The following is a 117,277-nucleotide window of genomic DNA, read 5'->3' on the forward strand; positions in this document are numbered from 1 at the left end:
GCTGGCCGGCAGCGGGTGCTTCATCATCATCATCCCACGCACAGGTGAACGCCCGCTCGCTTCCTCCACCCTCGGCTGCGACCTTGCTCGGCTGTTCCCCCCCCCTTCCTTCATCGTTTGGAATAGATAGGCCTTTGCATATTTCGATATTTGTCAATGTTGACCCCTTGCTGTGTGTGTCAGTTATTGACGGCCTGGACGTGCTGAAGAAGGAGAACCCCGGTGCAAGGGACGGGATCCGCTTTCTGGAGGCGGAGTTTCGCAAGGGTAACCGGTACGTGTCAGGAGAGGACGGCTCCAGGGTCAGATCCCATAAAAAAGACTGATGGGTATTTCCCAGTGACATCTAAAAGCATTGCTTAATGCTTTTCCTTATCTTGGGGTATTGAGGGAAGCACTCAAAAGACTTTACTGTAAGTCAACTGCTCTGAATGCTAACCCCCCCCCCCGCCGCCTCTTTTTCCACACCCTCCCCACCACTTCACCCCCAGGTACATTCGCTGTCAGAAGGAGTCTGGGCGGAGTTTCGAGAGAGACAAACTGAAACGGCAGGACATGGAGGCCTGGTAAGACCTGACTGTTTGGGCCGTCTCTTTGCACGCTCCCACTCCTGTTCGACAGCCTCTCTTACGTCCTTGTCGGTCCCTGAACAGCACGTCCTAAATACGTACCTCAGGTGCCCTAGGACGGGCCTTTTTTTGAATTCAGTGGATGAAAACCCCCGACCCAAATGAGTGTCTGCCTCACGTTCCAGAGAGGCAGAGGCAGACAGAACATGCAGTGGAAGCCAGTGCACTCTATATGACTACATGATCCAGCATAGGCTACTGATGTCACTGGTTCTTATGTTCTACTGTCGGTAGCTTCACTTCAGACACACGCGTGACTCCGTGACACGTCGTTGGCGCGCGGTGCCATGTTCAAATCTAAAACGGTGATCTCTGGTTTGTCAAGGCATCTCTATAAGATGGTGGACAGCTGTCGCCAGCTGCCCGTTTCCCAGAGTAACGGAGAGGAGGACACTGCTGGCATGGTAACCATCCTCACAGGTCACCCTGTGGAGGAGCTGAGTTCCAGATCTGTGCCTATGAAGGTCAGTGACCCAGGACATCTATGTGTGTGTGTGCGTGTATATATATGGGCTGTGTTAGACGGGTTTCCTAGTTCCAGTAGTTTGCTTTTCTGATCGTCCTGAGATTTGTGTACTAGTGAGTCGTGACAGAAACAAAATACTATCCATAAACTGAACCGTAATTTTCGGACTATAAGGTGCACCGTTATGTAAGCCGCAGCAGCTAAATTGAATGATGTGTATGTATACCAGCCACACTGGACTATAAGCCGCAGGTGTTTTAATGTTTAATGACCAATCTGTAAGGGTTTGTGCACAGAGGGGATTGTTGTGAAAGAGACGGCTGCTTGAGGAAGCTCCCATTTATTAACCGTTAGCTGTAAAAATCCATAGATTAGCATATATATAAGCCGCAGGGTCGAAAAATGGGACAAAAGGCGCAGCTTATAGTCCGAAAATTACGGTATATTATGTTGTCTACGATCTGTACAAAAATGATACTTATTATACTACCCGAGACCAAGGTTGTTTTTTTTGTTCTTTTTTTTTTTAAACAAAGAACTGACCGTTTTATTGGCTGATTACTGTTGATGTCAGTGGTGAGATTTATCCGGGGGTGGGGTTAACAACCTTCTTTGTTTTTTTTTTCGTCTCCCTGGCAACAGTCTGCCATCCAGGCAGTGGCCTCAGCAGGCATGGAGCTGAAGAACATTGTGGAGTTCTACCGGCAGTGGAAGGAGATCGGCTGAGAGGGTTCGAGGGGCTCGGTCGGCATGGCGGACGACTGATCACACACTCACTGCCTCTCTCTCTCTCTCCCACTCCGTTGCTCTGTCTGTATCTGCGTCTCCAAGGAAACATCAACTCTGTGAAAGGAAGCTGGACAGAAGTCAGGAAAGAAAAGCTAGAGGTTGGGAAAGTGAAACGCCGGAGGATAGAAAGGGCGAGTAATATGGGCAAAGGGGGGCTTATAAGAAGTAGCAGACCAACCCCCTCTCCCCTCAAACTCCCCAATCATAAAGAGCGACCTCTAGAGGTCAGGGTGAGTGTAGGCGGGGAAATGCTACACAACTTTAAAGTGCCCCCTGGTTCACATCATTACCAGGCATATACTGTTTGATATCAGCAAGTACATACGTGTCAAGAGAAAACGCACACACATTCACGCTCAGATACATCCATTGGTATAAATATATAGAGCAGTGTTTTGGATTTCCGTGTTCTCCTTCCCTTTTATCTGTTGAGAGTAGGGCAAGAGACGGCGAGAGGCCGTCCGTTTTGTGGAGAACGGAGGGTTACGTAGGGGAATCTAGACCCAGTGTGAGCGCAGACCCCTGGTTTTCAACATCCCTTGCTTGCCAAGCTTCCAGCCTTGCCACACAACAAGGTATTCTAGCTCACAGGGCTAAAGAATGGGTTGAGGTCAACGGAGGTACACTTCTACGGGATTGGTTTTCTTTTGTGGCTAATCTGTCTTTTTTTTTTTTTTTTTTTTTTTTTGCTGTGAACTTTTGTGACCAGTGACTAATGTATTGTGATATCTGTGTGTAAGGACAACAAGAGTAAAAGATAAATGATGGGTTGTTCCCTGTTGATGGTTTTAATTTGAATTTTATTTTTGTACCCAAATGTACTTTATTTTTTTGTAAGCTGCGCTAAATGAAAAAACACCTGGACGTTTGGTTAGGATGATGAGGGTTGTTGTCTTGAATTGTTCCCTAAAGGCAGTTGGATAATCCTTCTTTAAAACAACACATATTACAGACTTGTCATGTCACGCTTGGAGTTTAGCCATAGAAAGGCTGGACACGGTGTTCAGCTGTTGCCAGTGGCTGAGGAAAGAGGGGTCGGTGACTCTCACAGTGGCTCACTCAGAGATTGGGTGAGATGTTTGTGTTTTGACCCCTGTGATCTCCTATATACCATCTGCCATCATCCCACCATAGTAACTGTCCCATCTTGCACAGTGCAAAGGAAATGTATGTGTGGCCATACATTGAACAATTACAAATTAAAATTTACAAATTAAAGATGTTTCTGGATATTATTCTTGAGCACTAGCAAGTCACCCATGGCAATAAAACCTGTAGGTTATTCCAAACACCACATTTTCACCAGTTCACAATTTAGGAATAGTTAAATGATCTTAATGTAGGCTTAATCTATTCTCTAACTCCTCACCGAAGCCCTTTCACTTGAGACTGTCTCATTCTGCAGTCTGGGTCTACTAACTAGGTCTCTGTGTGCTGCCCTCCACTCTGTCTCGTGCCCCATTCTGCCTTGGGCCTCGTGCCCACCGCCGCATGGCATAGAAGAGGGGGACCAATCCCCAGGCAGCAGGGTCGGTGCCACCCGAACAAAAAAAATGTTGGCAAAGCATTGGCCCACTTTTAGGGGGAATGGGGACAGTCCTATTATGCGCCCATGTTAACTCTTAGGATGGCTTGCGGGAGCAAGATCGATAGGCTTTAATGGAGCACATGTTTTAAGAGAAATTATTGACAATTCATCGAGGAACCTCCTGTCTATAATAAGTATTTTAAGGAGTTGGAATATGAAGTGTCCAGCCTGCCTTGACATATTGGGTGAGTGTGATAGAAGTAACTCGACTGACTCGACTTACTTTCACAACTTATAATTGTGCATGTCTTTTGATATGCATTGCCATGAGGGGCGCGTTAAATTAAGTAACAGTGATGGAAATTTAAATGATTAATGACCGTAGCCTACCGCTCAACGAGGAATAGCCTGATTCTCTAAAACAAGATTTCTTGCTTGTCCTCGTCCAATGAAGTCGCCCAACCGAGGGTGGGATGTCCACATGAAGGTCTGCTGTGTTTTCATTGGCTAGCAAAGGAATGCCATGTGAAAACTATTTGCACATATCTATAGGTGATGGAATAGTTGCATAACAAAACTAAAAAGTAGCTGGTGACTGCATCGTTTCCGAGTCGGATAAAAAACGTATCTGCAATTTAAATCTGTAAGGTTTGTGTTTTATTCCCATCCGTGTTGCATGCATGTAACAAAAAAATACCATAATTAAAGACTGGGCTGAGTAGGCTACACGTTATTGATTATTTTCAAATAACTGGGAAGTAACTACTCGGCATCACTGCGCTCCCATCCCTGGACAGCTTGTGAATGTGAACTATGGAGATTTTTTGAAAGACATCCAAATCATTTTCTTTTGCATGCCGTGCAGAGTTGTTCGGGACAGAGGGATAGAAAAATAGTAGCCTATTGATTAAATATTGGGGAAACTCTAAAGAGTCCAAGTTGGCAATATGATACTATTCAGTAGCAGTTTGCATTAAATGTGTGATAAAATCTTAATATGAATTATGATTTTAATGCTGATAGTTCACCATGATAATCTTATTTACCTACAGTTTTATAATCTCGACTATACACAAACTGTGATAGCATTTAAAATGTACAATGAGTGCATAGCTTCTAAATGAAACCACAAAAAAAAGTTTGACGTTAAAATTGACAATTCATATTCCCTCTGCTAGCAGCTCTGTAATGCACGGTAGCACATTCCTACGCTGAGGACATTCTGCCCTACAGAACACATGGCTCTTGTTATTGTTGTTGCAAAATTCCACGTGAGCAGCAAGGAGTGTTTCTTAGTGGTTTCCCTCGATGTTCCAGGGGTTGACTTAGAGAGCGTACACCTAGAGGGCTACTAGATTCCTACCGCAGTTGCGAGGCCTTGCCAAAGGATTTTCTCATCTCTCCTCTGTTATATGGTATTCAATTCCTCCGCATGCCCGACTCGCACGGTAAGTGGCACTTTAAAGATGTATTTAGAAGATCTATCTTATTGGTGCCACTTTGTGTTATACTAATGCTTTGTCCTGCTACCAGATGGCTAGGCTAGCCCTGTCAGGGGAAGCCATCGGAGGGCTCTCCCATTTTCTACGGCTTGGAACTCAATGCATATTCTTGAAAAAAATATAGCTATTACGGTTAAGATGAATTTGAATTGGGACATTGTGTTTGTGTGAAGGTGTGTTCCTGAGTAATAACTTATCAATATTCATTAGTTGACGGTTGCTCTACACTTTTCCAAGTCACTAATGACAATCTTAGCAGTAGATTACTTTCAATTACTTTCAGTTAGAATTCAAATTACAGCCTACATGAATTACTTTTCATAAATTAGCTACTTATTAGAACTTATTAGAACTATTACAGCAAACATTCTGGTGTTTCCCATTATGTTATCAGGTAAAATAACCTATAGCTTTGAATATTAATGTGATTCATGTATTTCATGATTGCTCCATCTCCAGATCAAATTAAGGGAGTCAGTTGTGAAGTCTCCTGAGAACATGTAGAGAACTTGTTCTTCTGTGCCAAGAGGAACCATTAAATCCTGTTTTCCTTCATCAAACAGTTTGGGTGTAATCTGTCTTGATGTGTGTGCGGCGTCCCTGTGTGCCTGAGTGTGTTGGGCGTGTATGGTTGCCTTGTGTGTGTGTGTGTGTGTACATGTGTTCACATGTGGGAGGGTACAAGGCGTATGTGATGTCTTCCATCCCTTGGACACGATGTTCAGTACAAAATCGTGTCGCAACACAACAATGGAATGTTCTGTGGCGTGAAATCTTAGGCCTTGGCTGTTTGAACAAAAAAACGGACCTGAGCCCATGTTGACACCAGCACCATATAGACATCTTTTTGTCAACCCTTGAGTGATAGACGCCTATTGGAGTAGGTCATATGATGAAATCACGAGCAAAGGAAAGCATTTGAAATTCTATACGCTAACTGGACTTTACAGTATCTCTCTTGTAGCTCAATGCCATTGATTAACAAAAGCAATCAACAGTAAGCTTATTTTGCTGAAATGCTATTGGACAGTGTACTATTTTCTTTCCTTAACAGTTGGCCAAACTTTCTACATATGTAACATTTTCACGCTCATATAATGATGTGCCAGAGGGAGTTATGTCCAAAGCATCATAAATGTAGGTGTTTTCTTTTCAACTGTCTTGGGAGTGTTCCTGTCAGCTGAAAGCATGTTGAAGAGTTATCCAAAAGGCTGCTGGGAAAACGTTGAAAAGGCTTAAACTCACTTTTGAAAAAAATGTACTTGGACTGAAAACTCATTTAGCAAAAAAGGGTGGAATTGAGTTGTGTTTTCACACTTGTTTCACACTGCAGACAGGCCATCAAGTTATAGGATAAACAAATGAAATATGCATCTGGTAGATGCTTTAGCAGGATGCCTTCTTTATTTTAAAGCTCATGTTGTTTAATCCAAGACTAGTGCTTCCATCCTTCCTCTGCTTCAGTTGAAACAAGGTAGCTGGAAAATCCTGTCAGGGTTATCCAGATGTCACATTGTACTGTCCCTGTTCCCAACAATGGAATGGCTTTTTGCTCAACCTCAGTATGCTCTATCTGCATTTACTCTATGTAAATCAGCAGCATTTGCATTTGCAACTGAAAAGCCACACTGACACATTGTTTCAGGTCCTCTGTTCCAATCATTTGTACCTCATTTGCTAATGAATCCCTCACAGACTTTGCTCATCCCGAACCCAGTGACTCTACCAGCATCGTCTCAAATGCAAGCCATTGTTCTGCATTGTGTGTGTGTGCGCGCGCCTGTGTGTCAATGTAAGTGAAAGCATGCGCTGTTCTGCGCTTCTGCCTGTGTACATATCTGTAACTGTCTGCATGTCTGTGTGAGAACTTGCAAGTCTTTGTGTGTGTATGTTTGAATCACAATACACTTCCCATACAGTCTGTGCGTTTAGGTTGTGTGTGTGTGCAAAGTGAAGAACCGCCCCTCATTTTCATCCATCCCAGTGTATAACAGTCAGCACTTGGCCCTTCTCTTTTCAGACGGGGCCTCACAAAGCACACATTGTACAAGTAAACAGGATAGGGTCTGCAGCTGGGCTCTCTCTCTCGCTCTCTCTGTCTTTATTTCAGCTCACACCCAATGTCCAGGAGGCCCTAGGTAGCCTCGATTATGACAGGGGAAGTGGAAGGCCATTTGTCGCCCCTCTGCTACCCAGCAGACTAGGCTGATGCCTCATGGATCAGGAGGTTTTGGAGTCGGGGAGTGACTCAAGAACACTCCCTTCAGGAAGTACTGTGGAGCAGTGTGGAGAACTCAGTTGTCTCGGCTTTACAACATTTTCCATCCAGAGAACTTGGAATTTGAGAGGGGTCGCTAATATAGGATGGATCGCAGGTTAAATTGTATGTCATTACTTTGTAGGAATTTGTCGGTCTGTTCATTTTCACAGTGCTGTGAAAGCATAAGTTAAGTTGTGTGAAAAGAATCGTATTTTATGGACGGTGTATCAGTAGTGTTTTGGATGGGAAGCTGTTCTGGCTGTGTAGTTTGGTTCCACTTGCATAACCTGCTGTACATTACATGTCCAGTACATTACATGTCCATGCACAGCCTAATGTCTGGTTGCCTGTTTGCACGCTCAGATTCTCTTAGGTCTGTACTACTAAGGACACAGGGAGAAAAACTGATGCACAGTACTCAGTTTTGGGATAAATTGTATGTGCCCAACAGCAATTTGTTTGTCTAGGTCGAGCCACCAAAGAAAAACAATGCTGTTAGCAGACCATTTTTACTTATTCAACAGATTTGTGAGACTAACAATTGTATTGTTTTGCCAGCCAAAGAATGTCTGGAATATTGAACATGTTGTGTGGGTGATGCACAGAGACGGTTAAAGGAGCTCTCTGTCCAATACTGCTGAGCCCCACATCACAGAGACGGTTAAAGGAGCCCTCTGTCCAATACTGCTGAGCCCCACATCACATTCTTTTGTGATGCTAGCTTTGTTAGCAGCCCACAAGCTTGTGACAATGTCAACCACTGTACCCCTCTGAGTTCACGTCTGGTTATTTCTGAGAGCTGGGTTTCAGTTCCAATAGACAGTTCACAAGTGCAAAAATAAACATGTATGAATAAAGTATGTCAACTTTTTTAGACAACATGGTTGTTTAATTGTCTATATTCCTATTCCAAAAAATGACATAAGACATCATGTACACGCTAACCATTGTCTTCCTTCCTTTCTGCCTCCATCTACCTTTGTGTCTGTGTCCGTGCAGTGTTTCCTGTGTGGCGGAGTGGAGGGAGCAGTAGCAGAGGTTGGGGCCAGGGCTGGGGCCTAGGCTGTGGCTGCTGCATGCCATGGGAGCCAGTGGGGCAGGGAGATGTGGCCCAGGACCAAGTCCAGGCCAAGGCTCCAACGTTTGACTGCCCCGTCTGGTGTGTCCTGTGCCGGGGGGGGCGGGCCAAGTTCCGAGAGGCCTGCCAGAGAGGGAGAGGGGCCATCCGCCTCCCAACAGATATGCTCAGCATTAAACTGCCCCAACTCTTCGACATCCACCAAGTCCCCAAGGTAGGTCTTGGCCCTGTCTGGGGAGTCAGATAGCTGAGCGGTTAGGGAGTCGGGCTATTAATTAGAAGGTTGCCGGTTTGATTCCCGGCCGTGCAAAATGACGTTGTGTCCTTGGGCAAGACACTTCACCCTACTTGCCTCGGGGGAATGTCCTGGATAAGAGCGTCTGCTAAATGACAACAGTACCAGTCAAAAGTTTGGACACTTTCCCATGTAAATGTCTGAATTCAAAGACACTCATAGTCAGGATATTCACTTTGGTACGGAAATAATTACTTATTGTAGACCCAATTACTTACTTACATCATATTTCTCTAAAATACTATAGCTTATATCTCAGAAATTGGAAGCTTCACAACTTTACTCAATAGCTATTTTCGGTGGACAATATTTGTTGCCATCAAGACAAACCACACATCTGACTGTCGTGACATGCCTGGGAGTGTGTTGATGCATCCTGGCTTTCATGACCTCTCGTTTCCCAAGTGACCATAACTGTGGTAATATACAAATTTGATGTAAAACATATCCTGTGCTGACAAATGTCACAGTGTGTGTGTGTGTGGAATTCAGGTTTTCCGGGAGGATGGCATTATCTCAGGCTACCGCCACCCCCGGAGTTCAGCCTTGGACTGCATCCTCAGCAGTTTTCAGATGACCAATGAGACGGTCAACATCTGGACCCACTTCCTGCCAACATGGTGTGTACCATGAGAAAAAAGAAAGAAACCACTCCTTCACACGTGATTGTCCATTAACAGCTGTATGGAATATCCCCCCCCCCCCTTTCATAAACATGACAATTGTCTTTGTTCATTAAACAGTTCAATTAGGAAGAGGCACCTATGGCAGTGTAGCCTACAGTATGACGTATCGGACATCCTCTAACCCTTGTGTACGGCACACGTCTATGCGTGTCACAGACCTAACACCGCTGACCTCGCCGTCGCCATCAGAGTCTCTCTCTTTCCCTCAGGTATTTCCTGTGGCGTTTCAGCGTCCTGTGCTCTTCGCTGAGCTTCCTGTCGGACAGCTACACCTGGCCTCTGCTGGTGTACATGCTGCTGGTCTGCGTCTACCCCTTCACCTCCAGCTGCGCCCACACCTTCAGCACCATGTCGCCCGAGTCCAGGCACGTCTGCTACTTCTTCGACTACGGAGCCCTCAGCCTGTACAGCCTGGGTAGGACGCTCGCTGTTATTTGCCACTTCTTCTCTTTTCTTTATGCTTTCTGACACGAGGCAGGAGAGCGGACCCAAATGCGGACAGGAAGCGGGGTAGTTTGCAATAGAACAGTTTATTCAAGCGATCTCGCAGTCCAGGGCAGGCAAGGGTCGGCAACAGAGGAACACTGGCAAGGCGGAGGTACAGTGGGGGCAGGTAGGCTCGTTGGTCGGTGGGGGGTCGGAGGTCGTATCGGGGCCGAATGGCAGAGGTACACTGGGGGCAGGCAGGTCCGTGGTCGGGAGACAAAACCAAGAAGACTAGGACGAGAAAACTGATCAGAATGCTGGAAACGACTGTGAAACACAAGACGATCTGGCAACTGACAGAACAGAGAACAGAGGTTAAATACAGACGACAATAGGGAACACCTGGTGAAGGGTGGAGACAAACCAACAGGTGAAACGGATCGGGGTGTGACACTTTCCTTTTGTGGCCAGTGCTGACGTCATGCTTGCTCTTTGAAGCTGGAACTCTTATGCTGTAGCTGCTCTTCAACTATTAGCTCATGAGCAAAAGCTTGTAAGTATATTGGTCATTCTTTGTTATACTGTAAGGGCATACGCCTCTATGAGTATATTGTATTTTTGATGGTGTGTATTTTGTTGAATGGGTGTGTGTGATTGAATTGTTGTCTGTCTAAAATATAATAGACTTAGTTAAACAATAACTTTATTATTGTGTTCTCTACAATGTAATCGCTAATCTTCCGCAAAGCTCATTAGTGTCAAGAAATACCCTTTCTCAAATATCCCAAAGTCCATATCAAAGATATCAAACTGCCAGTGGATTTGTTACAAATTGTTGAAATAGGGTCCATGGAGTTCATGGAATGAGAAAATAATGCCACAAAAATACATTTAAGTTTTATGGTTTGCCACATACTAAAAACGGTTACAGTATTGACAACCAATTGACCCTTTCTATGACAGACATAACTTAGTTAACTGTAGTCATGTACAGTAGTCTCTGACACTGTGTGTGTGTGTGTTTTGTGTGTGTTGTGTGTGCTTGTGTGCTGCTGGTCAGGTTGTGCCATAACTTACGGCTCCTACGTGATGCCAGACTGCTGGGTCAACAGTTGGCTGCACCAGCATTTTGTGCCTATTGCTATTGGCAACACACTATTCTGCACCAGTCTGTCCTGCTATTCCAGGTAAACAAAAAACTCTTCTGCTTTTCTCTGTCCTTTAAATACTTTTAAGTATTTAAATAGTTTTAAGTTGCACATCAAATATACTGTCTTGGTAAAGTGAGTTTAAATCTGATTTAAGATTTGAGCTATTTCAAGCTCTAGTACCAGAGATCCCATTGGCAGGTCATCACATTTGGAAATTGATGAATGATTCTTTAGTTGCCGCAGCTTGAAAACCTTCGCCCAACTTGTCTTTCCTTTAATTAATATATTTTACCTGAATAACTGTCAAATCTTTTTATTGTTTTGTTATATAATAGCATAAAGTTAAACTAGTTTAATCACTCGTTCCCAATGTTGGCATTATTATACCACGTCGAAAGATGCCAAGGTCAAGGGTTAATACGATTTAGAATTTTTAAGAGGACTCTGCATCAAGATTATTATGTAACTACTGTATCAGTCAAAATAATACCCTAACTCAATTTTGCCTGCATATTCTCAGATGACCGTCAGTTAATAAACAAAGTGAAACACACATATCTCCTCAATTTCTCGAAAATCCTTTTAACCAAAAAAACCTCATTAAAAGACCTGTTGACTTGATAGTTCCTGGTAGTGGAAATACATTTAGTTTGGCTTCAGTAAGGTTTTTACCCCATAAATATTTCCCCTTCTCCTTCCTATCCACAGATTCCTGGAGCTGCAATACCCACACACAAGTAAAATTTTACGGACAGGGGCATTCGTCATTCCATTCATCTTTGACAACATACCACTTTTTTACAGAGTGAGTGTCACATGATTAGAAACGGACTTTGATGTAAATATTCATTAACATCATTGAGTCGTGTTCTTAGAATGCTTTTGTTACGTAAATAATATTCTTATCTGGGGAATTGGCTCAATGATGAATAATCCGATTTGCAGCTCAGTAACATTTATGCCAAACCACAGTTGTTTCTTTTTTATTTGATGTGTGTGGGTGTGATTACCATCTTCTTACTGTGTGCATGTGTGTGCACATGTGTGTGGATGCTGGTGTGTGTGTGTGTGTGTGTGTAGTTGCTCCTATGTTGTGGGGGTAACTGCAGCCACAGTGATGCACTATCCAGTCACTGCTACCACCTCCTCTTCGCCGTTCTCACCTGCTTCCTGTTTGCCTCCCACCTCCCAGAGAGGCTGGCTCCCGGGCGCTTCGACTACTTTGGTAGGTCCATGGCAACACAGCGCTACCATGGCAACTGTAGTGGTTGGCGGGAATCCAGATGCTTGACTGTGTTGTGGGTTCAGTCTTTAAATGTGGTTCCTAGTTATTTAGATGTAAAGTAGTGGTTGCTTGCACCCTGTGTTACCACCTCCAAAGTCACTCATTACTTTATTCTTTCTTTATTTGCATGTCTTTTTCTGGCATTTTTACTTTCCTTCCCTCTCTTTTGCCTATGTTTCTGTTTCGTGTCTTTGTTTCTCTCTCTTCTCCCTTTCATTCTATTGTTCTCACTCTCTGTCTCTGTCTTCTCCTTCTCTCAAACAGGTCACAGTCACCAGCTCTTTCACATCTGTGCCGTGGTGGGCACCCACTTTCAAATGGAAGCCGTACTAGCTGACATGACCTCCCGCAGTGCCTGGCTCATCGCCCAGGGGGCGCTTCCTTCCTTCCTGGGTACGGTAGGGGCACTGGCCCTGGGCCTCCTCCTAAACCTGGGCATCATTGGCATCTTCAGTGCCCCACTGCTTTGGAACCCACGTCAGAGCTCCAATCAACCACACATGCTTCCATGTGAACACAAGGAACATTGAGGGGGTCATTCACCACCAGTTGGAAAAAGGCTGACCAGTACCTTTCATTGGAAAGGGATGGGTAAATCCCATTGGCGAATCTAAAAGAAAAGGCAACATGAAATAGTTGGAAGTAGAGCTTGTTTAATCTTGTCGCTTCTGTGTATTTTTTCTACCTATTGTTTTGATACTAAATCTTGTTATGATAACGTTATACAAGTTAATACAAACATGTTTACCATTGTGTTTCACTGTATACTGAAAAAGCTGAAGACCCAGTCCTTTTGTTAAAATCTTTCAGTTAACAGAAAAGCATTTAGAGCCACCATAGAGATGGATGTTTCTTACCTCTTACCTATACTTGAAGGGCTCTGGGTTTAATGAAGCTGTGTGATATCTAAAACAGGACACCTTTCTGTGCCTTATTGTTGACAGTGACACTATTATTCACAAGGCACAAGACATAACATTACCTAAACACAGGATTCCTGATTGTGAAAATATCGGACTGGAAATATAAAATGCAGGGATTTTCTCAAATGAATGCATTTTGAGTTACCAACCAGCTCCTCTTGTAATGCTTTCTTATATCAGGTAATTATACTTATGGTTCTGGTCACACTGTTTAATTTCAAACTGAAGATTTTACTGGAGTACTATTATTCCTCAGGGTTGGAATATACACATATCATCATCTCATTTACATTTACCTAATGAAAAGCAGTTTAGATTGCCAGGCCCAGATTGATAATTGATAGCCATCCATAATGGCTTAAAATTGTTTTCAGGCCAATGCAATACTCTTAGATTTATTTCCTTTTACGGCAGTATTTATGATTAATGTATGGCCGGGTGGAGTCGTGTCCACAATTAAAATACATGTATTTTTCTTGGTATGTTTCCATAGCAACTCCACAAGTCCTTATAAACCCCTGGTCTTGGACAGCAAATTATACTGTAAATGTGCAGTAAGTGGGCAGTAAGTGTTTAATTTGTGACTATTACATATAAAAAAAAAGGTCATCTGATGTTTTGACTTACAATCCTGATATTACTAATTGTATCTTGGTTTATGGTTGTGTCTAAGCAAATAACATTTTAAAATGTATCAACAGTAATTATTTGAAAAAATTGCTCAGTTATTTTGCAAATGGTACAGTAGTGTTTTTGAAAGAAACACAATGGTCATTATCAAAGCAATTATTGAGGAATGTTAGTAAAGAACACACCATATTGGTGACAATTTTGTCACAAATGTATACAACAAAATTTTAAGATTAGTATTTCAGATTAGTTAAGTGCATTTCACAAACATCTTGGTACTATGTTGTGGGAGCATTGGGGTGGTCAGTGCAAAGTTACAACAATACTTCAACAAAACTTCCTGCGCTATTTATTTCATAGTCTGGGGCTATTGTTTACATGAATCATTGACATTGTATGTTGTCTTAGATATATGTTTATTTGTAGTATATCAGCAGTTACTATCTTTAGTGAAAAAAATGGTTGGGTTCTGTCGGAAGTGACATAATTGCACCCTATTTTATAAAATTAAGTTATTAGAATATCTACAAAAGACTATTTGTATTTCATTAATAACAGTTCCCAAATTATGATATTTCAAAGTTTCCAATGTTCCACCTGAGACTTGTTTTTTTTTAGATTGTGAACTCCAGGATATGTGCTCCTTATACTGTTGATTTCAATTCAGATGTGCTTTGTGGGAATGATTGAAAGGAAGGAAAGCAGTGAAAAGACTGAAGATCCTGTAGTTGTGTCACATTACAGCTATCATAGAGAGAAAACAGAGCATTTTTACATTAAAGATCAACATAGTGTTATATGTCACACCCTTAGAACCTGACATTGACACACACACACACTCACACACACACACACACACACTGTAGGGCATTTTTTGTTTGTAGTGCAGCTCTTTGCAGTATGTGTAGAGGCGTTGGAGAGTTATGAGGGAATAGTACGTGATATTGTGGTCTGTGAGGGAGCAGGACGTTGTATAGCAGAAGTTTGACAAGGTAATGCTGAATATAATGCTTGTGCACTGTAGGATAGCTGCAGAAACACACAAACACACACACAGGCTGGTCGGCTGCCAAACCTGAAAAGGTGAAGCCTTCAGACCTGTCTGACTTAATATTTTATTGCCAGAGTGAAATAATTTTTGGCTTACAATGTTGTATCTAGGTAATGCTTTGCTAGATTTTAATCAAGGCTGATCTCATGAAAATCTTTTATATATATAAATATATATATATAGATATATATGCATAATTTAGTTTTCACCACACTTTTCTATGGAAATGTGTCATTACCAGCCTTTGGTGGGCCATATTGATGAATGGCATCTGAGTTCACATAATCTCAAATGGTGACTAAATTCAGATCATAAAAATAATAGACTATATTCTTCAGAGACAAAACACCATTTTAAATGTTGCCATTTATGCCAAAACCGATTGACTCGGTGTGCATATTTGGTTGAGGGTATTGTTATAGTCGTTGTTCACATTCAGTGTATTGGTAAATGGTGCTGTTTCAGTATTGAAAGCAAAATGTACCTAAACTCAGTGGTCATACTGTCAAATGAAGTAAAACGAGTGGAGTCACAAGTCTATCAAAATGAAAGAATCGGTGATTCTTTGTAAACATAAAGTTTGAGTAAAGCAAGGAGACAAGAAGAGTGGAGCCAGGTGATAGTAGATTTTTGCACCACTGATATTGTTTAAATATTATACATGCTGCTTCAGGAAAAAATATAACTACCATTTGGAGAGAAATGTTTTGTAAGATTATAGTTTATTTCGAATGATTAAACTTTGTGAAAAACATGTAATCTTCACTGGAATACTTGTTCAATAAAAAAGACTTACCACTTATTTTTTATTCTCTCATTTTTATTCAACAGTGTAATTGCATAAAGAACAATGTAATAAGTGTTATGGTACAGTGCCTCATATTTACATTGCACTTCAACCAGATTAGGAATGAATGCTTTAGAATTGTATTCCATTAGGTACGTAAGATACTTATTAGGTATTGTATTTCCCAAGTTCAAGTGTATTTTTAGGATAACTTTAGTTGATGAGAACCTTGGCCACACAATAAATACTTTAAATTCTGAAGAATTTGGAGTATGGGAACTGAAGTATGGGTTGAACTTGAATGAATTGTCATACCCTGTAATATAAATGACACTACCCATGGAATTGCAGTGCGTTATTACAGTGTTTGTATACGTGTGATGTTACTGAAACTTATTACATGTCACTACAGCACTGAAATATAACAACACACTATGAAGAGCTACCACAATTATGATCCTTCTCAAGACAATTCAAAGGTATTACTGATGATCTTCTCTGTATCTGCTGTTTTTAGATTTTATAGCTTTGCAAGTGTACAAGACTACACACTACATTGCATGTGTGTGTCAATGCAGTAGGGGGCAGGACAATACAAGGTTTACCATTGTAGCTCTCACTCCATGAAATTTTGCTTGTTCCTGATTATATTAGATTGATGGAAAACACGTATACCGTTATGTTACATATAACCATCTTCATGTAACTATCATAATTATTTTATAAATTAATAACACCTGAATCATATATTGTGGTTTTATGTGGTTGTCACAAGTAATTTCAAGGTACATGCTGGAAACCTCCGTGTACCTATCATCTTTATGAAGAGCTTCCATACAGACAGCATCAGTGTAAGACCTCAGAGTTTTCAGTGGTCCACACATCGGTCTGAGATATGTTTTCATCTCCAGTACATTGAAGAGAGGGAGAGAGCCAGCGATAGCATTACTCACAATCCATTACCACTCCCTAGAGAGTGTATATGGAGAAAGAAGTGAGAGGGGAAAATATGACGTGGAAAGAGCCCATTAAAGTAATGTTTTTACTTTTTGGGAAGGTGATGATTACGAGCAGTTCCCCTCCAGTTTTTCACCTACATGTTCAAGTTTTAGCAATGCAAACTGATATTGAAGCATATGGAAGTATCTGGAAATTATTATAGTAAAACTACATTTTCTATAGTGCCATCTCAAAGCGATTATTCATTAATGTACAATATATAATCAATTAAAGGGAAGAGACTGATATCTTAAACCAATGGTGGCTTTAATTGAGTAGATAATAAAAGTGCTTAGGTAACAAGATTTAAAGATGACTTCTTCTGTAACAGTGACACAGTATTTACATATTTACATTCCAAGGTATCACTCTACTTTGTTTCTATCACACATACTTTCCTTTCTCGTTTGTAGGTGAAAGGTTGAATTGAAACATGGTCCAGGCAGTTTGCTGTTTTGCACATACATTTGTTTTGAGTCGTATGGTTGCACCCCTCTTTTCATTTCACCTCCATCTGTCACTCTCCCCCTGCAGTTTCAATCCCTTTCATCCATCTGTTACATTTGAAACTATCTCACCGAATCTGTCACTATCTTTCCAATACTGGATTTTTGCTAACAATTTTGATATCAAAGATTACTGAAGGTTAGCATGGTGACTGCTAAGACTGGTTAGATTTCCATGAAAGCAGTAGCTGTGGCTAAGCCAGTATGTTTAAATACCATACTGTATGGCTCAGTCGCTAAATCATTCTCTTTGTGAATCGCTTTTTAAAACACCCAACTACCCTTTAACAGCAACATATTTACAGTAAGTAGTGCTCACACACTGTACATACATAACCATGTATGTACATATAGTTAACATGTCAGAAAACATGAAGAGTACAGTGACACAAGTTAACCCTTTCTTTTAGAAAATATTTCTTTCAATAGTAGAATAATAGAAAGAAAATAGTCAACATGTTGATAAAATAAAAAACAATACATGTCATGAAGGTTGAGATTTACAACTCCAGTGCTTTGTACAGAGTCTATAAATAGAATCAATTGGGAAAGTGTCCCATTTTGAGAAGGACAACGTTTAGCCAATTTAATCAAACTTGCCTCAACAGTGATTATTTACTTTTACTGTCGGTGCGTTTTTAAAGGAATTACAGTATTTTGTTTAATTGCCCTTCACATAGCTACCACTTTGAAACGACTTAGTTTCAGTATTTCAAAACGGATCAATTCTTTTCAAACTGCTTTGCACAATGCTTCTTTTAAAATTGTGCCCCCAAAGCATTTTTTTTCGCAGAAACTTTTGGTGGAAAGAGGTTGCCTTGATGTTAAATATAATTAAGGCTTCAGATTCTTTTTTTAAAGGCCTTGCTAAATTGATTTTTAAAAATTACATAGTCAACCTTCTAACCAATTCAGAGGGCTGTATGGATATGGACTTTTAATGGTAATTTGCAGTGCATAGACAGCTTCAACTCTGCTTGTTTCGGAAGGGGGCTAAAGGGACACAGACTCAGAGGCCAATAAAACAAAGTTCAGTTGTTTCACTGGTGGCATATATATAGATAGATAGTTTACATTAGGTCACCTCAGCATCTGTTGATTCAGTTAACTGGTACATAACTTAGAAGTGACAATTCTTAAAATAACTGTGGAATTATTATTTTACTCTTTTTGATGATTGTTTGTTAGTAAATATGTTTCAAGCTACCAAAAATAACTGACTCCTTATGCAATCACACAAATGACTTAACAGGGTATTTAACAGCCAAGAACCCATTCACTTCTGAAAAGAATGCCCTGCAAAGATGAGCAGAAAAGCACAATCCTTGAAAATCCATGTCAAAAAATGTTCTGTTAATTTTCTCAGGAAACAGTGACTCCCTCTAAGTTTAGTCAACATGTCAGCCATGCACAGTCCTCATCAGCCTGACACCCAAGTCAATTAAAAAACAATCAAACAGTAAACATTTGACAGTTATTAGGTGCTCAGTCTCCTCCTCACTCAGTGGAGATGAGGTTGAGCCTGGACCAATCAGGTAAAAGACAGTTGAAGCAGCATAGTTGACACCAGTGTTTCAGGCTTCAACAGAAGCAGAAGAATCCCCCGCCCCCCCCTTTTCACCACCACCTTCAATATCTCTTCCCTCTTTCCAACTGTTTACAAGATTCCAAAAAATGACCTGTACCTGACATTGGAATGTGGACATTTTCACCCTTGGTGGGATGAGAAGTTTAGTCTTTCTGGATCAATTCCATTAACATCAACGACAAACACTCTACCATACCACCCTTTTCAGGGTCACCGTTCCCCTGGTCACTGCTCCGTTTTTAACTTCCCCAGGCCCCCTCTTACAAGTACCTTCAGACTTTCTAACCCAGGATGTCAAGATAGACTGGGGGGGTCTTGACCAGGGCCATGAGGCGACTGTGGATGTCCTTGATGATTAGTCTTTGCTGGGGCTCCCTCTGCCAGCAGCCCTGCATCAGCAAGTGCACCTCCTTAGGACAGGTCCGCGGTCTCTCCAGCTCTCGACCTTGTGTAATGCACTCAATGGCCTATTGGGGGTGCAATAGATTTAGGTTCAGATAGTGTCTTGAACGTTTGATAGTGTTTACACAGTTTATTTTCAGGGATGTTTCTCTAAACAATCCTCCAAAGAGAGACATATTGATAGTCAGATTGGTTTATGGAAAATAATTATGTCAACCAGTATGGTTACACGTAGATTCTCGTTGAAGTTTTTTTTTTTTTTTTGCTTTGATAAAGTTTGGCAAAAAGTAAGACATAAAAAGTATTAATGGTGCTTGCTATGATTAGAAAACTAATTAGTGAATTAATTATTCTCTGTCAATGACTGGTAAATCTAGTTTTGTCTACTTGGATTACTCTGGGCTGTTTCTTTAAAGAGCTAGAGAATTGTATGCATTTACTACTGGACTAATCCAATGAACATAATAGACCTGTCAGCACCGAGCTACATCATCGAACAATGAGCTTTCAATCAGATTCCATCAACCAAGATTGATTCTGTCTTTTAAAATGGCTGGTGCCCTTCTTCATCTAACTTGTGGAGTTGATGATTTATTGCTGCCTTAGCTAACAACAGTTATAATTACACATGTCAATCATTGAATTTGGTTAACAAGGTTAAACGTCATTGGCCCTGGTCGAAAATGAGGCCCAATGAGATTACAATTGAGTGGACGGGAAAAGTGATCCACCCTCTGTTTGAAAGGAGAGAGGGTGCTGAGTTGTAATGGCACAGTTGCGGTCACAACGGAGTCCCACTTCTTGGTGCACAACCTCAAGAAACTGGACTGGACTGCCCTTAATTGCTATGAACTTATTGATTGGCTGTGAATAAAATGCTGGAAACTCTGGTGCTCAGACCTTGCTATGCAAACAGCAAAGTAATACATTTCATCATGTACTTGATTTTGTTTGGAATATGCTGTGCATTGAGTTTAATACAGTGATGTACATTATTCTTTTCCATCTCATTCTGTCATATCTCTATAATATGCAAAACCTCTTGTAAACAACATGCCCTGTAAATGTGTCATTATTTTGCCACATCTGTATGCTGACTTGCCTACCTCACTGTTGGAGAGCTGGTACCAAGGCTGTTTACCAAAGGTGAAGATTTCCCAAAGAACCACGCCAAAGCTCCAGATATCACTTTCCGTTGTGAACTTCCTGTACATGATGCTCTCAGGAGGCATCCAGCGAATAGGAAGCATGGTACGTCCACCCACCTGTCCAATCAAATAATGAATACTATAACACAGCACAACACACACCAACTGTGATCTCTCCGGTCTCATAACTTGCAGAACTGAATTAGGCTTAAACCCCAACCATAAAACCAACCCTACTCAAGTCAATACAAGTTGCCCCAGAAATTCATTCCATTTCAACCATCATACCCGGTAGTAGTCTGTGCTGTAGATGTCCCGGGACATCCCAAAGTCTCCGATTTTGACCACCAGACCCTCCCCCACCAGACAGTTGCGTGTGGCCAAGTCTCTGTGGACGAAGTGAAGGGAAGCCAGATAAACCATTCCTGAGGCAATCTGGGCAGCGATCTGAAGCATCTGAGGAATGGTGAGCTGGCCCAGAGGTGCTATCTTCACTTCCTCCAGGATACAGGCATCAGGACCATGGGCTCTGTTAGGGGTGGGGGGTGGGTTGGTGACAGGGAGGAGGTCGAGGTTATCATACTGGCATTTGGGATATGACAAGACATGCAGCTATATGCTACAACCAAGCGGCATGAGACTTCTTTCAGAAGAAACCAAGCTTATTATGTGGACAGATGTGGTGAGGCATGGTTTTACATTCAGTGTTGACCTAGTATTGGCCCTTCAGTGTACAACCTTTGCTTGACCCGATGGTGTATCGGTGAAATGGGCATGACTGAACCTTTCAATCTACAAATTGAAGCCTTTGGACGTATATGAGATCTGTAAAGTGTAATACATGGTCAGCATGAGGCCATGCCATAATAAAACAATTTAACGACGAAGCTAATATGGACCATAAGGCTTGTAATAAGCCTTGTATTAATTTCCCCATAATGTAATTTGGAGACGTATGACAACCATGCCTTGCTCCACAGTTGTTCTCAAGTCTCCAGCTTACACCCACTCGTATTTGAATCCAATCACCAAATGTAAAATTTCCATTGACATGTCTCCATCCATCCTAATAGTCAACCTCTCCACTTTGTCACATGCTCCCTTTCCATTTTGCAAAGGAAGTCTATACAATCACTATTAGTTTAACAGGCAGGTGGTAGAGTAGAAAAGCAGCTGGGATGTAGGGCCTAGACACACACTTCCAGTCTGTCTGGTGGAAATGTGATTTTCATCCATCCCATCCTTGAACATATATTTCAAGTATTGTGTGTGTGTGTGTGTGTGTGTGTTGGACAGAGTGAAAGAAAGGGGAGTATTTGTGTGTTTCCTCATCAAGTCTCATTGTTAGTCTGGCCTCATGGACACCTGGCAGACCTGTAGCATCTACATCTGTTTCAGTGGCGTCCCAGACTATTTCCCAGGTGCAAAATAAGTGGTGTCGAACAACATGGCTTACAGTATAGCATCCATTCAGTTCCCTACAAATAAAACCTGTTTGTTTCAAGGTTGTAGACGGAACAGTTTATGTTTGGGTCCCCTACTGATGCTCAAACTGTGTCTTGAATCACATAACCAAAAGATAATAGTATTGTAATTCTTTGCAGTTGCTAAGTATGATAACCTTTGCATGGCACTGTGGACCCATGCAGTCCACCAACATTCGCTCAAGTGGCTTTAGCTTCGTTGAAGTCAATCAAGGGGCTTTGTTGAAGAATGATTGGAACAGTGGTGTTTAAAGAAGAATTGATCAAGGTGGCAGCAGTCATGTTTAATCTGATGAATTCCTTTTGCTAGTTAAAAAATCTCAGTCTAGACTAGATCAGCAAACTATTTACAATAAGGACACACTGTACTGATTGTCAACGGTCTATTACTCAACAAGCTTTCATTTTCATAACTTAAGTGCTGTGAACAGTGTTGTCAATTTCAAGCGGCACAATACGTACCGAAGAAAGCGGTTGAGGTCTCCGTGCCTCATGTATTCGAACACCATGGCCAATGGCTCTCCGTCGGTACAAACACCATAGAATCGGACAATGTGTTGGTGCTGAAGAACTGTGAGGAGCTCAGCTTCTCTCTGGAAGTCTTGCCGCGTTGATTCGTTTGCATCTTTGAGAGTCTGCGTCGCAAGTCAAAGAATGCTTTTTCTTGATTTCCGTTCAAATATGCAAAAAGACTCAATACATCTCATAGCATCACTACAAAGATTGATTTGTCTATTTAATTTATATAACATCATTTAAATAATGCCAGACAAGACACTGTGGAACCCATTCTCATACCTTGATAGCCACCAGCATCTTGTCACTGTCAGGGCTGAGGTTGGCACACTCTGCAAGGTAGACCTTGCCAAATGCACCTTCACCCAATTCCCACTTCAGCACAATGTCTTGTCTTTTTATATGCTGTACACCTGCACACAAAGACAGAAAGGCTGTCAGACAAAGACAAACAGAAAACTCATTATCATGGGCAGTTATACGCAACCCCAATACATGTCCAACCATCCAAACTTCCAACATTTACTTAAGAATGTTAGAACCCAAACTGATTACAACAATAATCTTCAGATCATTGATCTTCTGTCATACATTCCATACGCACCATTTGCTTTGGATAAAAGTTGTAAATAGGTTTTAAAACACTTTTTCCACTTACACATATCTTTATCCTTGATGATTCCACAGAAATACTGTGGATTCTCCACAAAGCTGGACATGCCTGTGTCCAAAATGCCCTCATCTGAGGAGGGGGGGCTGGCCCCAAAGTTCATGAATCTAAGGGAGACAGCCATGTCATCCTCCGTGCCCAGAACAGACGAGCCTGGCAGAGGTACAGAAAGGCCCAGAAAGAAAAAGGAGACAGGGAGATACATGTTTTTTTTTTTTATGTCATGTTTCAAATCTTTCTACTCCAATCCAGGCATTTACAATTCATCAATAGCCCATTTAGTCAGAGAATTGTCAGTTCTTAAAATAGATTTTGCTGTTTTTTCGCAAAACCTATGGCTACTCGCAACAAGCAATACTAATCACAGCCATCAACAATACCGCAATCAGTACAATATTGAAAAAACACCCAAATGAAGAAAATAATTAAAAAAATCCCTTGGACAGTGAGTCTGAACAGTAAGCATCTCTGGGTGCGCTTGCCTATTAAAAGCCAAACAAGTGTGCCTAAAATCGTAAAACCCACTCAAGGAGGAAAACCACAGAACCCCCCAGAGTCATCCTGATAGAAAATGGAGGATGGGAGCAGGGGAGAGCGAAAACGAACCGACACGTCAGGGAGGGGGGCACTTAGGCAATCACGTCCACTTAGGCACTTTATAGGCCAGTTGGCGTAGTGGATGGAGGGGGTGTGGGGGGGTCCAAGAGGACCTATATATTGCACCCAGCCGGCCTCCATCAGTCTTCTTTAATGGCCCACACCGCGGTGGCTACAGGAGGGTTTCTGACGCCGTTCACTTTGCATGCTGTAATTAAGGCACTCTAGCCCACCGTGGATCGGGGCTGACAGTGTGCAAAGTTACAGCTCAGAGGAAACCTTAGATTATACACCCTCTTGCGCACTACTTTCCAAAAGCAACTCAATTCCTGCTGCGGAACTGTTGGCCATTTCAGTGATGACAGGGAGGAAAAAAATAGGGGGTATAGCTCCTTCCAGCACGGATGTTCTTTTGAGTCTTTTTAGATTAATTATGCTGAACTATATATACATACAAAATTATATCAATTATAACATCTACATTTAGAACCATGTTAGATTATAGAATATTTCCTTTGTGTTCAGGCAAGTGGTGTAATGTTTTAAAGGAGATATACTGTACATTGGCCCTGGGACACACTGTTTTAATTGGCAACACTTTACATCAGACCTACATGAACTAGCATGTAACTACACAGCAATATGTTATGCGTACATACAGTAGAAATTGCCATGTAATTAAATAGTATCAAGAGTTAGCGGCATCCTATTACAAAAGTGTAAGAATGCACAAGTCTTTCTGGAGGGACAATTGCAGGTAGGCTTGATTTTTGTTCTGTGCTTCCTATTCTGAATGGTGTATCATGACTTTTGGACATTGAGTGTAACTTACGATGAATGCCAAACTTGGAATGTTGGCCACACTTGTTGATGACCAAGACCATGATCAGAAGGAAAGTGCAAACAAACACTGCTAGCCCCACTGCCACAGACACCTGTATTCAAAGACAGGAGTTGAGTATCAATCAGAGGAATAGTGCGGAAATATTATTACCATTTTAGATGAATAGAATATTCACTTACCCCAAACACTCGACTCTCCAAGTTTTCAGTGACATCCTCATGAGATTTTTTGGTGGGAACTGGATGAATCATACACACAAAATAAGTGTATAGTTTTTGGTTAGTAATAAAATCATTTTTCTTCTTCATACAGTATTTGTTGCAATTTGACAAATATTGAAATTGAATCTGTAATGTACACAGACTGCTGATACTGGTGAGAATTACAGCATTTTTGACTTCACAGTGGAGTGGAATTTTCCAGTGAGTCCAATCCATCCATCTACTGAGTAATATAAATCTCAGGAATCATTCAAAACACTTACTTGGATCATCATCATTTAGAACTGGCATTGAGAGAGGAAACATAGAGTTATTCCAAGCATACATTTTAATATTTAAATTTCCAATAATCTGGATATCCATGAAATGGAAAACAAAATCCTAATTGCCACATGCTCACCAGGAAACATTCCCTCTGGGGAATCAAACAGGTCAAAGGGGTTGTCCATGAACTTGCCCGTGGCTGTCTCTCGGTCACTCCCCAGTTTGTTCTCCACTATAAGGGTATAGTGGCCATTGTTAAGGTGGGTGGGCTTGTTGAGAAACAGACATCCATGTTTGACCGAGCCATCGTCTGAGTCGGGAATGAGCTGTGTGTAGGTGTAACGGGTCTCGTTGAGGGTAGAGCCGTTGTACAGCCAGCGGATGGTGGGCTCTGGATTGCCGTCCACTGCAAAGGGGAAACACCAGTGGTGCTGTGGCTCAGCATCTCTTAGGAAAATGATCTTGACTGGAACTGTGGAGGGATAGGAAAATAGTGGAAATTCACTCAACGTGGACTAATACAACGAGAAAACTCTGGATTTGACTGTAGAAGTTTAAAGAGCATCAAGAATGACAAACATTTTAGTTACTCTTTGTTAAAATCATAATCAGCTGCTAAAATGTAAAAAGGTAACGTAAAATAGTAGTGTCATTTAAAGAGCCCTTTACAGTAGGTTCCCTATTATGAGTTATGGGTCTATGTTGTCTTCCTGTATTGGACCTGTTGACCTGCCATGAATAATGAATCTGGGACTCCTATAGGGCCCCTAACCACAAAGGCTACCTGGAATAAACGAGAAGCTAGAGGAAATGGTCTGCTAGATCGAAGATGGAGCTGATGGACAAAGTCCCCTCTTTTTTCAACGTTCATTCCACTGCTCTTAACCCATGACCCTGTCTGAGAAAGTGCAGCACGAAGCAAGATACCAAGACATGCGTGCCATTGTGTGTGCTCCTGTCAGCAATATCACTTGCAAAAATGTGCAATCCACATGGTCGTACTAATGGTCTCAAATGACCCAATTTAAGCATTAAAGAAAAATAAACCCGTTAAATATTGTGCCATTGAGGTTCAGTCTGCCCTTACTTTGTCCTGGCCAATATATATGATTTCTCAGAAGCAAAGCTTTTGTATTTCCAACCCAACAGCAGCACTACTTGGTTTTATTCTGTTCCATGGGAAATGGCTACACGAATCAAATGAATCTGTGGTACAAAGAGACACTCCATGAAGCGACCGAGCCCTGTAAACATCCCTCCAATCGGGGGCGGTAATTTAGGGTAATTAAAGGACCGGTGGTTAACGAGTGTCCGTCCACCAGGGGAGCTGATGTTGATAGATTAGGCATGCTAACGCATTTACTGACTGCCAATCACCGCCAACCAAGCCTTTTTCCGGAGTTGGAGGGAAAAATCCATTAGCCAAAAGCTCAAATCGGATTGCACAATGGTTATCAGCAGACATTTTTCTAACGCTCATCATTTGTCCCTTGATGCTTGTGCATTTTTGGCTCCAGTTGACTAGTCCCCCCCTCCACTCTTTTCAAGCTTTTTTCCAATGAGTGTCACTGAGGCGATGATAAATGATACAGTTTGAGCAATATTTTCAGTAATGTACTGCTAATGCATCACACGCTCTCTCTATTGGGCCCAGTGGGTCTTGTCATTCTTTGATGGTGTTCAAAATGAACTTTAAGATTTCAAATTGAACTTTCAGACAGCACTAATGCATGGCTGAAGAGTAAACAAGATCTGAAATCTCCAGTGTATAGTTGCTACATGATATAATTAGCATGCATTTGACGGTGAGAAGCTCTTGGACTGTTCTCATGCTGTATTTCTTTGACCTTACTGCATCTTTGCAGAATGAGTGAGAGCTGACAGAAAGTTGGTATGAAAAGTGAGGGGAAAGGGGGGTGCTCTATTTCAAGTCATATATCATTACTCAGAACTCTGTGCTAACATTTATTTCTGGCTTCCAGCTTGTCATCTGTGGAAAATGGAACACAAAGTGCTCATTCGGACAATCGGATAATCATACATTAATGCCTAGATCTTTAAAGGAGTGTGTAAGCTTTCAAGCATGCTTGGTTGAGCATTTTGTTTGGCACTTACATTCAATGTCCAGCATAACCATGTCATCGTCAGGTCCAGCCTGGTTCTCAGCCTCGCAGGTCAAGTTGTGGAGGTTGTCTTTGGAGGACATATTTGTTAGATGTAGGACAAGCTCCAGGGTGGCGCCCCAGATCCGTTCCTGAAGATGAGGAGAAACACCACAGCAGTCTATTCAAGTGAAGGTTTACAATACACCTGAGATACTAGTGTGTCAGTATCCTTTCATTTAATAAAGATGATGGCGTGTATGTCTAACAAGGATAAAGTTCCACTACCTGAACGTAGTAGTGGGAGTGCAGTTGGTGTGTGCGCCATCTCACTATGGGAATGGGAACTCCTGTCACATGACACTCAAAGGTGAGGTTTCCACCTTCCTGGATTTTGTTATTGGATTGCAGGATGGTCACCTCAGGGACACCTGCAAGAAAGTTGAGCGATGTGATCTCATTAGCTTCCACTACATGTTTATAAAGAAACAAAACGTTGCACTCCATGTACACTCAGTGACTTTAAGATGTTTGCCATGTTTGCATGGAAATCCTCAAAAAAAACATATTATTCTCTACCAGATATAACCAGATGTAGAAACTTTCTTAGATTCCCATAGGGTCACAATTATGTCAATGTTACATACTGCAGTTTTCCATCACTAAGGAATTTAATGATAGGCTGTGGCCATCAGAGGAACAATGCAGTAGTTGGTTGTCCAGGTCGCCACGCTCATTTTGCTGCCATTGCTGGAGCCAATGAATATCACATGAACACACAAGCGGGTTGTCCCTCAAGATCCTGAGAAAGAAAACAATTATTTGTCATAAAATACATGAAATTATAAAACTAATTCCTTCCTTTAAAGGAGTGTTTCGACTGCTATTCGGGCAATGCTATTAGAACACTGACACAAGGGGGATATTAGCCATACACCTCCTGCAATGAGCTTAAGAACATCTAATAATGTTAATAGAAAGTGACTGATTTGGATTACACGATTAATAGTTTGACAAACAATGAAAGGGAAACTAGTTTTCACATGTTTTAGCCCTGGGTCTACTGAATACAAATCCACAAATACTTGTTTAAAGTGTTTTACTCACAAGTTTAGCAGGGGTAGAAAATGGAAGACCTTCCAACTGATATGCTCCAGAGAGTTGGATGCCAGGTTCCTACAGAATGAATAAAATATGACTGACACTTCATACAACAGCATAAATCATCTGAATGCTACTGTTACATGCCCATACAGTACACAATACTGTATATGCTTCACCTGAATTTACAGTTTCTTCTAACTGTTGAAAAGAAACTGCTGTCCCACAGTGACATAATAACTTTAGTACAATGCATACCTACTTTGAATTATACTTTGCCTTAAAAACATTAATGACTCCTTATGGAAACTGATCAATTCGATTTGCAAGTGTTTCTTATCACATCATTGGCAGGCCTCTCATGTTCTCTCAATGTTCAGTGCATTAGATGATTAGTCTGAAGTGATAAACACTTGTCTGAAGGAAAACAATGTTTGGTCACAGTCTGAGAATCAAACAATAAGCTTGATGAATTTGCTTTGCACTTTTTGGGATTTGAATGTGTTCAAATACAGTTGATACAGCATTACACAAAATATATACTGCAGGTAATGTAATTAAGATGCTATTATTAGACATATATGAACTACTAGGATTCTAGTTTTCCTCAAGTTGCTGTTGAACGACTGCTTTGAACTGATCCTCAGATGACCAAGCAGGTAAATGAAAACCCCTCAGAAGATGATAGCAGACCACACCAGGGAGGGCTCTGATGCAAACCGATACATATTCACTTTGGCAGGGGCAAAGGGGGCCAGCAGGGGTTAAATTATTTGTTTTCCCATCTCCCAAAAGTTCATGTCAGATGGGTTAGCCATTGGGGCCTATCTATTACAAGCTCGATTCTTCCACAGCCCACAGGGGAGGAGCATAGCCGGGAATAGCAGTTGCGTCTCTCTGCCTTCGCATAAGTTCTGCATACATCCAAGATGAACAGCGGTTATCGGTAAACAAGTGACAGACGTTGAGGAAAAAAAGATGAATGTGGTGTGTCTCCCCCACCCCCCCATCACACACACACCCCTTCTACAACAGTATCAAAGTAACAATCACCACATGTTCATGTGCTCTTTGGGTGAAGTCCCCAAATCTATAAGACACATCTGTTACACTCTGCAGCCCCTCCAGTAAAATATTGATTAAGTGATAATGGACCCTTAGTGGAGTGGATTTATTATGCATCAGTTGTCAATAATCCGCCGAAGCGAGCGAGTAAAAGGTGACTGGTGGATGTCTTCTCCGATTTCTCCCCAACCCAGTCTCAGACCCCCTCCTCCTCACCCAAAAGGGCGGCCTTTCTAGTAAACAACATTGGACATGTCGCACACACTCTGTAAAACAATGAGGACAAGATGGTCGCGATAAGGGTCAACTACCGATGGATAGGATAACTGCCGTGTCTACAGTAAATGCCACACAAGAATTGAAAGAGGCGCTACTTAGAATTAAGTAACTTTGTGATGACTATAGTAACCAATGCCATAGTGCCTTCCACCAATGCATATATTAGGCTTTTAAATATTGTTAAAATATAGAAACACATAAAATAAATGTGTTCACATGGTAAGACTATTTGCTAAGTGAATCTGAAGATATATACTCAATATATCATCAACAAATTGTAAATTACTTTCAACTAACACTTTAACTCTTTAACTTACTGAGTTGTACTTGTAATTAGTTAGTTTTTTTGATGGTTTGAGCACCTACAGATGGTCCACAGGGGATTCTCAAAATAGAGTGGAACTGTCTACACTTAATGGCCACATTATTAGGTACACCTTACAAATATTGGGTTGGATCTCCTTTAGCCTTCAGAACTGGCAAAAAAGGTTGTGGCATAGAGTCATCAAGGTGCTGGAAATCTTCTGCTGAGATTTTGTCTGTCATTGTCATGTTAAAGAAACTAGTTTGAGATGATTTGAGCTTTGTGACATGGCACATTATCCTGCTGGAAGTAGCCATCTGAAGATGGGTACACTGTGGTCATAAAGCAATGACATGATCAGCAACAATACCCGGGTAGATTGTGGCTTTTAAATGTTGCTCAGCTAGTACAGAGGGGCCCAAAGTGTGTCCATAAAATATCCCCCACACCATTACACCACCACCACCAGCCTGAACCGTTGATACAGGGCAGGATGGATCCATGCTTTCATGTTGTTTACGCCAAATTCTGACCTCACCATCTAAATGTTGCAGCTGAAATCCTTTTCTATTGTTCAATTTTCTATCGTCCAATTTAGGTGGGCCCATGCGAATTGTAGCCTCAGTTTACAGTTTTCTTGTCAGCTGACAAGAGTGGCCCCCAGTGTTTTCTTCTGCTCCTGTAGCCCATCTGCCTCAAGGTTCAACGTGTTGTGCATTCAGAGATGCTCTTCTGCTTACCTTGGTTGTAACGAGTGGTTATTTGAGTTACTGCTGCCTTTCTATTAGCTCAAACCAGTCTGGTCATTCTCCTCAGACCTCTGGCTTCAACAAGGCATTTTAGCCCACAGCATGTCTGACCCACACATGTTTGGAGACATAAAGAGGAAAGACAGTACTTAAGTAAAAACAAGGACACTTACACATACTGGAGCTTGAGATTGTTCTGGAAGGCATTAGCAGATATATGCTGCAGTTTGCAGAATGTGATGGTGCTAGGAAAGGTATGCAAAAACACACACACATTACACAACACACACACACAACACACACACACAAAATAAACACTTGGTCATCATAATCAATTCTGAACAGAAGATATTGAACAGGTCCACAAAGACTAGTCAAATAATACTGAAATTAAAAGTCTTCCTTGGGATATTGACTTACACTCAACACAAGATGTTTAGCCCTTAATAAAAGACCTATAAAGGGAATTCACTTTTGTGTTGTAAGTTTAAGACTGCATTGATGGCTGTCACTTTAGAATAAAGGACGGTTACAATCACTGAATGGATTAGCCAATGATAATACATTTGTAATAACTCCCCTTTTCACATTTTCTTCCTCATATTCACCTAAACCAAGCTAGACTGTGTCTATCTAAAGAAATCTACATACGAAAAAACACTTGTTAGGTGAGTTAAACTTTACAGTAAGTGATTGATTTCACTGACTGATTCAGAAACAGTAGAGCATTTTCCCATTTGACCACTTACATTTACATGACATTTAGTCCTTTATTTATACTGCATTACCAACTATTCGAAACGTGCTATTAAAGAAGGCTTGATACAACTGATACATGAATGTCACATCAGCATGGAGTGGAGCCAACTTTGGATCGTTAAAAAACGTCAGAATAGTGAGTCATTGGGGTTTGAACTGAAGAAGTAACTCAGACAAGCGGACAAGTCTACAAGTCGGCCAACAAGACCAAGTTACTCACAGGTTCTTCAGTTCCCTGTAGTTGTCCAGGTCGTGTCTTGTAATGTTCTCCAGGGTAACCTGGTTTTCAATGTAACTGGGGGAGAAAAAAAAATCATAAAACCGACAGAACTATTCAATTGTTGCCTTAGACTTGAGTTTAGATTTAATCTGACTAACCCCCCCCCCCCCCCCCCCAACAAAAAAAAAGTAAAAATGTTGTACACAATCGTTCTAAATGTTTATTTTATTTTCATATTAGGATAATTCACATGATTTATTCTGGACAGGTCACACAGTTGATGGACCAAAGAAGACCAATTATAAAAAGCAACAAAATAAATATCCAAACTCAATCCTGTTATGAGAATCTCAATACATTTACATTTAGTCATTTAGCAGACGCTCTTATCCAGAGCGACTTACGGATGGTAATAATAGTCAATGCTTTAGAAGTCTTAGATCATTTTTTCAGATGATGTCTATTGGGTTAATCTAGATATTTCATGCAACTCAATTCAACGTTCACTCTATAGAAGGCCACAAATCTTTACCATCAACTAAATAACCAAGTTGAACAAACTTATCAAGGATTTTTATGGCTGCATTTATGTGAACATTTTCTCTCTTTTTAACAGGACCAGGGTGAGGAGGTAGTGAAGGAATAGGAGGGGGACAAAAACAGGGAGGAAGATGGAGCAATGAGAACAAAATCCAGTTCATGGAAAGTTTCCCCATTGTCTGTTACTATAAATATTGTTTTTTTTTATCCTCTAACCACATTAAGGCTAAATGCACAACTAAACGTATTGCCTGCACTTACTAAGACCCTATCTTGTGCTCAATTGTCATCCTTTTCAGGTGAACATGAAAATGAAATAAATATAGAACCTTCCTTCAACCAAGCCTTTGTTCTTTGAGGTAAGAAAACATGGTCTCTCTTAGTTAGTCTGTACATTCTGTGTTTATATTACAGTGTGGCACACAAACAGATATTTATGCATGTACGATTGACCCATGCAGCAGTAATGTGATTAGAGGGCAGGTGGAACCAGAATCACCCATCACCCCCCCCTTACTGGATTGAGCCAAGTGGGTAATATATCATCCATTGTTCTCCTGTGGGGGGCATTCGCTTGGCAATTCTTACAATTGCATTTATAACTTAGCACATGATGAATTTCTGGCCCGTTCCTCAGTTAATGGCTGCTTGTTTGTTTCTCATATCAGCTAGTGTTCTTTTGCACCCACAGTAAAGTGTTGTCATTCACTGGCACACTACATGGAGAGGTAAACACATGCCAACAGAGCCTTCTTGCTTATTGATTGAGTGACTCATAGTGGATGTAGAAGAGCTTCTGAAGTCTGGGGTTTCATGTTTAGATACAGGTACAGAGAAGGTGTTCAAAGAGTGAGGAGAGAGAAGGCAAGAAAAAGTGAGAAAAAGAAAGCGAGGGAGGGAGATTGAAAGTAAGACAAAGCTGTAGAGAAAAAACAAACAAAAATGGCAGAGAGACAAAGATAGAGAGAGGGAGAGAGGGAGAGAGAGAGAGAGAGAGAGAGAGAGAGAGAGAGAGAGAGAGAGAGAGAAAAGAAAGATAGAAGAAAGACTACTTGACAGAAGCAGAAGGGACCAAAATTGACTTCTGTATAGCTGTTCACAGATGTGCTTCCTTTCTAACAAGTGTTAATTGCCCATTTCTAAAAAGGAGAAGAAAGACAGAACAGCTTGGCAGTATGGCAAAATTATGCCATAATTCAATCTTGACATATTTTTCATTTACCAGTACTATGTTGTTAAGAGTGTAGCAGGCTTCTGTGAATCACTATGAATAAACATAAGTGGCTTTTCTGTCCTCTGAAATGAACATAAGAATAGCTTACACATATACTCTATAATGCACATTTTAACCATCAGTACTATCACTACCATCAGTCCTGCACTCATGGACAGTGTCTCCTTACAGTGTATTAAACCAGGTTGTACTAACTCAAGTGACACAAGACCACGACAACCTCAACAACCAGAAATTCTTGGACTGATTATTCTTTTGGGGATATAATTGGGAAATTCCTTTCCACCCACATCAAGCCTACCTTAGATTTCACAAATTAGATTGTAGTCTTCCAGTTATAAAAGTACTTTGTGCACCGGTAAACAAACATAACATAAACCTCACTCTCTAATACATATAACTCTCTCTCAGGTCTCCCCAAGTTCCAATACTGGAATACAAGTGCAAGACATCCTACAAATTAACTGAAGTTTACATTGACCCCATGTTGTTGTCAAACTATTTGTCACAATTTTCAAAACCAACCCACCATGCTATACAGTATTGATGTACCCACATCAATATTGTCTTTAGGTCGTAATTGTAATCTATTGAAAACACCAAATTGATGCAAAAATGCCGCAGACATGCCATGAGGTGACAAGTTGTATCTTTCTATTGTTGCAGTGAAACTTCTGAACACTTGTTGTTCTGTGCTAAGCATTACAGCATTACACCAAGTACAAACCAATACAGTTGCAACCTGAATTTCCATCAAAGCAACAAAATGGTTTAAATCAACGTTTCCAGTGTAAAATACTCAAAGACAAATACAAGGACTAACATATTAAGAGTAGAACAATATCAAAGGAAAGACATGATAGAAATCAACACATTCGCAAGAGGCATGACAGAACTTATCGACAGACAAACCAACCAATACAACCAACCAACGAAGCGCACTCACATCTCTGTGACGTTTTCGCTCTCCTGTGGTGCCAGTGCAGGGATACTGGCAATGCCATCAGGCTCCAAGCACTGCAGCATGGCAAAGGAACACCGGCAGGCTGCCGGGCACCCACCCAGGACAGGTGTGGGTGCCCAGCAGAGTGCAGTGAGGGCCAGGGGCAGTGCCAAGGCCAGTGGGAACATCCATGGAGAGGTGCTCAATGCCATAACCGTGATGGAAAACGTGGTCTTCTGAATGAAAGGAGTAGTGTTGTTGTCAAGTAGAAGAAGTGGTTGTATGGATAGGATACAAGTGACAGGATGGTAGCTTCCACACACAGTAGCTCTTCCTTTGGCTGTCTGGCAGGGTTGTGATTCCAGCCAGGAGGTTTTGGTATTGAGCCACAAGCAGCAATGAGCAGAAGGAGTGAGATGCAGGCAGGCAGGCAAGGGGCCCTGGGGACATTGGAGGGCTGCAGCCGCCCTCCCTCCCTATGTCTTTCTCGTTCTCTCACTCTCTCACAGAGGGAGGGGCAAAGCAAGGCCATTAGTTGACTGTGTTTGAGAGCCACAGTTATCAGACACCTACGGGAAAGGCTGGAAGGAAGGAAAGGGTGGATGTTGATGGGAGGAGAAAAGGGAGATATAGGACAGGATGAGGTATCATCTGGACAAGAGTGAGATGTCTCTTGTCCCAGCAATGATTAGGATTGTCAAGATGTTAGGACTCTTGGAGAACAGTTTGGATAGCCATATCTACGAAGGATCTTTCAATCTAATGGAATAGTAGTAATGGTTTTTGCTTTGAGAAACATTTCCAAAGCAGTCAAGGTTGAAATGAGTTCAGACCATGAAGGTAAAGATGGGGTATTAATGTGTTTTTCCTTGACCTTAAATAAGTAAATACCTATGAGGAGAAAAGAGAAAGCAAGTGCTTATGATGTCCGCTACTTACATCCACATGTTGTTCTTATCCATTAAACTCAGTGACCTGATAACTCAAATACTAGACATTTTTACCAGCGTACATATCCCTCCATTTATTTTATGTTCAGCATAAGTCTCTGACACAACCATACATTTTTAAAAAAATGAATGAATGCCTTTATTGTCATTGCACTTCTCCTGGTGGTGACACATAGTATGACAGGAGGACAATACAGTAAACATGAATTGAGACATAAAAAAGAGACCCAATCATGTGCTCAATCTAAGTCTATGCAAAGGTTTCAAAGAATGTTCCAACAGATCATTTACTTGCAGCAGTAAATATAAGGACTTCATACGCTCTGAATCATATCAGTCTGTACAGTAATATTATATCCACCATGGAATTCATGGAATCAAAAGTACCTAAAAAAAAAATACATATATCAAGAATGTCTTTCAGAAAATCTTTTGAAAGAAAGGGCCTCCAACTGCTAATATAGATATAAATGCTAGCATTAGCTAACTGCTGAGACCTATGGCCATTCATCTCTTGCCGCCTATATGAGTGGAGCACATTTTTACCCTTGGGACAAATATTGGCCCCACCCCTATCACTCTCCGTCGCTTCACACGAGTAAGGTCGTAGGGTCCCAACCACAATTACGACCCATACGCTGAATTGCCATTTTTTGCTGAAGTAATCAGGGCTATAGCGATGGCTCAGTACTTCTTCACTCTCTTACTTCAACTGAGCTCAGCAACTAGAGTGAAGACACAGGGATCCTATTCATAGCAAAAGTCTTCTAGAGGAGGAGAGGACAATTAACTTGATGTGAAGCATTATGGGAGGCATTTGATATGTGGCATGTTCTTACCTATTCAACCAAGAGGTGATTTTATGAGAAGGGGATAGGAGTAACTCAATGGTAGAGCATCTGACTGTAAATCGGGGGGTCAGATGGCTGAGCAGTTAGGGAGTCGGGCTATTAATCAGAAGGTTGCTGGTTCGTTTCCCGGCCGTGCAAAAATGACAATGTGTCCTTGGGCAAGGCACTTCACCCTACTTGCCTCAGAGAGAATGTCCCTGTACTCACTCTAAGTCGCTCTGGATAAGAGCGTCTGCTAAATGACTACATTTAAATCAAAAGATCCACACCTGCACATCAGCGTGGATAGAAATGTGTGCTAAATTTACATTATTTATTAATCAAAGTGTATGATATTTCTGGGTAAATTGTGAATGTAATCTCGTAAATGTGTTAATGTTCAACCACACAATTGTGTCGCAATATCCTAGCATATGTAGTATCTGCACTGGCCAACTGTTCTGAATGCATATACATTCTTTGAGGTTGTGGAACTCATAGTCACTTGTCCTGGCTATTGAAAAAGAACGAGAATAAAGAAAGTCATTTGTTTATTAAAATGTGTTTGTTTTTTTTGTTCCACATCTATAAGGATGTAATTAGAGTTAGGAAGTCTCCAATAATCAGTGACTGAGCAGGATACCCTGACCAAAGCAACCAATTTAGACAATGAGTAATCAAATTAAGTACAATACACTTACCACCCCCACACATCATCAACCCTTTTCAGAACTATTGTCACCAGATGAAAAAAAAGAAACGTTTTCAGTTCCAAAACACCATTTAAATAAAAAAAGCAGTTTGGTCATAGTACTTGTAAATAAACACTTTGTGTCCTATTCCTACCGTCCATCAACAAGTCCACCACTTATTCTGAAATAAGCGATTTATCGTACAAGTAACACATCTTTCGTGAAATAAGATATGAGTTAGGCCATAGAACACTAGGACTAAAACATCTAGGCTATTAATACAACCTATATTTCCAAACTGTTGACATTAAATGACTATGGCGGTGCATCATTTTGATTGACAGTGAAATAAAGGGTAAATTATTATTGCTTTCACTCTCAGGAATCAATCTTTCTACCATCAGGTCAGATATAACCATATTGGTTGAAAGATCATTCATTTAGAAAATGGCTGGTCTCTGTGGCATATGAAGCTATCACCTGTCCACCAACCATATTATTAGACCATCTTTCTTTCTCTCTCTGTTTAATTATGTAAGGATATAAAATAGAGTGCACCCCTTGACAACATCAGATGTGCATCTTGGCTCAGGTACTGCCCTTTACTATGTATTCAGAATTTGTTCACCACCTTGATTATTTATATTGTAGGCATTAGCTGATTGACTGAATTGTCTGGTTTAATCTGATATATTTTAAGTGGCTTGCATTTCAAATGAATAGACAAAATCAAAGAAATCACCATTACCATGAATACAATTAAAAGCGATGACAGATAGAAATGGATGTTCATTATGAATATACCATCTTTATTCTTCAACATCTCTTCATTTCTCCTGAACATCAAAGTAAGTTGATCCCATTGAAACGATATTGAAGCAAAAGAGATAGAGATGATAGTTAGTCTAAGAGAGGCTGCTTGTCTGTCTGACATTAAAACAATACTCTTCATATTAATTCCCTGCATCAGGAGTGAGGGTGGGCGAGAATGTGGAGGAGAGTAAAGACAGAGCTAGTAAAAGCTCTTTTGGACCAGGTACAAGGAAAGGCTTTTACACTGAGAGTGGTTAATGCATACAGCGCCCATGTCCATACAGGCTGCGTTGCTACATCTCCCCGCAGAAGTTGTACATTAAATTGTTCACATACGATTGTCTCTTAGGAACGGTACTTATGTACAGAAGCGTGCAACATAAAGCATGGGCAGGTTTCGATTCATATTTTCTCCCTCCCTTTTCTTTCGTGATGTCCAGTTGGCTGTGATATTACGTGACTTTGATGGATTCTCCTCTGCCTCAGCCAATCATCTCATGTCAGATCAGTGATAACTCAGACTTAAAATTCCCCAGATCTCAATCCAATCAAGCATCTTGTGGGATGTGCTGGACAAACAAGTCAAATCCATGGAGGCCCCACCTCACGACTTACAGGACGTATAGGAAATGATACTAACCTCTTGGTGCCAGATACCACAGCATACCTTCAGAGATCTAGAGGACTCCATGCCTCGACGGGTCAGGGCTGTTTTGACGACAAAAGTGGGACCTACACATTAATAGGCAGGTGGTCATAATGTTATGGCTGATCGGTGTATTTCACTGCAAGGACTGATCATCTTTTCCCCACACAATCACTTTTGTGATACAACAGCGTACGATACCATGACACAACTCTCTCGGACATCTGTAAGTAACGTCAACCTTGAGGCTTTCAAGGACAACAACATCTAGCATAATGGGTATCTCCATTCTCGTTGATTCGCATTTAGCCTTAAAGTCAAAATGTCAACAACAAACAGTTGCTCAATAGCTTTACGTATGTTCCTTTTTGCAAACCAAGGGCTTGAAACTAGCAACCAGAAGTTGAGGGATGTTTGTTTTTGATTGGCAGAAAGGAGAGTAATTACTTTAGAGTGCCACAATGTAGAGAACACTAATTATAGAGAAGCAAAGAAAATTGTCAGACACAGGTGGTATAGGCTGGAGCAGTTGCAGTTGCAGGAGGTTGAGAGAAATGCCTTTCATACAGTAGCCTATTTCATTAACTGCATTTCCACTTTCAATTTCTCTAGTACTCTTCGTCTTACCCTAAACTTGAATTTTATTAAATGTCTACAAGAGTGCAAGACAAATTTGTGTTTGGTCTATTGCACTACTGTAACCCCCTTATAAAAGAAAGCCTTTCCTTCTGTAAAACGTATCTTATTAGGTCTATCATGTGTTTACAAGTTGGCTATTGAGGACATAAGTCTTTCATATTTTAGATATTGTATGACCATACAGTATCAATCCCATACCAGGTCAATTGATTTATGGATGCATGCATAACGGGAGTTTCAGTTCACGTAACCTGCTGTTCTTTTACCTGCAGATATCTGAGGCAGAATCGCATCCCTGTTACCATCATATACAAAAAATACCTTTCCTATTCCCAGATAGGATCAAGGTAAACTAGTTGAAGAAAGTGGAAATTCACCACAAAAATATATTGTGACCAACATTATTTGATATTGTTATCTCCAGATCTGAGGACTAGAGGAACAAAACCATGGACATTGCTATCACTGGCCAAAATCCACCCCACTCCCTCCTTTCCTGCCCCCTTAAATCGATACGCCACCAAGCAAAACAAGGGTGTAGGGTGTAGCTGTCTCAAATTCATCAGCCTGTTTTTTTCTCCCCAGTCTTATTTTCCATTTACATCTCAAGCCCATCAACACCCAAAGCCGAGCCTGGGAGGCTGGTGTGTGTGTGTGTGTGTGTGTGTGTGTGTGTGTGTGTGTGTGTGTGTGTGTGTGTGTGTGTGTGTGTGTGTGTGTGTGTACAAGAGAGAGAGAAACTCACAGGGGTAAACCCAGGATCGATAAGCTAGGGGAGGGCGGTGTAAAGGGAGGGGTATAAGGTGTAACTTGAACCCCCCTCTCTCTTCTCTCTCTCACTCTCTGTATCTCTCTCTCTCTCTCTCTCTCTCTCTCTCTCTCTCTGTATCTCTCTCTCTCTCTCTCTCTCACTCTCTCTCATGCAGATGAGAATGAAACATGAGGAGCTTGTCAGAGAAGTTAGCCCAGAGACTAATGAACACCCTGATCTCTGCTCTCATTCTCTCACATTCCTTCTAAAGTAGCTGGTTTGCATTCACTTTCTTTCACTGCCTTTTTTTCTGTGCAATTCTCAGTTCTCTTTAGCATGGACACAGTACATTCAGCAATGGACTGAGCTTGGCAGCAGTATGATCAGTAATGCACTTCTATCTAAAAATGTAAAATTATTGTTATCATTATTAGTAGGCCCTATTATTAGTATTATTGGATATATTAAATACGCAAACTGTGAATTTGAAACTCATAAACACGAGAATTCATAAAGAAACACAGACACGGAAGTTCATTTTAGACTATTTTTGTCCATTGTAGTCATAATGGAAAGACAGAAATGTGTCGGTAATCCATGCTCAAAATGGAATAAAGCTATAAAAAAAAAGAGTTATGATTTTTTATTGTTATTACCTAATCTTTCTTACGCATCTCACTCCAAACCATCGTGTAATCCAGTCTAGTGTTTGCCGTATATTCAATATAAGATATAAGTGCTTTCCTTACAGTTTGTTATGAATTTTCCTCTCAGTCTATTGATTCATGGGCGCAGATCTCAGAGAGCATCAGTTCTAATGAGTTTATGCCGGAGCACTGTGACCTAGGGTGAGAAGCAGCACACCATGTAACCTTATTAGACACAAGTACGGACCAACAGCACTTACAGTATGAACACACACACTCACATATACGAAAATGGTTGCAAAAACACACACACTCTTTCTCAGACAGACTTCTCTGCAATGCATCTCCTACCTAATGTTCAACATTTTTTTAATGCACCAAAGTATTATCTTGTCTCTACACATCACCACCCATCTTTCATGCTGCCATGAATTGACTGGAACAGCATGGACTCCTTTAAAGGAAACCTATTCTCAGCCACCTCAGTGTTCAGTATGAAAGGTGTGGAACGACTGGGCTGGTTCGTGTGATCAGAATGAATCATTTGTGGTTAGAGAGACCAGGAGGAGTCAGTGCAGTGCTTTCCAAGTCATGTACCCGGAATCCAATAGCTGTATTTAGGAGAAAGGTATCCCCTGGGACGCCCATAGGCTTTGACATTTCCTTTTCTTGGCTAAACTCTTGCAAACCTTTACTGTGTGTTAAGTGTTTTTGCCCATGAATTTGACATATTCAATCCTTACTTTATAAAACTATAGAATTAGCCTACATGGAGTGTAAACAAATCAGTAAAAAAAAAAAAAAAACATATGGCAACACCCTTTCAAAAAAGATATTCTGAACATGTATTCAGTTTGCAAAAGTGTACAGGGCCTAACTGAAACATGTTCACAAATAATAAACATATTCAACGAGGTTGTTAATAATAAAAGTACGAAATAATTAGGGATTTAATAGTTATTAGTCATTTATTTGTTATCCCAGAAGTTACTTTATTACTGAGAAATAATAAAGGTGTGAGGATTTCTGTCTTCAGTTTGCAACCCAATATCCTCCCTCTCACCATGAATGTATGGAGAAGCCTCAACCCTCTATATGAAGGCTTTGGAACATGGATTCTCTCCAGCTGATGATGGATCAAGAGTTGAGACAGGGACAATCTCAGAGCTCCACTCCATTGATTAGGGGTCAGGATGATCAGAGGGCTCTGAGGCTTCCCTCAGGACACAAGACATCCAGAAGTCCTCCTTTCTCATGTCAGGATCCTGTCTGAACCTCCCCCCTGCCCTGTCAACACTCTCCCAAAAGAAGAGCTGGAGCATATGAAGAGAATACAGAGTACAGCTCTTGGACTAAATCACATAGCAAAGTGGTCTAATAGTCAGACTCCTTTTCCCAATTCTGTCCTGTCCCATTCATTGACCGAAATGGTCCTGAGGCGGCTATAAAGCTGCCAATTAGAAATGGATGGATGGTTTGGGTCCATCTGGGTGTGAGGAGTGGCCCACCAGAAACTAATTATTTTAGATTGATGCCTTGTGGAGGACCTGAGTCAACTCCACACATCAGATGGTGATTAGCAACAGATAAAATGGGATTGTGATACAAACTTGGCAAGATTAACATTGGGGAGAGACTTTCCTTCTTTCCTGCTTCAAGAGATACTAGAGATCCAGATTCAAAATCTCGCCAGCCCCTGTCCTTTGACTGATGAAGGAGATACAGCAAGGCACTTTGAAAGCATGAAAATATGCGGTATAAAGCCAAAATATGGGAGGCTGAAAGGAATTTAAGGGTTTGTGCACATTGACAATAGGCAAACTCTACCCAAGAAAAGATCATAGGAAGCCATAGGTGGGTATTTTGTCTTGGCTAAGTGTCCAGAAGAAGGGGAATGACTGAATGATTCCCCAACTGTGTGCTACTGCATGAGAATAGTAAGATGTTTATATTTCTTTGGCTATTCAGAGAGAAAAAAGATCTGATGCACTCCCTAAATGTCCTTTTATTCTTTCCCTCAACATTATTATTTTCCCTCCAAAAACCTAAATGAAGATATCAACATACAATACACATGACATCCATGTCCATGGTGTAAAGAATGGCTCATTTGGCCATGTGCTTGAGCAAAACTGAATCAATGTGTGCCACGCCTAAATATCCAACATAATTTTTTTATCTTCAGGTTGAAAAAAAAAAAGCAGTCTATATATGCAGTATGCTTAACAATAACATAGTATTTGTTAACTTTTCAAAATATGCTTTCATTGTTGGCTGCACAGTAGCAACATAACAAGAGACAATGGAATATTCCAGCCTATTTTGTGGCATCCTTTGAGAACCAGAAAATGTATAGCTCCAAATGGCACGGCATAAACCTGGCGCTATCATGTTTGGGTTGTTTGCACATGGTTATTAACCTCTTTTAGTGTCGGGCCAAACATTGTCACGACCCAGATGACCCTCGCCCGTCTCTGGGCCAGCACCATCTCCTGGTCCATTCAGACAAATCAATGAGCGCACAGCCCCCAGGCACAGCTCCCCATTGATCAGGGACAGAGATAGCACTATCATTCAGTGTAGAAGAGCTTCAACATGTGCCTGTTACTACTGGGGATAAGATGGCAAGAAGATATGAGATAGACCCCACCCCCACCACCACCCCCTCTCTACCAGTCTGCCGTTTCACGGCTACCTTTTATCGTATGTATGTAGCCAGAGAAATACACATAGCAGTACTAGTACTAGAAAATACAGAGAATTACTCTCTATGGGTGTGAGAGATGCAAATAGACACATGCAGAACTGGAGAGAGGATGGGAAAATGCAAAAATTATGGAAAATACACAAATAAAACATAATAGGCAGATGTAAAGCCACAAGGACAAAAGAATAATATGGCAGACAAATGAGAAACAAATCATTTTGAGAAAAAAAGAAAGGTTAAATATTAAAGATTGAGAGAGCAGGAGAATGAAGAGACAGTGTGGAAGAACAAGATAATTGGAGGGGTGGAAGAGAAATACAGTGAGAGAAAGAGAGGAGAGAAATGATTTGTGGCATCTACTGTGTGCTAGCGTTACAGAAATGGCCCTCCAGGGCAGCATGAAAAGCCTCTTGATTGCAAGGAGTGGTAACTAGAGCTCCCAGCTCCTTGCCCTGATAGATTTATTTACATTTCAGCGTCACGACCAGACTGAAAAAAAATTGAATACGCAGAGAGGGAGGGTATCAATATTTTCTGGAGTGATCATGCTTCTTTACTGCCCCCCCCCCCCCCCCAGCTCTTTGTTCACAATGACTTAATGCTCTTGTTGGCTCAAAGATATGTTCTCGTGCCCCATTGTATGGAGCACCTGTCTATCATTGGCTGTTTATAAAGGACTTAGTAAAGAGAGGAAATTATATTGGTCCATCCTGTGAAATGGATTAATGTTATTCTCTGACTTTTTAAGGTGGACTGATGCTGTGGTGATCTGCCTTTGTTTGTTTTGGGGAAAGGAGTTGTTTGCCTGTCAAGATAGTCTTTCTCATGTTCAACAACTGTCCTTTATTGTGGCGGGTTGGAAATCTAGGCTACCTGGTTACAGAAGCACAAACTACACTGCATCGCAGTTATACGTTTTCGTACTCTATTCACCCAATCACAGCACATTAACAGCACTTTGAATGAACATGTCCTGCTAAAAGTTAGCAATTCGGATGAACTTATTCGTCCTTTTCTTACTGTCATGGCATCATTGGAACTATTGGTTTGAACAGGGTATGTGTGAACACACCCAGCAATCCCAAGGCTGGCAGCACACAGCTTTCTGTCCTAAGTGGAAGGGGAGTGGCCTGAGCAGCTAGACCCCCCATTTAGGATAGTGGGCTATTTAGCCTGACAACCATTAAATATGAATTAAAAACCACACAGGCCTCTTTGCTTTCCGAAATGTCATTACACATCTTTATGGCGGCAGTTGTTGAATAAGCAGTTTGCAGGACTCCCCAGGGGTGGAGCCCGAGGATGGAGTGGAGAGGATGAAGGGAGGGATGGAGAGAGGGATGGAGAGAGGGAACTGCCTGAAGAATAACCAACAGACAGGCCCGCTAGATAGGTGGAGGCCTAATAGCTGCTGAAATGGAATCTACATTAGAGGGTCTAACTGAGTGGAACACTTCAGGGGCCAGGCCCCGAGAGGAGGAAAATAACAGCCTCAGCTTGAGTAGGTGCTTCAGTTTCTCCATAACAGACTGCAAAGAGACAGGGAGATAAACATGTGAGTGTAGGAGGCATAACAGAGTTTATTTGTAAATTCAAAGACATCTTTATGGTTTCTTAAGGTATACAAGATCTTTGGAGTGACTTCACATTTTTCAGTTTAGTACAGGCTGCAACATGCAGGATAGTGGCAATAACTTGAGGCTGTAATAATTCTACATGATATAGGCTTTGTACAGCTGCCTTGTCATTATGACAAAGGGAAATTAAATTAGGGTATTCCACAAATGCACAAAAATTCATTAAACAAGAGAGCACTTCAACTTTTCAAGGAGGAAATGAATGAGTTTTTTTTCCACATTTCATGTTATATTGTTGTTTCTTGTCATTCAAAGACCTTTTCCACTGTCAACTACTTGCAAAGTGCACCTGTCTATTCTATCCTCACAAAAGAGCAATCTTTTACAGTAAAAGCTCCATTGTCACCCCCAAGTGGACTACTGCTGTTTTTAAGACCACTCTCTAATTTGCTTCCATTTTACAGCTGAACCTACCTTTTTATACAAAGCTTTCATGCTATGTTCATCTACTTCGCTTGTATTGGAGTAATTTGGGAATCATTAACATACGATTTTTGGTCACAGTCATAAGTAGCCCAAATTTTGAAGCAATATTTCAGTCTGAGTGACAATTAATGGGATGGATCTTTGTTTTGAAAATGGCCACAGATAAAGTATAGTTATTGAAACAGATAATTAAACCAATAATGTATATTTAATCTACATATTTGAATGATTAATCTAATATGGAGAACAAGAACACTTTACTTTAAGATGACATTCTACTTTGTAACTACACAGCAACACATACACTAAAAACATTGTTAACAGTGTATAAGAAGACAGGGTGTGGGAGAGTAAGGGTATGTTGTGAATGTTGCGTTACCAAAGCCAGATAAATGTTCTCCCAAACCAAATTTCACTCGTGTAGAAATATTTTTGTTAGTAACTGTAGGTATAACTAGGCTTCATAATAGTTCCTATGTAACTACAATGCTGTAACTATAGGTATTGCTAAGTAGTTACATGGTATTTAATGTAACCTTAATGTAAAGTGTTGCCCAATATTAAATTGGATTGATTTGGATATGACTAGTATCAAGCTGTTTGTAACGCACATACAGTTACTGAGACATAAGATCCAGGCACAACATTATTTTGATGTACCAACTACAGTGAGGCACACAGCATCACTTGCTCTTTCCCTTCTCTTCATCAATCTATTTTTTTGTGGTCTTTCTTTCCTTTTAGTCCACTTAACGGCCTTTGGTTTCCAAGGAGGCCATTGTATTTCCTCCATTGCCTAGCAACCATCACCAAGGCCAGCACTCCATTGTTGCGAAGGCTGAGCACCTGAATTGCATGCTGCCTGTTTTTACTTTTCAAAATTGTACTGTAATTTCGCAAAGTGGTGTTTCAGCATTACAGAGATGGAGTTTAGAAAATCTGTGAGGGTTTGACAATTTGGGTGGGTATGGCTATTTATTTAAATGGATTTAATTTATCCATTGGTTTGCATGTTGATGTTTCTTACACTACATTTGTTTAGGCTATTTACCTACAAAATTATGCAAGCAGTGATGAGTGTTTTGTCCACATGAGATAGCCTGACATGAAATGCAAACAAAGATCTACAATTTATTAGACAAGGCTCAAGCCTAGACAAGGACTAATTGGGGAGACTAGGTAGAGTATAATATAGTATGCATCAAGGAAACAACTGTTTTCAGGTAACATACACCATAAAGATACAGTGAAATATTGACTGTGAGGTTATCTTTGTGTACGTGTGTTTGCATGTCTGTGTGTTTGTGTATGTTGTGGGTGCGTGTGAAAGAGAGGGACCACAAGAAAAGAAAGGACAAAGTTTAATATTATAATAAGAATGTATAGTAAAAGCATTCCTGAATAATTTTGCTGCTTAATAATATGCTTTACAGACTTTTAGTCTGAGCAGTCATGGAATACGCTGTATTGTTAAAAATATTTATATTTTTAAAGCAACTAAACACTCATTCTACTGTTAAAATGATAGAGATGGACTTTTATGTTGAAAGAATTCATTCCAGGCAAGATTTTTTGTGACGTCATTTTTACACAATTTCCTTGAATAGCACCTGTGAGCATGGGGGTTGTCTGTCTGTCAGTTCTGAGTAAAAACATAGCCCAACCATGCAGGCAAAAACATATCCATCATCATTCTTCACTGACCACGGAGACAGACTGTGTCCATACTCCCTAGAGACAGACTTTGACTATTATTTCTCTCTTTAATACAGGGCATTTGGATCTCTAGATGTTGGATTGGCCCTTCTTCTTTTAGCCCCCACCGCAGCGCGGCATATTTGATCAATTATGTTTCTTAGTTCCTTTTCTTGTATATATTTTTTTTATAGATTGAATATAAATATAAATGTAAGCATGTTAAATGTTTTTCAGGCCATTCATAATAGGCAAGACTTTATTTTTGTCTGAGGCTAAAATACCTTTTTCCTTCTGAATTCAAGCCTTTTTCAGACAACCCCAGCTGTCTTAATTCTTAAAGTGGTGAGTACCAATAATTTTTTTGTATTATATTTGCCTATTTGAGCATGCATTACAGCTAATTTGAACATTTCTGAGTAATTATTAATAATTAACATGTTTAATGTATTTACCATCATGCAAGGTCATACCTATTGTTAGATTGATTGTCTGATTCATCTGACATCAAATATTACTTTAAATGTATATTTCTACTGACTTTATACTGGCTTATACAAGTGACAAACAAAGCAGTCCCTCCCAGACATACACACAAATGCTTAACAATTACACAAAAACAGATATGCACCCACACACTCACACATATACTATCCTCCATCCCAAAAATAAATAGAAAGGGATGTCCCGGAGTGAGTTCAGTAAAATAGCTTGGGGGTTAGAAGAAAGGAATGATATGAGGTTATGTATAAAGGTCATTTTATGTATCTCATGTGTATTTCATTCATGTTGTTAAGTTCTTCAGTAGATGTTCTTTTGTCTATGTATATAGGATTGTTTGAAACTAAAGTTAGTCTAAATTAGTTTATGGTACTACTAGAAGAAAACAACCAACCAATCAAAAAAAAAAAAATCTGATATTTTCTATATATAAGATTGTGTGTTTTTCCTGTAGGAACTAAGGAAACGGTCCGAATACCAAATTCCCAGCATTCCCAGTCCATGTACAGTCTCAGGTATGGTAAAACCTATTTTGCAATTGAAGCACATAAAAGGTTCCCAAACTAAAAGTCATCTAGTTGCTCAAAAGCTTTTAATCATAAACAAGTATCTTATTTGATCATGTTTAATGTCATTGCATGTGCTATACCATTCCAAAAAAGGCCATTCATCCTCAGATGCCAAAAAACAGTCTTCTATTATAGTTCATTATCTGCAAACTAAAATTATAATGCAAAACACATTGAAAACGTACTGCACAAACAAGCTTAATTTAATTCACTGCATCTCCCACATAAGTGTGGACCCTCATGAATCAAGTTAATCTCTGGGTATTCCCTTTAGCTATCCACCTACCAACCTGGCACAAACCTTGTGATAAAACTTGCCAAACTTGGAGATACAGATTGTGCCCAGATACCTCCGATATCTACTGCTTATCTAGCCTCACTGTCCATCCACATGGTCGTAGGCTCATTGCCCCGGCCTCGTCCTTCAGATCACTGGCACCGAGGATCTGACAAGGATCTGACAAGCGCCACATTAACTCACCATGGTCACCTGTAGACTGAATTTCCAATTTTTCTGAAACTTTACATTCTCTTAACATTGCCTGTCATGGGTGTTTCCAGACCAAACAGAGCAAATTAATATACTGGTCTCGTGATTGGTCCAGTGACAAATTGGCTGGCTGGATTAAACATAACATCAAGGCTATTTGGGAAACACATTGCCGTGTTGTTCTGGGTTCACATAAGATGTATTGAAATAACTCCAATAAATTATTATTATTTTATTGTAATAAAATGGTTAAAAACATACATTAAGGACAGCAGTTGGGCTTATTTGATAGAAGTACGAACTACAGGATTTCAGGGCAATCAAAAGAACAAATTCTGTGTAAATTAACAACATTCTTGTGTGACTGTTTGATCAAATGCAGCAATGTTGAAGATGGACCCTTGATAATTTGCCAATTCTTCACTACCTTGAGTACAAGGAGAAGGTCACTTGGAACTGACAGTTCCCTTTTAAAGCCCTCTGCCTCTCTGTTCAGAGGGTTGTTGTGATGTATAGAGATAATTCTGTCAAAGACTATCTCTAATATATTGTGTAAACCCCCTTGAGGTGAAACTGTAATACCAAACCAGCTCAAGGAGGCCACCTTGAGTCCAGCTTGTAGCCTGGCAACATAAAAAGCAGGAGGAGAGGTAACTGTTCATGGGGCTAAATTCCTGGCATAGGGATACATTTGTTCTACATGCAGACTTATTAGTCTATGAATAAAATCAAATCAAAAAATCTAATCAAAAAGTGTGGTTACTTCATTTTAAGAGGTTAAAAAGAAAGAAAGAGTAATAATACAGACACACTTACAGGTATTGTATGGGTTTATTGCTGGTAATATTTGTGGAGCAAGCCTACTTAATATTCAGGTTGTAAAACATTATACAAGAACATTCTAATGCTCTATCTATATGAAAAGTAATGGGTCTATGGCAGTGTGGAAGACTAGTGATTTTGTTGTTGTGTGTCAATATTTACAACAAGTCATTGTCTCCCTCACTGCTTTAAGACAAATTGCACCAGATTATGCCAGTAATAGCATATACTACAGTACCTTGACTCAAGCTACCCCATTATGATGAATCTATCTTGCATATACTTTACAAGGCTTTTTACCCTCTTACACAATGTGATGCAAAAATAGATCATTATTACATTGCAGTACATTGCATCTTCATGTAGTTTTGGATTATAAGAATATAATTTATCGCCTGTTTTGATTGGAACATCAAATTAGGTTGTTGATCGGTTCATCTTATTTCAGGATAGATTCGCTTACCTAGCAAATTTTTTACAAATGTTATGAAACGGTGGTCAAGACCACAGGGTTTTTGGGGGACGACGGTTTCCTTCTTTCCTTGCCTCAGAGGACAGGTGAGCAAGGGGCAGTCCGCTTAAATCTTACCCAAAAAATGAACTGACACGCATTACTGTGGGCTGAATGAGTTTTAAATAAACTGTATATTGTAGTATAGTGTAATGATGACATGTTTGTAGAATGCGTGTATGTCTATGGTTAGGATGATGTTAAATTGTATGCAATTATATTACCGTATACCCTCTACAGTTTTGAGGTTGGATGCTCCTCTCAAGCAGGGGCGCTGTATGGGGGGAAAGGTTAGGACAATCCCAAGGACCCCTGACTGACATGGGTCCCAAAAAATAGACAAACTAATAGAAATGATCAACAACAACAACAAAATTCATGGGGCCCGAAAATTCGTGGCCGTGCCCCTGCTCTCAAGTCACGGCAGCCTAAATGCACAACGTAGGTTTGTCAGCTATGTAGCCTCCTTCGACACTGGAAACTTTGGCAACATCTTTGCAGTCACTTCTTCTGTCGTGAGTGCATGGACAAGATAATGGTTTCTGAGACATTGAGGGGCTTGGATCAAGACCTTGTCCCATGTGCAAATCAGAAAAACTCAAATTGTAATGTGACCAATGACCATTTCTGTCTTGAACTGTTTCTATGCTGGTATATTGTACATTTGCAATTTTTTCATAAATGATCTGCATTTCTAGTTTTGTAACTGGTTAGAGCTGTCATTGCCATTATTCAATTAATATGTACATTAAAGAACCAGGCAATCAATGAATGAATCAATCAACCGAGTGAATATTTCTCAGCAATATAATTTTGTAAACAAACTGTCAGTTAAACTCTATCCAATGCCAACCTACATTACGTTATTAGACAACGTATGATGGAGAGAAGCAAGGGATAGAACCAGATAAGAGGACCAAAGGTCAGTGATGAAGCAGAACATTCACTTCAATAAGCACTTCAATAAGCACCTCCCATTTCAACCAGCAATCCATCTCATTTGAATTTCATGCTTTGACCTTTACCCAGCAATAAATCACTTCACAACCACTGCAATAATAAATTGAAAGAATCTGAATGGATGTGTCATATGTTTGCATGAGCTATAGGCAAATAATCACACACAAACTCAAAGACCACCTTTCAATGATTTAATGGTGGAATTAAAGTATTCAAATGACAGAGTAAAATGTAAGGACAAATATGAAACACGGATGAAGAAGGTGGGTGGTATCTTTCTCTCCTGGGTTTGGGAAGAAACAAGCTTGCTTAGTAGGTTTACTGAGGTTGGTAGCACAGGCTTGGTCTGGTCCAGAATGGCTTAATAGTCCCCAACAAGGGGCTTGACCTGACCCTGCAAGTTGCCAAGCAAAGGCTCACCCTGATCCAGCATGCTGCCAAGCAGAGGTGAGACCAGACCCTGCTCTGTGCAAAGTTTAAAAGGAATCGGGCTAGTAATCAGAAGGCCGCTGGTTAGATTCCCGGCCCTGCCAAAATGACATTGTGTCCTTGGGCCATGCACTTCACCCTACTTGCCTCGGGGGGAATGTCCCTGTACTTACTGTAAGTCGCTCTGGATAAGAGCGTCTGCTAAAATGACTAAATGTAAATGTAAAGTATAAGCAAGATTAGACTTGCCACAGTGTCAAGCAGAGACAAGAGCTCAGCCTCCATTTTGCAAACGTCCGCCATGAGCTTGGTTCTGCGTGAGTTGTCAACCAGGGCTTTGCGATCAACAAGGTATTACCTATTTAACAATATTAAAGAATGGGGAGAGAAGGTCACACTAGTGTTCCTATTTTTTTGTGTGCTCTTTGTTAATGCTGTGCATGGGCGCCGCTGAGAAGTTTGGGCTCCATGTAGAGATTGCAATTTGGGCCCCATTCCCATTTTGGTTATGTCCATTTTGTATTCAACACATTTTCATTTCAAGCATTTTGGGGCCCTGGGTGGTCAGTCCCCCTTTCCCTACATTTTGACAACCTTGAAGCATCCACATTTTTACATGTTTTCAGAGAATATGATAAATCAAAGACCTTGTTTCTTTCATTCAATATGTTTTTATAATTCTTTCTTCAGTCTCTACGGTAAATACACAGTTTTTACCGTGCTATTGTATCAGCATCTCAATGTCATCCTGTTGTTGATAGGTTAACAAATATGAAATACAAATAATTTGGTTGCTTTTAATTGCATGAAATCTTACCATGGGCAACGGCCAACACAACAACAAAGGTGGCAACGAGAGAATTGCATGGGTGTCGATGGGCAAGATGTACCTTGGTGGCAGTGGATACATTCAACAACACTGGTACTGTTTTACCGTTTGAAGTGTGTAAAACTTCAAGATGCTGTGGGAACCTGCACACAATTACAACAAATTCTACATTATTTCAACACATTGCAGAAAATGTCAAAACAATTTAGGGGCAGAAGGTGGCACTAATGCACCAACGAGCTGGATGCGAATCGTCGTAATAAAAGAAGAAGAAGACGACTTCCCTCCCGGAAATGTGACTGCCTGTGTACGCTTTCTTGCTCTCCTTTCTCACGCACGCCGCACTTCTCTTTGCAAACACAGACATCATGGCGGACGTACTGGATCTTCATGAAGCGGGAGGCGAGGATTTTCCTATGGATGAGGATGGTGATGGTTCAAATTATTACATTTTAAAGTGGTAGGATGTGGTATCTGCTATTAAAAAAAAATAGATTAGAGGTTGATGGGCTTTTAATCACAAACTGTGTTTGTAACGTGGGAAGCGGTTTGACTCCGGCTACTGTAGCTATAGTAGGCTACCCTGTGAAATGGGAACTATTGACGTTAGGTACAAATACGTCGAAGCTATGGTTGTTCATGTTTTTGCAATACTCGGAAATCGTCTGCAATATTAAGTAAAATTTAAGGTGACTACAAACTGGCAACGTTACTTAAAACTTGTACATTCACTGTGCCGTTCCAGTTTAAGATGAGCGGGGCCTTGCGCGACGTAGTAACTCATCCGCTTGGCTAACGCCGTCGTTAGCTTCATTGCTAGTTTTGGCTAGTTGGCTAACTATTTGTTTAGCCTCTAAAAGTAGGATGCATTTGTTTGGAAACCATGAGGTCAATTACATTTTTATACTTTGTAATGTTTAACTAAAGACCATCGGACCTCAACCTTTGGCCATCCAACATGTCCCTGTGTCCTTTTACACGTAATTTCATCTGGGGGTATTTTCTATTCATTCCTGTACGAACTTGATGTTTAGCCTATGTCTGACCTTTTTTAGTGACACACAATTTTTAACGAAATGTACGTCCAACTAATCATGTAAAAGAACATTCGACAGTCAAGTGATCAGTTTATTCACATCTGTGATGTATATAATTGCATTTCTTACACATCTGCATGAACTGACTGGTGTTGGTCTTTTGTTCTACACAGAGAGCATCCATAAGTTGAAAGAGAAGGCAAAAAGAAGAAAGGGAAGAGGTTTTGGTTCAGGTGAGGTGTATATTGGTTACATTAATGCTGACACCCATTGTCTCGATAGATTGTCTCTGGATGTGGTGTTCACAGCTGTCATTAACTTTTCTTCTTGCAGAGGAAGGAGCCCGGTCCAGAGTAAAAGAGGACTATGATACAGTTGAACAAGACGGCGATGAGCCCGGACCTCAGAGATGTATGTTCTTTTACTAACTTTACAGTGCCGTGGTTTGCCACTGATATGATGCGATGGATTAGGGATGGGCGATATGGCCTAAAATCCATATTGCGATACACATTGCAGCCTCTTGCGATAACGATATATATCACAATATATAAATTATAATAGAACCATTTCAGAACAGGTTACATAGACCCCAGTGTTTCCCACACAGACTAATTTGTGGCAGTGCGCCACAGAATCAACACCGGCCGCCACATTGCATTTCGTTATTATTTTTTTAACACTGTTTAAAAAAGCAGCGTTTTCGTTCAGCTGCATTTTCTTTCCCTGCGCTCCCTCCTTCTCTCTGTCACTCATGCGTCTCTCACAGACACACGCAGACAGTCATAACGTCAGCACACGCTAGCAACGACGCTATGCGATGTCAGCAAGCCTTCAGCTACCGTAGCTATAAGTCTAGGAAAGTCGAGGTGTCTTTTCGCTAGGTACCTACGAACATGTCTTCATCTGCTAAATAAGTGGGTTCCCCATCGTTCTTTTGGTGATCTGTCTCACGAGCCCTACTTACCCAGCGTCCAAATACTATAATACTAGCGTTGCTACCTGTATATATGCAGAAATTGTTACGAATATTTTGAGGCTTCAACCAGTGCTGCTCAAGCAGAAAGACAGGGTCAGGGAGAGAAAGAGATAGATTTGTTAGGCTTTTAAGAAAGAGTAAGAGAGGATATAATACATAGGCTATATATTTAATTAAAAAAAAAGTTATGTATATCGACCCCCCCCACCAGTAGTTTCCTGCTGCTCGTCGGACGGCTTATATCCGAATCAAGTCCAAATAATGGATGTTGCACTGGTCTTTTTCACCAACTTTTGTTATTTCGTTTCAATATAGTTTCCACCTTCATCTTTAAAAGAGAAACAATCGATGTAGCTGACGACCACAATTGTTTGTTCCTTAAATCATTTAATGATTAACTTATTGTTCATGTTCAAGTAAGGAAAACTTTTCAAATCCTGTGCACCAACACATTTGTAAACCATACAGACATGGAGACAGTGGCAGTATCTGCACAGAACCTATTCAAGAACAATGTGCGTTTCCTTCTGTTTTCGAATGTGTTCCATTTGAGAATAATGCTTATGGAAGCTGTTCTGGTTTTGTTTGTCCCTTAGCTGTGGAGGGTTGGATCCTGTTTGTGACAGGGGTCCACGAGGAGGCCACTGAGGAGGACATCCATGACAAGTTTGCAGAGTTTGGAGAGATCAAAAACCTTCATCTTAACCTTGACCGCAGAACAGGTTACCTTAAGGTCAGTGATGTGGACATTTAGCTACATAGTATGTATTTTAGGTGTAGAGATGACCTTCATTTGACCCTCCAGTCTCTTAAATGTTACAATCTTGTACCACAGTATGAATGTTGTGGAATTTAGGCTTAAAACTCTGTGGACTGACCACTATTACTTTTCCTGGCAAATGCTGAGAGATATTCAATTGAATGATTATGGTGCAACATGTTCTGCTGTCTTCTGTTATACCACAAGGTGGCAGCCCTAAACAGGCCTGGCAGTGCTCTTTCTGCTTCATAGTTAAACACTTGGCAGTAGAAGGATTACATACATGTTTGGTTTTGTATAAAAAATGTAATGGGATTACTAGACACTTTGACAACAACCTTCTCCCTGGTACATTTCCTTAAGTATACAATAGAATAGTTGCAGTGAAGTCGATATGAAATCATTCAATTTGAATTAGTGTCGCTTGGATGAGTCATAGTTTTGTTTTTAATGTGGATTTTTTTAAATTACAGGGTTATGCACTGGTAGAATACGAGACCTACAAGGAGGCCCAGGCAGCCATGGAAGGGTTAAATGCCCAGGACATGATGGGCCAACCCATCAGTGTTGACTGGGGCTTTGTCAGAGGGCCACCCAAGGGAAAGAGGAGGTGAGTCTTGTTATTCTAGAGCTGGGCATACATGACCTTTTCGCATGCCAACTCATCAAGGAATGTAGCACATAAGAGGTGGAGGCAAGGTGTCTCACAGCTTACATCTGAAGTTTAAAAGTTCTAATACTGCTTTTTTGTATGACTGAATATCACTGTCTCCAGTGTGAGTTAGTGCTACCTTACCCTCGCTCTCTATTCTTTTCTAGTTATGATCCTTTTGGTTGTAGGCATGCACCCATGTTTCATGTTTGGGTTTGACCGTCAACAAGTATACTAATACCTCAAGGAACAGCTTTACCTCCAAGTGTGTGCATATTATTTGTATTATTTTTACCATTATGAATGCTGATGGAACTGCTTCTTCTTGTCATGCTAGGGGTGGTGGAAGGAGGCGCAGCAGAAGTCCAGACAGAAGACGGCGCTGATCTCAGATCATCTGTTACCTCCAATTGGCAAAGGACATGCCTGTCACTTCCACAGGCAGTTTCACATCACTCTCAGAAGAGTCAATTTTATTACTTTTGTGTTCTGTATTTACGTTATGTATCTCGCTAACAGCTGTATGGTGTTCATTTCTCAACATTAAACATGTATGTAGCTTCATAGTAATGTACTTGAGGCCACCAAAAAGACAGCCATACAGCTCAGTGAAGCCCCCACCTTTTTTTGTAGTAATTGGAGGATTTTTTTTTTTTTTTTTTATGAATTCCCTCAATTCTATTTCAGGGGTAATGTTCTTAGCAGCCTGCTACTGTTTTGTGTCGTTATACCAAGGCTATCACATGGGGAATTAAATACTTTTAAAATGATCCATGTGTGACTTATTTTTATATATTACATTTTGATATACTGTTCGGAAAGTGAGCGGCACGATGAGCAATGGTGACTAGAACAACTGCAAGTGACGTGAACGTTTACATCATCTCAGATGACCTCACCATAGTTTCCGCCCCGTCCAGCATTGCGAATCTTACAGTTCTCGATCGCAACTTTACCCATTGGTTCATCGGGCAAATTCCTACCTCGGTGGCTCCCGACAGCCAATACAAGTGGCCTACGCTCCTTTTCTCATTCGGTGTCAGTTTTTGTAGGCTGTGCCAATAAGGAATCGCAGTGTGTTCATTGACCAATTGGCACTTTAGTCAACCACAGTCTCTTCAGCGATTGGTTTGTGATAGAATTTGTTAACCTCAGCAGGGCGGACTCATGAGCGCCTAGGTTGACATTGTTGTTGTTGTAACTAGAGAAATTACTTTATCGCTGGGGTCCTGTTTTGGATTTATTCATTTGACTTGCATCCTCTGAAAATCCCTGAAGTTATCTACAACTAGTCTTCATAAAGTTACAGTTCCCACGGAGATTCTGTCACCATGTACTACCATTGTGGGACGATAATAGACATATCTCCGAGGCCGCTCAAGGTAAGCAGACAAGGGTGCACTCCATTGACGATTGCTTGAGCAGTGCTCAACGAAGTTTAGCTTAGCTAGCCAGTTAGCATATACGGTTTATTCGTTTATATAAACATGAGTGGTGCGTCACAGCGGTGGCAAAACTACACCGCCAGGTTACATTGTATGTTATCAGTATGCTTTAAACTAATTATTCATAGCCACAAATCAACCAATGACTGGACGGATTTTTCGTATGTTCTTGCTAGATAGACTACAAACTATGTACAAGTAGCTTTGATAAGGCCTCTGGTTTATCCCACCTGCATCTCTTGACACCCTAGATTCATTGGGGAAATTGTTAGGATGGGGTCTTGCTGAAATGCTTTGGAATTCCATCGCCTTGCCTAGTATAAAGAGGATAAGTTGGGGGCACGAGAGAAAATTACGGCTGTAAATTGGGAGTTGCTATATCGGTACCGATACATCCGTTGTCAGGAATGTTTAAATAAGTCTGAGATAGACATGGACTTTAAAACTTTTGGGACCATTTTATACATGAATGCAAACAACTGAAGGAACACAGGCAGTGTGAACCGCCGAGCAGCACCGGTAAACCAAACGAGTTAGCGCTAAGCTACCTTCGCTACGCTAGTAGCTTACACAGTAACAACGTTTGGATGATTGCCTAGTTCGTTAGCTTGCTAGCTATATAGCCAGACAGCTAGTCTAAGTACCACACTACCCAACTGTCTGGGTACTGGTACGGTCCACGATATAGACCCAAGCAACATAGGCATATAACATATAAGTTATTTATTATTCGACATTTGGGCTTTAAATTGGTATGGCTTGCTCGCTTGCATGGTCCAAGACCATTAAGCTATCCACCTAGTAGTAGTAGCAAGCTAACGTAACGCGTAGTTGCTAGCTAGTTATGCTAACGGGTTTGTGTAGGACTACATTTAAATTGGTGACACCTGAGCGAGTAGACGCGTTCTATAGCACTTGGTAAGATAGTCATATAGAATGTAAAGTATATGCATTGCTCTCTTTAAGCTAAGGCTACGATTATTGTGTGTCAGTGCCAGCAACACTACAATGAGAGGGTAGCGTTACACTTTGCTTTGAATTATTCAGCTAGTTCCTTTTAACAAAGTCTTTTGTTTGCTGGGAGTCCAGTACAGGCAGCCAAATCAACAGAAAGTAGGACACAAATAATGTTCTCTGATTTGGCTTTCTGGATTAATGCAAGTGTTTCTTTCCCTACACTGCATAGGCAACTACTTTACAACTTGTAAATTCACAAGCCTTATTTCGTAGCAAATTAAGATGATGATTTGAGCTATACTTAATTATAAAGATAAATATTTAGACCAATACTGGTATGTGGCCAAGCATTTCTCTGTCACTGTGCCTCATTAATGTTATCAGTGTTGATGGTATGCGGTCCTCTTTTGTAAACATTGTGGAATGTGGAGGGAGGTTTTATCCATGGTATGTTGTGGTATGATAAAATACATTGAGCCCTCCCTCATTCCAATGACATTGCAGGGGTGTATTTGAGATTCAAAATACAAAATCGAACTGTTAGGAAGTAGGAGAGTTCTCCGGTGAGCGGATTCTGCAAGGGCGTGAGTTCAGGTTTGCATTGTCAGACCGTGTTATACAAGTGCCCAGCTCTACCAGGAACACATTGATGCATTAGAGCAGAACACCTCAGGCTGTCTCTGAAGGTGTGTTTTGCATGTCTCTGTGATATTCAGATGGAGTATCCAAAGGCAATGAGTGGCAGTCCAAACGAAGGAAACACACGTAGGCAACATTCAGTTAGGCTAGGCCCACTATTCTGCAGCCAGGACTATATTCCTATTTGTAATAGGCATCTTTTTAAAGATAAAAAAACAGCATCAACAAGTAGCTCCACTCCAGAGGTAGTAAATGACTGAGATACAGATGTGGCTGACACTGATATCACCTTTATTTAAATGAACGGGTTACAGTTAAGACATTTGGAAATTCTGGAACCTTCGATAGTTTGTCTTCAGCTGGGTGTCAATCATTCTCTCAAAATTAAAATGTTCCTATCTAGCCTAACACAATTTACATATTACTACCGCCTAGCCGTTATGCAAACATTAAGAAATAGGCTAGGTGTTGTGTTGAGTGTATCATACTGTAGGCTTGACAGTGTCAAGACTGTGTTTTATTGTGTTCTTGTCACCCAACTCCACCCCTCTGGGGTTTTATCCAGTTGATCTGCTATGGTCATCATGGTGGGGTGAATATTGTATTTCACTGAGCTTCCCTGCTGCCTCAGCAACACAGAGGAGATGGGCTCCCCCTAACAGCTGTTGGATAAGCGTGTGCATGTGCGCCTTACAAGGATCCTGTATCAGTTTCTTGGGCCAAACCCATTTGCTGTGGTGCTTTTCCTGTTTGATCCATCACTGCTAATAATGAGATTCATAAGAAAATAGAGTTTTGTTTTGCTTGTATAGCACATGGTGGAATCAAGCCAACCCTGATTTTTCCTGCTCTAGGCCTCTCTTAATAGATTTGGATCAAGTAGGGGTCCATCAATACAGGACCCTGAGGATCATATATGCACAGTTACAGTTACTTAAATCTTCGATTGAACAAGGCTTATTCCCAATATTTGTTTTTTGCCAAAACACATTTAGCCTGGTTCTTATCAAGTGAATCAGGACAATTATGCAACAAGTACCCAGAAGGTTTGAGAATCCTTTGGGCAATGGGAGAAGTCTATGCACCCCTGTTATCCCTATCTGCTGGAGCACCCAACACATCTCATACCAGAATGGAACAGATGTGCTTTTAATGAGAAAATGCCCCCAGTCCCCATGATTCCTCCACAGAGCGGATCAATAGGAAGCTTGTCTCCGAGAGCCTGTGCTCCAGACAGCGACTCGTAAAAAAAACCCTGTCGAGCTCCACCTCCGTGGCATGGCTGGATGCCTGCCAGCCTTGTGACCCAGCAGCCAGAGCCCAGGGCTGTTTGTGTCAGGGTGGAGAGGCCCAGCAACCAAGCATCACTGATCACACCCTACCTTTGTGTTCGAGCGGCTACAGGGCTCTGTAGTGTAAAGTTCTCTAAAGGTGGACTACTGGGATGTGTTGTTGTAACCAGTTTCCCTATTAACCAATAACCACTAGCTCTGTTGAGGTGTTCATTTTATTAGGACCATATTTGTTACACGGTCCACTCGTTTTGAGGTTGGATAATGATACGATAGATTAATGATCAGATTTAAGGGACTGATCTTTTGTATTTTGAACATTAGCCTCCCATAAACAGGACAATGAGCTGTTTTTAAAAAGGGAGTGCATGGTTACAGGGTGTCCATGTCACAACAGGACAAACAGCAGTTTGACGGGCCTGGCTCTCAGTCACTGCCGCCTCGTTCTTCCTACCCTGTGCCATCCCTGCTACTCTCACCTGTAAATCCAAAACACAGGGGCAGTGTAATTCTGTACGCATCTGATGGGAGCCTTTCACCCCAGGATGATGTCACAGAGTTTGACGTAAAGCCACCCTACTCTGCGCTGGCTGCCAGTCCTGCAGCACGTGGGGATTCACATGCACTCTGGCCTGCCTCGGCTTATGCTCCTTCAGCCACTGGCTTTAGCCTAGCCACAAGCCCTGCTGGCATTTGGTTGCCCTGTCACATGACAAATGATGTTACAGGCTGCCTATTCGGTAATTTTTTTTAGTGTGTGTGTGTGTGTGGGGGGGGGGGGGGCTGTTTAATCAAAAGGCTGTGAAATCGAATGGGTCACACTAATGTGTTCAATGCCCAACACCATTGTGAAGGTATGTAGTACCGTTAGTCCATAGTGTCTCCTGCAGTAGCCAGCTGAGAGGAGGAGAGTTTGAGGCAACAATAAATTCCCTTAGTGTTTCATTGCCTGTCAATGAAATTAACGTGGCAGAACCCTTTTACGTTCTGGGGCTTTATCTCAGGGCAGTGACATTGTATGAAGTTCACTGCTTTCAAGGGTGGTTGGGTGGTTGCCCATGTCAATTTACATTTTATTCATTTAGCAGACGCTAAATACATGTGATTAATTTAGCAGACGCGTGAAATCAATATCACAGCGTTTCGGCTGTCAGTTTTCCGGACTACTGAAACCAAGGCAAACCGTTCATTGATCTAATGAAACCGGTCTGTCAGCTGTCTCACATCTCTCTGTACAAAAACGCACAACACGTTGAGATTCAGCACAAAATACGGCAACGTGGGATCACAAAGCACCCAGACGAACGGGACGATCAGTCGGGACCTTGCGTGGTTGGCTGACACCGTGGCACCCCGCAGCCGTCTTCAAACAGCTATGAGTGGCTGTTAATTAGCACTGCTTGATTGGAGACTACTGGTTTTGACTCCAGAGACAGGCCCAGAGCACATGGCATGAACCTGTGAGGCCAGGATGCGTGCATGTTTAGTAGTGACTGACATGGTACTGGCAGGAGAAGAGAGGAAATGTCCCTTGTCGCCAGCAGTATTAGAAACCAAGCGGTGGTTTGTCTGACGAAGATCCGAGAGTCGGATGGCATCCGGTCCTCGTGCTTTTCGATCGCTTGTCTTCTGTTGACGTGGCAGAGTTTTGATGTCCTTTCCCCTTAAATCAACTTGTTTCGTGTAACATTCAAACCTTTTCGAGGTTTTCCCTAATATTATTTTATTCCTTAGACTGTCTCTTTTAGTGAGATAGAAAGTGGATATTTTCAAGTTGGATCCAATGATGAGCCAAGTGTAGGTTATGTTCTAAGTAAGAATCCTGACATGAGCCCTCAGCTGTCTTTATGTCCATCGGAAGTCCGCTGAATGGGAATGGAGTGGCATGGTGTGGTGTCTTTAGTTCATGATTAACATAAGCTATGTTTAGGCTGTGAAAAAGGTTCTAATTATGGGATGCATGCAGATAAGGTGGTGAATGTGTAGTCTTCCCATTGCTATACTAACATAGTTAATCAACACATCCCACTTACAATATTTAGTAAGATATAGGAACATGCTAAACAAGACATTTAGTATTTGGTTTAGCCTTAGCCGTATCTTTTTTAACTGAAGCCTTTTGGGAAGTGAGAAAACAAGAGTTGTGGCTGTCAGATTGCCCTTTAAATGTTCTATAGCCAGCAGAAAATGTGTGTGTTAGTGTAAGAGGGGCAGGGATTTGAATGATGACTGGACAGTTTGAACTCCTGTTCCAGCAGTGGGACTTCTCAAGAAGAGATTCCAGTTTTTGGAAATCATTTGACAAACTTTGAAGGTGGTCACTATGTGCTTTAATCTCATTCTAGTATAACATAGACTTGTGTTAAATGAAATTTGGACTAATAGCCCTTAAGGAGTCGTTTTATGATTCTCTTCAGTAATTTAGGAAATGTTTTCCAGCATTCAGTTCAGTGAGTTTTATTGATTTTCCTTCAGTCCTACTCTCTTGAATATCCCATGACCTGAGGAAATGAGCAAACTCCAATTAGATGTAATGACCCCTGCGCTGGAAGCCTTTGAAAATGTGAGACCTTGCTTCGTAACCGCCATGCTAACCTTCCAACGAAATGGACGAAACATCGATAAAACCATTAGCAACACAGCAGTTTACTAGCAGATCAAGTGTAATGGCTAAGAAGCTGTGGACACACAGAGGGGTGGGGAGTACAGGCTCCTTGTGCTATGTAAACCCTGGGCCTGCTCTGCAGTAGTCCTCTCCGAGCCTGAAAGGTGGTGGGAGGGTGGCGGGAGCTGTTCCTCAATGCTGATGCGATGCTTATCGTATGCTTGGGCATTATGCAACCTCCCCCTCCCTTCAAAAGCATGGCGCCCTGACGTGATGCGCCCCGAGCGACTGTGAAGGCGAGAATACAGGGGGGGAAAAAAGAAAAGCCGTACTTCCAGATTTTTCTGTCACATACTTGTTTTTCCTTGCCCGTTGGGTGTGGGCCAGGCCATGATTTTGAAATCCCGTTGAGTCTACACTGGATTGGGGGGGGGGGGGGAGGAGATCAGTGTTTTTGACCTTACAACATTGTCATGCTGCGTTGCGTGCTTTGTATTCACACGCCTTACACTTGAAAATCCCATCCTGTGTTCGCAATGCCACATTCTGCATAACCTTGGATCGTGATGTTCCCTTTTTATCTTGTGCCGGGCTTTGTTCCAGCGACTAGGCTACGTAACGCACCTTCCTAGGCGCTGAGCTATGCTGCAGTGCTGACATACCAGATCACCGGAATACAGTTCCGCACAGCCGAGTTGCAGCGAAACCCGGCGAGAACTGGGTTAAGGTTTGAACTCCATCCTTCCGCCCCGCAGACACGGCGGCCCAGCCTTCTCGGTTGCAGCTCTGAGCTTATGCAAGAGCCAGTGAGTGGGAGCTCCCTCGGAAACCCGATGACGGCACACTGCAGCACAGAAAGGTGAAGGACGATGCCTCTCGCCACACCTTTTAGCTTGACCTCTTCCTGGCTGGCCAGCGCTCGGATCATCCTTGATTTCTTTCTCTTCTAATCCTGTCTCACACTGAGCCCTTCGAGAAACGCCGCCTTCTTAGAGAGAGAGAGAGACATACAAGTTAGGCATTCACTGGAACAGCATGTCTTCCTATGTCTAGGGTTACCTTTTAAAAGGATTGCAATGAGGTCAAAGGATTGCAATGAGGTCAAAGGATTGCAATGAGGTCAAAGGATTGCAATGAGGTCAAAGGATTGTAATGGGCGTGATTCACCCATGTTTCTAGGCCTCGGCGTACACTGGAAATTGAACTTGATTACTCTGCTTGTGGCTGGGCCGAACATCCAAACCCATCTTTCCCTCAATTGAGGCGACTAATAAATGTAGGCAGTAATAGGCCCATCATACTACAAGTCTGCAACTGATCCTGTTTAAATGGTTCGTCTTTAACAGGGGTTAGGCCTATGTTATTATTCATATCACTTTACAACCTTGGCAGTGTTGCACACTGAGATCATTGGATGCGTTTTTTGAGCCTGTGTGATTACACAAAAATAGAACTGACACATGGGTAATCCATCAACTTCACCTGAGCATGAAAGGTAAACAGAACAACTCAAATGTCCGGCCCGCTGGAGACTTAATGAAGGTTGGCACGCTGTGATGTCACTCATGAATCACAGCGTACAGACTGACGACCCTAAATTAGTTTTTTTTGTTTTTTTGTTTTCGTCCTCAAGCAAAGCCGAGCGGTATCCTCTTCTACCCTCAGACCCTTGTTGCCATCTCTGCCGACTGTAGAACGAGGCTCGTGTTTCCCGTGATGTGACTAAGTGGATCCAAAATACACAAAGCCCAGTCAACTCCCCAACCAAAAAGGGGAAGGCCTGCTCCTGAAGTGTCTCAGTATCAAAAGGATCAACGGGCAGTGTACAGTGTAGGCAGCTAGGGACAGTAAAGTAAACAGTAAAAGACAGTAAAAGCCTTCTCCGAAGATCACGTCTAGATCTTGTTTGAACCTACTTTAGAGATTTAGGCTATTCCACGTCAAGGCACTCTGCGTGACAAAGGCTGTTGTCATGGTTTTTCCCCACGCATGTTGTCTGAGGTTAGGGGCTCTATCTGGAGGGCATACTCGGGTATCAAAGCTCTTTTTATTGCACAACATCAATAAAAACATGGTACCCTTTGAGAAGTTTCACTTGCATGTGAGATTCAATCTATTTACTTACAGAGATATTTACTCAAATGCTTTGAATTGTTAGTTGTGGACAATTTTTCTCTTCCATTTTGATGGACCAAGTTTAAAAGCTAGGCTACTGTAGAAGTAGTCTTTCCACTTCATCATAATAATAACCCTATCTTTCTTAGGTAGGTTGGACTGGATTAATCATCATGACCCTAAAGCAATGTCTCCCCTTGCCTGTTCAGTCTGTTTTAAACACTTACCTACTTATATATTTGCACAGGGACCTCATCTCTAACAGACTAACTGTTTTTTTTGCCGAGTTAGAAATCACCTCGGAGCTCTGAGCATTTTAACTGAGAGTATGTGTGAGCCTACCCTCCCTGTTCTTTGAAGCTATCCATCATGCTGGCTACAACGGCCAGGCCTTGGTGACCTCCCCAAGTCCGCCTCAGTGATCCGGGCCTCCACTCTCCAGGCTCAGCTCGGCTCAGCACCCACGTGTTGTCAGCAGCTCCTATTACGTAACTCCCTCCTGTCAGACAAAAGCCTGGCCGGCCAAAGCACAAATCAGTGGCAACTTTGCCCGGGCAGCGGGGGCTAGGCTGTTCTGTCGGTCAGGCGGTAACCCACAGGTGTCCGTCTCCCGAAACGTAAACATTCAACAGCCGTCTCTTCACTTGTTTTAACCTCCTAGAATGTGGCATTGCTAGAAACATTGAGAAGGATCACTCCAGCCTTTGCGGATCTAGAGGCAGCTGGAAGAACAGTTTTCATTTTTGGGAAAAACTAGGAACAATGTGGTAGACTTTAGCATACGGGGGGCTATTTGTCTCTTGTAAAGCAGCTTCAGGAATGGATGCCATTCAAGCTGCGTCAGAGGCTGAGTAGGTCTCCGGGAATGGCTGAAGTTAGAGGCTGTGCATAACCTAGCATAAGCCTTTCTTTCATTCTTTGTTTGTTTGGGTACATTCTGTCCACCGACCACGGTGCCGTCACGCATGCTAGGCCCGTCTTTTCTTTAATGTGTTGTTTGTTGATGCGTCATTTCTGGCAAGGCCTTCTCCTTTTTTAGTTTTTTTTTGTTGGCGAAGTCTAATAACGGTGTCGGTCACACTAATCCGGCCGTAAAATTTAATTTTTACGAGATGTCATAAATTTAACACAAGGGGCTTTGCATAAGCGCGAGGACGTTTAACTTCATCCGTTAGAGTAAGCGCAAACCTGCCAGGAAGAAGTAGCTCTGGTCCACTGGTGTTTTTCATTGCAGAACATGGGGTCAACAAAGACGATACTTCTTTTGAAAAATTCAGTGACTGCTGTCCACGAGTCACTGCTAGAACCCGTATTTGTACAACTAAAGGGAGTTTTGAATCTCTTTAAATGATTACACACAGCAAGAGGGCCCTGCAGTGTAAGCCCTTTCTGTTCTGTTGACTGACTTTGGAAAGAGGGCACTGGAAACCGTGTTGAGAAAGCCCCTTTGTGTTTTAGCCTTCTCTCCTGCCTTCTCTCCTGCCTGCCCTCCTGTGTGTTTTTTAGAGTGAGACAGGGAGAGAGAGAGAGGGAGCAAGCGAGAAAGAAAGGGGGAGAGAGGGGGAGGTGTTGGGGATAGAGCTCATGACTCACCACCAGGCACAGTGGTGAAGAGTTCACATTCAAAACTGAGGTTGGAACAATGCTTTGGGGAGTGATCTTAGACTTGAGGTGATGCATAAAAAGATTTGGATAAGGCAACACATTTCACCAATACTCCTTTTGGATCAGACCCAGAAGGGCAGCACTTGGACAGTGGCTTCAGTTCGGCCTAAGCATTAGCCTGGTAGCTATCTCAAGAGCATTACAATTCATGTGTGGGCTTGTTTGATTCTTTCCACACCTTCTTTTAACAGCCCTGTGGCCAACCCCTGATGACTACTGTCCTGGTGTGGTCATCACTGATACGCCTATGCGTCTAAATGTATGACCGGTGCCATAGTAACGCAGCCTTTTAAGGAACCAAGCTTCCCGTAAACTGTGATTGCCTTGTGCCTATTGGCTGTTGGAGATGGACTGTCAAAACCACTGCCATCTTTGGTGAGGGACTCTCCCCTGTCGTAGTCTACCAGGCCCACGGCGTTCTAACTCATTAATCTGTGACTTTTGTGTGCACCACTGTATTTTAAAGAGTGCACTGCGAGTGAGTCATATTGCGAAGTCGAATGGAATAATATTTTTCTGAAGCCTATTTTGGGTTTTTCCACTGTGGCTCACGGATGTCTATTTTCAAATTGTCGGTGCATGCCATTCAAAAGTCTTCTAATTGTGGAACTGTTGTGAATTAGGTAATCGGGTAACACAGGACTTAATTCCTGCATTCAGTTATTTCCCCCTCATTTGCTGCCATGTGCTTAGCTACATGGTTGTGTTTGCTGGTGTGTCGGTTAACCGCTGTAACATGAACTCGGCTAACTGTAAACAAAATAAAACGTAAAAGGTGCTGCAGAATTCCACCCCGGGTTTTTTTTATGTATATGTATGTATGTTCGGCCTACCCTGAGTCAGTGGAGCCGGCCTACCCTGAGTCAGTGGAGCCGGCCTACCCTGAGTCAGTGGAGCCGGCCTACCCTGAGTCAGTGGAGCCGGCCTACCCTGAGTCAGTGGAGCCGGCCTACCCTGAGTCAGTGGAGCCGGCCTACCCTGAGTCAGTGGAGCCGGCCTACCCTGAGTCAGTGGAGCCGGCCTACCCTGAGTCAGTGGAGCCGGCCTACCCTGAGTCAGTGGAGCCGGCCTACCCTGAGTCAGTGGAGCCGGCCTACCCTGAGTCAGTGGAGCCGGCCTACCCTGAGTCAGTGGAGCCGGCCTACCCTGAGTCAGTGGAGCCGGCCTACCCTGAGTCAGTGGAGCCGGCCTACCCTGAGTCAGTGGAGCCGGCCTACCCTGAGTCAGTGGAGCCGGCCTACCCTGAGTCAGTGGAGCCGGCCTACCCTGAGTCAGTGTTGCCGTGTTTCAGTTGTCAGCTTCAGTGGGAGGGCAGCCTACCGTTTGCCTATCTTGTGCACTTGTTTGTTTGTTTGTTTTTAAATGCTATACAGGGTATGTTCCTGAAAAGCAAAGTAAACAATAACAGAACAACTAGGAAGAAAAACAATAAAAATGTCTATGTCTGAAATGTCAATTTTGAAATGTAAAAATGCCTGAAGTAGATACTGAATGTCACAGAGACAAATAACCAAGTAGAAGAAAGGCAGATAAGGCTAATGAAGCTTTGCATGTGTAAAAACTGAGTTGTGTTTTTGTCTTTCTCCAGGCGTGGCTGGTCTTGTGGTAACACAAGGTGACGAACCACCACCATCACCACTCCCCCTCCCCCCTCCCTCCTTCCCCCTCCGACCTTGAGCACCTGTGGTCTTGTAGGGGAAGGCAGTTCCCCTAGATATTTCTCCTGACCTAATGCCCCCCGCCGCCCCGTAAATTCATGATCACATGACCTTGGATATGGACGCAGTCCTGTCCGACTTTGTCCGTTCCACTGGCGCTGAACCGGGACTGGCAAGAGACCTACTAGAGGGTAAGTTGCAAAGCATTCTGGGACCCGATAGTCAACTCCCACTTAAATGCCTCTGGTTTTTTAGGCATCTGCTAGAAGTAAAGAGGAGTCATTTGAATACCCATCTAGAAGGGGTTGTTACAGGGCTATGAGATATTGTCACAACCAGATTATATAGCAGACAGAATATCCCTTGCTCTTGTTGCTTAGTAGCAAGTATACTACAGATAAGAATATGCATACACACTTTGATGCAAAGCAGTGAGCCAATACATTCGAAATTCTGATATGTATATCAATTCTGACCCAAGCAATGGAGGGTTCCAGCAAACTTTACAATAAGATAGCAATTCCAATGGGTCTGTTGACACGTGGTAAATATTTAACCTCATTTAAAGTGTGTCGAGCAGTGCCACAGAATTTGTTTTGCCATTTTCCCCGTCAGATGGGGTTGGTTAAGTCTGACACAATGCTGTTGCCGTCTCCTGTCTGCAGGCAAGAACTGGGACCTCACCGCTGCCCTCAGTGACTTTGAACAGCTGCGACAGGTGCATGCTGGGAACCTGTCGTACTCATTTGCAGAAGAGAGGTTGTACCCCACCCCCACGGAGAAAGAAATGGCGAGGGTGGGGAGACCGCTTCTCCACCGCCAGGATGAGGTGGTGCAAGGTGAGACCTCTGGCAAGTGTTTGTTTACTTATTTATTTGCTTGTTTGTTTATTCCCGTGTGTGTGTGTGTACTTGCCACCACCTCTGAACCCAAGGCATGGGGTGCCTCTTCCATGTCCTTGTTTGCTTTACCAATTAACATCCTTGAATCTAATATGAAATCGAACTAGGTGTTAACTTGTTTCCATCCATCCATCCCTCCCTCACGCGTGTTCTTCCTCCCAAATGTAACCTTCAGTTTCTCCCCCCTCCCTCCCTCCGTCCGCCGCGCAGCCACAGAGAAGCGGCTGTCGCGGGGCATCTCCCACGCCAGCTCCACCATCGTGTCCCTGGCGCGCTCGCACGTCTCCAGCACGGGCGGTGTGGGCGGCGTGGGCGGCAGCAGCGAGCCCCTCCTGGACACGCCGCTGTGCACCTTCCAGCTGCCCGACCTCACCGTGTACCGCGACGACTTCCGCGGCTTCATCGAGCGGGACCTCATCGAGCAGTCCATGATGGTGGCCCTGGAGCACGCGGGTTAGCGGCCCTCCACACAACCTCACCTGTCTGATCCATCTTTGTGTGATGTCACGTAGATGATATGATGACACCGTCTAGTGTGAGCATGGACGGGTCAAATACAGATGACAAACAGCAGCTATTTGCTCCTCGTGTGATGTCAGGTCGTCTAAATTGGTGGACTCGTGTGGGGCCCAACTGTCAGAGCCTGTTGCCGCTAGCGACAAGCGGAGATGGCAACTGTCTGTTACACGCGGCTTCTCTGGGTGAGTATCACCGCTTCTGAAAGGGAGAGTCAAAGACCCACCCTCACTTCTGCACCATTTGTAATGAGTACATTGTCCTCAGTCCAGTAATCCTCTGACTAATTGCAGGTCATACAACGACAAAGAGACTAAACGAAACTGCAGTTTTCCTCTAATGAGGCTTAGCCTATTAAAATGAATTCAAATGAGGGGTGAGCTTGTAGTGTTGTACTGTAGCTTTGGTTGGAGTATGCCACTATGCCCAATGCTGAATACCGTAGATGTGGTTAAGCATTCGACTGCAGCTCCCAGGTTCAAATCTCCCCCGTACGTTGTGTAGGATAAAAGTATCTACTAAATGCATACCTAAAATCACACTTAACTTAGCTCAAAGCTGTTGTGTTTTTCTCCACACCCCCTGGTTGTGTGATGAGCTCTGTTTCTGTTCGCCGCAGGCATGTGGGGCTTCCACGATCGCGACCTGATGCTGAGGAAATCTCTGTACGCGCTGATGGACCACGGCCAAGAGAGGGAGTCCCTCAGGCGCAGGTGGAGGTGGCAGCAGACTCAACAAAACAAGGAGGTGGGTGCAGATACAGAGGCAAGATTGCTTTTACCACGACGCACTTTGTAAGATAAACAGCCATGACCCTGTCCTACCTATTTCAGTATCAAGACGTTTTTATAACTGAAACGATGCTGCATATTTATTAGGGGTGGGAATCTTTTGGGACCTTTCAAATCGATTCCTGGGGTCACGATCCGATTCAGAAATTGATTCACAATTGTTCAGAGATGTATTTTTTTATTGAAAAAAAAAATATATATATAATCGATCTGAATCACTAGCAGACTGAATCGTGATTCAAATGTGAATCGATTTTCTCCCCCCCCCCCACCCCTAATATTTCTGTGTGTGTCCGTCCACAGTCTGGCCTGGTGTACACTGAGGAGGAGTGGCAGAAGGAGTGGAACGAGCTGCTGAAGCTGGCGTCCAGTGAGCCCAGGATACACTACAGCACCAACGGCACCAATGGGTAACTGACCACAACAACCGACCTCTGACCTCGTTTAGGACCCGAAAAACCGATGACCACCACGGTCTGCTCATGTGACACCCCGGGGGCCTGAACCGTTTCCTCCGTCGCTCTTAGGGCCGAGTCGTCGTCGGAGGAGCCGGTGTACGAGAGTCTGGAGGAGTTCCACGTGTTTGTCCTGGCTCACGTGCTGCGGAGGCCGATCGTGGTGGTGGCTGACACCATGCTCCGGGACTCTGGAGGAGAGGGTGAGACCAGCTCAGTGCTGCTGATAGGCCTGTTGCAGAACGGTGGAGACAACAGTGAGACGTGCATGTCAGGGATTGGCAATAGGGATTTTTTGGGGGGCCTGAATGATTGCTAAAACATAATACTATGCCTCAACAGCTGACCAGGCTCGATTGTCATCCCAGTTGTTTTGCTCTTATATTGGTCATTACATTTGAATACAAATGTATTTGGTCTTATTACCATTGCTGTAGATAATGGAACACAATTGCTCAAACCTACAAAGCTTCTTTTTTCTTTCGTTAGCCAGACGTTGTGGGGTATCAATTTTCCAAATGGAATATCGCCGTCCTGTTCTATCGATTCCATTCCATATATACGACGGTGTGGATTTCATAAGTCTTCCGTTTGTCCTCAGCGTTTGCACCCATCCCGTTCGGGGGCATCTATCTGCCCCTGGAGGTCCCTGCTGCCAAGTGTCATCGCTCTCCCCTCGTCCTGGCTTACGACCAGGCCCACTTCTCCGCCCTGGTCTCCATGGAGCAGAAGGATAGCACCAAAGAGCAAGGTAATATCGATGGCGTCGCTCATCACTGTACACCTCCTATTTGTGATCCCGTCACACCGAGCTATTGCGTATCACTGCCTGCCAACTCCTCCACAAGATGTTATATCTCACTCACTTGGAATTTAAATTGCGTCACTGCGTTTTTTTCTTCTCTCCCTCAAGTGTTACGGATGACTGCATGGGAATGTTGTATCTAGAATGCTTTGAAAGAACACTGTCAAGCTTACTGATTGATTCTTCCTCCGACCCCTCTAGTGGTGATCCCGCTGACTGACTCGGAGCACAAGATGCTGCCGGTGCACTTTGCTGTGGATCCTGGGAAGGACTGGGAGTGGGGCAAGGATGACACGGACAATGTGATGTTGGCAAGGTAGGATCACTATGAGGCATTTTACAGTCTCCTTGTAAGGCACCCCTCCATGAGTCATTCTATGCGAAACCCTCCCATGCACGCAGGCCTATAGAGACCTGGCACCCGTGTCCAAGGATTGACCCCTGCTCCAGATTAATGTCCGGTAGCAGCGAGAGTGAGATTAGCACTAAATGCCTGCTATGAATGGAGTCCAGCGGGGGCTACGGAAATAGCAAAGGAATAGAAATAGCTGGATACTTATTCCACTGGATTAAGATGTCTCTTTATTCCTTTTTTTTAAACAGTGGATATTGTTTATTTTTATTTTTTTTACTAGAATGAATTGTCATTGTCCTTGATGAGAAAGCTTATAGTACACTTTGTTGGACAGCAAAGTGCATATCAATGATTCCATTCACACATTCTTGACCGGCATTTGAGGAGATAACGTCAGCCTTGGTTGAACTTTGACCCGCACGTTCTCTCTTCTACAGTGTGACCCTGTCCCTGGAGGCCAAGCTCCAGCTGTTACACAGCTACATGACAGTCACCTGGCTGCCCCTACCTTGTGAGGTACAGGTGACATTCTCAAAATCCTTGTTTGCTGAACAGTATTTGTCTCTCTTATTTGGCATGGCTTGTTCCTCGCAAACCTGTCAACGCAGTTTGCAGTCAGTCAGTGTATGTCTGCTCTGATCTCACATTCTTGGTCTTCCAAAAAGACTTTAACCAAATAACACAATTCATCCAGTTATTATTAGTAGCTGGGAAACAGGGCTTTTGCGTATAGTAAGAAGTGGGTCTACCACACCAACTTTATGATACTCGATAGCCTCGTAGGTTCTAAAAGACCAGCATGCCGTTGCAAGTTACAGACGATGTAAACATTACCTGTTCATAAATATTGACTTAAGATAAGCTACTCTTCACCTAACCCTGTTTTTCAGTTAGGCAGTTGGTACATAGGTCCCTTTTTTATCAGTTCAGTTCCGGCTGTGAAAACAAACCACGCCATGTTGCATAGGCTGTTAAATGACGTCATTCCAACACGGTTTCAATGGTCCTCTTGTGTATCAAAATCTAATTATTATGCGTTAGAAAGGATAACAAGTCCATGGTAATTTCTCAGTAAACCTCAAGTGAGCGAAAGCAATAAAGGAAGCCCTGTTTTTCCCCTTAAAGTAATTTTCTTCTTCAAAGCCCGCGTCAATAAAAAACATTACTGTGGTGTTAACCTAATTTAGGTTCCTAGTGTTCACAATTATGGGCCTTAGCAACGAGGATCATTATACTAACTGCTTATTGTAGGAGATGGTAAAGATTCATTCCATCAGTCCTTCTAGGTAACTCCCATTTCACAATATAGCATAGCCTTTCAAACCCCTCGTCTTTTCCCGGCTTAAATGAATTACCTTGCCTAGGGGTTCCCAACCCTGGTCTTTGGGACCCCCTGCCCTGCATGTTTTAGATGTTTCCCTGCTCCAACACACCTGATTCAAATGAATGGGTCGTTAACAGGCTTCTGCAGAGCTGACCCATTCATTTGAATCAGGTGTGTTGGAGCAGGGAAACATCTCAAACATGCAGGACAGGGGCTCCCCGAGGACCAGGGTTGGGGCCCACTGACCTAGCCTACTCACCGCACCCGTACCCTTCCTCAAGCGATCCGTGTTTCTGTCCCCCAAGCAGGCACCCCTGGCGCAGCCCGAGTCGCCGACTGCCTCTGCAGGGGAAGACGCCCGCACCCCCCCCGACTCCGGAGAGTCAGACAAGGAGTCGGTGAGCAGCAGCTCCAACGGCAACGGGGACGCGACCGCGGCGGGGGCGGCGAGCGGCGCCGGGAGCTCGGCCAAGAACAGCTCCTCCTCGTCCAGCTCGTCCAGCAACAGCTCGGCGGGGACCCTGACCGGCGGCAAGGACAAGAGCAAGAAGGACAAGGACAAGGAGAAGGACAAGAAGAGGGCCGACTCGGTGGCCAATAAACTGGGCAGCTTTGGCAAGAACCTGGGCAACAAGCTAAAGAGGAACGTGGGCGGGCTGATGACGGGGAAGAACGCGGGGGCGGGCGGGGCCAAGCCGGAGGGGGGCGGGGAGAAGAAGAAGGGCTCGCTGAGGGGCCGGAAGGGAAGCAAGGACGGCTCGCCGTCGGCCCAGGCCTCCGAGGACTCTGGGAAGGGTTCGCCCTCGTCGGGCAGCGAGCGTCTGAACGGGACGGGCGGCAGCAGCTGCAGCAGCAGCGGGAGCAGCGAGAGCGACCCGTACAAGTACAGCGCCGACGTCAAGGCCAGCCTGGCCATCCTGCGCGCCGCCATGCAGGGCGAGAGGAAGTTCATCTTCGCCGGGCAGCTCACCACCAGCAACCGGCAGCCCTTCCAGGAGGAGATGATCCAGCGGTACCTGGCGGACGCAGAGGAGCGCTTCCGTGCCGAACAGGAGCAGCAGCGGAGAGACACGGAGCGCAAGGGCGTGCCCAACGGCCTCCCGCAGCCCAAGAAGGAGAGCGGCGGCGGCGGCGAACTGAGCTACCGGCCGTACGAGGCCAAGGAGGAGCCGTCCGAGAGCTCGCCGCCCACCTTCAACCACCTCAAGTCGTCCTCCTTCAACCCCTCCATGTACTCGGGCGTGGTGCCTATCCCTCGGCCCTCGTTCATGGAGCAGGCGCCCGGCCAGGCCCCCCTCACGCAGCACCTCCACATGCACGGCTACATGGAGACGCGGAGGCAGCTAGCCGGCGGCTCTCCGGCCTCGTCCTACCCCGGCCTTCCCTCCTACGCCACCCTCCCTCGCCACTGCCCCCTGGCGCAGGGGCCGCCCCACCCCCACTACAACCCCCCGCCGGCCCCGGCCTCCCTCAGCCCGTCGCGCCTCAACTCGTCCTCCTTCGCCCCCTCGTACCCTCCGGAACTCGACCCCCCGGACTACCCCACCTCGGAGCCCACGGCCGGCGGATACAGCAACGGCTTCCGGGAAGTGCGCCCCAGCCTGGACGGTCGCGGGCCTCCCCCGGTCAGGCACTACTCTCTGGGCAGCGCCGGCGGGCTGGCTAGCTTGCAGTCCAGCCGTTGCCGGACACCCAGCTGCACCTACTACGGACACCCCGAAACGGGCAACTACTGCTCATACTGCTACCGCGAGGAGCTGAAGAGGAGGGAGACCGATCCAGCCATCCACAGGTTCTGAGGCGGAACTGGGCTTCTGCGCACTGCAAGGCTCTCGGGATAGGTCGCCCTCTTAAGGAACCACACAGAGCACGGCTCTACCTTACACCCTTTTTTTAAGGGTCTCGCTTCCTGTCGGGAAGGCGACATTGGAGCGCAACGGATGGGCTCGGCCACAACTAGAGAGACTGGGATGGGTGGATGGAAGTGGGAACTGTTTCGCCTGCGGAGGCGAGGGGACTAACTGCACTTCTGTTCCATTTTTGCTGTGGCTCTTATGCGGGCGCGGGGTTTGTGTGCGTGCGTGTTTGTGAACAGCAGGCTCTCCACCGCTTTGTTCCCCTATTCGCCTTGTTAACTGTCTTCTCCTGCTGGAGAGAATGTAAATGGCAGGCAATACACATGTTCTGACAACAACAAAAAAACACACCAACGCAGACACGGAAATACACTTAAGCAAGCACAACCCAAAACTGCTTGAATATCTCCTGTTGTTTGTGGAAAATTCCTATTTTGCTCACTTACTTTCATTGCTGTTTTAACATTTGAAGGCCCCTTCACGCCATCAGATCTTAGCCATCCGATATTGCTGGTATCAGGCACTCATGGCATGTGTTCCCTGGGAAACAACGGGGAGGTACGTTCACAAGATGATGCGTTCAAGGAATGACGTCATTACGCATCCGTATAATGCAAGCTGAATCTGTTATTGTAAGTATGTCAAAGTTCTGTGGGCTGCTATGGTGCTACTGTTCCAGAGTACAAGAGACAGAACTCAACCAATCCTGCTCTTGTAATTTGCTGTCCATTTTGGATGTTCTGGTTGGGTAGACTTGATGGCGTCCCAATAACATTTCGCTGTCAAATCAATTATAAACTGATTTATTTTGGTTTAGTCTCCTGGTACCGTAAAATAAAACAAACCTGGTGGCATGCTCTGGTCAGTATTGTTTGAAACTTAACTCATAGTATTCGCTATGGTTGTTGGAATTTTACTGTTCCTCACTTGTCTTCCTCATTTTATAGTCTCGCAGAGTAGTTATTTCAATTTGGGATTCTCAAACCCCATTTCAAGAACGCACTCTCATACTGTAACAGTTATCCTGAAATCGTTATTTATTAAAAAAATACTAACTCCTCGAGTCTTTGGCTAAGAAGGTTTGAGGGACCCGAACTCTTGTGTATGATATTTATTGGAAGGTTAATGCTACAGGTAGTACTTTTTGAAGAGCTAAGATTGTACCCCCTCCTCCCCCTCCAGCTTATGAAAAAATATTCACCACATCAAGAACTAGAAAAATACATTTATAGTATGGATGGTCACACCCAGGTCCAAGAGAAGTCCCAGTACCAAGGGGATCATGACTGGCCCTATGCCTGACCTCTCTTCTGCACAAATTCAAGCACTTTCCTAATGTCCAGCGACATTGTGTTACCGTATTTGAAGGTATCTGACTGTTACGTTGTCCTTAGGTCTCGTCAGAACTCTAGACACTGCCTCCTCTACCTGCCAGAGCGCAGATGGGCAGAGGCGCTTTTTCGACTACTTCTGTCCGATGGGGTATAGCTGCATACCAGTGTCTAACTCGATTTCCTAGTTGCCTTTTCAATCTCTGTCCTTGTGGCATTACAATCTTGTTTTGTAAATTTTTCAAGAAGACGTCAAGTACACAGTACTTGTTTTTGCTGCAGTTTTTGTCCCCCTCTTCCATTAAACTCTACATTTTGTTGCACAGTCATGCATTGTACGTTGTTATGGCATGTTGTTGTTGCCATTATGGACAGAGAAGCTCAAGGTGACTAAAATTAGGCATTTTCTTTGAAGAAGAGACGTAACGCATTGATATGCTGTGAGGGATGTAGACGAGTTGAACTAATATTCCTATTCATCACCACTAGGCACATGAATAAGATGTGTATAATTTGGCTGTTTGGCATGAGTTCATTTAGCAATATATTACTGAAGTCACGAGAAGAAAAAATGTTGAGTGAACAAAACAATAGAGGTAAAGATCCTTCTCTTCCTGACTGTATTTTCTGAGTTCACTGAGAGCAGTCATTTCACTTAAAGCACAAGAGAATTTCTGTATGCAATTCACTGCCTTGCCCAGTAGATGGCACCCTTTTATTTGTCATTATTGCAGGACATGTATTGCCCTACTTAACCAAAATAAATTGAGGTAGATTTATCAATTGTTAAGACAACAATAGATACTAATTTCTGAACTAATTAGTCTTTCTATGTTTAGCCATGGAGATGAGGGATTTTTGCTGTACATTTGAGGTAACATTCTCTTGAGGTACATCAAGCAAACAATTTAAAACAAAGTATCTGACCAACCCTTGTAGGGTAACTGTCTGTTAGAAGGAATGCACACTGAAATAGAACCAACCATTCCCCTTAATGACATTATGCTAAAACCCAAACAATGCTCTGTGTGGTGTGTGTGTGTGCGCACGTGCGTGCGCGTGTGTGCTTGAGTGTGTTGGTGCGCTTATGTTTTATGAAACCTTTTGCAAAATAGCATTGCAGCTCCAATAAGGCACAAGTAACAGTCGTTTCCAGTAGAATGGCGATGGCTGACACTTGTGAGCACGCTCAGTCCTTCCCTTTGTATGTACCAGCACCACACTCACAAATCAACAGAATGCTATGGCTAATAAGAAACACCTTGAACATTGAGCTTGAAGAGACTGCAACATGTTTTGTATTTAATGAGAGGACAATGAGAGGTTGTATAAATATGTTTCAAGTTATTTTTGTAAACCCAATGTTTTACAGTGTTTTTTAAGACTAGAATGTCGGCTATATTGATAGGCACTACAAAAAGATTGGACGAGATGCTCTCAACGGAGTTTGGGGTGCAGTCAGTATTTATCTGAGACGTTTAAGCCTGTCAAAGGTTATCCCAAGCAAGCCTGTTAAAATCAAAGGTTTCTCGTCAGCAAACTACTTTCCTCATTGCTGACCTGAAGTTATGATTTGAGAATATATATATTTATAGTAAGATTTTCAGAAGTTTCATTTTGGAATGTTTAGTTGATCATTTTTAGGATGTTCTTTCGTACGTGACTAATTGTCTAGCAGACCGGCTTTTAATTGTTTGTATTTTTTATGTTTTGTTTACTTTTTTCCTTTCAGATCGCCACCAATTTGAGCTATGCTAACACTATAATACAAGACTTGATTGCTGGTGTATGCAACCTATGCTCTTGCTCCAACCTTTCCCTTGGGAATCGGTATGCTTGGGAATTTGTTACAAAAAGCCCAGTATTTTTTTGTACATTTCTCTCATTTCGATGGACAGATTTGTCATCATCAACAATATTTACATGGGATACTTAAGTTGCATGGGACTGGAACTGTTGCATGTAAATGGCAAATCAATTTAAACAAATTTGTGCATTACTTTTGAGCTGATTTCAGGCTGTCCTGGTTTTCGGATCTTTGTGTGCGTGTGTGTTGGGAGAGGAGAGCCCAGGCTGTGTGACAGTGCAATCTGGATGGAAAGAACATCTGATTTTACGTTATATTTTTTTGCACCGTTTGAATAAATGTATTTCAACAACGCTATTGCTATCTCTTTCTTTGAAAAGGTTTGATGTTCATGTTATGTCTGTCTCTTCTTTTCAAGGATAAATGTAAAATAATCAATTGCCTTTACTTGGTAAGTGGGTATAATGTTAAGAGGTGAAAGCAGAGGATGTAATTGAACTCGATCACCACAATAGAGCTACCTTTTGTCGTGAACACAATTCCAACAGTATATCATGTGGCTGTAATGTTAGATGAGAAGGGAAAAGCTGTTGATATATGATTAAGAATAAAATCATTTGTGTATCCATATTTGACAAATTATGCATTTCTAGTCTATTGCAAATGTGCTGTTTTTGAATTCAGGTGCATTACCATCACCGTAAGAACCCAAAATAGAAGTAATACTTGTCGAACATACGGCTTACAGGAATTGAAAGCTTTCAAAATAGTCTGAACAAAATACTATGGCAAATGACCTTTGCATTAGTGACAGACCAACTCTTTAATTCAGATGATTCAAAACCCAGTGTCTGGGGCTGTTTTATGTATTCGAGAAATTGGAGCCCCTTATGTAATATTGAACAGTTTCCCATGTGGTAAAAAATCCAGACCTCTTTCTATTATAGTTCACAAGGACATCGTCTCCCCACCTGTGAACAGGGACAAACTGTACCTCAGGAACATCCAGTTTCCTTTTTTTTTCTCATGGGAAGACATTTCTACCTTATTTTTAACCAATATCTTCGTGGAAAACTTTTTACAGTTTAGATTTGATGACAAAGCAGCCTGGCCTTACACACAGGTAATGTATGCTTTTCAAACAGCCTATGTATGTTGTTAAACCTTTGGGAATTTACGTTTATAACAAGTCAATATGCCTATAAAATGTATTTCTTGAGATGTGGATATTTCCCCAGCATAGTGCAGAGGCAGCAATGCCAGTTGAATAATGACAACAAACAGATGATTGGAAAAACTGCTGTTTGTGCTAGATTTTGTGCATGTTGCAAAAAGGTATTAGCAGTTTACATTCAAAGGCTTTTAGCCTCAACATTGAATGGAGAAAACTAGACAGTATTTTAGTGAGTGCCCATGCATCTGTTAACCAATGCTTCTATTTGATCTAAACCAGTAACTGGGTTTAGAGCTTTGGCTCTAAATCTGTTCTGGATAAACTGACCAACTTTGTAGCCTATAACTTAATCTATACACTAGGTGTGTCAGGGAGTGCTTCAACATTATTTAAAGAAGTTCTTAGGATTGTGTTCCAGGAGTACACTCGCACGTTGGGTTCTCACTGTAAACTGAATAAGGTTGGCCATTGTAGACTGAATGCATCAGTGTTAAACTCACAGAAGGCTGGCCCTTTAAGAAGGATTTACCGCACTTGGTGTTTTCAGCAGTGTGTCATTTTCACTATGGCGAGGATATAAACAAATGGAAAGCAACGGGTTCCAGAGGTGAACACTTTCTTCCCTGTTGTGACGAACAACGCAAATAGGAGCAAAAGCTATTTTGTTGGTGATGGGCGTCCTATATTAAATAGTGAAAGTATGGATAGACGAATCCAGTGCTGTATGCTTTAAATTCCCCAAAAAATATTTACCAGTAACATAAGTAGCCTACCTCTCTTCTCGAAACCGGGTGATGCCAAGCAAGCTACCGACACCGCTGAACAAAGTAGACGACCTCGGTTAGTCGAGCAGCCTATGGAGCGTATACTACATTTTTCGCTTTCTTCATTATAGCCTTGTTTTCATCGTAAACTCATAATTTGGACTTTTCATTGGAGTGCATTGAGTTCTGTTGGGCGTCAAACATGTTAACGGGATCTAAAACCACGTTCAAAGTAAGGCAGATGGTTCCAGATATGAAGGTAGGTTTCCCTTTCCCTATGTTTCACGTAGAATATTAAATTATGAACCTCCTGCTTGGAGTGGAATAATATGAAACTAAACTGTAGTCAACCTAGACTATGTCGATTTGGACTTGACGTGTAGTATGTGTGTTTAATAGGTGGTTACATTGCATAGAACTTAAGTGAAAGGGTTACAATTGAGCTACAATTGTTACATTTTATGGAAAATTAAGAATGGAGACCATATTATCAGAAAAGGATGCCTGTCTTTCAGTTGAGAATCAAGTTTTCATTAGGCCATTTCTTTACGAATAATGTAAGCACTTGCAATCAGCACTATGAGTAAAGGATCATGATTCACCCCCTGCTTTAAACGAAATGTTCAGAGATTGATGTCTACCAAAACTATGATAATTATCCTAGGCTTGCTAAACGCGTCTTCTGTTCTGTAGAAACTCTTCAGCACCACACATGAGCCTTTAGAAATGTACCACTAAAGATAAGATGACAGTTCCTGAAAAGTGGTTTTTGTATCAGATCATTATTTTTATTTTGGTCTTTACCAAAATAGTTGCAGCGATGCAACTGTGTTCCGCACAAGGAGGGACATTGCCTTTACAAGTGGTGCTTCTGTCTGTATACAAACACACACACTCATTTAAGTCTTTGGAAATCTGCTCATTATTGTAGGCTAAGTGAGTTCTGTGGATTTGTCCTCAACACATTCAACATTCTCTACATGCACTCACTCACCTGACAGTGAGATGTGAAAGAAAAGGTTCCAAAAGACACCATTTCTAAAAGGTTCCTATGTACAAATGTATGGACAGACATAGAGCTATATATATATATATACACACACAATATATGTCCCTGTGTGTATCCCATTCTTCAGGATACCATGGTGCTCTCTTTGTGCTTATTACATCTTCCTCCTTGGTTATTTGGAGCCACCGCAGTCCACAGGGGGAAACGTTACCAGATGTCTCATAACCCGCCCTCAGGCACAGCCTGCAGTACACAGAGTGGGGGCATGTGCACAACATCTGGCTGTTGCCATGGAGACAGCAGTTGGAGGCGCAGGAGTTTTGAATCTGATTATCTGAACACGAGGGCCTGTCTGGCAAAAAAAAAAAAAAATCACAGCTCTCTCAACCCACTATCCATCTTTTAAAGGAATTTGAGACCCATATAGGAAAGGCCAGGTAGGCACAGACTAGCTAAAGGTGAGAGAGTGTATGAATCGTACTGTGTTGAAATGATTATGCTGAATTTGGTTTTTTTGCAAATGCGAAATGCATTTGAAATCATTCTCATAGTGATTTCAACTAGATGTTGCTATTGTTGCAGTTTTTTTGCAAAATGTTTGCAAATTACAAAGATAGCGATAGCTACAGCTGCCCAAATTGACAGTAGAATTACACTTCAGGTAGTTAGTTAGTGTTATACCCCATGGGGGATATAATTCAGTTTGAGTAACGGACTGGTTGCATTCCCTTTTCCCTCTCTATTCCCTTGTGTTTTCGTATCGTTCGACTTTCAGCTTGCTGAGAGTAGAAGCACAATGCTCCCACAGAAGTGAAAATGTCAAATGGAGGCTCAGACTCATTGTGGCTCCATTCAGTGTAGCTGGAGATCCAGGACTGATAGTAGAGGGTTAGAAAGGCACACACCCCCCACACCCGGTCCCACAGGACCCAGTCCTCAGTTCCTGAGGTGGCCTGAGCTTCCTACAGTCAAACAATGTGTCCTCTGATGACTAGACCAGAATTGTGGTTGTGAAAATGTCTGGATTGGTCTTCCAGTTTGTGATTAGTAGCTTGTTTTTTTTTTGGGTCAGTTGTTTTTGAATGTACTTGGTCATGTCTGTGGTTGCAGTAGTTTGACAATGAATGTATGAGAATAGCTTTTTGACTAGCGTGAGTAATGGGGTCGTGGTGTTGTTACACAGTCTGAGTAAACAGTTACATGCTAAACTGAACATCTCTCTCAAACACACACACTTATGCACACACAATAATCACAAATGAATCATTCACCTTTGATCCACTGACAGCAATTGTGTCAGCTATTGTGCAAATGTTGTTGTCATGAGACTGTTCACATATAAGGACATCAAAGTTGTGAGATGGAAAACAAGAAAAGAAAATTATGATGCGAAATATTTATCAGCATTAACTGCAATTCTCTTGTATGGAAGATTATTAGGACCAGTCACTGTTTGTAGCAAGTCCAGACCAGACAACGACTATTGTATGTGAGAAAGGGCTAGCAAGCCAAAGGCAATTGTATATATGTTCCCTCTCCTTTAATTTAAAATGTACACCCCATAGTAATAACTTCAGGCTAGAATGCGAAAGGGATGTGTCAGGTATTCTTGGCAAGGAAATGTACGTTCTTCATTGCAGTAATATACTATGCATGTAACCCTTTCTTCATTGTCTATGCTACTGTAGGAATCTTGCAACACCAAGTCAGTTCATCTTGTTGTTTAGAGCCGTTTTAGTCCTGTACATTTGATTGCATGGGATATTTGCTTCTTGGTTGTTTTATTTCAGCTATTTTGCCATAGGAAATATAGTACACAGCCACACTGTCTTAACAGCATAAGAAAGGGCCCAATATTAAAGCACAGCCACAGGTCATGGCTAGACTGAAATCCGTTTTGTATTTCAGTCCATTTCTTGAAAAGAAATGTGTTTGAGTAGTTGCTTTAAAGAGGACAAGAAGCCCAGAGAATCTCATTGTTTTCATTTTTACAGCCAGGACCCACAGTTGCATATGGGTCTGTTTACGAGTAAACAGACCCATTTGTTTGAGCTGCATTGTTTACAATGCATCTCAAACAAACAGGCCACAATCTTCCTCAGCAATACACAGGGTCATACTGAAAACAACAATTTCCCCCATGGTAACTATCTGGTCCCAAATATGGACCCTTTTACGGTATTTCTTGGTTATGCTTATAAGCATTCTACAACATAAACGTTTTATCGTATTAGCCCGCCACGTTTACCCCTGCAAATTCCCCTAACTGTAATTATGTCTATTTCAATTCGAAGTGCAGGTATGTCCTCCAATGACACACATGCTGACTGCAGACGTCTGGTCACAGTAGCAAGGGGAAGCCATGAGCAATGGAAACTGCAATGGGCCTTGGCTCCTGGCCCTGAGGAGAAAGGGAAGGAGGGCAGGAGCGAGGAAGAGAGGCGGCACAGAGAAGTAGAAGTAGTGAAAGTGATAAAGTACAGGCTGATGCCACACAATTAAACTGAAGTGGAAGAGTGTAAGCTCAGCAGAAAGAGACCCAGGAAATGTGGTTCTCTGGTCTCTGGGTGCAAACTGTCTACAGTCTTTTAGGTCATTGTTATCATTGACAGTGACAGCGTTTCTTTCACTCTGACCTGGAAATGTTCTAATTCTCTTTTAGATTCAGATAATGTCCCTTCTTCGAGTATCTTACACATGTTAAATGTGAACCTTTGATGTTATGCCGTCTTTCGCAATTTAAATCTGTCCAGTAGATTTTGTGTCAAGTCCTTAAAACTCAAGGACAAGGTTTGGGAAGTCCCAAGGATGTTGCAAGGAACAAGGAACTCTTCAGAGCAAAAAACTAACAAAATCAAAATAACCTTGGTTGTACCAAAAAAGAACCAGGAATTTAGCTGGAGGGGTTTTACTTAGAAGCAAGGCATTGGTGTTGAACCTTGAGGAAAACAAGTCAGAAGATGGAAAAGTAAGAGTGCAAGCTGACTCCAAGAGGTTTAAGTTTTAGTGTTCCCTTTATTTTAAAATAGACTCGTTTTTAACCAGTCTTTTTTGTTGACTCAGGTCTTGGTGCTGAGATTCAGTGAATAAAATGTCTGAAACAAAAGCCTTTTCTATGCTGTTTTGGTACAGCCACAGGACCTTTCTTTTGTTTTGAAAGGGTGAAATATTAGTGCAGACCCTGAATTACTCTACTCCTGCAGTTTGATTAGGTTGGTTATAGTTGGCTATGAAATGTTATTTCACTCTATAGAGAGACTCATATGAAGTGATTTTTGAAAATGCATTGCCCAGATGACTTGAGACAAAAGCTCATATATTTAGACCACAAGAGACTGTAGCATTTGGATTCACTACAATTCTCAGCTTTTACAACTTAGTTTTTCTTGGCAGCAGTAGGCTATACTGTATGATCAAAAGAGCAATATTAGGCATCATGTCTTGTTGAAAATAAAGTTTGAAGTTTAAAAATATATTTGATTGGTTTTTGCAGACCTAATTTTTCACATTTTAGTTAACAATTTCATTTTTGTTGTTAAATGGAAATATTCACAGGAAATACCACTAAACATATTTGTTACTTTTGTTGCAATAATGTTTTCTTCTATGTTAGCTGATGCAACAGTAACATCAAACAGCATTCTCTTGTTAGTTAATACAGGATAGTTTTATGACTACACATTATAAAACAAGGTTTGGAATGTTTTTACTATACAAACACTCCTTGAGTCAGCAGATTACCAATACTGACCAAACTGGTGTTGAACAAGTACTTACAGTCAGGCTTTATAGCAAAAAGACACTTACTGACATGGTGGTCAAAAGGCTGTGAAGTATTCTTAGACAAGAATATTTGACCATTTCTGATAAAGCCGCAAGCTTTTTCAGTATTTTGTCCTTGCATACTGTGCAATTTTGTACAGTATGTGCTAGATGGTTCTAGACTTTGCGGGTTTGTGAGACTGAGTAGTGCAGCTAGTAGAACCGATGATGGTACTATACTCTATAACATTATAGAGAATGCCAAAAAGAAACAAAACATGGAAACTAAAGCAGATGGAACATCTTGTGGTTGATGTCGTCTTTTAGTAAGAGCTTGAATGAGAAGCACACATGCTAAATTACCTACCACAGCGGCCAGTTCAGTAAAATATGTAAGCCTACTCTAACAACATGAAAGTATATTAAAGGTATTCAACTGGTTGTGGAACCAAATGTACTCCATCTGGTAGAATACCACCAGTCATTAATTATTGTGACATCCACAGAGAGACTGAGCTTAGCTAACCCTCCTAGCACCAGGGACAGCAGCCAACAGATACGAGTGGCCGACCCGAGGGGAGCCAAGCTCCCCGGAAGGCTTGTCTTTTTTGTTTGAACATTGACTTTCTTTTGTGAATTAAACACACCTGAGCACTAATGGCCGTTCTCTGTCTCTGTGTCTCCAGTAGTGTATGCCTCACAGCATGTCTATCTGTGGTCGCTACGTTATATGTATCATCCATACTGCTGTGTTCAAAAGTGACAGTTTTCCCTGTAGTTTCTGAAGTGAGGTCTAGGATGGATGAAGTGTGTACGATCACAACACCTGCTTTTTCCTCTGCAGGAGAGGATGCTGAGTCAGAGTGGTCTTAATACTCGGGGTCGAGATATGTTTGGTCTACGCTGCCTACCAGGTAAGACACACATACACACATACACACACACACACACACATTTAAATGTGAGAAGTGGTGAGGAGGGTTATCATTTATACTTGGTTGCTTGTATGTCAGAAAATACAATCTTTATCTGACGTGATCAACAGAAATTGTGGGTGTGATGAACTGTCCAAGTCAATTATGTTTTTCCCAGAAACAAGGACTCGCAATCTCATTGGCCCCCTCATGGTTGGATTAATTGATCCAGAGTCAGATATTTTTCACACACCATTTGTTCTAAGGTCAGGGCACGTTAACATAGACCGTCACTGTCACGTGACAGTGACTTTGTGTTGGCTCTGTGATCAATAACTGTACTTTTGGGTTTGAAATTTGATTACTGCTATCATTGGTTACATCGTCAGTGAAAACAAAAAAGCCAGTTTGTCTTGTAACAGTATCTGTCCCAACAGCTTTGACCTTAAGACTAAAGAAAACCTATAGTGTTCGTCTTTAGTTCTCAGGTTAGCCTCAACAGACAAAGCTACAAATCAAGAAAAGCCACTGACAGCTGTTATATGCACACACACACCTTAAATGGGAGGACTAGATAGTAAAAGTTCTCCAGATGTGGATGAAAATACCTTTGACTAAAAAGCAACAGTCTGTACTTGAATCCCATATTACTTTATTACTTTCTTTAGCAGAGTACACAGGTAAAACAAAAAAAGCTAACATCCGTCCGTTCAATGGTTTCAAATCGAAACGCATCTCTTACTTGTTTTTACATTCAGCTTCCAATAGATGGAGAGAGGCTAGCCTATGCGCTGCTAATCTGTAGCATGTGTGAGAACAGTGTGGCAGTGTGCTGGGGAGTGCAGCGCTGTTGCTGGCCACTGCCGGGCCTAGTCGTAAGCACTGTGTCAGCAGTACACAGCGCCAGGAGCTTTACACAGGAATGTTGCTGTCCGGGGGCTTGCTGATGCCAAGCTAATCTTTAACATTTCATATCAGCAGCTATTCACAGCGTTCACCGTGGGACTCGGGTGCGTGTTTGTGTTCAGGAGGGAGTGTTTGGGTGTGAAGGGGAGTGTGTGCCCTTGTCCCTTTCACTTTCTGCTGACTTCCACTGTATACTGTTGACCTGTACCAGTCTAATTAGTCTGAAGCTGCTTGTAAAATAGTTCCCAGCCTTACACTGTATCTGGTTGATGAGTACAGCTGGCCCATTGAGTTGTTTTGGTTGTAGTGTCACTGTCAAAAACTGGCCTGCTCTAACTCTCTTCCTCACAAGCTCTCACTATTTTCCCCACGTCTCTATCTCTCTTTCTAACTATCTGTCTCTCTTTCTCTTTCTGTAAACAGTTCTCGCACTTTGAGGTGCAATTCTTGTATGGAAAGTGCTATATAAATAAAGTCTTACTATATAAATAAAGTCTTACTTACTCTCACTCTTTTTCTATTTCTTTCTCTCAGTTTCTCATTCTCCATCCAGTTCTCCTGACAGATTTGAGCACATGCACACACACCTGCAAGCTGCATCTCATAAACGCATACCTACAGTCAGAATGCTACCGGTTCCCCGGGCGTATAGCGCACCAGATCGGCGTCCACTACATTCTCAGATGACACCCGGACACAAGACAGTAGAAACCAAATCGGGCCCTGGGAGGTGAATGGGTCAGGCTAGCACAAATAGCACACGGGTGGGTAGATAGATGGATAGATCGTGTACCTTTTGAATGTGAGGGGCCCTATACGGTCGATCTAGAAACAATGCCAAAGGGAGAGGACCCTCCTCGGAGCCAACACACTGTCCCCTTTATCTTTCGCTCTTATGTTACACCGGATTTGGAGGTTGTCAATCATGCGATAGTGACGGTTATCCTTGTTGAGTGGTTGACAAGGAAAGAGGAGGTTCCGTTTGTCAATAAAGTTTCCGTTTTTAATATTAAAGTAGTGTCTGATTGTTACTTGCAGTCGGTTTCTTCCATTGATCTTAATTTGAAGAGGGCTGATGTATTGAAGTGCCGTAGAAATGTACAGTATTGCCCTGATGATTGTCATTGGCTGAGTGCACCGCGCACTTTGTGTGTTCCGAGTTCATGAGTCGATCAAACTTAACCCCCAATGGTTAGCTAACAGCCAGAAGCATCAATTCTTCATGCACACTGGATTGAAATGAAGACCATTTGGAGCAAAATAAATAAAAAGAACATTTAGGCAGATGGTTCATATCAAATTCAGCTGTGTTGGTTTGTATCTCAGGATGTTTTATTGTCCTATTCCAAACCGAAACAACAGCGACACTTTACATTAAGGATATATTGACGACCATGAAACTACATAAAAATACCTATAGTAGAAACATTACGTACATAAGAATAGATATGTATTTAAATTGTATATGTAAGTGGATAGTTTCTCACTAAAGTGTAAGAAGGCACAGTATGGGGGAGGGGTGTTGGGGGCAGTTGAAGGTTGTTACCAAAACAAAATCAATGTTATCATCCACTTAACCCTGGAAAGCCCAAGCACCCCCATACCAATTTTCACTTGTGCAATAACCGCTTAGCTGTAATAAATTGTAAGTACAATGTTGTTACTATATGTATTGGTTTGTGGTTATAGGGTAGCTAGTGTAACCTTAATGTAAAGTGTTGCCTGTCCAGTGAGTGAGCCGGTTTGTTTTGTGAATGTGTGGTATCGTAGTTCCATTCAGTTGTGTGATTGTCAGTCAGTATGGTATTCTGTGTTTGTCTATGTCAAAGAGTGAAATTGGCTTTTGAAACTGAGATTGTATGAATGTGAAAAGGCGGAGGGTTCAAAGTTCAGAAAAGATAGTGCGTAAAACTGTTTAAAACCACATAATGACCGGTCTCGTTCAGTAAACACCTTCAGTGGGAGAGGCACTCCCATGCTGTATTAACTACCTGCTGATTCTAAGTAACTCTCAATGAACACAAAGAACTCCAGAAACGTAGTTGGCTTCCTGTCCCTTGCCTCACATCTGTAGACCATGATGTCTTAGGAATGTTTTCAGCCCTGTTGCACCCTGGGGAGGCATAAAATGGAGCAGCGATTCCTACTGAGACCAATTGTCCTCAGAGAAATGAGCACTCCTCGAAAACAAGGACTTATTTGTGCAAACTTTAACATCTTTAGAGCTACGAGGAATGGTTTAAATCTCACGATAAGACCAGTGCATGAGGGACTTGCAGAGAGCTAAGGCTCTTTGATCCAAGACTTTGAGAAGGAACTTAGTGTAAACATACAATATTTCTGAGGAACTCTTTGAAGATTTCTTTGTAGCTTTTCCAAAGGTTAATCGGCTTTTTTTTTCAAAAGCGTAGGAACAGTATTGGCGTGTTAGTTGCTGTGAGAGAACCAAGATTGTCGTTTTTATGTTCAAAAAAACATGCTCTTAATCAGGGTGTAAATTTGTCTTTATGCAAGAGTTGATAAAACATATTTTGATTATTTGTACTTTGTAAGACACTGCAACATTTCTGGTTCACTTTGTTATTTTGTTTAGGAAAAACCCAGCACTGTCAGTCCCTCACGAAACCTTTATTGGTTCTTAAAGTGCGAATCAAAACACTCCTCTCACCACGTTGGCCAAATCCTTCCCTCTTTAGAGACAAAGCGGCCATTTTCCCCCCAACTCTACCCTTGACTATGTTGCCATGGCAACACACATCGAGCCGGCAATTGTTTTGTTGCAGGAGAGCCTGTGTGTGTGTGTGTGTGTGTGTTCGTATGAAAGTGTGAATGTTTATATGGAAAGGGTCACCAGAGTGAAAATGGTTGTTTTTAAAAGCATGTTAAGGAATTTTAAATTGTGCACGCTTATTTCCACACTCAAGCAAACAGATGTTCTTTATCTGACCTAAACAAAGAAAACAATGGCAATTATAAAGGCATCTTATTTGAAAATATAAATGTATAACTGACTCTAATGCCAAATGGAATAGCAAAGATAATCTTTTAAAAACATTTTCAATCCGTGTTCTTTTTATAGTTCTTTCAATGTATTACAGGTGTGTGGAAAGGCCTTCAGATGCTGGAACGCCTCTCCTCCTCCTGTCTAAAATCCAATAAAATACCATGCTGTGTTAACACAGCACTGTAACACACCATGCAAACAGTAAACTCCATACTGAACCTATGAACCTGTGCGTTTGATGGATCCATTTACTCACACACTGCAAACAGTAAACTCCAGACTGAACCATTGAGCCTTCTCTGTGTGTGTCCCCTCCCCCAGGAGAATGTGTCCTCCAGCGGGCAGTGCTGGTGAGGAAGAAGCTGACGCCCAGGGAAGGGGGTGGCTGGTTGGCAGGCACGCTCTTTTGTACCCACTTTAGGGTGGCGTTTGTACCCCAGGATGGTCCCAAACCTGACGTGAGTGGCTTCACTGCCAAATTTGACTTAAGGTTCTATGTGTGCTTGTGTACATGTATAATGTTCTGGTGTGTGTGTATGTATGTATAGGTGTGTGTGCTTCCGAGTACACAAATCATTTTACAGTACCAAATAACTTTGACCTACTTTTACTAGGACAACGCAGACCCAGTGCTCCTGGGAGATCACGATGTGGCTTTGGCCTCCATAGATAAAGTTGTAGCTGGTAAGATACTCTGAGGCCTCTTGGATCTTCTGAACAGTTCGTAGCAGCTTGCTGTTCAATCCCAGTAACCGTGTGAGCGTGGCTCTTGTCTGCAGTGGGTCCGTCCAGAACCAAACTTGTGACTCCAAACTCCTCACTAAAGTTCACTCCGGAGGAGCTGGTGTTGTATTGTAGGGACCTGCGAGTCCTCTGCTTCCTGTTCGACCGCCTAACCCCCGACACTCAGGCGATAGAGGTGCGTGCGTCGTTTTGTGTCTGTTTACAGGTGGATCTCTGCGTGTGTGTGTGTGTGTTTGTATGTGCTGAGGTTCTGATTTGGGGTTCATATAACACATAGCTGGCAATTAGCATGAAATTACAGAGATCCAGCTGATCTGTCTGGTGATCTGAGTCTGGGTCATTGATATGAGACAGGGTCTCCATTCTGAAAGCTGATGCACTTAGTCAGGCTGAGGAGCTGTATGACTTGTTTGGCTGCTCCTCAGATAACCTACACCATTGCCAAGACCTACCAGCCTACAAAGCCAGGGACAGTCCTCTCCTTCCAGAATGCTGCCCTGGGGAGTGTTGGTGAGTCTCCCTTCCACACACACCTACACACACACCTACGCACTTTTTAGCTTTTAACTTGAACTGATTAGCTGCGCAGTCATCCGAGTGGACGAAAATGTAAACAGTTCTGAGAAATGTCACGAGTATGGTTTAGACGTCCTCATAAGCCACCGACACACACATTACACATGCACGTAGGACATGTTATGATTCAAAAATCCATGAGAACAAAAACATTTGAGGTGTGCTGGCTAGCTTTGATAAAGATCTCAAGTGAAGAGCTATCCGACCTGACTTCTCTTCTCTTCAAAATAGGAAAACTCACACTGATTCATAATGGAAGCTTAACGATCCCCTTGCATCAAAAAGTGCAACCAGATGTTTTTGGGTTTCATTTTAAGGGTTTAGAATATCCAGCCTCGAGTATAATTGGGTATTGTGACATTTAGTAATAACAACTACAATACATTCATTAACTTAAAGTTGTAGACACTTCAAACACACCCTTTGAAATGCCACTACGGTCCCCTTTTAACCATTTCCCCTCATATAGAAAACATATACAGTTTCACATAGTTAATTGTTTACAGAAACTTGATACATCTGTACAATACTGTATACACTGCCATACTGACAATACAGTATGTAAGGCCAACCAGGACACGGATGCCAGTCAGCCAGATGAATAATGTAAAGCCAGCTGAAACATGTCACCACTCCACCCCTGCTGAACCTTGTCAAAGGTTCAGATGTGGTCAGTGTGCAGTCAGCGCCATAGGCATCGCTCTGCTGACTGTACGACCACGAACCCTCAATCTTTTGATCTATTGTGAGCTTTACTGTCAGGGCAAGTACAGGATGACACCTTGGTAAAATGTTATCTTAAATGCACATGGATTATTGTAACCTCATTGGAATACCTGTAGTGACAACACTAATTACACATCAACAGTAATGACCTGGTTATTATGGTTTGGCGGTAGAAGGTGTTTCACAAGTAAACATGTATGGGGGAGGAGGCGTTTTAGGATTTAACATTTTTATTTATTTATCATTGTCAAATAATATTAGGCACTGAAGTCTTCTCCAGTTCCCCTTCTTTTTGTGTTTTTGTTTCCCATGCTAGACCTTAATTCACCACCTTGTTATTTTCTTCTATTTGGACTTACATACATTTTAAAGATGCCCACACGTGTGTCTCCTCCTCTAGAGATGAAGCAGTTTCTAAGCAACCGCAGGCGTGACGCCTCCATGAACTGGTTTGAGTGTTCGTCTGATTGGGAGCAGGAGCTGGAGAGAACTGGGGCCTGTGGCTGGAGGGTCAGCTCCGTCAACGATCGCTTTGAGATGTCCACCAGGTATAGAGACATCCACATTCGAGACTCTTTACTTTGCTTGTCATGGTGTTGTCTTCAAAACACACAAAACCTTAGGTGTAGTTATGATGAATAAACCAAGCAGTTAGGACCTTCCAATGCTATTTTTGCAAGCCTAGGTCATTAGACAGATTTAACTTACTTATCTTTTGTCAATTTTACCTTCAGTCTGCCAAGGTTTAACATAGTGCCTCAGAAGGTTCTAGATACTGAGCTAAAGAAGACCTTCGCACACTTCAACGAGGGACGCATACCTGTGAGTGCCATCAATATCCCCCAAAATTCAACCATCCACTTTCAACAAATCACATGCTTCGATAAATGGTCTTAAGTGCTCATTTATATCTTCAAACAAGTGTTAAAAATTATATTTGTTTGTGAATCTGGACTGTGTGCGTACTGTGTTTCAGCGCTGGTGTTGGTGCCACCCTCGGGGAAGCGACCTGCTACGGATGGCTAGCTTCCAGAACAACATCTATCACGAGAAGGATGATATCAGGTCCTGTCGTTTGTACCTCTTCAATTGCAATCAGAGACTGTTCAATCATTAACTTCTGACTAATTTCAATGTTGTTCTCCCATCATGGACTCCAGAATTGCTAAATTGTTGTCATGTTTGTGACCAAAAAATAGTTTGATTTTCGAACACTTTTCCCTTTGTCTCCTGCGTACAGGAACCTGGAGTTGATCCTGTTTGGTGGACAGTCTCTGTGTGTGGTGGTGGAGCTGGGTGAAGAGATGCCTTCACCTGCAGACATCCAGCTGTCTCACACACGCTTGCGTGCCCTGTGTCTGGGAGGTCAGTGGCATGCTTTCAATCTGCCCACACATATTTCACATTATGAAAATAGCATTATTATTGTGGGGGGGGGGGGGGGGGCAGATGGCTGAGCGGTTAGGGAGTCGGGCTACCAATCAGAAGGTTGCCGGTTTGATTCCGGCCATTGACTAATGACAGTGTGTCCTTGGGCAAGGCACTTCACCCTACTTGCCTCGGTGGAATGTCCCTGTACTTACAGTAAGTCGCTCTGTATAAGAGCGTCTGCTAAATGACTACATGTAAATGTAAGGAGAACTGCATTTCTACAGAAAATGGCTGTCTAATTGAGCTGTCTCTTTTCTTTTTTGGTGCTTCTTCAGACATCTCCACATCTGTGTCTGTGCCTGATGACAAATGGCTGTCTACCCTGGAGAGCACTCATTGGCTGGACTACACTAGGTAACCGTGGCTGATTAATGGGTCTGGAGTCTGGCCAATCATCCATAGTGAATGCCACAAGCCTCCATTGATTTGATTGATGTTGAATGTCGCTCCACCAATATAATTATTCAGAATACCTTGATATCCTATCTCTTACAGATTCATCTTTGTCTCTGACACCTGCGTATTATACACTTCATAGTAATCTTAATACATCTCCATTAATAATAAGACATTTTCAAATAAATACATAACTGTACCATTGATGCAATTAAAGGCTTAAACACGTAGACGCCGAATGCAGTTCTAGTGTATTCGGTGTTTAGGAAGAACAGGAGGAATATAACCCATTAATGGTGTTAACATAAACTCTATAGTCATTCTCTCTCTTTTTCTCCATCTCTGTGCCTCCCCTCTTCCTCTCCTCCCAGGTGCTGTCTGAGGAAAGCAGCTGAGGTGGCCTGCCTGCTCCGAGGAGGTCACCTGACCGTGGTGCTGCAAGGTAGGGGTCACGTGATGTGTCGGGGGCCATCTCAGATTATTCAATCCATTCATTATTCACATCCTTCTCCTCATTAAAAGCGTATTAGGGCTTACCCTAAAGGAGTCTCATACCAGTGCTCTCCAATACACCGACAGCACTTTCACAACCGCTTGCATTGTTGTGGTTGTGTGATGCTGATGTAGTACATGGGTTTTCTTTCAAGCAGTTAGGGATTGCTGTAGTACTATACTAAAATGCTGGAAAACACCTTTGCTCATTCAGATTATGTCTGGAATGCTGGTTGCTTGTCCTTCGTGAGCTATTGTTGTTCCAAACACGGCTACAATGTGTGGTTGCATTGTTTGACAAAAAAAAACGACTTTCTCTCAAGCCTAAGAAGTTCTTAGGAAAGAGCAATGCTGCTTAGTACGTAGTGTAAGAAATACTAATCTTATTTTTAAATTATGACTTCAGTTGTTTAGTATTTGCTGTCAACAATCTAGTAAGTATATGTTTGTAGTGAGTATATATCTTCACAAGAAGATGTTTGAGATGTATTTATTCCGTACTGGAATTAAGAAATGACAGCTGGTAGCTACTTTCCTTCGATATTGTTGTTGCAGTTGAAGGCCTTTTCAGTCACGCCCAGCCTGGCCCTGCCTTTTCCTTCTTGTTTTGAAATACGCTGAACTTGGATGTTGGACTGGGATAGTATACATATTTTATCATACACTTGGGTGTATTCCTAAGAATGAATAATAACAATAGAAATACAAAATGTATTCATTAAGCAGGTGGCTTTCTCCAAAGCAATACACAAGATAGAATTATTTTATTTTTTTGATCACCCATAAAAACTGCATTCTACAGACTCGCATACTGGCTTTAAGCAGCAATAGCAACTCCATGCTGGGTATGGTAAACACACATCCAAACCCCATGCTGCCGCCACATGGGAATTGACTGCTGATGGGCTGTTTTCTATGCTGTTGTTGTCTATGTGCAGAGGCGGAGGACCGGGACATGAACTGTGTGGTGTCCAGCCTGGTGCAGGTGATGTGCGACCCCCACAGCAGGACCAGGGCAGGCTTCCAGGGCCTGGTCCAGAAAGAGTGGGTCATGGCCGGACATCGTTTTTACAGCCGCATCAACTACAACCGGGACAGCGACAAGGAAGAGGTTGCTTAGAAAAAAGTCCATGTTTTCAATGGCTAGTATTTGAATGAATAAAACATTTTTTGGATATCTAATTCTCTTTTCGCCCTTCACCAGGCTCCAGTTTTCCTGCTCTTTTTGGACTGTGTGTGGCAGCTGTGGTCTCAGTACCCCTCCCGCTTCCAGCTGACCAGTGACTTCTTGCTGGCCCTCCACGACAGTGTCCACCTGCCCCTCTTCAGCAGCTTCCTGGCCAACTGCCAGAGGGAGAGGTGCAAACGCACCCAGGTAGTCTAGCGAGTCCCTGCAAATCTCTTCATATCTACACTGGAGCGTCACAATCTGAGTTGTATACATTCACATGTATTTTGGGGTGTGATGGGAAATTTGAAGACATGGAATTTTGTACAAACCAGTAAAGATTTTTCAGTAGTACAAGTCTCAAACCTATGAATCAAAAGTTCAGAAATAAATCCCTTCTCTTTTTTTAATTGTATTTCTCCACTCCGCCTACAAAGAACCTGTCCCAGAGTTACACCCTCGTCAATGGCTGGAGAGACGTGCTTCCCCGAGGCTCTTCCCAGGACACCTCAGACCCCCCTCTGCCCCCCGTGTGGGACTGGGGCCTTCAGTACAGCAGCCAAAGGCGGGCATGCTTCACCCAGCCTGTGGCCCCACCCGCACCGCCCCCGCCCATACTGAATGGCAACCTTAACACCAACCCAGATGCACACAGGGTAGGGATGGTATAGAACGGTTTCGAATGCATCCTGATTCTCAGAAATCCATGCTGCTGGACCCTTATGCCTGGTTCACTTTATTGCGCATTAGTCATTGTATGGTTCATATCTGTTTTGGAAATGAGCCTTAGCAGCTCTTAAGATAGAAGTTGTATGGATTGTCTTGAACAGAAATGTCTATAAGGTGAGGTTTTTCAAACTCTCAAAAGTATAACCTTCCGGCATATTCGACTTTTAAAACTTGAGCATGTCAGATTTTTTTCCCCTAGACCAGAGGCCTTCAACCCTGGTCCTCAGGGACCCCCTGTCCTGCACGTTTTAGATGTTTCCCTGCTCCAACACACCTGATTCAAATGAATGGGTCGTTATCTAGTAATGCAATCCCTGAGGACCAGGGTTGAAGACCTCTGCCCTAGACAAATGGCTTGCTTAAAATCTCACTGAACACGTGTGCACATTGAATTACGGCACCCCCTTCTGGTAGACACCCAGTACCGCAATGTGTTAATAATAGACAAAACACAAGCATGCTGCCTCAAACACTGCCATGTCAAAGTGGTGCCAAGTCACTGATACATTCTTCTGCCCTCTCACTGGTCCTACACCCTCTCTCCCCCTCTCATTCTTTCTCCCTCTCCATTTCTCCCTCAGCTCGGTGACACCATCCCAGGCTCTGTGTTCCAGCTCTCCAGAGGCTCCTTCTCCTGTCCTGCGAACCTGCTTCCCTGGCGTAGTGGAGGCAGCTCAGGTGTTTACCGAAAGAGCCACCGAAGGGCACCCTCCTCTGAGAACCTGCCTGGCCTGGAGAGGCTGCTGAAGGCTTGGGCCCTCACAGAGCTCCCCCACAGTCTCCCCAGCACCATCACCACCGGGCCCCTGGACCCATTTGAGCCCCTGCTGCCCCTGCTCCTCGGACCCTGTGTTGGGGTGTGGAGAGACTGCTACCTCCGAGGGGCACTTCATGCACAGGTCCATTTTCTCTCTATGTTGTTTGGTCCAAAATAATTCAAAAGAGAAGAAGTGTGCGCTGTTGGATGGGCCTTGTCTTTCTGCAGTGTTCTGAATAATAGCGTCAAGGCCTGTTGGAAATAAAAATAGATAGCTATTGTATGTTTTATATTAATGATTATAAAGCAGGCTCTTATGAAACCAATGATTGAAAAGCATTGTGTCCCACAAAGCCTTGAAGTGTTGTTACCATGGTGATCTTGGTGTTTTTCTTATTTTGGTGAGAACTGATGGTTCAATGGTAGCTAAAAGACAGAATAGAACAATAATGGGTTTCATTTAAAAACCTCCTTGCTAGCCTTGAAACTATACTAACTGAAGTCATTGATTAATTTGTGGATGGAGAAATTCACTTTAATCCCACCCTTCTGTGTAATTCCCAGGCATTCTCCCACCCTATCTCCTCCAACACACATCACCCTGTAGAGCAGCTGGCCTGGGAGGTACAGCAACTCCAAGACAAGCTAACATCAGCCTCCACCGCTGTGGAGAACCAACCTCATAAGAGACCAGAGCCCCGAAGGACAGATACCAACCTCAACCAGAACACCAACAACGGCACATTCCTTTTCCCCGCCTCAAGACCGCCGGGCCCAGCCACGACCAGACCAGCGCCCCCAACTTCCAACCACCAGACCAGGGGGCCTCCTCCCTCCGCGGCCCCACAGTCAAGGCCTGGTCACAGGGAAAGCAGCAACAAGCACACCTTCCTCTTTGGTCAGCCCTCAGATGCTCGTCCAGATCAACGCTACTTTCCTGCACCTAATAATGCCAAGTTTCCCAAGAGCAATGGATCTTCACTTGGTTCTTGAGCTCCCCTCATTGGTTAGCACGTATGGTCCTATCCCAGTCTCATGCATTTCTATTGGCTGTGAACTGTGATGAGCTCGTTCACAGGAACACCCTGAAACTCATGACCCCCTTCCCTCGACACTGAAGATGTGATTTCTGTGCCTGTCACAGCATAGTGAAGTGACTGTTAGGTGAAGAAGAACAGGGTGTCTGTTTTAGGCAGGGAGGATGACAGCAGTGTTTAGCTCAAAGCACAAGACAAGATTTTCCAGTTTTTGTTCCTGTTGGCCACTGAATTATGTAGTTACTGTTTTCATGAGAAATATTTTGAAATGCAAGCTACAACCCAAAATAAGGCCACATAAAGTACAAACAGAAAACATAATGTGTTCAAAAGTCATGTCAATGAGCTTTTGATAAAAAAATCCAGATTTTTGACCAGATGGCCTAATAATGTCGCTTTGGAAGTTGCCTTGGATAAAAGTGTCTGCTAAATAAATGTAAATAATGTCGTTCTGTATTAGCATCAAAGGATACATTGACACATATGTCCAATACCAGTTCAACCCATAACAGTGTTACAAAAAAGCTGACGGCCAAATGCTAGGAAGAGACATTGGTGTCACCCACAAACATTTTTAACTTGGCATTGTGTCCAGCAAATCTGATCTAGAATTTGGGGCATGAAAGCTATTTTGGTACTGCTCTCATATCCTTCTACTTTGGTCTGCTTGAGGCCTAAATTCAGTTCTAACTGTTACAATGTATTAGCTGGTGTGTGTATGTGTGTGGCACAATGTACACAATGACTGAGTTGGTATCCATGACTGATGAGGTGTGATCACGACTTACATTTCTAGATGTTCTATGTGGCATCTTTATTGAGTATTATGCAGAAAGTATTATCAACCTGTTTTGTTTATATGACTTTTGACAGTGTAATAATAAGGAAGAAAAAAGATTTCGAAATTGACCAGGATATCTTTTTGTAAATCATGCTTGTATGATGGTTGATACTTATAATTACAGTATTTGACATTTGGTACTGTTAGGAAACTCATTATCAGTAAGGGAATAATTATTGTCTTGAACTGTAAGAAAATAACATGTAATATACTTTCATCTTTTGTTCTGACCGCTAGTTTTATAATGCAAATACAATTTGTGTGTGTAATATTACAAACAGGAATTGGTACGAAGTCTTTTAGTCCAGGGAATTTTGTATTTTGCATTATATCATTACATGCATTATATGCAGCAAATACATTGGCATCCCATAAGGTTGTGAAAATGCATCTTCATTTTAACACAGCTCATAAATTTCTAATGCATGTACTTGATGTATATCAACTGAAAACTGACTTCTTTTTTTTACATGATAGCAGTGCTTTTGCCTTTTTCTTCCATGGAAAAAACACAAGCTTACAACACCTTTACCTGAAGTGAGCAACAGTAATACTTAATTTATGATTCCAAAACTTTAGGTAAAACCTTCCTAGTTCAAGCATCCAATTACCAGTTGTAGCCCAACGGCCTACATTATAACATTATTGCAATACTTGAGTATGTATTAAATGTTCATTTGCCAGTTGTACATATTTTTTGTATCTGCATGCTTTTGTCTATAATATCTTTATTAAAAATTGTATGATTTATTCTCAAGTCTCTAAACCCATCTTTATATTTGGTACAAATAAACTTAGTTTCCATTTAAGAGAATCACCCTTACTGACAAATCTTTATTTTTTTTCCAAAATAAATATTTACATTAAGATTTAACATAATTTTACACATAACATGGGAGTGTACAATATATCTTCTATCCGATAAAATCCATAATCTCCATGTACAGGCACATGAAGAAACATCGAAATAAGATTTTTTTGTGTACACAACAAAAGAACAGTTTTAAACGGTCTGACACAAATTGATTATTACAAACATCTAACAATATTTTATAGAAAAACATGATGGTATGGCAGTTTCTTCTGAAGGTTTTCACCCAAATAAGATCAAAATCAATACAAATTGTAAAGTTACATGCATTTCCACTATCTTCACTATTCCAATTAAAATGTTTATAGATTAACCAAACAAGAGAACTGAAACAGAACAAATAGCTGTTTGCTGCACTCAAATGTTATTGATCACAATTTAGCTGTATGAGAAACAAATTATTATATTCATAAACCTTAACTTGTTACACATAAATTGGCTTATTTCTCATCAGAGAAGGCTAATACATAGCCAGGACTTCGCTAGTATTAAAAGGTGACCTCAACACTACCCCCACCAACTCCCATGCTCCTTGACCACTTGCTGATGCTGCAGCATGCCAAAGGGGCCACAGAAGTACCCTGAGGAGGAAGGTTCCAGTTCTCCTAGCTGACGGAGAGACTTGCACATGGGACAGGGGTAGTCGGAGAGGCCCTCTATGTCTTCAAAGGCCAGGTTGACTATCTGGTCAGTGCAGGGGTCGCAGTAGAGATGACCACAGGACAGGCGCTTGAGACGGGCCTCGTAAGAGATGCAGCACTGGCAGTGGGGGAGGTCAGGTCCCAAGGACAGCGAGCCTGTCAGTGAGCTACTTTCTAAACTGCCTGCTTGGCTGGTGCTCAGCTTGGTGGGAGACCTGGCGGAATGAGGTGGGGAGGGATTGGTTAAGGCAATGGTTCCCAACCCTGGTCATCAGGGCACCCCTGTACCGCATGTTTTAGATGTTTCCTTGCTCCAACACACCTGATTCAAATGAATGGTCATAAGCAGGCTTCTGCAGAGCTGGATAAGGACCCATTCATTTGAATCAGGTGTGTTGGAGCAGGGAAACATCTAAAACATGCAGGAGAGTGGCCCCTGAGGACCAGGATTGCCCACCCCTGCTTTACAGGGTACGATCCAAGAATAAACGTTCCTCAGGGAAATCCCCAAGAGTTCTAGGAATACTGTCTGGACAACCCGACAGTGTATGCTATTTTTTTTGCATTGACTGATTATTATAATAGGCGTACAAAGTATAATTCCCAACTATTTACATTTAAGTCTAGGAAACTAAAACATGATGAATACATAACTTTAGCTTCAAGGTCATTTAACTACTTCAAAATTCAGAAATGTCTGAGAAATTTCCCAAACAAAAAGGAAGGTATCCTAGATAATGCTTCACAACCCTGTTGTCATAACAACATAGCCTACATGAGGGTTATTTTCAAATGGAGAATATTGTCGGCTTCAATAGTTTGCGTACTATGACAACAAAATACAAATAAAAAACTAAATAACATAAAGGAAATACAATTTTTTCCAACATGTATGGTAGCATATGAAAATGAGACTGGATTTGCATAAATTATCTTACAAATGATATTCAACCATTTTGGGAATGTTCATACCTTGAAGATGTCGAATCTTTAAAACAATCGAAGCTCAGAGCGGTTAAGATTCTCCAGATAAGGTCCATCCCGGTGCCTCTCATGGTAGTGCCAATAATTCAGCAACCTGGATTTTGTTTAACATCTGCTTCGCGTTGAAAATATTACAGGCTACATTTTTCCTGCTATTATCAAACCCAAACCACCACGCTAACTGTGCCATCCGCTATCAAGGGGGCGATGTAGACAATACTGGCCCCTTGCGCCAGTATCAGCTAAAACAAATTAGCTTACTGAACAAGAAAAGCCAGTTGCTTTCGATTGTGTGCGTTCCCCTACCTGACACCTATCCGTGGCATGACCACGATCAGAAACTACAACACTTGCAGCTGGAGTAATTACTTTGTAGCCATCAGTGTGCACGCGACGCACGTCGGTTTGATCAGACAAGGTTTAAAAACATTTTGGTCATGTAGCCTACTAATTCATGTAAGCTACATTTTAAAGATTTACCCACAAACTGCATAACACAAAATACATGTAACATACATGCGTGTTTTAGAGGTTGTGATTTTAAGGGTAATTTTGGTCATGGTAGCCTAAAACGAGAGGAGATTACATTTTTAAAAGCACAGGGTGGCGATATACACCTATTAACGACTTTTAGGCTGGGATCCTTTTTTAACTCCAAATGTTCAAATTTCTTTCCTCCTCTTCTGAGACAGAGCGGCAGGTGAAGAGCTTCTGGAGGAATCCTCTTAACCCCCCCTTTTTCTTTTTCCTTTCCTCCTGTTGTCCACCCACTGTGGAAAAACACATGCATTAACACTTTATCTGCATGTTCTACACACAGCTTCCTGGTATCTGAGAAGTGTGTTTGTAGTAGAACTTGTGCATGTAGCTTCCTGGTAGCTGAGAAGGTGCTCACCACTGTAGCTCTCCTCTTCCACTCGTCCAGTGCCTGGTTCTGGGGTCAGTGTTGGGGTCGGTGTTGGGGTCAGTGTTGGGGTCAGTATTAGGACCAACTGCATATGAAAAAGAGAGAACATAGTTGAAAATGAGTCCTTGCATTCACAAAAAAAGTTGAGTAAGTCAGGAGATTGGACTATTTAAAAGCCAGGATGAGCAGTTGTCTAACGAGCATCAAGCATCTTACTAAAACAAAAAATACGAAACACTTCTAAACCGTAAATGAACGTAAACTCTTGGTCCTTCGGCAAAACTCACCGACTTAGCTGTAAAGTCTTTGTGGTCCAACTCTTTCAGGCCAACCTGTGCCGGTATCAGTGCAGTACCTGTTTCCGGGGTCAGTGTTGGGGCCAGTGTTAGGACCAACTGAATATGGAAAAGACAGAACATAGTTGAAAATGAGTCCTTGCAGTCATAATAAAAGTTGAGCAAGTCAGGAGATTGGACTATTTAAAAGCCAGGATAAGCAGTTGTCTAACGAGCATTAAGCATCTTATTAAAACAAATAATACGACACACTTTTCTGATTCATGTTGATTCTCATGCTCACCGAGTTAGCAGCACTTATTTCTCCATCCATCTCTCTAAGGAGAGTTTGTCCCGATTCTGTTGAGGCCAATTCAGGGGCCATTTCAGTGGCCAGTCCAACAGTTCGTTCTGGAGCCAACTTAATCTGTAACAAACACAACACAATTAGAAAAGTCTACCGAGTATTGTAGCATGCATGAATGTTAAGGTTAGTCCAGTCATGTCCAGTGTTTACCATTGACCCAACTTATTTTAGTCTGTAAGCTCACCAAGGATCTGCAGGTGCAGTTTCCATGTAGGTCAATGCAACGCCAAACACTTGGCCTTTTGGCCAACTTAATCTGTAACAAACACAACATCATTGAAACATTCAAAAAAGTATATACATACAACACTTATGGTGAAGATAAAGTTGAATTCATCACACAAGACGGTCAGAGACGGTCATAGTGTAAGTGTGTATATAAGCAGGTCTGAACCGTAAATGAACGTAAACTCTTGGTCCTTCGGCAAAACTCACCGACTTAGCTGTAAAGTCTTTGTCGTCCAACTCTTTCAGGCCAACCTGTGCCGGTATCAGTGCAGTACCTGTTTCCGGGGTCAGTGTTGGGGCCAGTGTTAGGACCAACTGCATATGGAAAAGACAGAACATAGTTAAAAATGAGTCCTTGCAGTCACAATAAAATTTGAGCAAGTCAGGAGATTGGCGTATTTAAAAGCCAGGATGAGCAGTTGTCTAACGAGCATTAAGCATCTTACTAGAACCAAAAATAAATAACAATTTCTGATTCCTTTTGATTATCATGCTCACCGAGTTAGAAAACCCTGCATTCTTGCATTTGCTCTGCAGCTCCTCTATTTCCTTCATCAGTACAGTCTTGATCTCCTGCTGGAGATCCAAGTACTGGAGAAGGTTCATCTTCATCCTGATCTTGTTTTTTATTCCGGTTATGGTTCTGCGAAGACCCTCTTCCTCTTTAGACCGTACAAGAGCTGCTTTCTGCTTCAGAAATGTTTCATCTTTCTCCCTCCTCACAACTCCTCTTTCTTCGATGAGAGAAGTATCATCCATTTCCTACCAGCCGAAAAACAGACATTATACTTAATTCAACAACAATGTATTACTTTGTAAGATTATGTAATCATTCTCTAACCTGCGCTGTTCTAAAACCGGACAGATTTATTAAAAATATTGGCATTATTTTACCTTTACAGGTTAATTAATTTGTCATTTTAATTTTTCAGTTAATTAAATTGCTTTCTTAACTGATATAGAAAGAATCTCATAGGGTATATTTAACTTCAAGTATGTGAGCCTACCTCAAAAGATGTATACTCAAGATCCAATGATCAAGATCTATTAGTTTAATTCTGTTCCGTGTTATTTCTTTCGAGTTAAACAAGTGGACTTCAACGTGTCAAAGTAAAAATATAATGTGCACTGCTGAAATGCTAAACAATCCTTTCTTTCTGCAATGGAATGTTTTATTCTATTTCTATAGTAACATAACATTCTGGAAAACATCACAATGTTGACTTGCAACAAGGGTCTCAAAATTCCATATAATAATAGTAAAAAATAAAATAAATAAACGTTAATTATACAGAATGTGCTCAAATTTCTACAATCTTTCCTTTTGGTTTCTAGGTGTGAGTCTTCTCTCAAATAGTGTCTTATTAAAAACCTATGGCATTTTCCGATGTCTTCTTGTGCATGTACAACTGAAACATATTTGGGGACTTTTGTCAAATGACCGACTTTGCAATTAAGATCTGGGTATTTATTATTTTGGAGATCGACTAGTTCCCTCAAATAATTCAAAGGAAGAGTCTTATCTAAGATGCCATAAATAGATGGATGGAATCCAGAGGAAAATGTGTTAGAACATAGTCTACTTGTGCAACTAAAGTCCGTTCAAACAGATAAGTCCAAACATATTTTAACAACGATGGAACTGTAGTCTTATAGTAGAATGAGATTCATATTACACACGGTCTCATCAGAAACACAATAAGGACATCGTGTGTCTGTCCCTTATTACCCAGAAAATATATTATTTTATAGATACCCAAAAATGTCTGAGATATTATTATTGCTCCAGAGACAATACAATATAGGACAGTGATTTCTAAAATAAAAAAATACCCTGCACACTAAAATACACTCTTATATATTTAAGATAACGGTTTAGATTGTTTTATTTCGTTGTTAGTATGCTAATCTTTTCTGTCAGTTCTGTAGATCTCACACAAGACATTCCATCTGCTGACTGGTTTGGGGGCAATTTGTGCAGCTGTGAGGGAGTGTTCATCAGGTCTGTCAGTTTTCTAACAGGTTCCTCACAGGGCAATGGGTTATTATATATATATATGTATGTTGCTCCTCCTCTCTCCACTGGAGCTTGGGCCATCTGTAGAAATTACTGCGATTCAAGATGTCTCATCCCCGTTGGTCATGTTCTAAAGCACCTTTAATTGCAGAGTGTGTGTTCAGAGAGTAGAGTGTATGAATTGGCATCAGACACTAATGTTCTGCTGTTTACTGAACAAACTATAAAATGTGTGTGTGTAAATATCTGTATGTGTTATGCTTTTATTTAATAGTGGATTAGAATGATTCTAGTACCATGAGGATTGAGTAGACCAGACTCTTTGTGTTGCACCATCGACTCACAGCAGGCCTCTTTCTTTTAATGCAAGTCATTAAAAATCCCCAGCACGACCTCCCTGATGAAAACAGGAGAAAAATCCAAGCACTCACAGAGCACTACTTCAGTTCTGTTCAGGAGTCAGGTGGCTGAATGGTGAAGAAATTGGGCTGGTAATCTGAAGGTTGACAGTTCGATTCCCAGCCGAGTAAAATGACGTTGTGGCAAGGCACTTCATCCTACTTGCCTCGGGGGGAATGACCCTGTACTTACTGTAAGTGGCTCTGGATAAGAGCGTCTGCTAAATGTCTAAATGTTCTGACGTTAAATGTGTACTATTCAAACTGCATTGTGATGCAGTTCGAGCGAGGACACTCATTTCAATCTCAAATGCATTCACTTCAGTGTCAGTTGTGAAACATTATGAAGAGAGCCTATATCTGTTGGCTTTAGACACCACCTTTCAAACTACTTACAACGAACCTATGCTGAATTGGAAGTCAAGTGATGTGTTTGTAACATATTCCACAGTCCATTCTGCCTGGGTGGGTGAAAAAAGTGATGCCAGGCAGGGACTGACCCCTTGTACTGACAACTACTGACTTAGAACATCAAAGAGGTTAGGTCAGGAGCAGCCTTCTGTGGGGTGGTCGGAAGTTTTGCCCTGCATCACCATCAAATCATCTGTCAACCTAAATCCCTCTTTTATCTTCCTTCCTATTTAAAAACAGGGCATGAGATTACGGAAGGAATTGGGTACTGTGACTAACAGATACTGGCCTCAGGACTGGTCCAAACTGCAGCTGGTCAATATATCACTCTAATAGACTATGGCAGTTAAAAGCCTAAAGACAAATTGGCATGGCGTCATCTGGACCCAGATCATGATAGAAGAGTGGCAGTTGGCTTGGTGACAGGTGAAAGGACATGTGGTTGGGTAGGTGTTTTTAGATAGCACTATGGGGTAAAATATACTCCAAAATCTTGGAGTGGTGGCTCTAGCAATGTTGTGTCTAGCACTGAGGTGAATCCTAATATTATCATCCTAATATTAATCAAATATGATCTGCTGGATTAACAATTGATAGGATGTATACAAAATATTTAATGCATACAGAATCTTATTGTCGCCATTGCTACTTTACTTGTATCATCCAAATCAATGTCACACACACTAGGAAATGTTCATGGCCAATTATAGACACGAGCTGCAGCACGTGTGGGGAGAGGCATCTCGTGCACAGCTCATTGCACCAACCATTTGGTGCATATGGCAAAAATGACAGTCGAATCCATTTGCCATCAATAGAAATGCACAGGTTATATAGCCTACAAATCCATTTCACAATATTACAGCAATAACGTATAGTAGGCTATACTACCACTTTATTCAAGAGTCAATGTCTAAGTCCTTTGATATTCACTCGTTCACCGTCAAGTAAACACTGGTCCCCTCTCCCAGAATGGTGTGCGCGAGAAGAGAAATGGAAGTAAAGAGAGGAGGGGGGATGCTTGAAGAAGGATGCTGTGTAGTAGGGTTGCGCTCGTAGCCTACTACGTCAGCCATCCTGGTGCACATCACAGGGACTGGGTGAACAACCACGGACCAATTTTCAGTCAAACGGATTTTACATCTTTTGCTTTTTGACGGAGTGCCATTCTATATAAAAAAAAGACATATATAAATCAAGGTTTTACACCTGAAACACCTTGATCTCATTTCACTCAAGGTAAGGATTTGTATTCGTCGTTTTCATATAATGTTGTCTACCTTGTTTGCTGCGTTAATAGGTATAACTAGGGCTACCTCTTTTAACATAATGTGATTATGAGCTCTTATAATTCTCAAGTGTTAAAAGAGAGTTAAGAAGATACAGTAGCCTTTTATGAGCGGTACAAATAGAGCAACCTTCGACCGGTCCAATATGGACCACCACCCTCCTTTCAAAATGAACCAATCGACCTAATAAATGTCAATTGAAGACATGCTACACATCAGCTGTACACATCTGCGTCGAAACTAAACACAGGCATTAAGAATTAACTGAATATACCAATATACACTCCTTGTCTTTTTTTCTGTGGCCCGGGGGTCTCGTGCGTAAGAAACATCAAGTGACATCACAACCATTTAGGTTAGTCTACAACCATATTTTAAAACGGGGATAACCTGATTAAATGACACAGTAGATTCTCCAGCAATAATATACCATTTGGAGGTGTTATATACACAGATCCTGTAATTCAATTGATGGGAAATTGCCATTTGTCTAAAATTACCCTCATCCTTCTTTCTCATACTGCTGCTATAATATATTCACCCCTCAGATGACCGTTGAACACCGGTATTTTTGTAGTCTATTCATCGAATGAGAGAGTGGCACTAGGTTTTGACCGCGTATTGTGTTGCGTATTTCAACGCGCCAAAATGACCTTGCAGAACTCTCACTCGCCAGGGACATACGACGTGAGGCCAACATTTGACAATCGTAGGCTATGGCTCAACGAGAACATTTCCTATTTTTATGTTTTCTTTTTATACTATTGGTGCCGTAGTTCTGTCACAATGACCTTGCCACGGGAAAGTAAAGCTACGATCAATTTACGGATGGGTTAATTTAATGGGATACTTAAATATAGGGCCTGTGTTTATGAGCTCAAACAACGAGCAACCCGCGTCCGCAGCCCATGACCATGACCTAGGCGTCTTTTTATTTTAAAACGGTTAGGTTATCGTATTAAGACAGCCTTTTTGCATTGGTATATTGAGCAAATTATGCTCATTATCTACACCCAGTCCACAACAATGTATATTGCAATTTTGGACTGTGCTAATCCACAGTATTTCAAGTATTAAGATACATCTATTTGATAAAAAAAAACATACCTCTGCATTAGTTTCTGCACTTTTTAGGCCATGACAAGACTCCCTAATAGACAGGTATCGTTGATGTTTCCAATAGGCCGAGACATATTTCCCAGACACTTACTGTAGCTTTTGCTGCTGCCCTGTTACAATACCACATTGTTATTCATAGTGTTTTGTGAGGAATTTTCTTTAACCATGCACCTACTTTGCCTACTTTGATGGTGCCATATTGTTCCTTGTAGTGTAACCTTGAGTGTACTCGTCATATGGTGTGAATTGTGTACTATAAGTGTTGTGCACGATACACACCATCTGTATTGAGTGTTGTGTACAAAGCTTGAATACATTGTGAATGACATGATATAGCCAAAACACTCTTCTCTATGGCTGATTATCTTCATTGATTAAGTTATTTACCATTCTACCATTAACCTTCTTCAAATTGGAGTACACCTTGCAAGTCATGAAAGTTGGACAAGCAAAAAGGATGGACATATATTCTTATAGCATTACAGTATACAGTGGAACAAATCAATCGGGGTTGTGAAGGATCAAGATGTCTTTGTGGCAGCAACAAGGGATACCAAGTCATGAATCCTTTTTAAAGTTCCCTTTAACAAGAAGTGTCATCACTCCTAAATACTGCTTCAGCTTCCACACTTAGCCTCAAAGGGGGGGGGGGGCAGAGAGAGAGAGAGCGAAAGAGAGAGAGAAGGTGCTGGTCTGTTTGGTGTTCTCATTGTCGGCCTGCTACCCTTGATGATTAGGCTGTGCTCTGGGCCTGCCACCGAGATTAGCCTTGTCACAAGTCCCAACTCGCCTCTGCAGAAGGAAGGAGCGCTGAAGCTCAGTGAATTAACAGAACCCATAAATAACCAATGAAACAGCCCATCTCTTTTAATCTAGTATCTACAGCTCTAAATTAATGTCAGTTTGACTGTAGGTGCTATCACATAAACACAGACTAAAGCACTCCTGCCGTCTATCACCAACCACACTATTTCGAATGACCAGGCAGATTCAACATAGTTACTTGACTTTGCTGTATTGGTGATGGAGATAATCGATTGCCTTTCCCATCCGGTGTCCTGAAAGATGCAGGGTTGATTAATGATTTGTGTCTAGCACACAACCATCAATCTTTGAATGACAGAACATTTGCTTTCAAGCGGTCTCATTGTTATGTAGTTTCCTGTAGCACATAGCACAGATCAACAGAATTTTCAATTGTAAAAATGTAAGCAGTTCTGGAAACATCTAATGTCACACAACAAACATCTCCAGTACATAAGAAAATTAGAAAGTTACATACAGAATTAGAAATTGACTAATTGCACACAACTATGATGGACCACATTGCAACTGTATATCTTCAATTGTTAAGGTAAGACTACTTGCTATAGAGTCCACATAATGCAGTGGTAAAAATCTGCATAGTGAGACCAGCATCATAATCTCTTCCGGTAATCCCTGCTGCACTACTTGGTTCTGTTGGAGAAATTCATCTCTGGTGCAGCACTGCAATGTGCCATTCTCTGTATGCTCATGTTAAGAAACTTTACCTTTGGTGGCTTGGCCACCATGTTATTATTATTATTGCGATTCAAAAGTAACCTACTTTAAAGGCCTGTTTTAAAAAGATAGCTATGAAAATCACATATGAGACTAGGGGTTCCATCCAAACCTGTCACACACAACATGTGATCGGATCCACCTGTTCAGGACACTCCTATTCCCTTTCTACCATGTACATTTTTTTTGAGTATTCCACAAGGAAAAAACTACTACTGGGAATACTTTTATTTGGCAGGGAAATAATTTTATATTCGCAATGTTTTGTTCCTAGTTTGGAAATGGCACATGTACTGACCAACACTTTAGTTCTTTTAGTTTTATTTAGTGGACAGAAAAGCAGCAGTAGTTTTTCCTTATTTCGCTGCACTATTAAGTGGTAAAACTGCTGCTTTTCTGTCCACTAAATAAAACTAAAAGAACTAATGTGTTGGTCAGTACATGTGCCATTTCTAAAATCGGAACAAAACATTGTGAATATAATATTCTTTCCCTGCCAAAAAGAGTATTCCCAGTAGTAGTTTTTTCCTTGTGACTATCCATTTTGCAGTGAGTAAACCAAAATGGCTGCAGAGAGTATGACACACTGCTTGACATGGTGTTGCTAACTGCTGTAGCGCGACCGGGGTGACTGTGTACACTGAGAGATCCCACACAAGGGACGCTGACGTGACTCACTTAAGGATTCTACAGGGGACTCCTGTATGCTCGGGCTGTACTATATCTGGATGGGGTGGGGCTTGAATGAAAAGCCTCCCTCTCTGTTTTGTGCTGTTCTGTCCTTATCCAAGGGTGGTCCGTACGGTGTTGAAGCTGGCAGGGACACAGTGTATACAAGTATAAATAGAGAGAGCCTTTTCCTGTGAGACTTCGACCCAGGTATCTCACCACCACAAACTGAATTAATTCTTTCAAGGTCCTGTCGGTGGGAGTTTATCACCCCGCTTGGCCATATATCATCACTGAGGGATGACTTGGCTGTCCTTGTGGCCAGAAAACTGAGCATGAATAATTGATGGCTGTTTCAAGTCACTCAGCCCAGCCTTTAAGGTTCACACTAAATTTCTTGTAACTGAATGATGGAGGAAGAAAACTAGTTTGATAAACCAAATTGGCTACCCGAAAATATGAGTAGAAACTCCTACATTGTGTTTGGCTTTGAATGGAATAGATTGATATGAAATCAAGGGTGTGTGCGTTCGCATATGCATCCCCAAGGAATCTTCAGACCTCTTTCCACATGCCTTACGACTTCCTTCCTTTCTTCCGTACCTTTCTTTAATTGTAGTCAAGACTTGTCAGGGTGCTCATCTGCACGTGTTATGGTGCAGTCGAGCCAGCAGGAGAGGGACACGTAAACATAACCCTCATCCTTCGTCTGAGCGTGTCCACACGGTGGCCAGGGAGCGTGGAACCAGCGTAGGTGTTTGTTGAATTAGTTGCAATTTGTTTTTAAACAGATTGTGTGCCAGCAGATTGGTGAGTTGGCCTAGCATGGTGTGCTGCTGCACACATCATGCCATGCCAAGGCGCATGAACAGAACACATGCAAACCCACATACACACACATTTTACTTTGAATGCAATCATAATAGTGATGATGACAACAAAGACTGCCATCTGCAACCTCAAAGCATGTTCTGTTGTCCCCCACCTCCCGTAGCTGCTTACAGAAGAACACATCAACCCGTTCTTCTCTGTTCCTTCGGTTTCTTCGACACATTAACTGCCTCCAATATGAACAAACTCATTTGTATCACACATGCTTTGAAAATCATTGGCCTCCCCAGCTCCAACCTCTCACCAACAGCAAAGCCATTACACGCAGAACACAAACCATTGCACATGAGCCCAGGCACTCCTTAAAACCATTATTCGCACTGCTTTCATCAGGTGGCAGGCACAGATCCCTGGCCTGGAAACGGGAATGCTACGACTAGGGAGTCAGATGGCTGAGCGGTTAGGCAATCGAGCTATAATCAGAAGGTTGCCGGTTTGATTCCCCGGCCATGTCAAATTATGTTGTGTCCTTGGGCAAGGCATTTCACCCTATTTGCCTCGGGGGAATGTCCCTGTACTTACTTTAAGTCGCTCTGGATAAGAGTGTCTGCTAAATGTATGACACAAGTTTTGTTCCCTCTGCCATGACATCATAAAACAAAATACCCTGGTAACTTATATATGGAAAAGTGCTATAGGTTTATCAGTATGTGTCACTTAGTTTTGTTGTGTTGTCTATGTAATCTACGTGTTTATGTGAGGCATTGTACAGACTGGCACAAAATTACTTGGAAAGGGGCAATATAAAATATATCTATTTATAAATCTGTTTTATAAAGACACTTTTGCCTCATAAATGAGATACTTTAGCTTGTTAAACAATTTACTTCATATTCTGATTTGGCATAATGGGTATTCCCAGAGACAGTATTCTGGACATAAAAACTGTTGAAGACATTTTCGTTTGTGTTTCAGCTCATTAGTTGTGAGTTGTTGCTGTGGTTACAGGTTAGCTGAACTTGAGGTGCACTTCTGTGGACTCTAGCGTGGATACTGACTCATCAGACACTGGAGTGGCTAAACTTGTGGTTTAGCCACAGTGGTTTCCAGCCACCATTTTAAAACTGTTTGTAGCCAATGATCGAACTGATGACCTCATCATTGTTTGCAAATCTATTTCTACAGTACTGTGGCTAAGGCTGGTAATGAGCGCTTGAAATTCTCCTTGATTGACTTAGAGATTGCACCAATCTAAGGTGTTGAATAAATCTAGTCAATGCTGCATTTCATTAGCAGCTCTGTGCTTGCAGCCATGGTGACTCACCCTCTAGAACCTTCTCGCCACTTCAAACACAGTTACCTTCTGCCATCTGAAGTGCGCTGATGTGCACACCTGTTCAGCGATATGCAATTTAAGTCTTCAAAACAATGTTTGCTATATTCTGAATACTAAACCCCAGTTTTCTATACATGCTGTGCAATGTATGGACACATATAGATATAGCAAACACAACACTTATGTTCAGAACAAGCTATCAAAAAGGGACCAAACATGGCGTGACAGTCAGTGTCCATTTCAGTCTGTTGCTATGTACCTGGGATCAGACGAATAATCCACCCACCCTAACAACCACATGGGAGCCATTACAGACATTTGTAGTTGTTTGAAATGGCAGACGGCCAATACAAAAAGGGTGATGTGATGCAGGTGTCAGATAAGATTTATGTGTGTGTGTGGGGGGGGGGGGGGGGGGAATGTGGGTGTGTGAGAGAGACAGAGATAAAGCGTGAAAGAGTGAGAGAGAGATGAACAGTTGGGGTATTATTAGCAGACAGAAGTGAGTCATCCATGTTGATAATTGGATGCTGCTAACTAATGGGATGCGACTTTAAATGAATGCATTTACCATCTTTGATCTTCTAGACGTTTCTTTTTTGCATATTTTTCCCATTCGTGGCACCTCACAATTCATTTTGTAGACACTACCTGTCAAAAACTATATTTGTCGTAAATGGTTAGCGTATGTATATATTTTTCTACTTTTACTTGTGGTCATACTCACAACATTGATTTATTCTGCATTAAACAAACCAAATTATACTATACACTCCTTCCATTCCCTGGGGCTGCATCCTTTATGCAAGATACTTGAATCACACACCTATTCTGCAGACCCATCATGGCATTGGCATCAGTTATCAGTTTCTCTCAGTTCTCCATTGGTTGACTTGCCCAGTCTCACTGAGCAGGTGTGACCCAATAGCAATAGCTCATCCCTCTGTCAAAAGAGCCAATCAGCTGCCAGAGCATAGCACAATCTGTTTCTGTCGTGTCGTGTGCATATGTAAGAGAGAGGGAGAGAGGGTGTACGTGAGGATTCTTTTGCAGACAGAATTTCTAATGGCATAGAATTCTTAGGCGTTCCATATGTGAGTCCTTTGAATATAGCATGATATAAGCATGAGATCAACCTGAAAAGACCTCATTCTCATTCTCATTCATCTCAAGTCTGCTGAGCTTGATTTAAATGTTGGCTAATCTCAGTTGGTTTATTAAAGAGCGCATTTCTAATGTTCTAGTTCATTTAATCATTGTGGATAGTCTCATAAATTACCTTAACGTTTGCCAAGCTTCTCTTGATAAACAGACTTGCCATGCTTAGATGGCATCGTCTAACACAGGTAGCAATACCATGGGAAGATAAGCCATGCTGTCAAGGAAATTATTTCAACCATGGATTCCAAGAAATTCTCTGTGGTATCTTGTCAAAGCTAGTTTATTCAGAGGTCATGATTGGAGTGGAGGAAGGAGAGACTTACTCTCTGTGCCTCTGTGTACTAGCTGGTGTTTTTCCTTTTCATTCATTTAAAATGGTAGGACTGTTCAGTTGCTGCTGACTTTTCCATTTTATCTCCTGCATCTATTTTGTATTCTATCAGAACGGTTAACAGTCTTCTCTCAGTCCATATTCAAATGACTACCTTTAAGCAATCAGAATGCATCTCCCCCTACTTCTGAAACAGGGATGTTTCCAGCTGTCAATCAAATGCAAACATTTACTTATTGATTTATCTTAAGTCCACGCCCTTAGAATTGGCAAATTGAACAACAGACTGCATTTAAATATTTGTGGGATTTTTTAATGACAAATATGTCCACTAAGATTGTACAAACAAAATAGTTTTGTTTAAAAAATGTATATTGATTGTGAAATTCTATATTTATAATTTGCTCCTTTGTCTGATGTAATTTAACAGCCTTTTCTGACTAACAAATATAGCCAATGCTTTTTTCTTTAGTGTGCCAACTGTCTTACATGCTAGCTAGATAACATTACCCTAGCTTCAGGGAGGGCTACTTCCTGTTTGACGCTACTCCTTTGTCGGCCTGCTGTTAGCCTGCCCTGAATTGTGCGTGTGTGTGGAGAAGCATTACAACCAACCCTGTGGCATCTCTTCAGTTCACTAGAAGGAAATTGGATTACATAATTAAGTCTTTCATCAATGGCAAACGACAGCTAAGGCTTTCTGGCTGGTCTCTCTAAAACAGTTCATTTATTATCAATTTACACTTCATTAAAAATGCCAGGATAGTTAGGAGATGGGCTTCATTTTAGAATAACTGTGCTATCCTATCAACATTATTGCGGTCTGTTTAGTATTAAGCCTCTCTTGTTTACTGTGTGAGCATAATCGTTGATTGCTTGTTACGACTGAATGGCTTTATCACTTCATAATAGACAACTACAGGTGTAACTCTGTAGACTTCTGTAACTGGTAATATCACACCTGTCCTCCTTGTATCTGGTGCATATAGTTCTTCTGATTTACCATCAAATCTCCAAGACAGCGATTGTGAGGTTTGGCTAAAACCATCTTACCCAAGTTCCTCTATGTTGAAATCAAGCTGTACCACTGCAGTGACACCTGAAGCATACATAATACTTGGCTGTGTGAAGTGGATAGAACAAGTGCAAATACAGAAATGGGAAGGTACATGCATGGGCAATGTCACACTTAATCAAGTCTCTCCCAGCTGTGTTGTTGATCAAATATTTCCTCCCTGAGTTGGTAGGCCTATTTGTACTTTGTGTCCTATACACACTGCTGATGATGATAGTGGGATGATTGCATAGTGTGCTAATGAATGCTCATTCATCATGATATTATTGCACATAGCATTTACTGATACAGTATGACGTTTACTTCGTTACGCTTTAGGCTTTCCGGGATTCTGAGATTTTATTATTTGTATTTCTGTGATATTGGCCAGCTTATGATTGCTGTCTGCAGACCCCTGTTGCTGTCTGCAGGGAGCACGTCAAAGGCATTAAAAGTTACCCCACAGTGCTCTCTTCTCTCCACATTTTCTGTTTATCTGATACTGTTGTGGCATTTTCATTTCTCCATGTGCCAAAACCTTTCGATTAATTGGTAAAACATTGGTCTTCTCATTAGTTATGAATTGCATATGAAAGAAGGTGACAAATTGTGACGCACATTGTGATAAATGGAGGAGTTGTCACAGTAGGGGGGGAAATTCTTTGACTGAGGCACCACAAAAAGTAGGTAAGAAAATTATATTCAAATATACGTATATACAGTATATTAACATGCATATTAAAAGTTCAATTTGATAATGCCATTGGAAATCCTATCCTCAAGCTGGTAAGAACGGCAAAAATTTTGAACATGCAAGAGGTTTACATTTCTTTACTTGAATGCATGCATGGTTTCAGTATCCAGTTTGTAATTAAATGTTTGTTTTCACAAATTCACTAGAGAGTGTTAGTCGTAGAAATGGAATTGAATTATTGCTGGAGGCAAGAGGCCTTGTATGTTTGCATTTATTGCAAACATGATCGATCCTGGAAAAGAGGAAAGTCTGTGGGAAATCTCTCGTCCCTATGGTGTAAAGAACTCGTGTGCTTTTAATCTCTGTTTCGTGTCCTCCATTAAAAGGTGTAACACTGTTAACTCTATTGTCTGGTGTGTGTTAACGCGCACACCTCGCCTTGTTCTCCCCTGCTCACCTGGAACAATAAGCAGCTTTTATTATATTGCCGGCCAAAAAGAAAGAAAATTACATGACAAAACCTTTCAGCCGTCAGACTTTACTGTACAGTCTCAACATGGAATTGTCGGTATGCCAAATGTCCATATTGTACTTATTATTCTTGATATTACAGATTGTAAATGTATGATTAGCGTGTTCAATCTCATCTTTTGTCTTTCTCAAAGTCATAGTTTTGTGTTCTGCCATGTGGTGCCAGATTCACTGCATTCAAATCCTTTGACAACATGTTCATGTCAGCCTTGCTATAGTCAGTTGGGAACAGTTATTTGACACATATAAATAATATGAACAGTTTTACAGTGTAAATACTGTATGTGCAGTTGTAGGATTGAGCATGGCTGTGTAACGTCCTCGGGGTCTTCAGTATGCTCCTCTCCCTGCAGAGTCTCTCTGAGCTGCTCGCTTCAAAGCTTCAGAGAAATTCAATCGAGTCCTCCAGTGACAGACAGCCACATCCCCTATCCCATCCTTCCAAGGGAAACACTTAGCTTCACACTGTCTCTAACACACCTCATTTTGTTTCCTGTTGTTGTCAGAGACTGGAAGCCGGTCAGTGTGGTGCTACTGCTGAAACATTCCAATATGAAATATCAGGTTTAGGTGTCAGTTTTGAGTCTAGGAAGCTTAATGCTCATGCTCGAATATTTCTGGTTTATGGCCGTGTTTGAGTGTCAAGGAGCCCTCTGCTCTGACACTTTTAAGGGTAACGACCTGTTCTTCTGACATATTTTTTCTGGATGGATGTTTGTCTCGCCAGGCTCTTAAAGGGAGCAGCAAGGTTACAAAGCGCAGCACAGAAAGGTTATCACAGTGCCACAAAAAAAAGACATTGGAAAGAAGTAGGCAACAGAGGAATAATTGTGGGGAACAGTGACCCTGTCTAGAAATAGCAGGCAACAGGAAAAAGACACAGACTGTGGTGGAAAAGGGAAGGTGAAATGCATCGGAAGACAGTGGGAAGAAGATGGATGCTGCAGAGATGGAGATAGGAGCACTAGTTTTGTGAGAGAAGAGAAAGAGATCGCTACACCCAGAGTCAGATGTGTATGTAGGGGATGTGTGTTGGTTCACTGAGTGCCAAGCAGAGCTTGTTTAAGGGGAAGGTTCTGTGCAAAATGCCAAGGCTCACAACAAAAGCTGCCTGAGAGACTAGAGAAAACATGACCTGCAAGTAAAGGCTTTGCTTACATTCATCTTTCAGATTCAGATGAATGTCTTTGTAAGACATCTCCTTCAATCCTCCTACTGTTCAGGCACCCAGATTGTCAGTAAATGTTTTCCAATGACTATGGAGTGTGGCATCTTGGTGGCAGCTGCCATTGTTACAGTATGTTCCCTTTAAGGTTTGATTAATGCTAAACTGTTTGGAGTACCTTTTCAAGTCAAGATTGATGGCTGGTAGTAGAGAGGTGTTCAGTGATTGCTGGCCACCAAGCTCAAACAAACTCAAGCTGATGTGACTCCAAGACTTTGGCTCCTTGTCATGTCCTCCCATTACGGTCATCAAGTCTCAGATAAATAAATCCGATAAGGTGAACTCGGCAACTGGGCTTTGGACGTTATTTGTGGTTGAAAAGATGTGATTATTAAGAACCATCCTTTTGCTAATATCCTCTTACCTGGGTTAACCACAAATGTAATTGGATCTTAAAAAATCAGATCAAGGATGATAGCTTCTACTGTTTTTGTAAGTCTTGTAATGGTAGACGT

The 117,277-nt window shown here is 42.0% G+C and overlaps 7 protein-coding genes and 1 long non-coding RNA gene across 12 annotated transcripts in view; 6 read left to right on the plus strand and 2 right to left on the minus strand.

Moving 5' to 3' along the window:
* smg5 (SMG5 nonsense mediated mRNA decay factor) overlaps positions 1-3,102 on the plus strand; it is an 11,800-nt gene extending 8,698 nt beyond the window's left edge. Inside the window, exons 18-22 of the mRNA XM_084708769.1 lie at positions 1-44; positions 184-274; positions 492-566; positions 955-1,093; positions 1,738-3,102. The exon at positions 1-44 is cut by the window's left edge and continues 116 nt beyond it. Coding sequence (XP_084564895.1) covers positions 1-44; positions 184-274; positions 492-566; positions 955-1,093; positions 1,738-1,821 — 433 coding nt within the window. The 3' untranslated portion in view covers positions 1,822-3,102. The remainder of the gene's footprint in view (positions 45-183; positions 275-491; positions 567-954; positions 1,094-1,737) is intronic.
* Positions 3,103-3,518: 416 nt separating this feature from the next.
* On the plus strand, positions 3,519-15,501 carry paqr6 (progestin and adipoQ receptor family member VI). 3 transcript variants are annotated; one of them, XM_084708796.1, is made up of 9 exons: positions 4,037-4,055; positions 4,730-4,860; positions 8,174-8,466; positions 9,040-9,167; positions 9,443-9,648; positions 10,720-10,846; positions 11,519-11,615; positions 11,891-12,035; positions 12,360-15,501. In XM_084708796.1, exons 2-9 carry the CDS (start codon positions 4,845-4,847, stop codon positions 12,623-12,625), a joined length of 1,278 nt encoding a protein of 425 aa, XP_084564922.1. In that variant the 5' UTR covers positions 4,037-4,055; positions 4,730-4,844; the 3' UTR covers positions 12,626-15,501. The 3 variants fall into 3 exon arrangements, with proteins under 3 accessions (XP_084564909.1, XP_084564922.1, XP_084564916.1); XM_084708783.1 differs by lacking the exons at positions 4,037-4,055; positions 4,730-4,860 and adding an exon at positions 3,519-3,657; XM_084708790.1 differs by lacking the exons at positions 4,037-4,055; positions 4,730-4,860 and adding an exon at positions 6,962-7,297.
* Positions 15,502-18,860: 3,359 nt separating this feature from the next.
* ntrk1 (neurotrophic tyrosine kinase, receptor, type 1) lies at positions 18,861-34,233 on the minus strand. Its single transcript, XM_084669148.1, has 17 exons — positions 34,025-34,233; positions 31,305-31,379; positions 30,499-30,570; positions 27,935-28,003; positions 27,475-27,629; positions 27,116-27,258; positions 26,841-26,979; positions 24,862-25,197; positions 24,725-24,745; positions 24,420-24,478; positions 24,229-24,331; positions 22,788-22,952; positions 22,412-22,542; positions 22,076-22,248; positions 20,418-20,658; positions 20,088-20,246; positions 18,861-19,046 (listed from the first exon to the last, which is right to left on the minus strand). The coding sequence occupies exons 1-17, from the start codon at positions 34,231-34,233 to the stop codon at positions 18,861-18,863; spliced, it is 2,436 nt and encodes an 811-aa protein (XP_084525274.1).
* A 12,141-nt stretch (positions 34,234-46,374) lies between these two features.
* On the plus strand, positions 46,375-48,675 carry LOC146301111 (uncharacterized). Of its 2 annotated transcripts, XR_014729552.1 has the most exons (4): positions 46,375-46,667; positions 46,760-46,799; positions 47,410-47,470; positions 48,397-48,675. It is a non-coding gene; the product is annotated as an uncharacterized LOC146301111 (long non-coding RNA). The 2 variants fall into 2 exon arrangements; XR_014729551.1 differs by having other exon boundaries at positions 46,375-46,799.
* A 3,178-nt stretch (positions 48,676-51,853) lies between these two features.
* Positions 51,854-55,763, plus strand: rbm8a (RNA binding motif protein 8A). The gene is made up of 6 exons (XM_084708809.1): positions 51,854-51,994; positions 52,776-52,835; positions 52,936-53,013; positions 54,178-54,314; positions 54,815-54,951; positions 55,331-55,763. Exons 1-6 carry the CDS (start codon positions 51,934-51,936, stop codon positions 55,377-55,379), a joined length of 522 nt encoding a protein of 173 aa, XP_084564935.1. The 5' UTR covers positions 51,854-51,933; the 3' UTR covers positions 55,380-55,763.
* Positions 55,764-55,882: 119 nt separating this feature from the next.
* otud7b (OTU deubiquitinase 7B) lies at positions 55,883-77,863 on the plus strand. 2 transcript variants are annotated; one of them, XM_084708822.1, is made up of 12 exons: positions 55,883-56,375; positions 67,300-67,560; positions 68,035-68,208; positions 68,482-68,724; positions 68,871-68,972; positions 69,407-69,534; positions 69,882-69,988; positions 70,106-70,236; positions 70,635-70,784; positions 71,040-71,154; positions 71,631-71,709; positions 72,823-77,863. In XM_084708822.1, exons 2-12 carry the CDS (start codon positions 67,476-67,478, stop codon positions 74,314-74,316), a joined length of 2,808 nt encoding a protein of 935 aa, XP_084564948.1. In that variant the 5' UTR covers positions 55,883-56,375; positions 67,300-67,475; the 3' UTR covers positions 74,317-77,863. The 2 variants fall into 2 exon arrangements, with proteins under 2 accessions (XP_084564948.1, XP_084564958.1); XM_084708832.1 differs by having other exon boundaries at positions 72,826-77,863.
* Positions 77,864-79,261: 1,398 nt separating this feature from the next.
* Positions 79,262-98,691, plus strand: mtmr11 (myotubularin related protein 11). Its single transcript, XM_084708845.1, has 17 exons — positions 79,262-79,708; positions 85,065-85,134; positions 89,366-89,502; positions 89,659-89,728; positions 89,824-89,963; positions 90,214-90,298; positions 91,491-91,638; positions 91,825-91,912; positions 92,067-92,155; positions 92,331-92,455; positions 92,797-92,875; positions 93,289-93,359; positions 94,348-94,520; positions 94,614-94,784; positions 95,015-95,233; positions 95,888-96,205; positions 96,628-98,691. The coding sequence occupies exons 1-17, from the start codon at positions 79,652-79,654 to the stop codon at positions 97,054-97,056; spliced, it is 2,469 nt and encodes an 822-aa protein (XP_084564971.1). The 5' UTR covers positions 79,262-79,651; the 3' UTR covers positions 97,057-98,691.
* Positions 98,692-98,807: 116 nt separating this feature from the next.
* Positions 98,808-103,365, minus strand: LOC146301115 (uncharacterized). Its single transcript, XM_084708858.1, has 9 exons — positions 103,222-103,365; positions 102,713-102,976; positions 102,422-102,529; positions 102,171-102,242; positions 101,924-102,046; positions 101,632-101,739; positions 101,333-101,429; positions 100,426-101,207; positions 98,808-99,668 (listed from the first exon to the last, which is right to left on the minus strand). The coding sequence occupies exons 2-8, from the start codon at positions 102,971-102,973 to the stop codon at positions 101,086-101,088; spliced, it is 891 nt and encodes a 296-aa protein (XP_084564984.1). The 5' UTR covers positions 102,974-102,976; positions 103,222-103,365; the 3' UTR covers positions 98,808-99,668; positions 100,426-101,085.
* Positions 103,366-117,277: the final 13,912 nt, after the last annotated feature.

The sequence above is a fragment of the Hypomesus nipponensis genome, chromosome 2, assembly GCF_054491055.1.
Source record: "Hypomesus nipponensis isolate SF chromosome 2, ASM5449105v1, whole genome shotgun sequence".
Taxonomy (NCBI): domain Eukaryota; kingdom Metazoa; phylum Chordata; class Actinopteri; order Osmeriformes; family Osmeridae; genus Hypomesus; species Hypomesus nipponensis.

Excerpts from the sequence above, each read along its gene's own strand:
- paqr6 (XM_084708783.1), top strand. The coding sequence starts at position 3,627 with ATGAAGTGTCCAGCCTGCCTTGACATATTGG. Across the intron at positions 3,658-8,173 it reads AGCCTGCCTTGACATATTGG|TGTTTCCTGTGTGGCGGAGT; the intron begins GTGAGTGTGATA and ends GTGTCCGTGCAG. Across the intron at positions 9,649-10,719 it reads CCTCAGCCTGTACAGCCTGG|GTTGTGCCATAACTTACGGC; the intron begins GTAGGACGCTCG and ends GCTGCTGGTCAG.
- ntrk1 (XM_084669148.1), bottom strand. The coding sequence starts at position 34,233 with ATGGCATTGAGCACCTCTCCATGGATGTTCCCACTGGCCTTGGCACTG. Across the intron at positions 30,571-31,304 it reads TACAGGGAACTGAAGAACCT|CACCATCACATTCTGCAAAC; the intron begins GTGAGTAACTTG and ends TACCTTTCCTAG. Across the intron at positions 26,980-27,115 it reads ACTCCCACTACTACGTTCAG|GAACGGATCTGGGGCGCCAC; the intron begins GTAGTGGAACTT and ends CCTCATCTTCAG.
- rbm8a (XM_084708809.1), top strand. The coding sequence starts at position 51,934 with ATGGCGGACGTACTGGATCTTCATGAAGCGGGAGGCGAGGATTTTCCT. Across the intron at positions 51,995-52,775 it reads TTTTCCTATGGATGAGGATG|AGAGCATCCATAAGTTGAAA; the intron begins GTGATGGTTCAA and ends TGTTCTACACAG. Across the intron at positions 52,836-52,935 it reads GGGAAGAGGTTTTGGTTCAG|AGGAAGGAGCCCGGTCCAGA; the intron begins GTGAGGTGTATA and ends TTCTTCTTGCAG.
- otud7b (XM_084708822.1), top strand. The coding sequence starts at position 67,476 with ATGACCTTGGATATGGACGCAGTCCTGTCCGACTTTGTCCGTTCCACT. Across the intron at positions 67,561-68,034 it reads GGCAAGAGACCTACTAGAGG|GCAAGAACTGGGACCTCACC; the intron begins GTAAGTTGCAAA and ends TCCTGTCTGCAG. Across the intron at positions 70,785-71,039 it reads GGATAGCACCAAAGAGCAAG|TGGTGATCCCGCTGACTGAC; the intron begins GTAATATCGATG and ends CGACCCCTCTAG.
- mtmr11 (XM_084708845.1), top strand. The coding sequence starts at position 79,652 with ATGTTAACGGGATCTAAAACCACGTTCAAAGTAAGGCAGATGGTTCCA. Across the intron at positions 89,503-89,658 it reads AGGATGGTCCCAAACCTGAC|GACAACGCAGACCCAGTGCT; the intron begins GTGAGTGGCTTC and ends TACTTTTACTAG. Across the intron at positions 91,639-91,824 it reads CGCTTTGAGATGTCCACCAG|TCTGCCAAGGTTTAACATAG; the intron begins GTATAGAGACAT and ends TTTTACCTTCAG.
- LOC146301115 (XM_084708858.1), bottom strand. The coding sequence starts at position 102,973 with ATGGATGATACTTCTCTCATCGAAGAAAGAGGAGTTGTGAGGAGGGAG. Across the intron at positions 102,530-102,712 it reads ATGCAGGGTTTTCTAACTCG|TTGGTCCTAACACTGGCCCC; the intron begins GTGAGCATGATA and ends TTCCATATGCAG. Across the intron at positions 102,047-102,170 it reads ACTGCACCTGCAGATCCTTG|ATTAAGTTGGCTCCAGAACG; the intron begins GTGAGCTTACAG and ends TGTTTGTTACAG.